Raw genomic sequence first — 131,632 nt, forward strand, 5'->3', positions numbered from 1 at the left:
AGAAGAATGCTTGTGGGGGAGAGAATGATTTTTGGGAGAGAATGTCTGTAAAAGAGTGGTAAGAGAGTGGCGAGGGAGAGTCGTGTGTTGGCCTTCGTGGCCTTATCTTGAAGAGTCGTGTGTTGGCCTTCGTGGCATTGAGTTGTACTTTTTACGTGTTGTCCGTATTCTTTCCTTATTTCATTAAATACATATATTTATTCCTAATTCTCGATTACTGAAGATCCACCTTTTCAATATCTATAATAATAGTAGCCCCACTATAAACTTGGGGGCTCGTCCGGGATCACTATAATAGGAATTAATGTAAAGCTAAATAGAGGAAGAAAAATGCAAAATTTTCAATCAAATTTTAACATTAAAACTACCAGATGAGTCAAAATGACCCATTCCTGATTTCTTCCTTTTGCAATTATTAAAAGGATAACAGATGTTTCTCTGAAAAATTGTTAAAGAAATTAATTTAGCAATGCGCAAACTGAATTTTAAATCAATTAAAACCAATTGTAATCAATTAAAACCAATTTTTTGACCGATTATGGTACATTTAGTGTTCAATTATATTTGAAATCTTCGCCACGTGTACGACACTTAAAGGCAAGGGGTTAGCACAACCCCCGTGCCTGTGGGAGACTGATTTTAATGTACGCCGCAACCGAAATGTCGCGCGCGAACGACACAGGACGCGCCTCCGTATAATCGTGAGTGCCGTAAAGCAATAACAAGGTATACGATATCCGGCTTCAATATCAGCGGAAATTAAAAATAAAACGCGAAAGGGGGTTACTACTGTAATTTCGCCGACGAGGCGGCTCGAGGTATATGAAAAGCGAGACGTTGCAAACAATCGGCCGCCGGCTTTAATTGCGACATAAAGGTATGTGTGTATTGGAATAAATTAAAAAGGTTTAACATTCCCGCGTAACCGCGACGCGCGGATCCATTCAACGCGAAAGAAACGCCGCAGATGGGTTAAGGACAAGAGTCTCTTTTTGTTTGTCCTTTATTTTTTCTGGTTTTGCGATTTTTCGTGACGCGCGCGAAGCTGCCCGGGAACAAGCGAGCATCCCCGATCCCGACTTCCGGTGACACGGTGACGAGCATATCTCTCGACGCATTAAATGCGAGGACAATTAAATGGCCCCTTCGCTGCTTCCCGCTGCCAAGTTATACCCGAAGTTTCCGAACTTGGTCGCACAAACAACTTTAATTAAATATCCACCGAGGACCCGACTGTGCACGTCGATCGACCAAGGGCGAGGATACCGGTGCCGGGGGACGGATCCAGAAAAGAAGAAATTTCATGGGCGAATGAATGAATCAGAATAATCGAATGAAAACGAACGAATGGTGAGAAGAGCAAACAATGTGGCCAGTTTTTTTCTGGAATGTGTTGCTATTAACACATTCAGACAATCCTAATCTTTGATTATTAAAAAGAAAATAATGAAAACCATTTTTACATCATACGCACTTCAACTTTAGATGTCTCCCGTGACATTGTGCCCAAGTGTGAATTCATAGAGCATAGAGTGCCGGAAATGAATTTTATCTTCATTTATAATAAATATTTATTTCTTAAGATTGAAAAAGCAAAAAGTGATTCCGATTTAAAAATTTGCGTTGAATAATATTGACTTTCGATTGTTGCTAAAATCATTCGTATCATACCACGAACAACGAAAGAATAAGCATGTCAAGTGAACTAACCGGAGAAGTTTATTGCCAACTTAATAATTGTTCAAAATCTTTAATAAATAACGTAAGACTACGTTACCAGACATCTTCTAAAAAACTAAAAATGATGTAATATTGCGTTATCAACGTTCATCTAAAATATATAAAATGACGTAGGACCATGATACTAGTCTCGAATTTGTTAATAAGCGATTCACTTATTTTACAGTGATACTACAATGAGTGGTAACAGGTAATGTAATACTATAATTTTATGGAGAATGTACAACGAGTGAATTTGTACTCGCACTACTTTATTTCAGTATACACTTCCAAAGAAAAAAGTAACACACGTGTGTTATCTTTAATTTCTCGCGTTATAATTATGGTATAGGGAAGGTACAAACGATACATAAAACCTACCGTCTACTAATATGTAAACATAACTTTTATTAACTTTTCTTCAACGAATTCTTTTAGTAAAAATATAAATACCCAAATAAATACAGATAAAATGATAGCACATCTGAAAAATATTTCATATTATATAAATTTAAAATAGACAAATATGAAAATGATATAACTGTACCTGTATTGAATAATGTGTGGGACCTTCGTGGTTCTTAATTACTTCTATCGTTTTTTTTTGGTAAGGGTTTATACAATACTTTAATTGAAGATTGTGATACATTTTTTCATTCCTCTTTGATACAGATTTTTAAATCATTTAAATTTTCAAATTGTCTACCTTCTATATGGACATCTTTTGGTAATAATTCTCAACAGGTTTCAATTATATTCAAGTCCCGGAAGCACGCCGGCCATTCCAAAACAGAAATGTTCTCCTTTGAAAAATATTCATGAATAATTTTTGCCGTTTGTATAGCAGGATAAGTGTATACTTATCAATTTGGTTTTTAATTAATTTCTGATAACTTGTACTATCCATTTTTCCTTGTATAAAATTAATATCCGTTTTCCCTTTGTAACATATGCCGGCCCAAATCATTATTCCACCTCCTTTCATTTGTTGTCTAATTTTTGTTAATTGTCCTCTTCGAATGTCATGATAATAGTATGCACTACTATCTGGACCATCCAGACAAAACCGTTTTTCATTTGTAAAGATTACATTCCTCCAGGTTTTCCTTTAGTGTATGTGTTATTTCGCAAATTCAAGGCGTGCATTCTTATGCTTCTTTGTTAATCATGGCTTGGCTTTTATTTTTGATCGGTTTATAATATTACTCATTTGTAGCACACGTTGAACATTTTGAATATTAGTATGTACACCAGTTTTGCAAGCAAATTCTCTTGTAGTAGCACAAAAATTGGATGCAGCACGAAGTATTGCTGTTGTGACACGGGGTGATAGGGCTGCTGACCTTCCAGTGCTTTTCCTTTCACCAAAGTTATCCATATCTTTTAATACGTTATATGCAGCTATGCTGCTTCGATTAATTTCTTTCGCAATTTCTATAATCGTTACTTTCTGTTTTCTTAAAAGAAGAATTGCGTTTATTTCACGGTCAGACAATCTTTTACCACGACCCATCACGAAATGCGACAGATACCAATATCAAGAACCACTGAATACTGACTGACCACTTTAACTTCCTTAAACCTTGCAACATTTTGAAGAAAATCAAAATAAACCTTGAGTGTGCTATAATTTTATCTTTGTCTATTTGTGGGTTTACATTCCTCCGAAGAGATTATCTTGCAAAAATTCCAATATAGGTAGTATTTACATATTAATAGAAGGTAGTCTTTATGTATCATTTGCACCTTTCCTGTACCATAACTATAATGCGAAAAATTAAGGACAGCACGCGTGTGCTATCTTTTTCTTTGGGAGTGTATAATTAAAGAACACTTGACTTGACAAAAGTTATTATGTATTAAGTATTGAGATTTCCTTTTCAAAAATGCTGACGGTTGTTGACTTCTTTAATTATTTTTAATATTTCCAGAATCTGCATTACTGTTGCTTCATTTCATTATAGGTTAATATTGCATTTTATCCATTCAACCCAAAATATTTGGGAGGCACTAAAATTGCAGTTATATATAATAAGATTATAATACTACGACTAAATGTAGTAAAAATGACTAAACTACATAAGTATTGGAATGTAATTAAACATCAATTATCATCAAGATATTTCTATAATTAACAAATATCAATTAAAAAAGTAAATTATTATAACAGTAAAAACAATTATTTCTTTCATGAAAACGTTGATGACCAACAATTAATGAAAAAGGAAGTTAAGCACAAGGAGATGCGATCATCGATAAATTGTGTCTTTGTAAGCTTGAAATTATACTCGATCAAACAACTATGTTCGCGTTAATGAAAATGAAGACGGAACAGAGCAAATAGATAATCATGTTACGGTAGAAATGCGGGGCGGCCACCGATCGTGACACTTTCTAATTACGTCGATCACCGTATTGACATCCTGTGGTTTCCGTTAATTATAATGAATTGTGAAACACGCGCGCGTGCGTCAAGGTAAATACGATTGCGGTCAGTTTTGTTACGTATGATCGGCTTACACAGGCGTTATCGCGACTCAAATTGTCGAGATCGTATCAGTGTATCCAACAAATACACTCTGACGGTTTTACACTGTTCAGATCAATACGAGCAACCTTCTTTTCATCTTATCAACCAGAAGTACTTACATAGACCCTTCAATTCCCTTTTATCAATACAAGACTGTTCCCAGAACCCGCACAATCCTATGTCAATTACCCAAATCGCATTCAAATCAATCAAATTCGAATAATAGCCTCCTCTACCACAATTTTACATTCAAAATTTCTTTATTCAGAATATAAAACATAATATTTATAAAAATTATCCATCCCCGAAGGGATACAATGTTGTACACCCTTATTCAACTTAACAGGTTCAAGATACCACCCAATTACGAAGCTACAGAGTACCACAGACAAGACAAAATCAAAAACACCAATTAACCATTTCAGGACCATGTCGTGATGCATACGGGCTCGAAGAGTTTCCGAAGGATTGTATTAACGTCTATTAATTTATTTAAAAATTCAGTATTATAATTTATTTCTCGTATAAAAACAAAAATCTTTTATTGTTTTTTATTGACAATCAAATGAAAGTAAGAGTAACGATTGACTTAGTTCATGTACAACGTTGCGCACTGGAAAATGGTCCATTAACCAGTTAATTGCGTTTGACGAGTATACACGTCATCTTAAAACTCTAAATCGTGCTAACTTTTTCAACAACAGGCTATTTATTTTTTTACACAAGCATATAATTCTTCTTTGTTTCACTTTAATTTTTCGTTAGAATATATTATAAGTGCATTTGGCCTGCAATTAACGAGTATAGACTCCATTATTTAATTTTATTGCGCGAACAATAAGAAATTTTTGAAACTAAATTCCACACTTAAATGGTTAAAGGGTTAACATTGGACCAGCTAGCCTACTTCAAACCAGTCTCAATCACAAATTTCATTTCCTTCGCCGTGGAAAAGAAACAGGAGAGAGACAGCGAGAGAAAAGAGGAAACCCGCTGTCATAGAGGAATTATCGTCAGTTCAAGGAGCAAGATCGAATCGGACAGACCATTCATACGGAAACGAGTATCGGCTTTGACCGTCCACCAGCTCTCACCTTTACCGGAGCCATTTCTTTTAATCTATCGGCACGGCGCACGCGGCGCAGCGTTCCAGTGCGCCCCCTGGGGGGTTTTCGGCGCAGAGCGGCGCAAGGAGGAGGGGGAGAGAGAAAAAGATCCGCGCGGAATCGCGGGTGTCGAGTACGCGGAACGCATTACACGATCATCGCGTACGGAAAGCCCAGATCAATTACATAATGGCGCGACTGAAACGGATGCTCTTCAACCACCGCCCGGAGCCCCCTTAGCCCACCCTTACCCCTCTCCCCTCCCGCCCCTCCCCCTGCCAGCCAACCACCGAAGCATCCCCGCGCTCCTGGCGCAGCCCCTTTCGCAAAGTGACTATAGAACAAAGGGTTGAGCCTCTTCTCTGCGGGCGCAGTAATTATTATGCTCTTTGACGATCCCTCTGTCTGTCAACGGTAACGCCAACTCGGAATCGATACTTCTAAAACTTTAATCGTTTCACGTATGAGTGACATGCTTTTCCGTTAAGCCGCATGTAAAAATATTCCAGCTGTGGAAACCGACGATGATTTTCGAGAATGTTTCGACGGAAATGTAGAATTGTTGTCTGACGACGGTCTTTGGCGATGGTGACATCAGAAGAGTTAGGGTGTTTATTGGGAAGTGGGCGATTACGAAGGAATAAGAAGGTAAGATGCAAGCTTACAGTGAATATTAAACAGTTAATTACATTTGACGCGTGTACACGTCATTTTAAAGTTTGAAGCGATACTAATTCTTTCAAAGATGAATTATTTATTTTTTCATATAAACATGTAATTCTTTTTTGTTTTGCTTTGGTTTTTCGTTAAAATATACGCTAGCTGCATTTGTCCTGCGTTTGACGAGTACACTTCATTTTTTAATTTTATTGCGCGCAGAACGAGAGATTTTTGAAATTAAATTCCACAGTTAACAGGTTAGCACTAAAATTATCAGACGGGTTAAAATGACCCATTCCTGGTTTCTCCTTTTTGCCAATTATCAAAAATATTAACAGATGTTTCTCTGAGGAATTATTGAAGAAATTGATTTAATAATACACAAACTGAATTGTAAATCAATTAAAGTATCAATAGTTGCACTCTTAGAGTGTCTATAGAGGATTTTCGTAAAATCAATTTAACTGCTTGGTGGTTTTAGTGTTGATAAATGTTGCGTCGTTGGAATAATTGTTCGGTAAATTGGATTTTTACAGTGTCACGTGAAATAAATAATCGTGTGAAATAGTTGTTTGTCGAATTGTTGTATAAATGACTAAATGAATAATAGAATGAATGAATGTATAAATTGTGCAGGTTAAAATTACACATAACAGTGTTACTAATAATTATTATCATTCATACTACGAAAGAGTAAGAATTTTCTATCAGCCTCTAACGAATTTCATATTCAAAAATGTATTTATGGTTTATAACAGAGTTTTTAAGGTATCCTATAACAATGAAATTTATACCACAAGACAATCCACTGCCCTTAACAGAATACTACGTTACATTGCAAAGTGTCACATTACAATAATAATATCCTATGCCTTCAATCAGCATGACTATTTTCGTCACGGACATTTTTAAAAGCAATATATCTTTATACATAGGAAATATTTCATTTATATAAATTCTAAATATGTCCTAAAGTATTTTGCGAAAATAAATAATTAACAAGTGAAAATCGATTTTCGCTTACCACTTTGAAAATGATAACAGTTAATTCCTCGGTTATCAGGATACGTAATCCATAAAAAATAGACATCGCAGTCGAACGTTATTCGAAAGTCTGCCGGAGCCCCAATCCCGACAATGTTTTTCCCGCTTGGAGGGGGTCGAAGCATCGGTAAACAAACAGACGAGAGATAAGTGGAGAAATTGTTGACTCCGTGCACCGTTACGACCGATAACGGGATGTAGAAAAGTAAACGACGGATCACAACGGCGGCGATTTCCCGGGCGGAAGTTAGATACTTTCCCGGATCAGTAGTGAAAAATGATAGGGCGGCGATCGAGCCCAGAGTCGGCTGGTTCCTCATTATCCCGGAAGGAAAGACGAGATGCTCGACGCGGAACTTCTTTTCTCGGCGGGAAGAAGAAGGCACCCTTGAACGATACAGATAACGCTTTCCTCGTTAGTCTTCATTTTCCCACGGGGCTGACATAAGCCCGACACTTGGTGTGCCCGCGATCCGCAACCGGCGTTAATGACACCCGTGGAATATACACGCGATGAATGGGATCGTAATAACGAGTGGCAAAACCCGTTGTTTGCACGCTGGCCCCCCTTAATTTTCCTGCCTAATGTTCGGATTAATTTTCCGTTCGTCTCTTTTAATTCCTTCCCTCCTCTTCTTCCTTCTTCTTCTCCTTTTTTTGCGGTCCCTCCTCCTTTTTTTTCTTTCTCGCACGGCCACGTATTTACTTTTGTGATGATAAAACAATGAATGTAGGCCGCCGTTGTATCTGTCCCCGACGTCGCGGGGTTCTGGGGAAAAAATGGAAATTCCTTTTTGCCGCGATATGGTTGCGCGTGAGAGGACTACCGTGTACAATGCGCCGCGGTACACGGGCCGGCGAGGCACAATTATATCCAATTCTCTTTCGCGAGGAAATCGTTAATTCCAGAAATTTAATCTGGCCCTTTTAAACGCCGCTTTTCTTGTTCCTTTTCGGTTTTCCAGCGGTGTCTTTCCTTCTATGGTGCGATTCCGGTGGAACATTCCAGTTGCGCGTCTCGACGCGATTTCGGTGGCCGCGTACCGTCGAAGGTAAATATTTCGCTGGTATCCCTGATATCTGCCGAAGACACGATTCGTTCACGGTAGAACCTTTGCGCTCGCGATTTGTTGTGCTTACAGGCGAACCTTGTCTGTTGCGAGGAAGCGATGGTAAGAGTAAATAAAGTAACGCTCGTGGAAGTGGAAACATGGATTTCAACGTTCACGCGTTTTCTAGGATGCATCTTGGAATGGTTCTCGATAGATTATTTCGGTTCAATTTTTAAGCAGTCGATCAGCGGCAAACGATTAGAAAAATTGTTTGAAAATATTTTTAGCGCCGAAATAATTGTACCTAAGCGAAGAATGTCGAGCCAATTTCATGTGATTTAATAAGGTTTGAGAAAAAAATCATAAAGAGAAATAAGAATGATATTTGGAAAATTCAGAAAGGAACTTATTATGAAATAAAGGGAAAATGAATTAATGTCAATTATATTTCAATATTTGTTGAAAATCATGCTAATAATATTTATTCAAAATCATTAGGAGTAATGGAAAAACCAGTTTTCTTTTACAAACAATATTTTCGAATAAGAAGAATCATCGTCTGATCATAGTTTGATGGAGAACATGTAGTATAAAGCATAAGTACTGCAGTTTCAATAAATTGTAATAAAAGTACTTGTAACAATAACTGCAAAATTATTTGGAGCAAATTCCCCATGACAAATTTCTATCTTATCGTTCTAGCGTATACACAGTTTCGGTATCAATCATCGTGGAATATAACACAAGGTTAAACCTATAAACAATTTTTTCAATTCATGGAATATCTCACATAGGAAGAGGAATTCAACCACTTATAACATTTTATGAATTATTAATTATTATAAGTTATTAACAGTAAATAACGAATAGTGAGGCACCACTGCATACGCAACGATACATCGTTGTTCGGCACTAAAAGGGTTAAGAACGTTGCCTTGGAATCAATATGCAAAAGTCATGTAATTCGCTGTAGCGAGATTACAATGTGGGATACGTTCCTTGTCGAAATGAATATGTTAATGCAATCATCGGGTCGTAACTCTGCCATAACAAGAAGGAGTTGGGATTTCGTGTGTACTTAATTGGTTATCTCAAGAGTTGTAGTGTATGCGAGGAAAGAGGTTCTGCTGTAATCAATTAATAAAATGAATCTACTTTTACAGGCCTTAAAGAAAAGGAACTAGAAAAGAGCGCTACGTTTCAGATTTTAAACTATTTACAAATCATTACATTAAAAACAAAATATTTATACTTTGTCTGTTATTCATGATACCCAACAATCTAATATATTATCTTCGTATGATGGAAGCACTCTATTGGATTATTAAGAAAGGATTTACTGAAAAACAACAATAATCATGACAACGTATCTTTATTACGATAGAAGCACAAGAATGAGTAACTAAATAAACATATCAAGCAGTATACTTCTTATCATAGTTTACAGTGTTCACATCATTGTAAACTCCACAGCTTGGATACTTACGCGTAACTGTAAATGGACGAGTCAACTGGAGTATTAAGGGTAATAGATGGAAATGAAAAATGTATCTCGAATACAACAAACATATTCGAAGAAAGGATTGAAAGAAATGTCTGACTCTCGAAACGCGTTCCTGAAGGGAAATATCGCGTATCACTGGCTATATACATAGTATGTACACAGACATATAGCAGAGATGCTGCTCTTGGCCCGAGCAAAATCTCAGCCCGCAGGAATGACAATAGACTGTCAGATAATGAATCCCCGCTGTCACCCCCTTTACCATCCCACGCCCTAAAACCCACCCTCTGTCGAGCTCTCTCTTTTTCCCAGTATCCCATCCTCGCCCTCGACGCCTCTCCCTCTCTCACTCCCTTTCTCTCTCTCTCTCTTTTCCTCTCGGCAGCGACAGCTTCGAAACTGGCAACTTTCACTCACTAAAGTACAAATTCTTTGGTAGCCCCGATGCCACGGAAAATTAGACTAATCGAATTGAATGAAACCAAATAATATTCGCGTCAATTACCTCTCTGATAAAAATAAAATGATCTTGCGAATAATCCGATGTAAGCATAAATTAAGGCGTTTAAGACATGAATGGGGAAATGAAAAATATCATGTAAAAATTAGCATCGGTCATTGCTTTGTCGCGTGATCGCTGTTCTGAAATTTATGAGTCTTGATTTTCGAATAACAAACATTACATTAATGCCAATTGCAATTGAATTTAATATTGTAGATGTGTCATTAATGATTCTGTTCTTTTTAATTTATAAATGTCTACGTTCGCTAAATGTTATTAACGGGTTTGCACGAGTTGGTAAATGGAAAAAATAAACTGTAACGTGACTTTTACTTGCAGCACAGTTGTATCTATCGCTAACTGCACCCCTTGTACTTTCCACCCTCTGCTCTTGTAGCAAACAGGACTATGACCGAGTAGGCGAGGCGTCCACTTAGCGCTAATGCCCCTTTTATTGGTCAAGATTCCAGTCAAAAGCTGAATAGATGCCCGACTAGCTCGTTCTTCCACATCGGTTTCCACGAAAAATTAAACGGAACCGTCGATACCGACTCCGCTTGCAAATATTGCGATTATCGCAATTTCCTATAAAGTTTGGTTTAACCGATCAATTGTGGATCCCTAAAGACGAATCTATACTGCCTTTAGACTTCTCTTTATTTTCATTATAACAAGCGATTTCAAAATCAATTTTTAACACTTTAGTATTTATATCGCTGCATCGTTTTTACGTATAATCTTTGTATACACGATTTTATTTATTTATATAATTTAAATGCTTTTAAAACGTGTATTTTTAAACATCTATTGAACTTCTAAAAATGTTATTAGAATTTGAATATTATGAATTAAATAATGAAATACAACAAACATTTGGCATGAAATAAAAAAAATTAATTAATTAATTAATTAATTGCAAAACGTAATCGATCATCGGATTACAATTAAGTGTTTAATATACTTTCAAATTTGTTATATAATGATGATTGATATTCTATTTTCTCGGAGTCCTTCATCACATTTGAACTAACGAACCAAATGATGGATCATTACTTCCAGATAATTTTCAATGGAGATCTAGTAATTATATCTTCTTCGGATTAAACAAATTAGACAACAAACAGGGCGTAAGATTCTTTTGTCATAAATTTTCATTATCGTTACGAAAGTCATTTATAATCAACACGCACATCTACAAAAATAATTCGCTTGTTTGAGTACAATTAATATATCCGGAGATTTTAATGAACAAGTATAATCTATAGCTAATTTCATCATAGTATGCATAAATTCCCGATTCCAAGATTTTTTTTGCTTTTTCTCTCTTTTTGAAACGAATGGAGCAAAGCCTGCAAAAAGAATTGGAACGTGAGATGTAAAATATCGAACCGAATGTTGAAGCCGAGTGAGAGACCGAGCCGAAAAAAAATTTCCCCTGGAATAACTCGAGGCAGAAAAAGTGAACAAAAAATTTCCATAAAAATGCACCCGCACGTATAATCCGGATGAAGCTTAGCATTTTGTGAAATAGTATGTTACCAATGGAAAATGGCTGAAAAAGCATGGAATTACACATAGTGTGTAGAGAAAATGACAATCGAAGATTGTAAAAACTTACGTCTGTAGTATCATTTGGCTAATTTCATTTACAGTAAACGCGATCAAACCAAACACAAAACAAGTTTCAACATACAATTTATTATCAATTTTTTTCGTAAATTATAAGAGCGTAAGTTTTTATGCAAATACAACACATTAAATCTAACAAGTAATTTAAACATAAAAGACGTATGAACAAATTATTAGGTCTACCGAAAAGTTCTGTCCGTTTTTTAATTAAAAGAAAATACATTTTCAATACATTCATTAATATTTATTGAAAAATATAATTTCCATCGTTACTAATGACCTCTTTTCAGTATGATGGTAAACTGTAGATTCTATTTCTGTAGAATGACTCATCTTTGAAAACAACTTTCCGGTAGACACAATATTTTATAGAAACTTATAACATGGGGTGTGAATTCCACAGAATTTGGGAAAGGTATTAAAATAGTAAAATAGTGTATTTTATTTTGTCGAGTAAGGATGAAACATTCTGTGAAAATATACTTATTTTATTACTTACTTTGATACATTTATAGTAATTCGTATATAAATATGACTTACATTTAGGACCTGAAATTTTTGTTCTTGTAGTTTACAGTTCTATTTCAGTCTCATAGAAAGAGTAGCTTGATCATCTCTTAATTTTAACTTCTACAAAGGTATTATACTCGATTAAACATTATTATTTCTAAAGTAAATAACTCATTGTTTAAAATATTTTGATACCTTTGATTTAATGAAATATTAAGGAAATCATTAATTTCAACAAGTATACTGTAAAATATATTTATTACAAAACGATTAAAATAACGTGTATCTTACTCACTGACCTATTTTAACATAAAGTTTTCACAAAACCTGGAAGATAATGCTCACTACCACGTTTTTATATTGGAAGTAGTACTGCAGCAGCTTTATCTCTAAACTTTACTGCAATATTATTTCTTATTTGTGAAATAATTATTGCCCAAGAAATTCATAAAAAAAACAATATTTTTGGAAATTATGTGCCCAAGTAAAAGACTTAAATCATAAATGAAAATGCACTGTATAGAAAAAGTATGAGCATAACTATGTTTCCCCTGTATGCTCTAAAAAAGTCACTTAAGAAATTGATTTATATGTTTAGAAATTGAATGTGATATATAATATCATGAGATCTTAAGCTTTAACAATTATACATCAGTCTTGAGACTGTTAACTAATCAGTTATGTAAAATAATTAATAGCGGTAAATTAAGTTTTGTAGATCACAATGTTTCAGTTTTTACGTTCAACAAAATTATTCTGTAGTTTAGGCATTTTCACTAGCCGGCCTCTTCTTATTCTAAAAAAAAAAGAATATTTATTTTTTGTTATTAAATAGAACATCAAAGATTATGCTATATTGATTTTCATCTTAAAATAAACCTTACAGTTTGCTTGGATGGTTTGACATCTGCACTAGAAGTACGTGTTTTGGACCTTTCTTGTTCTAATTGCGCATGTAAAGATGCTACTTCTGATGTTAATTCGTCTCTTATTTCTTGTAATTTAGCTACTTCTGCTAACACTGACGCCTTATCTTTCACTAAGAAATAAAAGTAACACTATGAATTACATTCACAAATGTTTATGGCTAATTAAACAGTATCAACTTACTTTCTCCATGAGATAATATTTGATATAGCTTTTTGTTCCTTTCTTTAACTTGAGTCAACTCCTTCTTCAAATTTTCAACTTCAGTTCTTAATTCATTTATAATTTCATCACGTTTTTCCACTTCTACCCTCAACTGAGCAGAAGTGATTTCATCGTCAATTCGTTTTAATCTTGTTCTCAATATATCCTTCTCCTTTTCTTTTGTTATTTCCTTTTTTGTTTCCTTTTCTACCGCATCAAAAAATTCTTTATCCAAATCTGTAAGATTCTCATGTATTACTTATTTGCTTTCATAAGAATTTTGTTTATAGAAAGTCCAAATAATAATAAAATATTACCTTTAGGTTTTGAATCCCCACAGTCTGAAGGTATGACCGTAATTTGTACATTATTTGATCCCATGCTATTGAATTCTTCCAACGACATAGTAGCCTTTTTAGACTTTTTTCCTGATTTCTTATTTGGTTCTTGTTCTTTTTCTGACTTACCCACGCTTACTAGCTGCTCTTCATAAGCAAGCTTTGACAGCAAAATGGCTTGATGCAACTCTTGCTCAAACGTTTCCTCGATAGCCTTAAGGAAATCACAATTGGATATGATAACACACAACACTTATAAATATGTCACTACTGAAACAAAATCTTAGCTTTAACAATTTATATCTGGAACTAAACTATGATTTTCACAAATATTAGTCAAGCCTATGCTGTCCTTAGTATTGTCATTCCATTAATATGCAAAATTAATTTACAAAGCCAGTGACAAATAAACTTGACAAAATTACATATACTGTATACATACCATTGTATCTTTTTCTTTCCACTGTTCCCATTGTTGGTTTTCATTATTATTCTTGTTAGGTTTTTTCTTTTTCCCCTGTAAATTAATTATAAATATTGTAGCTCAACATAAATACAAGTAAATAAACTTATTTTGAATTACTTTAAAAATTTGTTATTCACTGTCAAAACATACGTTGAATTTACATGATATTATAACATTTGTATTTTTTCCATATCTTAAATACAGTGAAAATTCATAAAGATCGTCTAAAATGAAAAGTGAAAATTTGAAATGCACAAATATTCCCGCCAACAGCATCAGTAAGTACTTTGACCTTTACCGGCTAATCAAAAACAAAAAAAAACAACAAATACTACACGCGTCATACCTTGTTTTGTTTTTTCTTGTCATCCTTCTTCGGCTGTTGCTGTTGCTTCGATTTGATATTTTTTGCTTTTTGAGTTGTCTTGCTAGCGCTAACACTCTTCTGGGTTTTCTTTGGCTCACAATCGTCATCATCGAGACTCAATATCGCGAATCTTGAGGGTACAGCGGTCGCCATTTCTGTTAACTGTGAATATACGTACTGATAACGAAACTACAGAACTTCCGGTATCGTTACAATTCTGAAACTAGGGACATACGTTGTAATCCACGTTACTATATTGTTTACTACACGAAAAATCTTCTAACGCGATATATACAACGTACGTAAATCTACACTTATCGCAAAAGGAGGACGTATAATGAAAAATGAAGAACGTCGTTAAGCTACGACATAAACCGGAAACGAATAGTAAACATTGACGCAAAACGACAGCGCTCCTACCGGAAAATATTGTCAAAATTACACTTACCCGCCCGACGACACAGTATAACCAACTGTTGAGGAAAAAATATGAATCTTTCTGAATTCTCGTATTTTGCAGTCAAAAGCTTTCAAAACGTAAATTATGAATAATTTTATTTAGATATCAATATTTCTACAAATTTATTTAAATTTCCGGAGATCTAATTGCTTTAAATTAAAGGCATTATATTAAAATGAAAGCATATTTACTGCTTTCTCTAAAATATTGTAGCAATTTATAAATTATCATATAAATAATCAAATATTTATTGTACTTTGTGGAATGAAATATTTAAAATTCAATTTAATAGAATTATTAATATAATTTAATAAATTAGATTCGTATTGATATTATAATTTGAATTCAATTAATTTATCGCAATGTATGGTATGGGTTTCTTTTAATCGTTATAAGAAACAAATGTTAACACTTTTACTACCTACAAAAGTATACATTTTATAGATATTGTTATATAAGAAAATTGAAATATAATAGATAATTCAATTATACAGTTAGCAATGGTTATACGTAACAAACATTTTATAGCACAATATTAATAAAAATTTATATAATTCTATAACGGAATATTTTATCACATTTAACTGTTATATAGCTTAAAAAATTAAACAGTTAGCTTAAAATTAAACTCTAGCTTATAACAACGTTAAGGTATATATTAACGTTGATTACGTTTAACAATTCATGTTTCATTATATTATCACATTTTCTACCAGGGTATACAAATATATGCATTTTATTTTATATAATTATAAACATATATTAGCCAATTGTAATTGTTAAAATTCGGAGCATAGAATATTACATATGCATGCATTTACTAATATACTGTTTTTAAAGGATAAACCGCGAAACGTACGCAAAGCCGTATACGTAGAATTTCGATCCTTACAACCTTTGATCCTTCGAAGCTCGAGTTTTTTCCGTAATTTCCCAATAAACAACTACGATTTGCGATGAACATTATTTATTCAATATCAACGTATCTACAGAAATTGATTAACAATATAGATAATTGATTATAAATAGAAGAATAATCAAAATAAAATAAGCGCGTAGAAGGTTATTGAAGCGCAATAGTTGGCAATACTGCCGGATCGAGAATCTCGATCAACGAGAGAGAAGGAAGTATCCATCTACACATCCATCCATCCACCGTACGGAGCCCCGTTGCACGTCGGGAAACTGAACATGTACGTACGTCGTACGAACGACGTAGAGCGTTGAATGTGTCGATTACGTTCGGGGTTGGCTTGCACTTTTCGCGGTTGTATGTGCGCGCAGCAACGTCGCGTGGTCGGCAATCGAGGTGCTTATAAAACCTTCTAGTGTATAGTGACTAGGTGATAAGAGGTGAGCTGAAAAGAGAAACTCGTTCTTTTCCTGGGACGCTCGCCAATTCTGGAGGTGTCTGACTCTATCGCGGCGTCGTTCTAACAAACAGCCGGGATAGCCGCGCATTCACAATTGTGCATCTGTGTGTGGAACATCCAATCACGGAATTCGCGGGCTAAGATGCCCGACGTGGCTCCCGCGGACAACGTCGGCATCGAGACCAGGGTCAACGAAGCGGTGCACGACGAATGGAGTGACGCTCGCTCCTGGTTTCCCGCGAATACGCGTTTGATCCAATTTTCACCTCCACTTGTGCATATGGGGAAAGAATTCATTGTATTTTGAAACATCAAACAGTGTTCACCCAAATTAACTGGCTGTTTGAAGTGAATATTTTTGCCTGACGTGGTAACATGAATTGTTGTTACTGTGCCCTAAGATAACAACATAAAAACAACGACGATTTTATTAGTATACCATTTCATACATCTATTTGGAGCAGAGTATGATGAACATTAAATATTGATGCAAATGTTTATGGTGCAATTTATAGATCTGTAAAGGACGTATAATTATTTAAAGCTCATAGAAACAATTATTTAAATGTGTTCTTTGGAGGATTTGATAGTGACCGAGCTATCTTTCGTGTTTACAGTTGAAAAATATATATATGGAGCGGCTAAAAGTGTTTTATGTTCAATCGATACATGTATTTTAAGTACAATAAGCTACAAAATGAAGGAAACATAATTACGAGGTGTCCAGAAACTTAGATGAGTCATTAGTTTCTTTGGGTATTGCATTTGTTTTATATGGTTTCTTATATAGATCATGTTTATTATTCAATAAATTGAACTAACCGTTGTTGATGCATATTAAGACTATATTTTGAACGGTAGATTATTTCTTTTCTATGGTTAAACGTTGGAACAGTTAATAGTAATGGTGCTTTTCAAAAAACCAATGTAAAAAATAATTTTGAACTTCAATGCTAACATTGTGAAGGTATAAAACTGAAAAACTCTTTAAGATGTGTGAGCAAACAGAAATCAATTACTTAGATGGTGATATAGTATGGGTAAAACTTGGAGCTTGTTGGTGGCCAGGACAAGTCACTGGGTTTAATAATTTACCCGAAGACATACAAGACGAATTTCAAAAGAAGCCTTTGATAGCTGCTGTAAAGTTCTTTCAAGAAGACACCTAGTAAGTAATTTAATGTTTACACAATTTTATTCATGTATATTTAATTGTTTATTTATTTTGTAATTTTAGTTTAGGTATTTAAAGATTTAATTATATCTATTTTATGTGATTAATATAAAACTTTCATTGTTTTCAGTGAATTTGTCAAAAACTATCAACAAATTTATAAATACAATTGTACACAGAAAGATGAATTCATCAGAAAAGGACTTGGTATGCTCTTTACTGTATATTGTATATTTTAATTGTACATACTTTTTAAAATAAATATTTTGTTTTTGCTAGACTTACCAAATTCATTACTATATCGTACACCGTGTTTATTTGCAGATAAATATAGAAGCAAAAGTAAAGATGGCTCTAGGTATATGGATAAATTCCCTGGAGATGTTGAAATGGCTGAGAAATTAACTGGAGGTGATCCGGATATTTTAAGTCATGATAAATTTTGTCCAGAAGAAAAGCCAAACATATCAGCTTTATTCGGAGATAAGAAAGTAACAAAGAAAAAAAAGGAACGAGAAGATACTCCCAAAAGAAGTGATTCTATTGAAGTTGTAAGGAAAATCACACATCCACGATTTTTAAAAGAAAGTGACCATGAAGTCAGAATTCGTCAACAGCCCAGCAGTTTACCATCAACGCCAAATAATACCGGTTCTCCACAATATCCTTGTCATTTGTGCAATTTTACTTCTTCTCGCGTTAATGTTATTATTTGTCATATAAAAAGTCATAGATCTGGGAATTCACCAATGTCAAAAACAAAAGTAAAAACTTATTCTCAATATAGGGGCAAGCATTCAGATGTAGACACTCCTAAACGAAAATATGTGCGGAAAGACAAAAGTCAGTCGGGCAGAAGTAAAAGTAGTAGCGAGTCCGGGAAGAGAAAACAAATTAAACAAAATGAAAAAGTTGCTAAAAAGAAGAAAACAGATCCCAAAATTCGTGATACTATATTGGCAGACTGGGAGGATGAGTCCGATGAAGATATTAGCCTAAATCAAAGTAAACAATCTGATTCAATGCCTGTAAATAATGTTCCAACAAAAAGTCAATTTGATCTTGATAAATCGGAAGAATCTGATCAGAAGAATAGTGCACTTCCAGATCCTAATGAAATTATTGCAGAGACTGAAAAATTACTTAAAGAAACGGAGAAATTAACATCAATAAATATAATGGAAGATTCTGAAATCGATGATAGTACTAATGTTATAAAAAATTTTAAATCAAATCTTTCTGATAAGAAATTGGAACAAGAAAAAGACATTAGAACATCTGATGTTGAGATCAATGAATCTTTTAACAAATCACAAAAAGAAAAAGAACCTCTTAATTCTGATAATGAAAGTAAACTTAATGTGTCTAACAAAGATGATAAAAAATCATTATTGTCTTGTTTTGATTTTCATGAAGAGGAACTGTCCATACCTCCAGTAAGAAAAAAAGCACGTGCATTTCACCAGAAGAAGGAAATTATAAAGGAATTTGAAATGAGTCAAGCTTTAAAAACAGAGCAAGAAAAGGAAGCGGAAAATAATAAAACTGCGGATGAAGACAATAATATTAAACCAACTGAGAATGAAAAGTTAGATGGAATGTCATCTGTGGGTGCAAAAGATTTAGAGAAATCAGAAAAAAGTAAAAAAATTATAGATGACACGCCAGTAAACAATAAAGTTGAAAAAGTAAAAGAGAAAATTGAGTCAGAAAAACCATCAACAGATTCGCAGAAATCTGATACTGGTACTTCTCAGAAGGAACTGGAGATCGTCGAAATATTTGAGGTTGAAAAGACGGAAAGTGAAAGTGAAAATGTTATAACTTCTCCAAAAACTGAAACGCATGGAGTTCCTAAACTAAATATCGAGGTAGAACTAACAGAAAATAAAGAATTAAATGTGCTGAGTGAAACCAGCGTCGATAAACCAGTGGAATCTAAAAGCATAGATACTGATAGTATAAATGCAGGAAATAAGGAGGAACCTTCAAAAGAAATGGACGAAGTTTTGTCCGAACGATTTACGACGGAAACAGAGGACGAAACAGTTTCTGAATCTGCCGATACGCTTCCTGAACAAAGTGAGAATTCCGATATAGATATGCTAGATCAAGATCAAACACCCAATTCCAATATTACTAATATTTTATTAAATAACGATCAAATAAATGTTACTCCACAAACAAAAAAGCGTAGAGGTAGACCAAGAAAATCGGAATCCTTAAATAGTACCACCAGTGGAAATACCAGCGGAAATGAAAGTCCAAGGATAAAGGATAAGAACAACCAAAAACTTTTAGAAAAATTTGAACTTGAGAGGAGAACTTCAGAATCTGACAGTGAGCGTTCGTACAGTGGAAGAAAACGAAAACCGAATAAAAAATATTTAGAATCTGATATATATGTGCAGGATTTAGATCAAAGAATATATAAGACTGATGAAAGTCAATCTGAAAGTGAAGAAAAAAGTTCTGAAAGAGTTAAAGGTAGAACAAAAAGGAGTAAAAAATTGGTGGAAGTTGACAAGAAATCAAGCGAAAAAATTGTGGTGGAAGAACAAAAAGAATTAGAATTTTCTTGTAATACTTCAAATACAACGGAAAATAACATTAATTCTTCCAGTTCCGAATTGCAAGACAATTTGACTGAAAGCAGTACATTTAAAGATGAAAACATTATGGAAGTAGATACAAGAGGTAGTGATAATCAAGCACCCATTGAAATTTATGAAAAATTGAAAATGTCTTTGGAAGAAAAATTTTTACCAAAAGAAACGGATGACACGTTTGTGTTTCCTGAACATACAAAACCTCAAATAGTGGAAACCGTTGATGAAAGTAAAGATACAATACATGAATCAGAAGGAGCGAAAGACGTAGTAATGGAAACTGAACATTTATTAGGCTCAAATGCTGTTCACGCAGAAAATTTAAAAAGTCCCAGTGTAGAATCATCTAGTACACTTCAACTGGAAGTTTCAACGGAAAAAGAAATTTCTCCACAATCGGCAAGTATTACAAAGACCGTTGATATGTTACCACCTAAGAAGTCGCAGATCAAAAAGTTTGAATTATCACAAATTGATTTTTTTGACACGGACGCCCCTATTGATAAAACTACCATAGACCCTGAAGTAGATAACGGACAAGAACAAGTAAAACATACAGAAATAGTTAAATCTAATAAAGATACAGATGAAACTCGTTCTTTGAAAAAGAAGGAAATTCTTTTTTCCGAGAAACTTGAATTGGGCACAAAGAATGAAGATACTGAGAAAGAAATATTGACAGAAGAGTATAAGAAGAGTAATGAAGAAGTTGCATCAATAAATGAGGAAGTTCACCAAACAGAAATAGAAACATCTGATATCCAAAAGCAAGAATTAAAATTAGAAAGCTCAGAACAAGTATCTAAAGATACAGCAAGTGAGCAACAACTTCAAAAGAAATCGTCAATGCAAACAAGGTACAAAGGAAAGTTTACACCGGAGACAGGTGCTAAATCAAAGAAAGATAAAGATTTATTTGCAGAAGAAAAGTCTTCAAATACATTCCAAGAAGCTTTTTTGAAGACTTTACACATGGACAAGAAAAAAGGTGCAATGGATGATTCTGATACAATTGGAAAGGGAAAGAAAGGTAAAAAATCAGCCAAGAAAAAACACGAAGAAGGCGTGGATATAAATATTTCCGGTGAAACAGTCCAAGACATAAACACTAACGAGGAGTCACATAAGAAAATAGAAACTTCATCTAATGTTCAAAGTGAAGGAAATAATTCACAAGTCACGGTTATAAGCAATTTCGAGGGTATAGAGGTAGTAGTTGATCAGAATCTTGAGATTGATGCGAAAGTAGACGATGCCGTGTTTCAAAATGTTAATCAACTTGCGTCGTCATCAAGCGAATTTGGCATTACTTCCAAATCACTAGCACAATCACATTCTACCGAGGACAGCTCAAAATCTATTAACATAGATATACAAAAAGTGGACGAATCTTCAAGGATGTCTACATCTACACCTTCGCCGTCGTCGGATGTTACTGTACCTGTGAAGAAACGTGAAATGCCACGAATAATTGAGAACGTAACGTTAACTGAACCTATGCAGATTTTAAAATCAAAATTGTTAGATAAATTCCCACAAAAAGGTGTAAAGCATAAATTAGAAACAGATAGTACAAAAAAGTCTGATTCAAAAGGAAGTCCAAAGGCAAAAATAATGAAAATTGAATCTTTGTCATCTGGAACTAAAATAAAAACTGGTTCTAAAACATCTCAAATGTCATTAACTAAAAAATTACAAGTACTGAAAGCTGAAGAAGCAGAAACAGCTGCAATGATGGAAGCACAAAATGAACAGTTAAATTTAAAAACTTCGAAGGCTCCTCCTACCATGACAGCTACAACTGAGAAATTTATTCAACAAAGCTCCCAAAGTTTGGCAGATATGGAATTAGATATAAATTCAATGCCATTTGTCCTCAGTGAAGATGTTTTAACTCCAGAGAGTATTGAACAAATGCCTGTTGTCATATCTTCTATTATACCGGCATCTAGTACAATACCAGCAACTCTGTCTTTTACACCTACCACTCAAATAGTGTCACCTACTCAAACTCAATATAAATTAAATGAAAATACAACTGAAGTATCGCCTACAAAGAAAAAGAGTGGTACTCCTGCAATTTTAAAGAATAAAAGTAAAGCCAAACCTACAATTACTAGTATAAAAACGTTAGTACCTCCACTGACTGGTGGAGTAAAAGGTATTAAATTTCAAAATGCTCCAGCAACAAGTAAAGTTCCTCCTCTTTTAACACAGAAGGGTACACCAAGTAAATATGTAGTGGTACAAACTTCGGGGGGACAGCAATTACGTTATAATGTTCAGGGCAAAGCTGGTACTCATCAAAAAATCGCTATACCAACTGGTAAAAGTGCTGGAAATGCACAAGTAGTTGCACAAGGAAGCAAAGTAGTTATTTTAACATCAGCACAATCTGGTCAAACTAAGATGTTACCTCTAAATATATCTAAAACTTTAGGTGGTAAAGTACAGGGGATTATGACTAGTAAAGGACAAATACTCTGTCCCATTAGTCCACAGGGTATTATAAATTCAAAAACGGTAATTGCTCCGAAAGGGGATGGTGTATCTCCAACAACATCCAAACTTTCTACAAGCCATAAAATTATAAATACACAAGGAATAATAACGTCAAAAGGTGTATTGACTCCTATTTCAGGAACAATTGGTAAGACTGCACTATTAGGAACATTACCTCAAGGAATTCTTACAAAAGGCGGGATTTATACGCCGATAAGTGCTTCCACTTTGGGTGGTAAAGCTATTATTGGATCAAAAGCCTTGGTCACAAAAGGTGCAACCATTTTGTCTCCACAAAGTTTAGGTCCTTCTAAAGCTATTTTAACCCCAATATCTCAAGCTATTGCTGGAAAAACAATTTTAAGCCCTCAAGGTATCAGTACTAAAGCTACTGTGTTGACACCAATAACAGGACAACAAGTGAAAGCCATTGCAGCGAAAAGTCCATCTAAAGGCAGTAAAGTGCAGTATCAGTCTGTCCAGCAGAAAGTGCAATTACCTATGTTACAGAAATCTCAAAAAATTCCAATGTCTTCTCAAGGAAGATCAGGACATTTGAAAGGTGCAGGTAACACGGTAGTTTTGCAAAATACTGTCCCTACTCAAAAGACTACACAAGGGAAGAGAATAATTAAACAAACAGTTGTACAGCAAGGATCTCCATTACAAAATATTACATCCCAAAGCAGTACTCAACAAACAATGGGCATGAGTTCGCAAGTTCAAAAAGGAAAGGCAGTACCTACGTCGGCTGTACAAAAAGTTATTGTTTCTCGTGGTGGCCGGCAATCAAAAATACAACAGAAAATTGTTGTTCAGAAAGTTCAAGAACCTGCAATTACGACTGTACAAAATATTCAAGCGAAACAAACCGTTTCGGGGTCACTGACAGGTATATCAAGTATGCCCAAGGTAACTCAACAAAAACATTCTGTTAGTAGTGCAACGTCCACGAAAGCTGGTGTAAAAAGTCATGCAATAAGTAAAACAGCTCAGCATCAGAAGAATTTGTTGAATATAGCAATGAATTCATCAACAACTAATGTAAACACAAATCTGTCTACTTCATTGTCTCTTCCACCATTAGAACCAATTGAATCTGAAAAGAAATCGAAAGTAGAAAATGTTCTTTCAGAAGTTATTCATAAGGAACAAGCTAAAGGAGACAAGTTCAGCATTGAGAAAGGCAATGAAGCAGAAAAAGTAGAAGAACCGAAGATCACTACACAGCCGCAAATAATGGCTTTACCAACAGAAAGTAGCGATGGAACACAAACTTATGTTTTAGTAACTATTGATGAACAGGGACAGATACAGCCGCTTGACAATAATGCTCTTATGTCATTAGAGGGCACAACACAAAATCCAGATGGCACAAGAACTTTGTACATAGATCCTAGTTCATTGGGGGAAGCAGGTACATTAGACAATATTGTTTTGCAGTTTGACAATGGTGTTCTACCAAACATACAGACTAGTACTACGGAACCCACACAGACGATTATATCAGAAAGCTTCCCTACTTCAGAAGTGATACAAACATCGAATCAAGATATTCTAGCAGCTGCTCTGGCTAATACAGATTTTCAACAAGAAATCAGTTTATCGGAGAATCCAACCGGAAATGTGATGACTGCTGGCTTGACACAGACAAGTTTGATAAATCAAACTATTTTACAATCAACCATTATTCCCCCTACGGAACCAATATCTTCTCCTTCTGTACTTGAAACATCTTTGACTTTAAATCAACCTATAATGACTCCACTAGAAGTGCCTAGTAATTTACCTATACAATCAGAAACAACGCCGACTTCTACTGTGACGGATATTCCATCTTCTCTTGAATTGCCAATAACGATAACGAATCCTAGTATTTCTTATATTTCAACAGGTGAAGCACAAATACAGATTCCTGGCAATTCTATGCCAGATATTGGAGAAATCATGGAAAGTTCAAATACAGCGGAAATCTCAAGAACAGAAGTTCCTGTAACTACTCAATACTTAGTGTTGCCGAATTTAGAAAGCAATATTCCCACAGAAGCTCAGAAAGTGGAAACCGACGCTATTTCAATGCCCAATGCTTCGTATTCAGTTTCGATACCGAATAGCATAGTTTTACAAACTTCACAAGTTCAAACTACTCCCTCGATGCCTATAATAGACGACACCTACACAGAAAATGTCCAATTTAATTCTACCATGGAATCAACGATAACGACAGAGCAAACTTTTGTAGATGTATCGGTTTCTGAAATGCTTGTTTCAAAACCTCCAACTTCTACAGAAAGTGTGCAATCACAAGATATTACTGTAACATCAGAGATCGCATCGCAAGATGTCCCTGTATCTTCTCAGGAACCTATTGTGTCAACGAATGAACCTTCTATTTTAAATGAAGAACAAAACACAAAAGTACCTTTGCAAGAAGCGCATTCTTCTAAAGAAATTTCCACTAAATCGGAAGAGATGACTTTGCAATCTACAATTGATAAAGAAGATGATGCTTCAAATATAGCAGCGGATAAGCAAAACGAGGACGTTAGTAATAATGACAGTATAGTACAGGTACAAATTGCAGAACAACCAGATGAATCTGCACAGACGAGTAGTATGCCCATAATGGATGAAACTGCTTTAATCACAACTGAATCCAATGTAAAATTGCCGTCTGTAGAACATGCGAACTTTGAAGTGTCGGATTCGAATGAGATAGATACGGATACATTGCAAGAATCGAAAAATGTAAAACAACTTAAAGAACTGAACTTCAACGAACAATCTAACAATAAAATTCATTCTCCCATAACAGAAGAACAAGCGGCAACATCTAATGAAGTAGAAGCTGCCCAAGAAACAGCTCAAATTTTACCTGCAGAATCATTGAACCGTCTAGACGAGCAAAGTATAGATATGGATGAAGGTATTGAGTCTAAAATTTACGCTGCGAGTACAGTAATGGAATCAGAGGATTGCCGAAGAGATGAGCCATCATCTCAGGGAGAATCGGATATAGTCCAAAGAAATTTGGACCTACAGTTCGAAGAGACGACTTCAGAAACTAGTCATGAAACGCCATCGCAGTCGTACGAACAGTTTGGTATCGCAGTGACTACTGATTCTACTGACTTACCTAGTCAATCTGCTACAAAGTCCGAAAATTCGAGAGAACCTTCGCAATCAATAGCATACGAACCTATGGAAACAGACGAAGAAACAATCGTCACAGAACCACCAAGCCAATCGTTTGAGCATTCGAAGATAAACGAGGCTTCTCAATCATATGAAACTTCTGTGGAAGAAAGTACGAATGCGCCTACGCAATCCTTTAATGAACTTATGCAAAGTCAAGAAGAGAGAACAACTATGGATGAAGGAATTGATGATCAAACATTCCCCACACAGAGCTATGATGTCGGTAAGGCTGAAAATATTTCAGAAAATTTAGAAACTGACACTGAAATTAGTCAGGAAGGAAATATGCCATCTCAGTCTAATGATATTGGTGCTGATGGTATCGGTACATCTTCAGTTTCTACAAATAATTCCGGGTTGAACGAGGATGAAACTGCGAGTTCATCTTACGTTCCAGAAACTCCTGAGAATCAAGAAAGAGATCCAGATCAAGAAAGTGCAATAAGTACATCATCTTGCGAAATTCCACCTTGTGCAGAATTAAATATCGCGTCATCTAGTGCAGAACACACAATTATCCATGACAATGGAGTACCTGAAATACCTACATCATCATACAATTTGAATCCGGACATTACATCAACTCATGTAGATTCTGTACCTACCTCTAGTTATGAAGAACAGAATGTGTCAACTTCTTATGAAGTACCGATCTCAATGCCCGGCCTAGAAGAAACACCTTCTCAAAACTTTGTCACTGAAAGTACAGATCATAGAAATGAACCTTCTAGTTATTATGCACACCACCAAGAAGTAACAGCGAGTTATTATGAATCAGTTGGCCAAGAAACGAACTCTAGGTTGGATGAAGATCCACAAGAGGAAGTTACTCCTAGTTATTATGAGGGTAACCCTCAAGAAGCCAGTCAGAGCTATTTTACTCCAGAAGAAGCTACGCCAAGTTATTCCAGCCATAATGTTTCTCCTAGTTACTATGATCATAGACCAGAAAGCGAAGCCAGTCAAAGTTACTACTCTACACATGACATAGAGAAAAGCGAACAATCTTCCTCACAGAACATTGAGGCATCTCAAAGTTTTTATCAGGAACAGTCAGATGAATTAAAATTAAGACAACAAGGTGAAGCTACTCCAACTTATACTGAAAGATATCCAGTTGATTACACATTGGAGAATTCCCCAATAGAAAGGCATGATCTTGTAGAAAGTTCTGTACCAGCCACTAGGCCTACAGAGAGGTAATACATTATGGTGGGTAATAGCATTATGCTATGAGAAGAGTCCCTGTTTTTATAGACTATTGGACATTGCAGCCATTGATAAATAAACCCGAGTCTATTTTCAAGTGTAAATATAATATTAAGATAATAAGAAATGAAATGTAAGGTTAAAATTAGATTCTTATTATAATTTATATCTATTAAATAAATAAAAATATATATACATCTACATGTTAACACAATATATGTATATATATATACCGACACGGATTCAATTCGTATATAAAATTCAATATGTAAGCATTGTAATTAACAAGAGGAAATATGGTTTCATTGCAAAGACATTATGATATTATTATTATTTGATATATTGAAGTATTGTTGATACTTCAATGTGATGTATTCATAAATTCTTTTTTCATTGTCCCCCAGATATGTTAATATTTTGGCATATAATAAATTTCTTATTATTATACATTTTTAAATATCATATGCATACAATGTGTATATTGTAAAATTTCGCTGTGAAACGGTAAAGTAATAGTAAAATCTATTAATCATTCATTTCACATCATGCAATTGTTGCAACGAAAATATCATTCGCTCTACTAATAATTCGTTTTGCAATTACGTCGAAAGAGTAAATATGATTGTAGAATATTTATATATTGTCACGGTTTTTTATTAAAAAGTAATCAAAGTTACTGAATTACGTTACTACTACTCCATAGCGTTAATTTTAGTGAGCGATATTTTTCGTCTAATGCCCAAAGAATGGGCGCGTCGAATGATTGTATAAAAATGAATGCACAATATATCTTCAGTAAAATATTAACAATGTATGCCCTTAAATATTTGTAAAATATATAAGTAAAGACTTCTTGGGCTAACATTCGAAGACTTAATTTTTCAAATAAGTTCTTCACTATCCTTCTTTTTCGCTCAATAAACTACCCGTTGATAAAAATTTTTAATGTTGTAAGTAATCACAGGTATGAATAATTGAGCGGATTCAAGGATTGATTATTAGACGTACAGTGTTTACTTTGTAGGTAGTAGTTTACATTTATGAGAAATAAACAAGCCTATTATTTCAACTATAATAACGTGTAATCTGTGTGTTGATGCAATGTAAAGGATAAAAGGGTCTTGACAGAAAATCTATCATGTTTGAGACGAATTCACACTTATAGGTGAATAGTTTTAAATTAAAGTGTTCGGATGATTGTTGTTAGAAACAACGATTTTAAAGAAATCAATTTTACTTCTGTAGCATATTTAAATTAATCCGAATATTGCATAATTTATTCATGAATAAATTAGTACGATATACAAGTAAAATTTATATTTTAATAAATATCCCCTAATATGAATTAAGGGAATATTCATCCTAGATAGTATGTGAATCTCAAACAAGATAGATTTATTATTGTCTCCTAATAGAAATTATTATATTCTATTCTTTATAAACTCATGTTATCAAAAATAAATTTGTTTTTATTTGTCGTGGCGTTTTCAATTATGGTCACGTATGTACATATTATATTATTGTCAAGGGAAAGAAATATATTAAGTAAAGTTATTAATGTCTTACGCGCGCGAAAATGGAAAGCAAACTTAATAAAATGTTTTCGGGGTAAACTTAGAGAAAAATCAATTTTGCAAAATGGACTGAATTGTTAATATTAATCACTATTTGAATTCTTTTAATATGTATACATTTATGCATGTATATATGTATGTATACATATATGTATCCGCATAAATATATATACATATGTATCTTCCATACAAAGAAGTTACATAAGAAAAATTTTCTGTACCTATAAATAGTATATCATACTTTGAGATGGGGAAGTTATAGTTACATTTTCTATTACAAAGTTTCTCATACAATCGTAAGGAAATACATACATATACATATATATGTGTGTGTGTGTACATATATGTATGTGTATATATATATATATCTATTGAAATAATAAAACGTAAGTGGCATAAAGTGATACTAAATAAAATAGCATTGCTGCGTTCTTATATCAGTAACAATTTGATATTTTCATCACTAACAATAATTAGCTTTTTATTTCTACAGTGTGCACGACATACACGATTGTAACTAAGAGATAAAATAAATATATGAATATTTACGTAACAGATTATATGTATAATGAGTACGTTTTTGGTCTATTATTTGTCAATATCCTATTATTATAATCTTTATTTAAGGAATAACCTTTATTTAATTTCCTTTTAAACTATTATAACTCATAAAGTGGTAATTAATGTTTATAAATAATTATATTCAAATTCTCTTACAAAGTATAATTTAAGAAAGTTAAGAAAATATAATTTCCAAATGTTATGTCTTAAAATTTTTTTTATTAATATTTAGATTACATGACATTAATTTTTAAAAAATATTTTATACGCAATTTACAAACGTGTAAGAACTATGATCCGATTATTTGTTATTATCAAAGATTTATTACCTAAAATAATTCCAAAATACAATAAATTATATTAGATTTTATAGACATATGGTCATTTATATACAATATATTATATTTGTAATAGAAAGGAACACAGTCTTTGTGATCATAATTTCAATTGATTTAAATTTATTTCCGCCAGTACTGTGCAAACTTGTGTAATTGTTCTACTAACGCTGCCATTACAGCTGTTACCGATAAGTCCAAAAGATTGTGTACATAATGCACTGCTTCTTCGTCGCTCAAATCCAAACGCAATTTATCTTGAACTTTTTTCACAGCTTTATCTGGCTCTAACGCTATATCTGGCACGCTAGCGTCAACCATTAATGAAAATAGATTCAATATCAAATTCGCGTGTCTGCGCAAGTGCAAGAATGCGGTATAACACTGTTTTCGAAATTCATGATAATGTTCTGATCCTACACCTCCCATAGCTTCAACCATTTCTTTACTTAATTTCATTGGTGGTGGTAAAGGTTTTGGATCTCTACCCAAAATGTAACCAAAATCTATATGGAAGAGTTTTCCTGTAATATAAATAGTGATAAAGTTAGTTATACTTATCAGCAATTATAGTTTATAATTTAAAAATTTACCTGAAGTTGTCAAAAGTAAATTATCTAAGTGTCGATCTCCAACACCAAGTACATAAGTAATAATACAATAACCAGCTGAAACACAAATTTTCATATAATTTATGCAAGTCATATTCACTGAAGTTATTTTTTGAAAGGGATTATGTACTTACCACAACTTCTCACGTAAGTATCCATGACTTCAGGTACAACACCATAAGGACCAGTTTCAGAAGGATGATGTTTTCGAAAAAAGCTTAATATAGAACCTTCACTAGCTAACACCTCTGCAACTGTTGTAGACTCAATAAATTGTAAAAACCCATGTCTAGTACTTGTTGCAAGTACTCTAGAAATAAATTAATTTTCACTTTAAAGTACATAATATGTCATAGATAATTTAAAAAATATTTACCTGTATGGAGTAAGTTTTAAATCTAAGTTTTCTCTTCTTAATAACTTATCCATAAGTGCTATTGTTTGTAAAATTAATTGATCTTGCCTTAGATCATCACCATGTTTAAAAATCGCTATGTATTCGCTATTGTCTGTTGTCAAAAAAGTTAATTTTGATGGCATAAGTGCTGACTTAAATAGACTTGCTCTAAAAGTAATAAGATTAATTATTACGAAACAAATACCCCGTAATATTCAAAAGTGAAAAAAATGTCATACTTTTCGGGAATAATGCCTTTAATACAAATTTCTGGATCTAAGGGAAAAGGTATTGGTTCAAAATTTGAAAAATTGATTTTGAATGCTGGATCTGGATCAGCCAGTAATGTTCTGAGCCTATCAGTCTTCTTTTTACGATTTCCACTTTCCCTTGCAACTGCTTTCACAAGTGCCACTAATTGGTCGATGAATATTTTTTGACGTAAAAGAAACGCTCTTCTCTTTTGCCAAATAGCATTTCCTTGAGCTAACATTGTCGAAAACATGGCCATTACAGTAATATACATTTCTTTAACACGTGTGTCTTGTTTCGCACTTATAGCTGGGTCATTTTGATCTTCACACTCGATTGAAAGATACCAATAAAAGTAATTTGCCAATGTAGTGTTCTGACATGCACGAGTAATGAGGAAAGATGCTAAGTCCATAAGAGAATCTTGATTTGTTGAAAATTTTCCACTCTCTGATTCACTGGACTGAAAAAATCATATATACTATTTGTAATAAGTCAGAAATTCAATTTCCATTTAGTAATAATAGAATGATTAATTTTAAGTACTTACATTTATTATAGGCGTAGAAGAAGAATCGTTAATTTGTACATCCCTATCCACTTTTTCAACTTTTTCAGATTCTTTTTCTTTCATTAAAAGTTGATGAGCTCTTTTAATACTTTCGAAATCTTCATATTTCAAAGCTTGTACTAACTGTAATAAATATAACATTAAGTCATCGTCAGGTGCTTGATTCAATCGAGCTATAGCGTATCTTCTGACAGCTGGATGTGTAAATGCTGGCCCAAGTAGTTCGAGCGCATCTTCTGGATCTGGTGGAGCCCACAATGCTAACATTTCTAAAGCTTGTCGTTCTTCACCAGCGACTTTCCAATTGACACATTTAACAAACTTCGTTAAAGCTTTGTTTTGGCTGGATAAGTAAAACCTATATTTCCAAATTAAATCTTGTTCTTCTGTAGACAGAGCTGTTGTTGGAGGATAACTTAATATTATGTTCAAAGCATCGCGTACACTTGAAGTTGGTTTTAGTTCTCTAGTATGACCTCCGCTACGTAAACTTCGTGCTAATTTATGATGTTTGGCCTCCACAAGATTTTCCTAGTAACGATAATTATTAATAAAAAGTTGATACATCTATTGCATTTTAAGATTGGTAGTACATCTTTATATGAAAAAAAGATTAAATAGTCGGACTTACCTGTAAAATCTCATAATCAGGAAGAGTTACAACGTCTGGTTGTGATCTATGTTGTACAACTTCGTCTCCATCCTTTTCATAGTATACTATAGAGTACTGAAGTAAAAAGATGTGTATTATGATAAAAGTAAAAAGGAAAATATAAGAAACTCAACAAAAATTCAGCAGTGCAATTAAGCAAATCAATGTACAGATAATGTATGATACTTAAACTTTTAATTTTGAAAGCAGTAAATTTATAAAATGTGAAATATGTCTTACAGGTATACCATCCATAATAGCTTCTGGAAACTCAATCATTAAATACAAATACTCAGATGCTCTCTTCTCTCTTTCATTGATTAATTCAATTTCTCTGAATGTTAATCTGTCCAACCAATCAACTTTATTCATTTGCCCATTTCTATGTTTTTTTACAAGCTTTGCTAATCGTTGCATTTGTTCTTTTCCATGATCCCTGGTCTTTCCTGGGGTACTAGTGGGTACACTACCATCTGCTTCCACTCCAGGCCACACTCTGAGATCTAACATTCCCTGACGAAATACTCCATGCTTTCCAAATAAAGATATTGTAGTACCACCCACTGGTAGTTGCCTGCCAGGTCCAGCACAATCATACAGGCTTATACATAACTGAGCGTCTCGTGGTAAGTCAGAGTAAGAAATATGAAGTGTCACCCATTGGTTCCAACTATAAAATAATTAATAATTACATCAAATTTTCCAATATGTATATAACAGAATAACAAAGTTATACATACTTCCAACGTGAAGTAAAATGTTTATAAGCTGTGTGAACAGGTAAAGCAAGAGGTCTTCCACCAGCCCACACCTGCAAAGAAGCAGCTAAGTCCCCTCGTTCACCATTAATACCATATAGACCAGAATATTTTAACATAGGGTCTATAAGTAATTTGTCATATTCTGGCTGTTGTCTTTTACCCTCTAAAGTTCCTCTGTAAGAAGTACATAGCATATTAAAATAATTTACATTAAAAGGCCTCTTTAGATTCTTTGTAAAGTAATGTGATAAAAATTTAAATATTCATTTGTCATCCGGATTACACACTATAATCGGATTATCCTGTATTTAATGGTAACGTTAGAGGTCCACTTGCTTTCGTCGAAAAAGTACCTCATAACATATTTATTCTAGTAACCCTGATGCCAGCTGATACTGACATTTATTGTACTCAACACACTTACAGTTGAATCTTACATTTTAATTTGTATCTTCGTGTCTAAAGATGAACTGTACACGTAGAAAAACTTATCATTGATATCTTCCATGATAATATAATTTATGAAATCCTACGTTTAACGCATCTCTCTACTTTACATTTACCATTATTCTACCGCGTCTACCGTGCTTAGATACATAACTGCACATCTACGCCAAAACATTTTAATGTACACAGATGGGAATCATAGAAAAATTATCACATCATGACATCTGTGACATTTTCGATGACATGTTCTCATTTACCAAAGATTTAAAATCAGTATAGACAGCCCATGCAATATAATTTTCTGTCTATTAGTCTGAAATACCGACACCGTTACAAATATTCCGATATACTAGCGACATAACTTAAAATGCGTATCTTAAGTCTGTGATTACAGACAAGGTATAGGATAGATATGACATGCAATGTAAAATTTTGTTACATGCTCTCGAAGGTACTAGTACCATTTCATGTCATGTCCTGTCATATCAACTAAGGCTGGTTTTGCATGGCAGCGCTATATGTGATAGGAATGAGAATCAAAAATATTGAAATTTTAAATGATAATTAGTACAGTATTGCCGATATCAAAAATTCTTTATAAAATTCACTTATAGAGTGATAGTACAATGGTGAAACTCTTATTTGTAAAATTTTGTATCTTAACTTTATAATTTCCAAAAATCTTCCTAGTCAATATTTTCTCTGTGTAAAATGAAACTATTGATAGAATATAATCCCAATCAGGACATGAAAGTTTCAAAAATTACAGGGAGTAACAATGAAATGGTAAAATATATTTTTGCAAAATTTTGTATATTAACCTTCGCATCGCAAAAAAACTCGCAAACAAACCCGTTTGTTAGACTTTTGGAAGTTTCGCAAAAAAACCTATACGTACTATAGTGTGTAACACTAGCGGAACAAAGTTTAAAATGAGTAAAGAGCGTGAAAAAATGTATATACCCAGTAGTATATACCAAGTAGTACCTGCTAATAAAATTAAATGGACAATTGGACACAACATTAAGCATCCTTAGATTAACAGAAATAAATAGCACTAGTAGTTAATAAAAATTATTATTCTTTGTAAAAAACATATATTGTATATGATATTTATGTAGTTACATTAGTAGAAAAAGATTTGTTATTTTTATGAATTACAAATTATACTGATAAATATACATAGCCACCTATAAAAAAAAGATATTTTAATCTTATATGATATACAGATAATATAATTATCCAAGTAATGAGTTTCTTTCATATTAGAATAACAGATAAGTGTAAATAAAATGTTTGCAGTTTTTTATATTTTTTCATATGAAATTGTTTTAACAAACTATTTCATTATTTTTCATAACAATAGAATAGCCTTAAAGTACCTACATATAAAATATGATAAATATTTACATTCTGTTATTTGAATATTTATGGACGGATAGGTATGCTTTTTTGTAAAATTCCTTTTTAACCTCTCAGGCACTGTAGAGAATTTTTGTTTTTCCCCTATGTAGCTGATTTATCAATAATCTAATTGTATGCAGTGATGTTCAAAATATTTTCTATACCTCAAATTATATAATTAGTTTTCACCTCATAATGTAGCTATGATCACAAAAGAATCAAAACAAAATAATAAAAATATAGTGATAAGTATAGTGAATCTGAGGGGTTAAAAGGTAAGATAAATTATTCTAAATTAATTCATGTTAAATATAAATTTTAACTAATTTTTTTTGTGCAAACTATACTGAAACTATGACTTTTTATATTATAAACCTATTTCTTATGTTCAATAATTGCGTTATATAAAATAAATCTATTTTGATCTGTGATAAAATGAATGAAATATAAATCTTTTTCATCTCGTCAATTGTAATCTGTAGTTTCCTACTTATTAAAATATCATGTATCTACTTTATAACCATATAAAAAATATAGCAACAAAATTGTTATTATGAAATACAATTATTGTCCACATAAAGCTTATTCTTCTTTCTTAAAAATTTGTTGCTATACATTCGTTGAGTATATATTATATAAAAAGTGTCAAATGTTATACATATTCATAAATGCGTAATAATACTAATAATGATATGCCAAGAGCAGCATCCAAAATTTTATTACTTGCACTACTTCTAAAGGCAGTTGCATCTCCCATTTGGAATGTATAAGTTGGACTTGACATTCGCCCATCTCCACCATTACTATACGCAAGTACACGTAAATGGTATGCCTTACCAGGACTGAGATTAGTAATATCAGATTCTAACTTTGAACCACCTCGAATGATAGTATCATTTGCAGTACTCATATCTTGATCCAATTCCCAAACACGTATTTTGTATCCTATTAACGGTTCCTCTTCTAAACTTGGTTGTACATAACGCCATACTACTCTAACCGTTGAAGGATTTACACCAAACACGTGAACAGAAGATGGTGGTTTTTGAGGTGCCTTTCGATATGTTCTCTCTAAATATCGTTCGCTTTCGGGACCTTCTCCAGCAGAATTATATGCCATTACTTTGACATAATAGTATGTGTCAGCTTGCAAACCAACTACTAGAGCCCAAGGTCTTGTACTTCGAGACAAGTAGTATACTGCATCTTCTTCTCGATTACTTTCTCTCCAGTACTTTATTCTATGACCTATTAACTTGCCCCGTATTTTTTCCCGCGTTTGTTCAATTGCTGACCAGCTAACATTCAAACTAGTACTGTTATAACTATGCGCAACAACTTGTTGTGGAGCTACTTGTGGCATGTCTTCTGCACTAAATATAGTAACTGCATCAGAAATTGGTCCAAAACCTAATGCATTAGCTGCTTGAACTTTAACTTCATATTCTGTGTAATAATATTGTGGTGATATTTGAACAACACTTCTGCCAACATTGCCATATTCTTTCAAGGACAATGACTGAAATTCAGTTTCATGATGTTTCTGGCGCCAAAAAATTTTGTAATAAATTCCTGGACCATTTTGATCTGAGGATGGTAAAGGATCCCATCTGATGGTAAGATCTCCAATTTTTCCTCCTCCTCCACCTATATTAGATGGTATTTTATTTGGTTTATCAGATGGTGTACTGTACTGTGGAGAAGGTGATGAAGGTGAACTATATCCTAGTTCATTGTAGGCAGATACAGCAAATGAGTACGTGGTGTAAGGATTTAAAATGTTTTCTAAATATGCTTCCTTTCTGCCATTATATCTGTCTACTTCAATGGCAGTAATGTCTAAAATAATATGTACATGTTAATATGGTATAACATAGTGATACAGAATTTTTAATAACTATATTATGAACTTTTACATACTTTCTATAATATTAAACCATGTATGATTCCAATTTGTCCTTGCGCTAACTGTATACATTGTAATGGGTTTACCATTTAAAGCACCATCTGTCCAACGTAAAGTTGTGGAAGTTTTTACAATATTTACAACTTGTACACCTCCAGGTGGCCCTGGTGGTCCTTCTATTGTCACTACTGTCTTGCTAGAAATTTTACCTACAGCACTTGTAATTATACATTCATACTCTCCCCCTTCTGCAAATGTAGCATTTATTATATTAAGTTCTTCGCCATCAATATGTAATCTTGGATTAGCTATTAAGTCTTCATCCCTGATACGTAAACCATTATGCTTCCAGATGTAAGCAACATCTAACATCTCATCTATATCTCCCATGCAACGTAAGGTCTGATTTTGCATTACTGCTGTGATTATGCGTTGTGGTAATTTTTCCACAAATTGTGGACCATCTATACATAAAATTAAAATATTTAATGTAATGTAATAAAATAAGTGTCAGAAATATATTATTATAAGTAAAATTAACTTACGTAATACTATTAATCGTCCACGAGTTTCATCAGTTCCATATTGGTTTGTTGCAGTACAAACATAAGTACCTTCGTCATCTCTAGAAACTGGACTAATTATAAGGCTACCAGTTTCTAAAATTTTCCGTCTACCGCCAGAACCGATTACATTTCCATCTTTTTTCCAAACAAATTTTGGTCTTGGTGCGGCTTCAGGATTACAGAAAATTGTAACATTACCTTTCTCTGCTGCATATGTTTCAGGCTCCATAGGTCGTTTTTTAAATGATGGTTTTAATGCTATAATTTGAAAAATATATACTAGGAGTATTATATGTTTTTCATACGTTTGATAATTTTAAATTCAAGCATTAAGTCACTCCATAAATTCTTTCAAATTTTAATGAATTTTGAAATACTTCAAATATATAAAACACAGTTTACTATTTTAATTAATGATGTATTCATTAAAAACTGAGTGACTGAGTGTACAATTAAAGCAAGGTATGATTTAATTTTAACTATAACAATGAACCATGGAAAGTCAAAATAAATTGTTCAGAGTTTTGTGTACACTGTCTTACATTTTTTTTTCCTGGCACCCTGTTCATATGATTAAATACTAAATAACAATCAAGTGCTAATTTTTAGTAAAACACTTTATATAACGTGAACCAAAAGTTATTAAATTAGATCCGTTATGACATATAAATAATATTAAAATTTTATTAGATTTGAGCGAAATTTTGTAATAACTTACATAAAACTCTGAGTTGAGCCGATGAATATTTTGTTTTCAATTGATTCTTTGCACGACATTGATACATAGCTGGATCTGTTTCTGGATTTAGTAGCTTTATACTTAAGACATTATCTTGTATAAAATAACGATCTTTATCGTCAGAATGCAAAGTTTCCATATCCAATAATTCGCCATTTTTAAACCAACTATAAGTTACATCTGGTATTCCAAATGCTTCACATGTCCAAGTTAATTCCCCTCTGTTATCCATGTGCTTATCCACTAATGGAATGGTGAAATTTGGAGCTGCTTGTATAGTTAGTCTAACAGAATTTTCAATTGATAATCTGTCATTCTGAGCTCTACAGATATATTCCCCTTGATCATCAACATGAACTCTTGGTATTATTAATACTCGATTATAACTAGTTGTATGTGTTCCACGTGGTAATGGCGCACCTCTTCTCGTCCAATTATATGATGGAACAGGGCTGTATAAAATTAAATCACATTTTACTTTTAATTACTTAGTAATATAGTATTTTCCTTATATAATTGTGCTTCTTTAGTCCTATACAATGCCATAATGAAAAACAAATAAATCTTTGTTATTGTTTTAAATATTAATGACCTATGTATTTTCAACTGAAAACTAATAAATACATAAACAGATACAGAAAACTCATAATATGGCAGAAATATGATGCCATAATATTGACAAAGGCTAATATATAATTCAGATGAATATTTGTTGACTAAAGCTAGGATCAATATGTAAGTAAATTGTAATAGAAATAAAAAAACGTTTAAGTATTAAAATCACAATAACATTCAGTATTAAGTACTAACTATTTACAAAAAACTTATTTGAAATTATTAGAACATCTTTCTTTAGAAAGTATGTTTCAAATAATAATTGTATATCCATAATTGAATTAACTCAAATAAGAACAGTATAATGAAATTAAATACACTTACTATCCAAATGCAATACATTCAAGTCTAACTTCTTCTCCAGCAATTGGTGCTTCTGGAAATGCTTTTGGAAAATTATTGGGAAATTTTAATTGTTGGAATGAAGCTGCAAAAGAAAGACTAATAAAAATATTGAATATTTTTTAGTATGTTCTTACAGCAAACAACTATAAGAAAAAATTAATTACAATGTGCATCAACCCTCACTGGGAAGAATGGTCCATTGCGACCAGTGTCAGACGCAACACTTTGAACATTACAAGAATAATTTCCACGATCAATCATTTCCAATGCAGAAAAGTATAGTGCTCCATCATGAGAAACGAAGACGCGTTTATCTTCTTCCACAAAATTAGGAAAATAATCACGTGCCCAATAATATTTTACGCCAGGAAAATGTTGAGGAGGATCACAATACACAGCTTTACCCCAATTTTGATCTCCACGTTCTTCTGAACGTTTTAAATTGAATTCCAATATATAACCGAATGATAATTCAACACTTTCAGATATAATTGTACCAAACTTATTTGTAGCTTTACAGTGGTATGAACCTCTATCTGTTGTCTAAAAATAATTAATTACTATTCTTAGTATTATTTACCTTTATCGTATAAACATACATTACATACATTATTATATCATTATTTTATAATATATAAAATATAGTTACCTGATCAGGTTCATAAATAATTAATGTACCACCGCTAACAGTATATCGGACATTTTTTAATGGATCTATTTTCGTTGCAATTAATCTGTCATTTTCATAATCTTCTTTAAACCATTCGTATGTTGGTGCAGGGTAACCACCTGCGAGACAACTCAATGAAACATCATTACTAATTTTCCTTTTTGACACATCAAATACTTTATCTATAGGTTGTTTTATAAAATATGGTCCTCTAGGTATTTGATTAGGATTATCAATTTCAATACCATACTGATAAGTACGATCATCTTCTACTAAGTTATGCAAAGTAGAAATTGGAGCTTCACAAATATATAACAGCTTCTCTCTGCCTGTTACCTTTTCTAATCCCCAACGTTGCAAATTATTATGATAAGAATATACCAAATAATCTCTACTGACTGTGTTATCATTTGGTTCAGGTAAGAATGCATTATCCATATTTACCAACTGAGTATTATCACCTTCATTTATCCAGTTTCCATTTTGATTTTTAATACCTGTGTACCATTTACGGTGTTGAGGATCTTGCCATTGTAATTGATTAAAAATGAATCCATGTTCATCCACGGAATTAATTGTTAAAAGTTCAGTCTGATAAGCTTGACAATTTTTTCTAGCTTCTTCTCTTTCTCTAATAGGGCTTTTTATAAAACGATAACAGGATTCTCCAAATTTTATCCAATGTTGTGGACATTGATAATCTATTTCTCCATATAATATATTTTCAGAGAATACACTAGTGAAGAAAACTAGGATGTATGCTAAAATAACTTGTGTATGATACATTGTTACATGTATTTTAATAAGTATTGTTATTACATTCCCTGTAATCATATAATAATATCTTAGTATCCCATATTATTTACTGAATTCAATAATTTATAGTACAAATTAACGAGTGCAAAAATAAATGCAATAATTAATTAAAAATTTATTGAACAAGATTAAAGAAAAATAGAACAAAACATTAAATAACATTTTATGTTAATATGTACCATAATTATTTTATTTTTAATTCTTTAATAATTAAAGTTCATAATTATATTCAATAGAATATTAAATTTTTATAGAATATATTCTACAAAGCTAAAAAGCCACCCTTACGAAACAATTTTGAGAAATAAATTTTCTCATATTATCGCCAAAACATTTATAACATCCACGCGAAGTTAGGGAGTGGCAATATCAAATACATAGAAATAGGAAAACATAACATTCTAAATCTTTCTGCAATAACTATAAGATTATAAAACTGAAATATTTGTTACCTTTAATGAAATTTAATTCAAATGTGAATGCAACACATTAATATTTGATAAATGTAAAATTCAGCGTCCTTCCGCTGTCACACAAAATGTAAACGTACATGTGATGTATGTATGATTCACACAGTTTCACATCATTCTAAAAGATGCGAGATTTATCACAAGTCAAATATAAAAATTAATCGATTCTAAATTCAAAAAATGAAAATCAGCTGAATAAATTAATAATCAAATTCGTAATCATCTACTTCACTTCAATCACTCGAAAGTTATTGGCTAAAATAAGGATTCTTTTCAATATCATAATACTCTATGATCCGTTCATAATGTCAAGAACTTAATAAGTATGTGAGATACATTATTGAGATATTTACAAATTGCATTATAATTAATAGCATTTATTTATTATTTTATTCACCGTATGAAACATATTTATTACTTAAATTAACGATAACATATCACTTTCAAATGAAATAAAATGTCATATAAATTCAACTTAAAAGTAGAACATAATGGCGACGTATTTGAACATGTAACAGATCCCTCATTAGTTTATTTATTCCTGATACATTTGCATTCCTATGTTTATATGATATAAAGTAACTTTAAATTTTAAACATATACATGATTTTATCTTGATTTCAAAGCAGTTATCTGAAGTCGGGTCTATAAGTAGATACGATCTAAGTAAATTATTTCGTCTATGGTACAGTCATAGATGAGGTATAGGATAGACATAACGTGCAATGTAAAATTTTGTCATATGCTTTCGGGGATCACAGGACCCCCTTACCATTTCCGTGTCACGCCCTGTCGTATCGACTTAGTCCGGCTTAAGTGATAGGAATTGGAATAAAAAATATTTTAATATAGATTTAAGCATGTACAGACGTTGCAGCTTATAGAAAGTTTTGTGTACATATATAGATTTTCCGGGGCTGAAGACCCACGTACCATTTTGGTGTCGCATTCGACGTTACCGATAATACAAAATTTTAGATTTGTTAACGGAAATCAGATAACTTAAGTCTGTGACGTTTAAATGCTGGTTTGTAGTTTTCCTATTCATCATTCTCTAGACGGAGAGGGCAGAGCGAAACCTCTGATTTTTTACACAGCCGGTAATCTAGAACATATGACACAAAGTCCCGTAAGTTTGTAATGTTTATCCTTATACCTCGTCTGTGGTGCAGTTATAAAAACCATTGAATATCACGATATAGATGGGTATATTGTTTCTTAAAATGTATACCGAAAAAAAAGAGGGAGGAAAAGGGCTTCATTAAATACTTATTTAAATCCTTGTTCTAAGCAATAAGACCTATCCACATTTCTTAAACTTATATAAATATCAATATAAGCAATACAATGTAAATATCTTAATGCCAAACATAGTTATTTAAAATTTACAACTACGCTTCTATATTTTTTCTCCTTTTATTGTTTTTGAGGTATATTTTTTAATAAAAGTCCTTGATTTGAACCCAATAGTTTATAAATATAGTCATTCTTGTTTATTACAGCATATAACTTTAATGATATTGTGTTTTAAATATTTTAAGGTTATGTTATATTTGTGGTGAACATATGATAATGATAGAAGAAATAAATAATAACACGACCTTTGAACGTTGTAATAATATTTATAGTGCAGTAATGTATTTTGTTGAAAGTAGTGTCTGCTGATATATAAATATACAAGTCGGCAATAACATGGCTTCAGCAAAAGATGAGGTAATAAAAATTGTTTGTTTATCTATTGTATTCGTTTATATATACACTTTATTATTTATACACAGGTACTTTTTCCTGTTAAAATACAGTGTCTGGTATTGTACATATAGGTTTCATAATGTTATCATTAAATTTTAAAAATCTGTATAAAATATTATAAAAATATGTAGATAACTTATATTTATGAAGACTAAATAAATAGCATTCATAATAATTAGGAATTTATAATAAGTTATGTTAATGTCAGAACATTATATAATTTCAATTCTATAATCTTCATAATTTTGTAAGTATTTATATGTGATGTTGAGCATTTTACATTAAGAAAAGCAATACATAAATTTAAAAAGTTAAATCGATGAATGTATTATTCCAGTTATACGCGTAACATGTGGATACATATATAGGATTAAGAACTTCATTGTCAGTGCAGTGTTTAGTCATTTATGGAATCAATGCATACTTCTTTATTGTGGATCAAAAGCTTTTTTGTATAGATTATATTTCTTTTAATAACTATATGACAGTGAATGTTATATGAAAAGCAATTTAAATTTTAAAAAATTATGTTGTGTCATAAATCACAAAACATTAATGTTTCATAGATCATACATAAGAATAATTCATTGAGTTAGTAAATAGTAACCGTTTCATTGTAAACTATGTTAATTAGTTATAAATATAATATGATCACACAGTATCATTTTTGGTTCAATTTAGTATATAGTATTAAAATTAGTAGAGTTTGAAAAGGGAAAGATCGAAGTTGTAAGGAAGATTTATTATCGTTATGCATAATTTTTGCTGCAATTGATCTACCATTAATAAGGATGAGATTTATAAATTATATGCATTTATTTAATACATTTGAAATAGACAGTCATTGATACATACATTTTAAATTCACAGTCATTTTGGAAACTACCTGTACTAATACTACTTTGATAAGTACTATATCATCTGACTACAATATTGCCTTAGCTACTATAATATTACTTTAGGAACTGAAATTGGGAGCTTCAATAAAAAATTGAGATTCGCTCACTTTGAGAACTAGTTTCCATCCATTCTAAATAAAATATTAAATACTATAAAAATTCAAAGAATGTTTGAGTAGAAAAATGATAAAATGAAGACTACCTCAAAATTGTTTCCTTGTATATTCTAGTGTAAAGTATTCTCAAAATATTTTTATAACGATTTGAAATGAGGAAATTACTATAGAGCTCGCGGGCTCCCAGTTCGACACCCCTGCGATGTATTAAAATTTATTTTTCGAAGTATTATGGTGTACCATATTAGATGCTGTTACCCTATATGTATTTATTTTTTCTTACAATTTTAATTTATGTTTCTTATCATTATTAAGTTTAACATGTCTCAACAAATACACTTTTCGTTAGTATTTTGTATACTTATATAACTGATTTGCTCGAACTTAAAAATTTTTATTTGATCGTCACAAAATACTTCAAGGTTACTGCAAGGTCAAATGTATAATATTACCATATGCGACTCCTTTATACTATGTAACTTTCTTCTAAAATATTTTCTCGTATCAATTCATATATTTTAAGATACTTTGATCTTCACAAATAAACCGGACACACTGTACAGGGTGTCCCAAAATAAGATGTCGCGATCACAGTAGCTTGAGTCTACACCTTCGATTTGATGGAAAAGTATCTAAGAAAGTGTAATCACAAATTTTATTCTGATCCTAAAAATAAGAGTTAAAACTTTTTATTGTTGCATTGTGTTCTATTGTGGTTCTCATTGCGGAAGTGAATAATTTGAAAGGAATTACGGTTCGGAAATGAATACAGTATTCTTGCGATTAGTATGTACCAGCTACGAACTGCAGCATTAGTGCACGATAGTCCACCCCACTGCTGAGGCGCGAGTTCCCCCAGTAAACCACGAAGCTCGACGATGAAACTTTTTTATGAGTTATGAGTGTCTTTTCTTTAAATTAAACTTTTACTAACGCATTTGTGAGAGTATTATGATTAAAACAAGATCAAACATGACATACTTTAAATAACAGTTTACTAAGAGAAAATTAATTATTGTAATTTATTAAATAAGTAAATATGTTCTAAAGTATATCATGTTTGGACTCATTTAGTGAGAAAACCCCTACAATTCAATTGGTAAAAGTATCAGTAAATAAAAGTGAAAAATAAAGAAGTTTAACATTCCATTAATATCCCTTCACTCATCTGTTGATTCGATCGTCCCGAAGTTCGGATCTCTTGCTCTATTATTCGCGTTGTCGTTTTCTACAAAGGACAAACGGAAGAGCTCGACTCGAATCTTATTTCGACTTGAAATCAACACTACTGCACGATTAGTGTTCGGTTGCAGTCCCGATTTTTCGGTACTAATCGCGAGAATATTGTACAGTGGAGCTCTCACGTCTTAAGTGAAAATCACCAAGTTAAAAAATGCACAGGGGCAAGGAGTCGCACCCTCCACCTTGGTTCTTTCAGGAAATATAGTAGCTGAGCTTCCGCATCCCTGAGATTCGGTAAACATAAAAAGACGCCGTCGAACAGAAAAGAAATCCATCGCTGATGTTCGAACATCTCAATACATCGCATTTAAATTGAAGCATCACCAGTGTGGCCAAATCAAGACTTGTCTCCCACTCTGTCCTGTCCTTCTACAATTCCATTCTCGTCAGTGGGCATCCCCTAACAACCCCCACAACCAGCGTAGAACAGCGGATAACTCCAATGAGAGACTAACTCTATTCCCCTCAATTTCCCCTGTTTCGCCACAGTGGGCGTCACTGTTGCCATAACTACTGGGCCAAGCATCGCGAGTGGACGTTTTCCCTTGCCCCTCTGCTCTCTTAGCTTGTGATGATCGGCCAAGTGTGAAAGCTGTAAAAAATGTGTGACGCAATAGATGTGTCCCCTTCAACTTTAATTATTCATTAAACTCCTCCCATCGTTTTCTCCTGAGTTGTGGACCGTACTTGCAATCAAAGTATTGAATGAACTTGATAAAAAGCTACTGTTTTACTGATTTCCTTAATTTTTAAATATGTTGTAGAAATCACCCTTTAAATAAGCTTTTCAGTTTTCGGAATATTTAGGAAAAACAATAATCAACACGACATTAAATTTTGCTTTTAACTATGCATTCGTGGCTTCTTTTAGTAATGCCATGGTGACAAACAAACTGACCTTCCTTCATGAATTTGAAAGGTAGCATAAGTTGTTTACATAGCCTTACGTATAAAATTTAGTGCGATACACTTTCGAATTAAACACCAGTTTGAACATGTTTTGTCTTTCTTTGACTTTTTTTGTTAGAAGAAAAAGTTGTGCATAATGTTGATTTTTAATTTAAATAAAAAAAAGAAATAGAGAGAAATCATTTAGTTGTAACAAAACCAAGCTCAGACTACGTATTTAAAAATTATTAAAATCCATGAGAGAGTAGTCTTTTGACAAGTTCATTAAATATTGTTAAATTAATTGTAAGAACTTGTGTTTTTCTATTTATTACTTTAGATTGTTTTTACCTACATTTATAGCATAACTGATTTCATATAACTTTTTTCATTTATAGGAAAAAACCGTTTTAGAAGCAACTACTGTTTTTTTGCTAATGAAAAAAGGTTTTCCTATATCCCGAAATGTGAGGGCTCAGTGGATGTTAGAACATTTAGATACGGTGATAAGTATTCAATGTCAAACTTCCAAACAGAGGGAAGCAGAGGAATTGGAAATTGTATCTGTGTTGCCAAAAAATAAACCCGAATCTTGGTCAGCTAAAACAAGTCATCAGTTTCTGTATAAAGTGACATCAACGACATCAATAACATTTTTGGCGCACAAATACAGAATGGTGCTTAATTTAGACCTGAGTCCTTCTCTTGCAACTGTTGTAAGTATCATGTACATCTAAATACTACATATTTCATTGATTAATATGATATTCAGTCTTATGTATGTTTATATTTATATTAAGATTACTGAATAACAACAGTTCGTTCTGGTAATAAATCGAATTTAGTTTCAAATGATAGATATTATTATGACGTATTAATCCTATTAAAGGTACATAAGGAAAAGTAGTAATTACCAAGTAGAAAAAGAGTTCAAACAGATATGTGTCGAAAAATTAATATTTCCAAATTATAAGTAATTATTTGTTTAATTTAAAAAGTATAAAAATAATGGGTTTACTTTTCTTTTACTTCTTTATTTATATACGAAGCAAATTTCGAAAATTGGGGCATGTATATGTATCTAATACTCTAGAAATAATATACATAATGCAACAAAATTATTTACTTAATTGGAAAATAAGAAATCAGTTATGAAAAGAGTTAAGCGTCTTATTAAAAGAACGACATTGGGATACATTACTAAAAACAATATTTTTCATTTATTTTTCTATTAGTAATTAATAAAACCAGCGGGAAGAAACTGTCTCTGTCCGGTACTGTATGTTACTGTAAATGTCCGAATTACATATAAATTCTTTAAAAATAATATATATGACATTAAAGTCTACAAGAAAATTTACTTTAATTTCCCTAGATAAATAAGATAAATAAGGTCTTGATATTTTTAAGCATATTCGATTAAGTAATGTAAAATGTAGTAAGGGAGAGTAGGATAAAACGGAACACCAATATTTTTTATAAATAAGAAGCTCATATCAAGTTTGTATTGCATAATATAAATTTAATAAATCCTCAATATAATTTGTGATCGACTGCAGATCAAAGCACAACTTATTTTTCAATTCAGAGGGTTAGAAATATATTCAGTGAAAAAGTTTCGATGTTATATAGCTGTTTCAAATATTTTTTTAAACTTTCGATTAAAAAATTAAAAACGATACGTATAATATGAGATTCTACGTTTCTTAAGCTGCATTTTTCACATTCAAGTCGTTTTTTTACCTCACGTTGAAGTGTAGATTTAACAGTCTTTCCAAATTATGGCACGTGGGGCAAAACAGAACACTTTAGTCTGGAGCAAAACGGAACGCCTTATGTGTAGAGAAGAATGGAAATGTCTCTAATTATTGTAGGAAGGGTACGAATGTATTTTTACGTGTGTGTGGTGCATCTAACAATAAGTTGCGAAGAGTGAGGGTATGTAAATAAATGTTTGTGTGAGTTTTCTTTTGGTTTTTGGATCGCTCGAAATTCGATGGGACACGAGTTAGTTAATATAGCTGTGTTTCGACCGTAGATCGCTGATGTACAATTTATTTTATTTATTTATCTTATTTATTTTAACGTCACTTGCTTATGTAGCAGAACTCGAAACGAGCAATGAAAAAAGCGGTCCTAAAACAACAAAACGAAGAAAAGTAAAACAAAAAAGGCATTCCCAGAAAGAAAATAAAAAGAAGATAACATAAATTCATCTACTGATAGATGTATGTTTTGTAATGAACTTTATTCATTTAAAAATAAAAGAAGAATGAATTCAGTACGTACAATGTCAAGGGTCGACCCATGAAGATTACACCAGTACAAAAAAGCAAAATGATATACTCATTTGTGATTTTTGTTTATGAAATAACATACACATATGGCTTATTTATGTTGGTTAATAATTTTCATTTGGTAGAAATAAAGATTTTGTATTTTTATATGACTTTAAATGGGTGTTCCGTTGTACCCTACCATTTTCACGAAGCGGTTATTTCAATACTTTTGGAAAATCGTATTTCCCTTCGTAATTACATACTTTTCTTTAAAAAATCTTTTATTTCCTTATAGCCAAAGGTCTGCTTAAGACTTCCAAAAAAGGTTTCATGCGTCTATTGCTCAAGATGTTTTGTTATTACGATTCAAAGAAAAGCGTTGCGTTTTACCTTACTCTCCCCTACATATCTGAAAGACCTACTTTATTTTAAAATGATTTTCGATAATGGGAGGTTTGGAAGTTACAGAGTCTAACATATTGGTGATCATGACTTCAGTGAGTATTTATAGCTTTGAAAATTGTTGTTAAATTCTGTTCAGCATTCATGTATTTTACCTGACAAGAAGACAAAAAGTTCAAAAGAAGTTATACACCATAAACAAATAGTTTTCAAGATATAAAACGATTTTGGTCTATAGAGTCATTTCCTGAAGCGATGATTATTAATTTTTTTATTTTCTCCTTATTTACACGAACGAAGATAAAAATGTAATTATTTAATTTTCGATTTAATTTGTTAGTTTAATTCAAATTTTGCAAAAATTTTATTAAGATTGCTAAAACAATATATTGCCAATTTACTACGTAGGTATAAATATATTTGTCCAAAAGTTTTAATTGATGTGTACGGTATGCGTTATTTCAGGATATACAACATGGTGAAATTGTTATAGACGAGGTGTGTGTAGCAACAAAACATTTCTTGGAGGGTATTATCAAACCTGTAAGTAATAATTTAAGTAAGTAAGTAGTTTAAGTAGGTGGTTTATTGTACATATTGAGACATACACTATTCTCCTAAATTTTTACTCATTCCTTGAAATTGAATTAAAGTCTTTGTCGGTCTCAATGAGTGTGAGAAACTTTTAGCCATATATCTGTAGATAGGCTTCCAGCAGTTATTATTCGCAGTACATTTCGCACATAAATTCATGGTTATGTGAATAATTCGGTGTACCTTACTATTGCATGGAAAGTACTTTACGACGACAGGGGTAAGAGATATTTCTGGGCAAGACTACTTATCCCCACCTCTGACATTTATGGTATGCCAGTTGACAATTTGTGAGAGGAAAACCGTACCCTCTCCAGTTTGGCTACTCAGACCCGCATTCCTGCTAGGAGACTTCTTTCCATCTTTACATATATAGTACTGTCCGTTGCAGCGGACCTGGCACTCTCGTCTGAGTAGTCAGATTGCAAGCGTACGCCTTGCTCACACGGATTTTCGGTTCTGGTATATCATTCGCTGAGGCACTTACGCACACTGATCGGGTCGTACGACAAATAGAGCGAAGAACCGTTTGCGGACGAAGTGAGACGAAGAGAACGGTCGCTAAATCATGAAGCATTAGTGTACCCTCAGTGTCTTTATCTCTTACGCTTTAGAAAATCACTGAAAATGTTCTATGTAATGTCATAATATGTTACGTATAACAATTACCATGCTATATACAGGATGTTAATTTTAACTGGAGCACTTAAATTATTTCCGCTATTATTGAAAGTAAGAAAAATTTCTTTCCTGTCACAGACAATACTAACTCCAATATATTGTTGGGCTAGTTTCTGGTATATCAACACTTCTCGATTTCAATGATTTTTTAATATGTTATCAAGGGCATGATTTTAGACAACTTTTCCTTAGACATAATTCACAGAAATCTCTAGTTTTCGAGATAATCCCGAAATACACAAGATTAGACTGGTAGTGGGTATTGGGCCTTAAAAGTTTGCGTTTGATCCAATTCGATGCATCGTTCTCTCTTTCTACTCGTCAGTATTCGTGGGACACAACGGGTATAAATTTTTCGATAATTTGGACCTTAAATAAGACGAGTTACTTATTTTGTGGAAATATTGATCACCGTTGTAATATGACTCGTAATAAAACAGAATGTCATTTCTTGAAATATAGTTCTCTACTGCGAAAAAATACTATTCATTTACTCTAATGATACTTGTGGGCATTTCGAAGTGATGCTACAGTTATAATTGTAATTATTTTTTTATTTCAAGTGAATAATAATTTGAAATTACACAGTAAATTTATTTATAAAATCAGATGAAAATCATTTTACTTAATAATCATTAGCTTATGTATCTTTTTATTATTTTTGCAGTTTATCATTCCAGGAAGTAACAGAAAGATGCAACCAGAAATTTATGTGACTGTAATAGCTCACACACCTTTTTTCATAAGTCCTGCACAACCAGTTTTGGTACAAGGTTGGTTAGTGACTACAAGCAATGTTAATCAATTGACAAATCTCATAGAAAAACAGCTTAATATACTAGAAGAAAAGGTTGCATCTGTTACTGCTATTGCTAGTCAACAGTTAGAAAATCAACGGGCGGAAAGTGAACGTTTAGTGGGAGGACTCTTTGAAGAAAGCAGCACCTGTTTAAATAAAAATAGTGGTAGTTCTGCTGCAAATACTTCTATAATTTCTCCCGAATCAACATTTGTAAATATGTTGCGGTATGGTATGCTAGCGCTGACGCTTCTACCGGAACACAGTTGCGCACGTAAGTTTTTTCCACATTTTGTACTTGTTTATGTATACTTACTGTTAACAGACAGACGTTTTATACAAATTCCTCGTATTAGTTTATAAAGTCGGTTAGTCGTTTAGAGTTTGCGTTTTTAAAATACGTAATTTAAAGCTCTGAATGTGTAGACATATTAAGTCAGTACCTTCATACAACATATTTTTCAAATTTCACTGTTCTATCTTTTTAACATTATAACACATTTTCGTATTATACTGGGGGGTGTGCGATATTAACATATTAACATAAGTATCTTAATAATAGTATAATTTAAGAACTGTGATACCAAACCATTAATAACTAATTCTAATACCATTTACCTTTGTTCTGAAACGATAAGTAATGTTTAGATTGCGGATTTTTATGCAGATTCAAATTTTCAAGAATGTAATTAGAAAAGCAGAATTACAAATAGAAGATGGTTTTCTTTAACAAATGTTATGAAAAACACTACACTTTAGATATTTTATATATTTTTTTGTGCTGTATGCATTCTGTGCAATTTTATACTTCCCAATTTCCCAAAAATGCATGATAATCCGCAGTCTAGTAATGTTATACAAAATGTTCCAAATCCTCGTGATGATCAATGTGTTAATGCATTTTAAGTTTTACACGATGATGACCCTTACAGTCGAACCGCTCCATTCAAGAACTCGCGCACCCGTAAGACATCGTAAATTTTCAAATTCGATTTTTTCGAAAATTAAGCATCGGACAAAGAAATTTCATTTTATATTCTTTTCTTATTTTGTCATAAGGAATCATCTCATCCGCTTGACATGTTATCCGGACGAACTCTCTATATCAAAAAAATATTTTCATCCGCTGAAGCTTTTTCCTGTGCCATATAATTTACTAGTAGGTATGTACCACCTTTAAAACCGCTTGCATTCTTAGACTTTCCTATCACTACTTACAAACATTTTTATGAATGATTTGAAAACATTTTTCAAATGCTTCCGCTTGCGAAACATTATCCGATAAAGCTTTTCCTTGAACTTCAAGCTCTCTTATACCAACGTAAAATTTTAACTTTTGTATTGTATCGTTTTGAATTATATCGCTTTTTCACATACGTGAGATCCTGAAGTAAATTGTCTTTGGCTTCTTTTTTGCGAAAATCATAAGTCGGCAGCATCTTTTAATTTTTCATCATTAAGTTTTGCCATAGTTTTCGTTGTATGGGAGACATTAATATTTTCCAACTGTGGAACGATACTGAAAATTTCACTTTTGTTCTTCACTTCCATTATTGTTTGCTTTGGCTACGTCGAAAGTCTTAACTAGCGATGCATCGTCTCGTGTTTTTCAGGATTATTAAAAATTATGATTTCGTTGTCAATAGATAATACAGTGCACTTTTTGGAGTAATCTTTGTTAAATATGTAGGAGGAATTTGTATGTTTCGTCGCATCTCGAAATTATAATGTTACCTGTAAAGTTAATTGTAATTTTATTCTTTTTTAGATATGATAATTGTGTCCGATGGTATTATAGGAACTAGTGATGTTCATGTGTTAGATTCTGTTATTCAGCAATTACGTGCAACAACAGTTGCATGTAGTTTCCTACATGTTGGAAGTACGTACCATCCACACTCTGCTGATGGTTTAGTTCCATATCAAGATCTATTATTTTTCATTGCCAGAGCTACTTTAGGCACTTACATGTCCTTCATACCACGTGTTGTACGTAATATTTTTATATATTAGTTATATAATTATTCTAATCTCAAAAATTCGCAAATTATCGTAGGAAAATACAACAGGATTTTTAGGAATGTTCAAACCTTATTTTAAAAATAAATTATGGCATATCTTTGGTGGTATCATAACTATTTTTCTGTAGACAGAGAAAAAACATATAGATCTTGTATTATTCTTTATCACGGCTGTACTGTCCTTTATCAACTCACAGTTGTACTGGTTTCGGTCCTTTCAGTAGACATATTTCACAAATTTATAAAATTACTATTCACTATGAAACACTTGTATCCCAAACTGTGTTTTAACGTGAAGTAAAATGCTATGATTGCGATACCTGCTGAATTTATGTCGTGTTGATCTATAACTTCTAAAAATTATGTAAGCCCCATAAGCGGTATGTTTATACTTGTGGTTTATTGTCAGATTTTCTTCTAACTTTATTCATATATTCTTGAAACTTGAATGAATGAAGGGTTTTTTTCGGGCAATGCGGTCATTGATGTTTGTTTCTTACTGTCAGACGTTAAGGTAAATCATTTTTTTAAGATACGTCATGCCAATGACCTTGATTTCTATGTATGTATTCTTAAAAGCACAATTTTGAATAACTTTTCCTAATAGTTTCATCAGTGGTCTCTTACAGTTTTTGAGATATCTGTGAAGATTTGCAAAAGTATTATTAACGTTATGTTTAATGTTATGTTGTCCAAGAAAGACACGGTATGTGTTTAAGTAAAACATATGTATTTGTAAAGTACCTACATACAGGTAGGAGTCAAAAGAAAACTATGAGCTAATCCTGTTGTTTTATTGCCATTTTAATCTTGCACAATTATCTCCAAAATGTTTACAATTTTCAGACCATTTTATGAAAGTATATGTTTTTTATAAAATGTTTTGTTACTCAAATATGGATAACTTATGAAATAACCTTTTATTTTTACAGGCACATTTAGATGAAACAGAAGTAAATACTTACCATAAAAATTTTTTATGGTGGCAGTTATACCGTGAAGTACTTTGTGATGATTTGCCATATTACCCGAATTGGCAATCTAAAAACACATTATTTTACGAACAAAAGTCTACTCAACTTCTACAGAAAAAGCAAATAGAAGATAAAGTCACATGTACGTTAAGCAGTTTACTATGTTGTCGGCTTCGAGAAGGATATTTAATAAAACGAGCTAATGTAAGAGACGATATGCTTGAAATCTGTTTTGTGTTGCTGTGGAAGTCTAGTGTTTCATTGGAGTATGTAGTGATGTGCCCTTGGTTCACAAAATCATTATCTGTATCTAATACAATACAATATACAATTACTATTGAAGGTAAGTTGGAATGCCATTATATTATTAGATATCTTCTTTAAGTATTCTTTAAAAATAAGAGTAATGTCAAATTTTAATATTCTTCGTTACATGGTAACACTGTACTCCATCCTGAAAGAATTACATAGGTCTATTAATACCAATCTCTATTATATATATGTAATCCTTGTGTACACATTGTAAAAAACAACATCAATAAATGAAGGTGTAGGTAAAAAATTCGAACGTAATGCGAAATTTTAATGCTTTGTAACTTTTAAACCAATAATCAGTGGCAAAAAATGTGAAATGTTAGGCACAATGAAGGCCATACAAGAACATGTCCCTTTTTAAAATAATTACAATAACTCCCCTTTCCCAGAGATATTTTTGTAAATATCTCGAAAACTAATAGAGACCGCCTATTATATGTATAGTAAAAAGTTGTTTAGAATTGCGGCCTTGATAACGTATTTCATGCTCATTAAAATTGATGAGGGGGACACACATTTAAACATTTACCAGAACATGTTAGAATAATATATAAGAAAAATAGTATTTTGTTTCAGCTCCATATGATTTTCTTCACGATATTACATGTTCATCGAAAAAGCCATTAAAATCACAATATCGGCAGAGTGTCGTAAATCATTTTTGGGCCGCACTAACGTCATTAACAGAAAGCGATGCTATGCTTGCTCATTTCAGTTGGTTTCCTGAATTTGGCTGGACTTGGTACAGTGTACCAGATACAATTAGAAGCGGCATGCCAGTATTTTATTCGTCAGCTTACCCTTCACCTAGCAAGGTGCAACTTAGGTATGTTTACATCGAATATTAATTTTGAATTGTAATCAAAAACTTTTCTATAGATTATAGAAAAATTAATCGTTTATAGTGATGCAGCATGTCCACAGTTCGGACAAATATGGCAGCCTGTGGTATCTTTGAATCCATTACAATGGGCACGTTGGATGCATACGCAAAGAGTGACATTAATCTTGTCTCACGACAGGCCACTGCCGAAACACTTACATCAAGCAAATCAAAGTGGCCGGTTTCAGAGCGTCCAATGTCGTCAGGCAGCCGCAGTACTTTATGCCATGTTAAAAAGCTGGGCAACGTTTGTGCTCGTTGAAAACCATACATATGTGCAATTTATTTACAAGGAAATGGAGAAACCTCCGGTTTCATTTTCATTGATTCGTATTAATTGTAAAGGTCTTTGCGTGATCCTAAACATTGCGTTTGCTGCGGGTACAGAAGGTGCTGTTCGACATAATGTCGTTATCGATCTCCTAGATCGGCTCTCGAAATTAACTTTACCAAATAGACCAACAGGACAAAGAGAAACACCTTCTTGTACAATTATACACAAATCTTTAGAAAGAATTTTAATTAGATACGAGCGAATGCCAACTGACTTGAATTCAATTGTATTTCCCGATGGAACTCAAACGAATTTAACAAAGTCTGTGATAAGTCCTGGAGGAATGCTGACGACTAGTTTATCTCGATACTTACATTACAATCGATGGCTTTGGCATATAAAGCGTCCACTTGTGCAAACCATACCAGGAATTACACTACCAAGATTGAACATAACTGCCATTGCAAGAATTCTTTCCACAATTTCAAGGTAAATATTTCATACTGTGTATATTGTTACTTTATCATTTATATTACATTATTTTGATATACAATTCGTATTATATCAATAAAGTAGTAATTTCGGACGATATAGTGTTACTATTGTTGTTAAATTCATTTTAAAACATAAATATTACTTTGTGATGTACACTCATAACTTGTAGGATTTATCAGCGTTTTACAATAGCAAGAATACCATGACTTTAAACAAGTGGTACCAGTTTCTTATAGAAAATCTCACTTTCATAGTTCTTTTTTGACGATTATTGTAATCGTATATTCAAAAGTGGTTTTCGGGTGAGAGCCGTGTCCAGTAGGATATTGTTTCCAACGTTTCGCCATCATTGCAGCTGGCTTCATCAGGGGTTAAAGACACATTGATACTGGCATGTGTCTTTATATACATACCTCGTTGATTGATCAGCTGAACAATTAAAAAATGGGCGGAGGTAGTGCCAAATGAGATTTAATTGATGTTCTATGTCCTTGTTGATGTTGTTCGGGCGTTTCAGGATTTTAATTGATTCCCTGTATTTGCGGAAAGTATTTTTTACATCTGGATAATATTACCGTCTCTTCGAACTTCTTGTGCCGAAAGCCATTTTTGAATATAACATTCCAGGCCGTGAAAGCATTAAAGCTACGATTATTTTAATTGTGTTATAGGGGGTCCTACACAGCAAGAACTTCATAGAATTCCATATTAATTAGTTCCGATGAACTAATACATATAAAACAGTACGATAATATATATGTTTTTATTCTAGAATGCGTTTGGCCGAAGGATTCAACTTTACTTATTCAGCAGCAGGTATTTTAAATATGGTGCTTGAAGTACAAATGCAAGGTGTTGATAAGAGTGATGGATCTTACCCATGTATTATTCAATATATTTTATTTCCACCGCATGTTATATCAAGTTCGGTATTGGAACGTGATAGTGTTTCTGAAGAAGATACTGACGAAGGTAATAATATTATTCATTATTCTATTTATGCTATTAACAAAAACATTAGTATAAAACTAATTTACTTTGACATGTTCACTGCCAAAAAAATATATTTTTAATTTTTTAATATCTCAAGTTTTCCTCAGGTGTTAAATTTTCTTTTTTATCTCTGTTTATTTTTTAAATTTATTCTTTCCTTAATATTGAACAAAAATTTAGCAGAAAGTTTTGTCTAAAATGACAAATATACTTATAAATTAATAGTTTGATTATAAAATATTCAGGTGTGGTGAACTTTACCGTATTTACTATATTTCAGGTACGGTGGATGGCGAAGTAAGCATCGATGAATCTGAAAACTTTGGTGATTTTCAAATTATTTCTGAAATTTGGATTGAACCACAATGTGGATTGGTACAATTACCTATACAGTCTGCAGCAAGTTACATGCACCTCTTACCGTACCACGAACTTCCAGAAGCGGTGAGTACATATAATTACATATATTACTCTGATATAGAAGTTGGTTAAAGGGTATGTTAACACGTTTACTATTACCGTTATATGTTTATCATAAAGAGAAATAAATTATTTTTACGCGTGCTTTTATCTTAAGTCATCACGCATAACGTAATATGTAGGAAATTGTCGAGACTTTATTCTGAAATTTTATTTATGTTTCGAAAAAGTGATATAGATTAAACATTATACAGTTTATATACTGTAGGCATGATGATAATAATGTATAATGTATAAAATAAATTATACATTATTATAAAATTTATAATAATTTTCCACCACTTTTTCGATTTTCTGTAAAACTAATATATTACATTTAATAAAACAAAATATTGTAAGTATGGAAACTACTATCAAAACAGGTGCTGGTAGTGAACGTGTTAAGCAGATATTTTTTATTATTATTTAATATTACATATATTTAATTTTAAGAATGTTATTTAACGGATTGTTCTGCTGATTGCCAACATGAAATGTTCGGTTTTACACGATCCAGTGTTCTATCCCATAAGGGATTTCAGAATACAATTAATAACTCCTACACTAATTCATTTTCAACCTAAGATCTCGAGTACTTTTTTAAAAAGTATATAAAAATCTACCAACCCATGAAAAATATCAGTTTTATTAAAAAAACTTCAAATAATCTTAAATTTTTATGAAGTAAAAAGTATATAAAAATATAAAAAGTATATAAAAATCTACCAACTCATGAAAAATGTCAGTTTTATTAAAAAAAACTTCAAATAATCTTAAATTTTTATGAAGTAAAAAGTATTTTCCCAATTTGTTTGATTACAATTTATTACCATTTGATCATTGACTAACTTTTGTTGCAACAATTTTTTATCAACTTATCGGGAATGCATGAGGAAAAGGAAAAATAATAATGAACATAAATTGTTTTTTAAATATAGTTCCTTACTTATGTATATTAAAAGATCTCTTTTATACAATATATATAATACAATAACCTGTAATGCTATTTCAATGTTCTGGAAATTATCTATGCCATAAATCGAGATGGTTTAGGACGACATTAATGGGCACTTATAGCGATGCAAGGCCTGCACATGGGCTTAAGTCGTCGGGAATTTCCCGTCGTTGTCAAATTTTTCACCTTATCCACCCCCAGCGAAGCCCACCCAATTCTCCCATCGCGAACTCGGCTTTGAGGATGAGGGAAAATTCACTAGAAATTCGGAATACTCATTAGTCTCTTGCACCCACTCCATTTTGTGCTTCCTCTAAGAACATTTTGGGAAGAAGGTAAACATAGGTTTTTGAAGGGGTGTAAGAGCGCCAAGGAGGTCTCCTTGTTTTATATTCATGGTCGTATTTGAAACCAAACAACACAAGACTCTCACGTCTGTGGAGACATTTCATGTATTACGGATTTTTTGGAATTACACAATTTATTCATAATTCCACAAAGCAACGGCTTTCAAATCCTTCAGTATTTTTCGGTCGGTGCACGTCAATGCAATACACAAGTTTTCGTAACCTCGGGAACGGTCAGGAAGTATTACGCAACATTTCGCGTATCTTGAGAAACTCGGCTGCTTGTGATACTTTTTATATCCAGGCGACAGTTAAAACATTAAATCAAATTGTATTATTTTCGTATTGTATTTATTGTGTTGTGCAAAAACAGCCTAAGAGCATACACTCTGGTCGTTAACAAAATAAAGACTTCTATTGTCCAACTCAGGAGTGTTAGCACACTATCGATAAGCTGAAAAGTCACAGGGACAAGGGGACTCTTCTACTCACGATTAAGTAAGTACTTGCATCTCTCACGTCCTGAGTCAATCCTTAGAACTAAAAGTGCACAAGGGCAAGGAGAATCGGCCGCACGCTCCACCTACGTCCTTCCAGGAAACATAGTACTCGAGCCACCGCGTATCAATTCCTATATTGTCAAATTAATCGGTTTTTCCATTTTTATCTTTCCTTCTGTTTTTGTTTCCAATAAGAAAAATTGATCGTCTAATTTGTTTACCTTTATTTTATAACCAATTGTTTAATTGGTTACGGTGGGAATGGGTATATTCAAAGTGTCGGTACCTTTACGTACGTTTCAGTATTTTCTTTTTTGGGCAACTCGACCAATAACAAGGACGTTCCAAAATTGAGGCGTCATTGTTGCCATAACTACGTACCAAGCGCTGCGAGTGGACGTCTCCCCTTGCACCTGTGCACTTTTAGCTTGGTGGTCGCGGTTCAAGACGTGAGAGTTGCATTGTATTTAAATATGTTATCTATATTGGGTATATAATATGTACAAATAAATGACAGATAAAGACGGTAGAAGACAAGAAACAATTTTATTTTCGGAAAAAAGGAATGCAATATTTGTTTTGGAATATAGTTGTCTTAAACGTGGAGTACCTAAAATCTGGAAGCGGTGATACCATAGATGGGGATGCAATTTGTCCAGCATTTCAAGTACTAGATATATTGGCAGAAATAAAGGAAATTAATGTCAATTTACTTGAAAATTTGGAAACAATATTACTGAAGATATGGTGTCGATGTGTAATAAATTTGAAAAAATTTAAAATATATTTCTTCGAAACTGTTCTTTTAGATAAAGAAAATTGGCGTGACACAACGTTACATTCAAAATTTTCTATTTAAATAAAAAATTGTTGCAGATAGGGATTTTTTACTTATTCTTACGGTAACATATGGATGAACATCGATAGGAATTTTTGCAGGCGTAATAAAAAAAATTATGATACTAAGGATTAAGGAAAGTACTAAAAATTGAATATGTATGATTATACCAGTATACAAGTATGAAATAAACGCGTCAGATCATTATTTTTTGGTGAGAAATAGTTCACTGATATCCGTAAGTGCAGTTCGTGATAAGAGAATGACGATAATTTTCTATCACTTGTTGTTAGTGAAACATTATATATTTTTTTATGCTTTTTACATGAAATAGATATGATTGTATTTACTTCGCGAATTACTCGTAAGATGATAAAATATCGATGTTCAGTACTTCTTTTACTTATCAGCGTACCTTACAATCAGTACTTATTTTTGTTAAATCTGTTTAATAACTGTCACGCATTCATGAAATTTCAAATTTGTGATACAAGGAAATTGATAAAATTACTTTATACCTACTAGTGTTTTTTTCCTGTTTATATACAGCATTTCTAATGTCTCGATAAAATATTTATTTCTTAGATAGAAGGTCTGTTAGTGTTACATTATCTGAATTTAAATTTTACTATGATCTTCGGTGTATTTAATAACGATGTTTATAAATTTATTTAAATTAAAGAAAACGAAGCAAACGCAATAAAAGATACTAAAAGGAACGAAAACATGTTTCGGTTGAAAAAAAAATTTATTCGATTGATTTGAATGAAATTAACTAATTAAATATTCTATTCATGGTTTGCGTATTTAAGTAGTTCTATGTGGTTTACAGTATTTTGAGATTTATAGCTTTATAGGTGACTGTTTGCAAATATATTTTACAGCGTTAAGACAAAAATATATAAAAAATACTATATCAAAACATTTGATATATTTACATATGTATATATATTAAAATATGCGTAAGAGGAAATTCTCCGAGCGGTATAAAAATTATATGCAAGTAAACGTGTTTTTATAATACGAATCGTTGCTAACCTGTTAACTGTGGAATTTAACTTCAGAAATTTCTGATTATGCGCGCAATGAAATCAAAAAATGAAGTGTATACTCGTCGAACGCAGTTAACTGGTTAAATGTCGCACGCAGTTATAATACAATATATCACGTAGGTAATGTAGACCTACCAGCACTTTACATATCACGTATTCGTATGTATTATATATCATACATTATTATATTGTACATTCGTTATATATATATATATATATGCAATAGAGACCCTTATAATATCTAAAAAGATGTTCTTGTTCTTTCACTACGGAAAACGAAGGTTTGGAGAAAATCAGGGATCAGGAGTAAGTTGGAGGAGTTGAATCTCACTTTCATACAAAGCGTAGAGACCACTTCTCCACTTGGACCATGATCCCCTCACGTAAATAAATTTTATTTAACTTTCGAGTGAAAGATCCGTTTCCTATAGAAAGATGATAGTCAGCAGAACCTTGAGCTGGAAGAGTTAGATCTGGCAAGTTGTTAAGAGCGTCTCTGCTCACTGCCTAGATCCTCACTTCCAACTGTAAGTCGTGCAGATAATACAATGCCCATGCAGTCTGATCGAGGATTAACTTCTTGTCGCTGGTAACCAAGGAACTTCTTTCACAAGAGTACCCACGGCGATACGTAATCATGCGTGAAACTTCATCAATTTACTAGCCCAAGATCGATACGCTACTGTAATTGAAATTTTCATCATAAATTGTGGGAAATGTTCTCCTTATTGTACAAGGAACGAATTACTCTACGAAAGATGGCAATAGTTAAAATAAATACATGAAGGTGTAACAACTATGAGTCATTCACAGACTACGATATGAAACGGATATTCTATTATTTGCTTGAAACACTTGAACGTTTCCCTCTGTAAATGGAAACGTAACATAACTGATAATGTACTAATTACAAAATGCGAAATACTTAAATTCTTCTTTCATTGATAAGAAACATTACGTTACTTTAACTAAATATTGTAGTTGAAAAATTACTGAATATCGAATAAAATTGTTGTAATATGTATATTATTAATGTGATTATTAACAGTTCTTGGTATACCTCTATACGTGTTACACTAATAACAACTACAGTTGAATTCTAAATATTTCACTGGGTAATTTCACCGACACTCAAACATTTACCGTAAAGCAAATCAACGATTACTTTCCAAGAATAGTTTTGAAACTTTAGTCACTTGGCTGCGTTTTAGCCGGTTTTGTTGGTAGATCACGAAAATTTTGTACAACTGCGTGGACATTGGAATATAAGCTAGGTGTAAAAAGTAATGGGAACACTAACAAACATTTAGGTGCGCACTGGGTCTTATATATACCTGAAGCAACTGATAGAAAAACCTGGTTCTCGGTGCCTTCATCGATATCGAAGCCCCACCTCGGTTATGATAACGAAACGTAGTGATAGATATATTTACACGCACACATATGTGATCTCCTCACTTTTATCGAAAATATTGTTACATTATTTCTCTACCCACTTCACGTACCTATTTCCTTGAAATTAGTTGCATGTGAGTGACTTAAAAATGTAAATCATCCTAAATTTAGTACTATCATTTCAATGTATGAACAAACAAATATAATTAAGAAGCATTATTTTTCCATTTGACACACATGGTGTGTATAAAAACGATCTGCTTCTGTTCACAACTGCATATCTCATAGTTCTCATACTATGATCAATTTATAATGAGAAATAAATATATCTTGCATTCTCATTATGAAGTAAATGACTAATATAAATTAGTTAAATTTGTAACTAGTAGAAAAGAATAATATTATAGCACTTTTAGTGAGAAGAGGCAAAAAAGAATCTTTCCAAGTGTTATAATATAAACATTTCTGAAGTTTCTTTAATATTTTAAACATAGACACATGTATTTATAATCTCTTTAATCATTACTCAAACTTTCATTCCTATGATTATCTGGCTCACGTAAACATTTTATCGGTTACTTCGTTCGTGATATGTATCCTCGCGATTATCATTTCAATCTATAGAGGCATTGTACAACTACAAATATGTAACTGGTTTTGCTACAGTAGCATAAAATCAGGGCAATTAAAAAGAATGCAACAATGAAAATGATACCTTTCATACAATGAATTCCTAACAGTAAATCAGCTGATGCATCTTGAAATTTGGACTTTCGATGATTAGTAATCACTTTTTAGGTAATAAAACGTTAGATAACTTTTATCTTATGAAAGTACGTTTATCGTGCGCTTTGAGTGTATTTCTGAGGTACAAGAAAAACGTTACTTTTCCAATTTGTTATAGATAGTATACGCAACTAAAACAGAATATTACAGTATGAGGAAGAAAAATTATGTATGGACTCAAATTTTACGTTTACTTTATTATTTATTATTTCATATGTTAGACTAACTTAATAAGTAAATTTGGCCTGAATTTGTTATCATGATTAGTACTACTTATAATTATTAGTATATATACTAATTAAGAAATTAATTATTGTGCACTCAGTTAAGAGAACCACGGATTTAAATATTAAATACCGTTAATTTAAATCATAAATTCAATTTCTTTGTAAACAATACTTTTTTTGTATAAAAATCAATCGAAAATTGTAAAGGTGATACAGTAACCAATTCCGCTAAATTGCATATCTATTTCTGAAAATTTTAAGTGAAACATAAAAATGATTTTTACAACAGTTCATGTGTACCCCAAAATTCATTTTCTTACAAATAAATTATTTAATAAAAAAATTAATGTTTTATAACAATTTTGTTCGTAATTTAGTTGAAAAGTTAAAAATTAGTTTTAAATATATTGAGTTTTTAACAATAATAATAACGATAATAGTTTGAACATAACTATGTTTCGTTTATACTATCTCACGTTGATCAACAAACCTGATGTAAAACTTAATACAATGTAAAATCTAGGTATAATAGTTTTCATACATTTCTAAATGTAAAGTTTAAAATGAAATAATAGAATTTTCGTTAAGATCAATCAAATAATATATAAATGTTTAGTGTCTATCTTCAATTCCATATCTTAGAACAGCTTAGAATTACTCATCACGATAAAAAATAATGCGGCTATTAAAAATGTGAAGAAAATAAAACGAACAAAATTGCGTTATATTCACTGGCAGAAACTCATAATCGAATCTTATCCTATATATTTTTAAAGAACATTATACAGCCTTGTGAGCATCAATATCAGAACCAATGAAGAGATAAGATTGAAGATAAAACGGTATCTACTTTCGACGATGAAGTCCACATAAGTAAAACCTTCTAAAGATATAACTGAACAATGTCAAATGAACAAGAATTTCCTAAATAGTACATGTTTTCCACTTGACACAGCTTTATTAATTCTACACTTCAGTCATTTCTTAAAATTTCAGCAAAGACAAGTACTTTTTATTATATATCCTTTACTACATACCTTTCTCTTTTACAAATTCTGTCACTTTCCTTTGAATCAACTCAAGATCTATGGAGAAAATAATTGAACAACTTATTTATTTAACGTTTTAATAGAATAAAATACTTCAGTTTTCAATTCACGTAATTGTAGAAAATTTTGTTAACCCTCTATCCAAACCGGAAGAGTATATATTAATGTTGAAGGGTGGAATATTGAAAACTATAGGTGACCCTAATGTTTTGTTCAGGGAATATATATTGTAAGAAAATTGTAGATTTAGATTTTTCCCTGCTTTCTCTGTTTAATTGCATATTCTCAAATGACTCGTTGATTTTTTGAAAGGACGCACAATTCTCCATTTAACTCTGCTACGTTCATCAGGTCTATTTGAACCAATCACATTCTCATCTTTTCAGCACTATTTCGTTTGTTTAGTCTGTTCCGAATTAATCGCATTCCCATTTTGTCCAAGTTAATTCAAAACATAACAGTAAAAGCATATAAAAATCTAATTTTCCTTTGTATAATAGGCCAATGACCTGTTAGGTTTAACGACTCACTGATAACATTATGAAATAGAAAGATTATTTGACATTCCCGAGGTATCGTTAAGCAAATAATGCTACAAAGTGTTCAACAATGCGAACAAAATTTTATACAGGATGACCCTTTTATTAAACTAAGACAAGTAAAATTTATTCTTAGAATATTAGACAGTAAACCCGAAGAATAGTTGTCCATTTATTTTTTATTTAGATAATATGAACAATGTAAATACAAAAAATCTTTACCACCGAAATACAAGTTCTAAATAATTTATTATGCATATTAAATGATGCAGAAAAACAAAATATTATTATGTAGTTTATATTTTTGTCGTTTTATATATAATCGCATTATTTTATTGTGTAACAATACTATTTAACAAAGTAATTTTTATATGAAATATATAAAATGGAGAGCATTGTATGATTTTATTAATAAATTACTAGATGGACCGTTTATCAGTTTACTAAGAAACTGGTAAATCGATTTGATTATTCCGGAAAGTATTGAAAAGTCGGTCTGTAACAGAAACGCAAAGCTCTGAAATCTTGGCGTAACTTACAAACCTGAAAGAATTTAAGAATAATTTAAACTTCCAAAAGAATACAATTTTGTATCTATATGTTTAATTATTTATGCAGAAAACAGTAATGTAAGGAGAAAGTATTATGTAAAAAAGGATAATGCTGCATAGTATACCACAGTGTGCGCTATAATGAAGTAGCATAAAGTGTTAATATTTTATCAATAACGAAAACAAAATGATGTTTCAGTTCATACGAATAAATTTCTTTTTTTCCCTTCTAAACAATGCTTCGGATTGCTACTTTATTAATTTTTCGCTTTGGAGATCCAATGGTAGAACAGAAGAAGCATATCTAACCGAAAAGGTTGTTTTCATAACGATAAGTTGTGGAAAAATTCTAGGTCAACACATTTCCCCACATAGAATTAAAAATATTCAATGTACTAATGATATGAAATGCATGTTTCATGACCAAAGTGAAAATGTTATATAATCCCACATGCGAAACGAAATAAGTTTGAATATATTTACGTTTATAAACATATGAATATCCACAAATAATCGTAATTGACATAACAGTTTTATCAATTATGGAATGATGTATCTATATATTTTTGCACATTTACTGGAAATTCATTTCGAAGTATTCGAATTTTTGAAACCGTATTTACTACGATGTGTTTTCTTTATTAGATTGCTCGAGTAGACGAAGGGTGCATCAACGCATTATTAACTTTAGAGTATTTAAGTTTGTTGAGTCAAGTAGTACCGAACGAAAAAAGTAGTGACATTATATATGGACAAGTACATCAAGATATAAAGTTATCAAAAAAAAATGTCAGGAATATCAAGAATAATGACTGCAGTGCTGAAGAATTGTATCAAAGTGTACCAATCATTGATGAAAAGATACATCCGATGCATTTCTTTTTCGATACATTAAATATTTTACCAAAATGCCAACAGGCTGAGCTTTTATTCTCTATGTTCACTAATGGTAAGATTTTTAACGGCACATCTCTTTTCTGTAAAACTTATAATTAGGAGATGTTTAATTATCCCTGTTTTGTCAAATTGATACCAGTATTTAATATTTTGCAAATATTCTTTCGTTATTCGTTATTAATTATTCTAAGTAATTCTTCCTTAAATTAAACTATAAAGTATTATTATAGTGCTACTTATATTAAGTGTGAAATATCATTATTAATATCATTACAATACATGATACAATATATGAATTAAGTCAAAATGGATAATTATTTTAAGGTTCGAATACCAAACATGAAGGTCAAAACGGTGCGAATAGGATCCTGATGGATAATTTTTTGGAGCATATAAAACAGTTGCATAATAAAGAACTTCTATTAACGTCCGCAGAATCTCAAAAATTTGCATTAATGCTCTTGAATAGACCTCGGGACGGTGGACCAAATTTAAGATTTTTTTCTTTGAAAGGTATTAATATCTTTTTAGTTAAGTATGTGTGCGTTTCCATACGTCTATGTTGTGTTAATATAATTCGATTCTAGACTTATAAAAGAAACGCTTTCAGAAAAACATGGCTACTACAGGGAGCAGTACTCCTATCCACGTTGGAAATGTTTCATTAAAGGAATTAGTACAACACATGTGGTCATTACAGTTTTACCCGCATCGGAAAAAGATGTACGTTTATTCAATTCACCTACGTACGCAGAGGATTCCCCCATGAGCAACAATTCTGAGAAGAATCATAAATCCTCTGGTAAATTTGACAAATTTCAATCGGGGCCAATTAATGTTTATTATAATAAACCTATTTATAAAGCACTGGAAATATTTATCATATTGAATTTTTGGAGATTCTGTCGCATAATCTTGTAAATAAACAGTTGAAACAAACATAGCTTTCTCCTGTACCGAAATTTTAACACATGGGGTGAATAGTTATTTATACACAATCAATCATACTATAAGTAAGAATATTGTCACATAATTATAATATAAATTCAGGAATAACAATTAAAAAAATGTAATTTTTCAACACTTCGTGACATAATTCTTTCTTGCATTATACCCGTCAATTGTTTTAAGACAATTCAAGAGGTCATTATGAAAAAGGAGTCCAAGAATATCTTTATACTATTTATATGTGGTAATATAACATTATTTTGAATAATCCAATATACTCTGTCATGTCTTTGCCTGATAATAAAATTCTAAATCTTGCCAAGAATGAATGAAACAGATTTGTATTGTAAAATATATAGCTCATTAATAATAAATTAAAAATTAACATATATCTTGGCCAAAATAATCAGAAGTATCAATCATATTAACAAGAAAATGCATCTTATATTTGAATATTTTGTAATAAATATTTCCAGTACTGGACACGATTATTATTTGTAAGTAAATAATATTATGCCAAAAACAGGCAAGGACGAAGACTTTCAAAGTTTCGAAGAAAATCTTGTTATTCCTGTTTACATTTACGACTGTTCATTGGCCTCGTTAATCGACACGTTAACCGACAAATTAAAAATATCACATAACAAGGATATCTATCAAGACCACACATTTCGGATTGGTCAGCAAGAGGAAAAAGATTTCGTTGAATTAAAATCTGGTTGTAATTCGAAACCTTCATCTCCAGAATCAAAAAGTGAAGACTCTGATAATACTACAAGTGGTAAGCAACAATTTTTTATTATGCTTTACGTGTTTTATAGTTGTTTCTACAATACTTTACATTCATAGAATTAGAGTAAAATGTAGCCTACGAGAATTTGTAGAGAAGGATTTAATCAGAACAGATTTAACCTGTGACATCATTTATATTTTTAGAGACACGATATTTTTCATAATTATTATTCTCAAATATTTTCCGAATTTAGGTAAGGTGTTCATAAGTTCAACGTATTTTCATTTTGATCATCTTCATTCCATTTCGAAGTTACTTTTAAAGGGTTATATACCCTCAAACGGTTAAAAAGGACAAAAATATAACCATTTAATTGTATGTAAAATAATGTTATCCGAATAATATTCTTTGAAAATTTGAGCTAAATATCTTAAGATATAAGAACCCGATAGCCTCTTTTCTAAATCTATTTTATCGAAAGATTGTCTGCGGTATCAAATGTATCTTCATGGTGGTTTATCTAAACCGATTTACTTTGAATTTACGTTAAACTGTATAAGAAAAGGCTTATCAAAGTCGATGTAAAAAAGAATCAATTTTTTATAAATGGCAGCTATTTGAATTCTTCACTTAAATTTACAAATTATTTAGTTAATAAAATAAACAGATGCACAAGAAATATTCTTTTTGTATTGTACAGAAAATTTATGTAAATTATTTAATGCTGTCTATTCGTAGAACATAAACACAACATTTTTCACACTATCTACATCATTTTCCTTGTTTTTTCATAGTCAACAGTGATTATTCTTTTTTGTTCATCTTGTACAATATTGAGTATTCAAATGATTTAAATAACTAAAGTTACTGTTGTTTTCACTATTCTTCTATTTTTTCCTATTACAGATCAACGAAGTCTAACGAAGCATTGCAAACGGGTGAGTTTGGCACACTGTCATTGTTACGTTGTTGCTGTCTATAAATCGTTAGTACTGCAACAACCCCTTAGTTATGAAGATATGGAGGCTGCTGTAGAACAATGCGAGGAGACATTAATTGAGATTGACGTAACAAATTATTTACGATGCGTATGCAGACATTTGAATAAATTATCAGAAAATGATACGCTAGATCAGTTACAATATTCTGCATGCGACGATGTTAAACCGTTACATGACTTAATCAGGGAAAAATTTAAGAGGATAATGACGGTTGCATTCAGACCAGTCCCCGCACACCCCGAATTCTATTACTGCTCACCAAATTGGATAGGGAATAAAATGGTAAGTTCGTGATATAATATTATAGAATACGTAAAATATTCTAGCAATTGGTTAATAGATTAACGTGAACAAAGTTTGGAAAATGGGAAATTATTAGAAACGAAATTTCTAGGACGTTTCTGAGTTTCAAAGATCGGATAGTGATGATGAATTTGAAAATTTCTTCTTCCATTCGACAAGTGTTGATTCCATGTCAGACAATCATCATAAGAAAGGTAAGTAACAGAATATGATTAAACAAGTTTCAAGAAATTCTTTTATGATGTTATGAACATCGGTGAGAAGTAGATAATCTATATAATTAATAATAATAATAACAATAGTATGAATGGACATTTTAAACATGAGTTTTAATGCGTCGTTTTAAATGTTTTGTTGACAGTTCAGTCAGAAAAGCTAGTATGGCCTACCAGGATTACTCCTAGAATGTCAAAAGTGTCGAGTCATGACTCTGTGGAATATCTGTCGAGTACTATTCAAGAAGAAAATATTTGCGAGAAAGAACAACCTCTCTTCTTGCAATTAAGTTGTTCTATTCGATTTCAATTTAGATCTGGTCTGAATAGTGTTCCAGTTGAAACTCTACCAACATGTTTCGTAGAAATCTCACAAAAAATGGAGGATTACACGGACAAGAGTGTAACAGATGTAAAGCCATCTGATTTGAAAATTACTTTGGACATCATCTGCTTAAATCTTCCAAGGGAGGTATTGGAAATAAGTTTGGAACACTATCCTGGTTTGAGGACAACATCATTTTGTAGCGGTTCTCCTATTGGCAGTTTGCGAACAGAAAGCGGAAGTAGTTCAGAAAATAACACTAGAAGTGAATTCTTTCAGGAGAAAATGGCTCACCTTCCTTTGAATCAACATAGCGCAATAAATAACTTAAAAGATGAAATTGAATGGCTTTTGCAAGATGAAACTACAACCGCACTATTGGATCGGTCCTCTGTCAACGTGGAGATTTTAAATTTTGTAGCGGATCACGTTTCAGAATCAGCGGATAGGTTTAGTTGCAAATTGGAAAAAGTTCCTTTGCATTTTGTATTTCCCTCGGAAGAAAGCAAACCAAAGTTTCTAAACGAATTAAAGAAATTAGAAATTGACAAATATCGTATTCAACAAGAAGAGAAGTTCTTCTATTTCGTAAAAAATGTGGAACGAGTGTCGCCTATAATAATCCAAAAGGATTCGAATAACGAAAAAGAAGAATCAAAAGTTAAATATGGTATGTTCTATGATTAAAGATTTGATGATACAGTAAGTTCAGTATTTGTAATAAATGTATTATTATAATATAAGACTAATAATGTTTAATTTATATATCACAATACAGTATTCTCGCAGTAAGTACCCGAAAACCTGGACCGCAACTAGATACTAATCGTGAGGTGGTGTTGATTTAAAATTCAGATAAGATCCGAGCCAAGCTCTTCTTTTCTTTATTGATCCGAGAGAAGGACACTGCGAGTAATATATCAAGAGATCTGAATTTCGGAACGATCAAAAGAAATAAGTCAATAAGGCGATATTAATGAAACGTTAAACTTTGTTATTTTTTACTTTTACTGAATGAAACTTATATCAATTTTGTTGTGAAGTTTTTCTGATTAAAATGAAACCACACAAGATATATTTTGAAACATACTTCGCTTATTTAATAAAGGATAGTTTAATTTTTTGAAGTACGTGCGATTTAAAGTATGTTATGTTTGGTCTTGTTGTAATAAAAAAAAATTCACAGATACGTTAGTAAAAGTTTCGTTTACAAAACAATCCTTATAAAAAAGTACGTTATTATTGCATTAGAATTGTCTCACCGATATTTATCACCACTAAACACTGTATCGTATCATATTACCACTACTCGATCGTCGAGCTCCGTGGTTTGTCGAGGGAACTTATCCCTTAATGGTGAGGATGACCACCGAGCATTAACCCTTAGGTTCGCAACGGGAACTAATTGCGAGAATATGCATATCGTTATGAAAATGTAAAGTGAACTGTGTTATATTTCGCCAATAATGATTTGTATATGATTTATTTAAAGATAATGTTATAGAGACATCGGAGAAAAAAGATTTACAAACTAGTGACGTAAATAGTAGTGTTGCTGAAAATACCAGTGGAAATCACGATTTTGAAGATTCTAATATAACAGAAAGAAAATCTGATTTGACCGATGAACACAAAGGACAATATAATTCAGAGCGCGGTTTTAAGTGGCTAAAAGATCTGGATAATCGTGATAGCTTTTTACCAAATTTTTGGTTAATCTTGAAAGTAGAAAGTGATTATGTCAACGTTTACTTCCATTGCAGGTAAGCAATTTCGTTCCACCATCCCGTTGTCGAAATCTTCCGGGCTTACCTCAATATTTAAAGAATAAAATGTTTATATTTGTAATGATTAATAGGTTCTTAGAAATCACATCGGCAGAAGTAAGCAGTTATTGGCATACGCAGAAAACGTTAATTGATCAAATAAAAAGTACCTGTCGTCAAGTAAATCAATATTTACTTTTGCAAAATCTTCATAAGACAAGTAAATGTTCGGAATTACTAGAAACTGAAACAAGTGAAGACTACAATTGGAAATCAGAAACTGCAAATGAATTTAGTAACACTGTACAGAACAGAGATTTAGCCCAAAGTTTCACCCCTGGCATGTTTCGATGTCGAGTAGTCTGGGAATTCACCTTCCGGTTACATCCCCGATTGAAAACTGGACCTGGAAGGTCCGGATTGTCACGGGGTATAAAAGCGTTGCACGGAGTTTTAAACAGATTCGCCGTGACTAATCGCAGTAACATGTTCGTGTATCAAGAAAATAATAAAAATGTTTTTTATCTAAGACTTCACGAGCAAATAAGCGATGGAAAAATGTTACAAAATAAATTATCGGAAAGTGATGAAAAGCTGGTTGTCTCTCGAAGCAACAGCGTAGTTTCACTGTCACAGACAAAATTACACGATAACAGCACAACGAATGATACACGGCCCAGAGTTCGATCTTTCAGTGAAAAAGAATCGAACCTCTTAAATAAAACTGAAGATTCAATCGTCTTAATGGTACACGGAATTTCAGATGCTGGACCGGAAGTAAAACGCGACTTGGTACAAGTTTTACAAAATCGTTTAGATGATGCGGTGTTAGAAGTTTTAACCGTTATGTTGGCAAGGAATCCAATGTGTAAACTAACTCCCGCCGATGTGCATTTCATTCAACCGCCAAAACCACCGGAATACATTAAACAGTTGTGTGTAGAAAAGCATTGTATACCATATATTGGTGCATTAGAATTTTATTTACGACAAAATATACTTCAATTTTTACATATACCAAAGTATACGGATAATAGGGCAGAATATCATTTTCAAGATTACTCACAACTGGAAGGATCTACGAAATGGGTTGCAGAATCAGATATTTTTTTGTACAATCAAAGTCCTTCTAGTGGTAGCAAAGGAATCGCTTGTATAGCTCTAGCAATTACTGGTGATGGAGGTGGAATGAAATCATTGCATAGTAAATTATCGGAAGATAGTTTTCCAGAGAATATAAAACAGGATGATTTTGAAAATATCATCGCGACAGCAGTTTTTGATAAAAGATCAACACCTTTGTCCTCGACAGTACTACCTTTAATTGAATTTAAAATTTGGAAACAAGGCAAAGATAATGTGGAAGTTTTGTTGCAAAAACTGTGTTTGACAGTTAAACATGCTATTTGGGATTTAGTGACGGAATATAAATTTTTACCAGTTCCTTTGACAGAGCCGATTCTGACAGTGAGTGATAGTTCAGAAGTATATGCAGAAAACAAAAACACAGAGACATCGGCTAAAGTAGAAGGGTTGCAAAGAATGGGATCAGAATTATTAATTAATCGATTTGATACAGGAGAAGAAGGAAAATTACGTTCCACTTATTGCGTCACATTATCTCAATGGTTTCGCTTTGCTTTAGACATCGGAGTTCCGTCAGTAAAAAAGCACGAAGTAAACATTTATCACAGACATGCTGTACCTACTATTGTCAGAGAATTAGAAATTCTTATCCAATGTCAAGCGCCGGATACTTCTAGCAGAGCTTTTGTTTTGCAAGATAAGCAACCTTTTATCGAGAAATTTCTTCTTAATGAAGAGGCAGCGAACAAGACACATGATAATCTTTCCTCACAAAAAGAAGATAATTTGAATTTTCCACTTTATATACCTTGTGACTTTAATAAAGACGAACAAGGAACCTATACAGAATGTATTTTAATTGCCAGAAACTTTGCTCAGTGGAAAGCTTCCGTGAACGGGAAAATACAATCGGAATTGTTCGTCTCAAAAGGTAAAGTATTAACTATAAATATTGTACAATACATTAGTCTTACTTCAATGTTAATTACCAAATATGTAATCTTGGCAAGAGTTTTCAACATTATGACAAGGTCAAACGAATATCATCATAACATGTCCGCATTTATGTCTACAATTTTTATGTAAAACATTTTTTCGTACTATTCATATTTTTCAAGATATTTCAACTTGATTTCAAACAAACCGGGCATATTGTTTATCTATAGTCAGTTATATAAGTGTTTGTTTACCTATTGCGTTCAGAAGTAACTTCTGAAATCAAATTAAATGATATGTCTGTGATTTTTCCATAAATCTTTTGTTGTCAATATGCACATTTAGACATTGCTTTTAGTGTATTTTTTATTTCAACACAATTCTTTCGGGGTTTTAAATAATATGTATTTTAAATCGCTTAATGTATGTCTTTTTTATCGTAGATCAAAAAGTACTGCAGAAGTTTAATCCACTGATATTGGAATCAAGTTTTGTGTCAAGACAACGAATATTACTTGCTGAAATTCGAAATGATAAAGTAAGTAGCTACCTAATATGATTTAAAGAATACACTGAACACAATGTACTTTTAAACCTTTGGAATTCAGTTAAACAGGCATACAGGAAGGAACGAAGAAAGAGAGTCAGAGGTAGAAATAGAATTTTTAAATCAGTTTCCGCGGTGCTTAACATAGATAATTATGTTGTTTGGTATTACTACCATTATCGATAAAATTATCCATATCCTTATAGCTCAGTCTTCTAAAGTTCTGTCACATCTTGGCCAAGCTCCACCAAGCTAAAAGTATACAGAGGTAAGGGGAGATGTCCGGTCTTCATGGCGCTCGGTCCGGTAGTTAGACACAGTTGTTATTGGCTGAGTCGCCCCTGTGCACTTTGAGTTTGCTGGTGCTCGGCCAAAACGTGAGAACTGCATTAATTTTTTCATGGAGTGGGGATGTAGTGGAGCGCTGCCCCTTATCCACACTTTTACTTGTTATAATTCTTGAACCAGAACTTCTAAGAAAGAGAAAGTACTTACGTGAAATCCGAGAAGGTCGAAGATCAAAGCGACGACCGCGCGGCTATATCAGAGGTTGTCTCACAGCACGCTCATGTATATAGAATTCAATATAGTAATAGCAAAAGTTTTTTGCGATTATTTCGGAAACTATAAGGTTGCAAAAATTTTATCACAGGAAAAGGTTGATCAAAGTATCAGTTTCTACAATATTTGTAAATTTCACGAAAATCAGGAGTAAACGGGCTCAACTACAGTATTACCCAGTTGTGATGTATGCTATAACGAACAAGCTTCTAGAAGCAATTACGTTCGTTGTGCCATACCTTACAGTAGTTGTTGAATTACAAAATACTGTAATTAAATTATTGTTGCAGATAACACTTTATATGTATAACTGGTCTAAAGAGAAATCTGAGAAATTGATGAAACAGACTAATAGTTTGGGAACATGGCTTTCTTCAAGATCGAATTTTCTCAGAAACGTATTAATGCATAAATTAGGAATATTTCATCACCGACCAAATTTGATGAGAGAAACAAATTCCCACTACTTTCAAATTACAGACATGGAAAATTTAACAAAATTTTCTTCCGGAACATACAGTGATGAGAAAGAGTGGGTAAGATCAAATAACAGAGCACAGAACATAAAACACAGTCAGTTTTCATGGAACGATGTACTCGGCCAAACAATGCGTGATGTCAAATCAAACACTAGTTGCCATAATAATGTCGATCCAGTTACGAAAGCGGTTTGCGATTTGCAAGATTTACGACTGCGCGAAAGAAAAATGAAAGGTGAGGATAGGAAGAAATAAAAAGTAATTTGATTTATATACTATTGTGAACAATAATACGAAGATTATATTTTCCACGATTTGATTGAAATAAGCTCACATGAATTATAAAACGGATTATCTCGCAAAAATAATTTAGTCAAGTTAGGAAATGTAAATAATGCAAAATCATTTTTAAGTCTTATTAAGAATAGAGTAACAATTTTTATCAAACGTTTTTTTGAATTATATATTAATGTAACTTACTTTTCACATTTTCAGAGGATTTAAATAAGTTATACACGATGTGGCAAAATCGTAGTGCTGCGCCAAATATTCCGATTTCTATTAGTGCTTTGAATACTTCCAAACAACATTCACGACTAATACACTTTTGTCATACACCACTGTTATTTTTACCTTCGTGGCGTTTACAATCAGCAGCAACAAGAGATCATTCACTAGCCACACAATCGTCACTGAATGTAAACGTCAATATGCACCAACAGCAATCGCAACAAGTGCAGACAATTCAAAGTAATCAATCAGATGTCATAAAGTGGCATCAAGAATTGTGTACATTGATGTTGTCAGAATACAAACAGTACCTTCAAATAATGGGATTTGATCAAATTCAGATGGAATCTCCTGATAAAAGGTAAGTTTTTGTTAAATATTATACTTTTAATCAATGAAAATATAGAAAAGTTATTGTTATTATGTCAGGTGTACGATCTCAGAACAATTTTATTTGCTAATGCGGGCTGAAATAACAAAGTAGTGTCTTCAGAACATTTGAATGTTAACTGTAAAAATATGTAGTAGAAAATATAGGGTTCTATTTAAAAATATAAACCTGTGCTTCACGGGATGCTTGAAGGTTCCTTTATACCGTATAGGTTCCATCTAAAACATTTCTTCCTATCATTCATACTTCCCGAGATATTTTTTAATAAAGTCACAAACCAATACTGTACAAAATTGAATAAAAACAATTTTGATTTGTTTTCAGTTGTGAAGAACAGACGCAGCAACAATCACATTACCTCAAAAAGTCAACGTTAGGAGGAGTATTGCTGTTTGAAATTTATTTATCGCAACCGTTTTTTATTGTTAAGTTACATATTATTGAATGTAATCGACTTCAAACCAAAACTAGTAGCGCATTAGTTAATCAGGTACGTTTATCTGTAATTAATAGTGTAATTTCACGTGTTTTTCAAAATGCATTTTATCAGTTTAATAAAAATGGTGATCAGCAGTGGCTTTCTTAAGTTTTCTACTGATCTCTTGTTAAATTTCTCGACTTTCGTGTACTAGATATACAGAGATCTGTATGAAGTATAAAACAATGAATTAAATGTGATCTAATCATTATATAAATAACTATGGTTTTTGATTAACATATTGTTAGAAATAATAAAATTTTTTTTAATTTTATTATATTACAGTTTCTATTAAGCTTTGTTGATGCCTGCGACAAAATCAAGACTAATATGCATCTACACTCGTTTACATACGACTTCCACTTACGTTGTATTCACTCGTACATCGCTGGGAACGGATCATGGTCATTGCAACAAGGATATCATCTTATTCATTTTCTCGACGATTTTAACAAATATTATAGCAAAGCGCCGAACTATGCTAGGAATCTTATATACAGTGGTAAGTTTTATATTTATTCATTTTTATAATGAATTTTTTCTACAAAAATTATATTTTGTACATCATTTTGATTAACTGTTAATACTTTCACTGTAACAATTGTATGTGCAGAGTGTTTAGTTGCAAATACATTTTAGTGAGATGTTCGAATTTACAAATTTGCAATTTCGATATTGTTTTCAAATTATGAATAATTAATTTGCAAATATTGTTGTCATATGATGTATCTGTTTTAGATGTAGTGGCAATCCGGAATTTAACAATACCAGGTCGTACTTTGTATTCTTATTTATTGCTTCATGAGAAAAGTTACAACATGCGTGTATTTGAAATGAAATGCGATCATCAAGATTCTCAAGAAAGCGAATATGTTTTAGTTAATTTGAAGAATACGCCTTCAATCAGTTATTGTGATGCACAAGATACGAGATATACCGATGACTTCGACGTTGCATTAATCGTATCATATTTAGAACAATCTATGCAAATGGAAAAAACAGGAATTACTTTGAAGTATTATTTAATGTTAACGAGTAAGAGAGAATTATATCCAAAGGGGGAAGTAGAAAATAATAAACTCGGAAAATTTCGGACTGTGTATAGCATCGAAAAACCTGTCACAAATATTCCTGCAGAAGCAAAGTCTGAAACAGATATTTTCCAAAAAGAGATTTTAAAGGAATTTCCATCAGACATTTATGAACGTGATCAAGATGTCAGTGACAGGAAAAATGACTCTAAAATATCTAACATTAGTTTCAGTACTAATAATAATAGCACTAGCGCACCTACACCACCACCTGTACCAAATTCTCCATTGACTCAAAATGCAAATCCTCCAAGTGTCTCATTAAACTCATCGTCGTCACATTTGATTCAAATACGGCAAGAATCAATTAATTACTTAGGGTATTATTCTTCGCACGAACAATTAATGCAACAGACAATAATGTCCCAGGCAAATGAAGCTCGTATTCATATATTAAATATGATAGATAGAGGAGGTTTGCAATGCAAAACACATCTACTTTGGAATAAATTATTGGAAAGTAAATCCGCAATGATTTATAAGGAATTTGCTGAACTATGTTCTTTGGCTCACGTGGAGCCATTATCAAATTTAGATTCAAGACTCCAGCCACTTATAAATCAACCAGTTTCATGGTATCAAACATTATCTAAAGTTTTACAAAACAAGTATCAAGATCATTACAAACAATTTAATACTTTAGATGGAAATGTTTCGCATCTTCTCATATTACATCCAAGCTTCTTTCAAGCCTTCATGATGCTGACTATAGATCTACATGCTTCAAAAGGGGTTTGTAATTTATTTTATAATAATGAACTAATTACATAAAAACAAGTACGAATATTATTATACAATAATTATATTATATAGAAAAATGTTGAATGTTATTATTTAAAGACATTTCAAGATTAATGCAATTTTTTTTAATAGAAGTACATATTTTCATTAATGTTAGTTTATTGTATTTTCCAAGACGAATTTAACAATGTGTGTAACGTTTACCTTTAATTAACAATATATCGACTATTTTTATAAATATTCGTAAGAATTTCCGGTAGATATATTATGTACCGTGATTGTCCAAACAATTGAATATCGTCTCAATATCGCTAATTCTACTAGTTCAAAGTATTCAATAAATAAGTTGAACTAATGCTTTTATTGTTTTCCAAAATATTTTCCTTCAACATTAATACATTACCCATTGTGTTGTGCCAGCATTTTCTAAATTTAAAAATCTGAAGCTTTATGAAAATAATAAACAATTGAATTACAGTGGATTCTCGAAACTTTCGCAACAATCTGCGTATGAAAATTCTAAGTGGACTAATTAATAGGGTAGTTGAAAATTAACTTGAAGACTATTTTCTAGCCTTCAAATAGGAAAAAGTGAACTTTGATAGTTATGTTTCACAATTAATTGTAAGGGAACATATTGTATAATATTAAATAGGTCAAAACGTCTCGTCGCATTTTTAAATGAAGTTATGATGCATTTTTTAATGAATTTTCATTCACGTACTTTTTAAAAGCGCGTTAACTTACTATAACTTAGTAAACTTTCAAGTCGCTTTACCGTAAAGAAAATAAACCGCACGTATTATGTTTTATCACCTAATAACAAAAATAATTTTTTTTTCTTTTCAGGCATTGTATGCAGTTTACTGTAAATCGAAAGAAGCAATTAATACTCCATGTTGCATCGAAGACATTTATAATTTAATTGAAGGTTTTGTAAACGCATGCTGTTTTCATTTATGGATGAGCTTGTACAATTAGAAATAATGCAGATTCTACACGAACGAAATTCAAAACATGTCCCACCGTTTATATTCATCTAGTAGAAGGAGAAAGAGAGGGATAGCTTCAAAGTCTAAATTTGTCCAAGTATAAAATTTTATTCTTTGGAATTAGAATTATTTATCGCTATTGAAAACTGTCAATTTCAACATTCAAAATTTTTGTTAAATATAATTTATATAAAAGAATATATTTTCTTGTTATAAAAATATAAGGCTTTCCATCTTATTGATTCCTTACACCCTTTTCACATTAAATACAATAAAACGTAATAAGGAAATACTAAATTTAAAACTTTATGGTTTGGTTTTACTGGAAAATAAAGCACTTGGAATGTGACTCAACGTAACCCTATCAGGATTTAATACAAGCATCCCCACCCCTTTTTCCCTTTAACCCCTTGCCCTATGGTTTATTTCTAAACTATGATGAGTACAACTAATTTATTAGGAAAAGAAAAAATGTTTATGCTTATTCTATATCTACGTTTACTACAAAGGTTAACAATTGATCACAGAAAAGTCATATCACATGTATATCTAAAGAAAATAAATAATATTTAGATTCGTCAAATTCAGTTTAAAATTTTCGTCACGAGTCAGACACGATATTGTAGGTCAAGTGGTTAAAATTAGTAACTTTGTACTTTCTGTTTGAAAAGAATATATTGAATCCTAGAAAAATGATCGTTCTTGAGTTTTTTTTGAATATCTGAAAAAACCCCACGAAAAATGGTTTGGAGAAAATGTTACAAAAGTGGGGAGGTTTGGGACCCTAAGAGAAAGTTCTGTCAACGTTCGAGTGTTTCCACGTTACCGTAAAAATTCTTGACTGACAAGGGAAGGTATCGAACCTAGAAATTCAAAAAATTATAAAACTCTATGTATAAATAAAGTAAGTCAAGCCTAATACATTACAATTTTTTTCGGGCCGCATTTTACTTTGAAGGGGTAAAACCACCCCTTGAAAAAATGAAACTTTTTCTTTTCTATGGATTACCTTGAAAACGGTAAGAGATAGCAAAAAGTTTTTAAACAAAAAATACATTGCTCTTTTACGTCTATAAAATTGCAAATATTATGCTTGACTTACTCTACTTACACACAAAATTGCATAAATTTTTTATCTTTCGGGTTCGATACCTTCTCTTGTAAGTTACAGACGGGCCAAATCATCTGTCCTTAGTTTTCTATAAAGTATCGTTAAATGTTCGGGTTCTTAATGCGAAAATATTACAATAAAAACACATTCTAGAATTTATTTCTACATATAGTTATATTCGTCAACCATATATGTATATCAACACTTTATTAATTACACACGCATCATATACATATACATAGAATTTACATAATATGTATATCTTCCGCAATGCAATGTTCATGTATATTAATACAATTTCTTATTTTTTGATATTACATATATAATTATTTTCTCTACGGTTTCGTTTAATTTTCTTCCTTTTTTCTTCATCTTCATTGTAAGATTTTTGGATCCTCCTCCTCTTCACTGCTTGTCAAAAATTGTCAACGTATGATAAACATCTTAAATCGAACTCGTCACGCGCTTCAGCTTTTCTGCCGTTTCTATACGCGGAGACCGTCGCTAACATAATTATACAACAATCTGTATATGTATTATTTTGTTTTATATAAATATATATATATATATATGTATATACATATCTGTGCCCCTTGTGCATATATATGTGTATATGTATATATATATATGTATCCGTTCGATATACATACAATATATAATCTTTATTTACTTTGTTTCCGCTTTATTTTTGTTGTTCAGCGACATTAACATTACGCGCAGAAGTAAATGAGAAATGAAGGCAATTCGTCCGTGATACAACAATTTGAAGCTACGTAAATTATTGCAGCTGAATTTTGGTCAACATTAGAACCGACGTTGACAATTAACATAAAAAAATCATATGATAATGGTAATTTATTCAGTTATTTTAAATAACCAATAATTTGTTCATTTTTAAATCATTTTACTTTTCTGATGTTGTCATTTTGAAGGTTATCAAATTACCTTAAAATTTGTTAGAATTACAAAATAATATTTAATACTATAACCTCAGTGTTTACTAAAATGATTTTTAATCTAAGACAAACGAATTGCCTTTATTTCCCGATTCATTCACACGTATTATTAGTCTTTGTTACTGTATTTTGATTGTAAATCGGTTCTTCGTTTTAATAAAACGTACATTTTTTCAATAGAAATGTTCATAAAGAAATATAACAGATTTTTTCACTTCGTAAATGAAATTCTTAACGCTTTCGTAGACCAATGTTTCTAAACTTGCTGACTATAAAAGTTGTTGATCAGGAGCAAGATGAACTGTTAAAAAACTGCATAGCAGATCCTTTTACTACATTACAAACAAATGAAAAGGACACATTGTTACATGCCCGAAGTTAGAATCATGTGCATTTTTTCTTTCTAATGAATTGTTCATTTTCAGATGATATCTCTCACAACTTGACATTACTCTTCGACGGTTCGACAACCTTTTACGAAATTCTTGTCCACCGACGTACAAAAATCTGTCTTAACGAGAAAGAGTAACTAATTTCATCGCATTTCACGAAAACTTAATGAATACCTCCTATTGCTATCTTCGCTCTCGAACACTTTCCTTTTCCATGATTAGCTCTAGGACACGTTTTTTTGTACTGTTCGCTCTACTGGTTGCTCTTAGTGACGTAAAGTCCGTAACATTACCCGGTAACCATGTGTTTATCTGTCCAGTAAATCGAGATCCACGAACGAGCGAATTGCAGTAAACGTCTCTATGCTGAACGATCTACGCCATTTTCTGTTTCAAACTATGCCTGAACATAAGAAATATACTTCTACAGCACTCTTAAATTCCTATGAACAATTAAATATAATTTTAAGGGATAACTCGTTAACCAGGATTATTTTCGTCTTTATCAGGTGCACGCAATCAGTGACGCATCATATTCTTTAAATAAAAAATTCGATACAATTCAAATTCAATGTATATACTATCTCAGATCTTCTTCGAAACGAATTTTAGTATATCTGACATTTATTTTTCCTTATTATAACAGCGAAATAGATTCGAAGTAAACGAATTTTGAAACAAGTATGGATCACATATAACACAGACGTTGAATTCTGTTCCTTATTATTGGGCTGTAAGAATTGAACTCTTTAAGGTCAATTGCCTGGCTACATTATTTTTGCCTTATACATTTTATAAATAACGATAAGACAGATGTTAGATACTTTAAGAACACCCTGTTTACAATTTTTCATAATGAATGACCGAAAAATGGGGTATCGGAGCAGCTGAACAATGGCGACATTGCCTGACAGTGAGTGATCCTGACCAGTCAGCATCCTTTAACCCTATAATAAGTATTATAGTTTATTTAAGTAACATCTTCTTTCTTAAATTCGTCATTACTAGTAACATTCTGCAGGAATAAAAATGAAATAATTATTATTCGTTCTAATCAATACGAGGGCTGGTGAGAATGAATTTATTCAACAAACGGTACTTCTCTTTAAATTGTAACACGACTAATTTGAACAAATTCTCTGCAGTCAATAATTCATATTGATAATACATAATTCTGTCCCTGTTATCGTATTGTGGTAAATTAGTGGCAACGTTACCGTGTTGTTACTGATAATTCTACGTCACTGAATCTTAATACTACCTAGGACAGTCGACCACGTGGTCTGAGCCGGTTCAGACCGACTGCTAACGATATTATTACTATTCTGTACTTGTAACATAATCATTATAATTAGTAAGTATTATTATTGTTGTTCTTGTTTGTCAATGAGGCGCTAAGTGTCTCTATTTCAATTTTAAATTCTTTCAAATTTGTATTTGCTTAACCCTAGGAAGATCAAGGCTTCTCGAACTCATTGCATCAAAAATTTGAGAAAAACCGTTGTTTGTTTCATTTAAAAAAATTTCATAAAATTTTTTATTTTTACTTATACTTTCGAGATTGCTATTGAATAAACAATTTTGATTCAGCAAAGACATTATTAAAAATATGTCAGATGCAAAAGTATCGCTTGAATTTATCATATGTAACAAGCATTTGATTAATATAATAATATTTAACACTTTGACTTCTAAGTAAACACTTATTAAAACTCCAATGCAGTCAAAACAGTTTTCTTAACATGTTCGTGAATAATACAAATTTTAATGGGCAGAAAAAACAGACAGGCGGCTTTTTTACTACTTCAAGGGTTAAAGTGCATAATAATTTCAAAAAGTTAAGGCTATACAGAATTAAACATATGATAATGTCGCTTACAAATTTGAAAGTTAAAGCATTCATGTCATTTTGCATCACAATGAAAATGAATGCGTGTCAATAAAAGAGAAACTAAAAAGTCCAGATTTTTCATAACAATTGGTTTACTATCTTTCTTGAATCTCGTACATCCAATAAAATTCAGTTCGTTCGATATGTCACCAAGAAAATTAATGTTGAAGTTTATGTAAAAAATGGTGTCACCTGAATTTGGGTGACGTGGCAGTCAAAGTGTTAATGGATGTACGGTGTCATCAGCGAACTTCGATTAGTATAAAAAAACATAATAAATAAAACCACAGTAAAAAGTTATTATACATGAATTTTTCCTTTATATTATTTCTCTCCCCATGTGTGAAACTGCACTTTTAAAATATTTATATTCGAGAGGTATATTTCCGTCAACCCTATAATAAACTCGAGCCTTAGTTTTCCTAGAGTTAAAAACATTAACGTTTGTTGAATGTTTATCTATCAGTCACCCTCCCCTCGCGAATCCCAAGGTTCCGATCAATAATCGAACGATTCAAACAGGTGCTATTTCTGACGAAGAAACTTTCTCGATGATTATGTCTCCGGATATGGCTAGTTAGGAATTCGTCTCCTTCTAGAATGATCATTACACGTTTCCATAGAAGTACGCGTCGATGAACATAAAGTTTAATTGAACAACATTATTTTCGATAATGGTATTGTTTCGTTCGTATTGTTATTGGTAGTGGAATGTTTTAAGTATTCCAGAAAGTTCGTGCGGATTCTCCATAGCGATCACTTTCATACTTGATATTCAGTTGTTTTTGTTATTTTTCATATATTTTATCGCATCGACCATTGGGATAGAAAATTTCTGTACGGTCGGTACAAAAAGCATATAATTTTTTGGTACAAAATTTTGGTATGAAATGCTCGTTGCTAATGTTATTTGTGTGTGTGCTGTATTACCGATGATAATTTGCGAAATTCCATTGATAAAGTAACAAAAAACGATACATAAGATTAAATACGATAACACAATTTTGTATTCACTGAGGTTTCAATGACTGTGGACAGAATTGCCAAAAAAATGACCAAGATTAAATTCAGTGCCGCAGATACTGCACCGTAAAGAAAAATATTTTCCTATCAGCAACTAATTATTGTTGACTTCCAACTGTTTAAAATTATTTTAAGAAAGTAACGTTTACAAACGAAGAGAATGTAAAATCAACACTGTAAAATGTGAATATCTTGATTAAGAAAGAGAAAGTTTTCTACGAACGGGATACACGAGCTTGTATTATTTCGAAGAAGACAATAATTACTATGTAAACGATTAAATGGACTTGCTTGGAAGCTATGAAAACTACACGAACCTTTTAGAAGACTTATAGGCAAGCGAATTGTGTTTCCGAGCAATGATCGATTCAAAGAAGCTTTAATCGTCCTCGACACGCTGGACTGGATACGAGTTCCAATCTTGGGATTCGAATGTCGTCCTATTGTATGGTTTTACTTATTCTTTGAAGCTCCAAGTACTAACAACGACTAGATTCTAAGACATTAATTAGGTCGCCGAGGATTCGTCATGCATACGAATGGTAGGAATCCTCCTCCACTAATTCGTCCCTTTGAGCAAAGGGCGACGTGCGGCGCGTTTATGCAAATCAGGAATTAATTCACTCTTGAATGTCGCCAACGTTAATTATCTAAAGAACATGTAAAACTTAAAATGCTGCAAGTATCACGAGCAAAAACTTTTCAAGGTATACAAAATTTCAGCTTGCATGAATCACGATGGAACGAGTGTTTGATATTTAAAGTATACGTTTCATACTTTCGCATTATTCTTAATTAAATAGTTAAATAATTACATAAAGGATGAAACTGTGAAGGAACGAATATCCAAGAGAAATTTTGCGGCAAATTGCGTAACCAATTCAACATGGCGGCGCGGTTCATTAAGAGGACGAAGAGTGGAGTTAGGCCTTTCGTTACTCTAGAAAATATGCATACGTATAATCTTATCACACTTTCTGCTCACACACACGCAGTTTTCTTTCACACGTTCACGGATATGAGTTACATATTTTATTCATCTGTGTTTTTTATTCGAACGCAGCGATTCTTTGTTTCGCAACTGTTAATAGTTTATTTCTTTACCTTCCTTTTTTTCCATTATTTTATTTTATCTTTCGGATGTTAACTGCTTATTAGTAAACGGTGATCGTGTATCATTTTATACTTCCCTTTCATTTATATATGTATATCTATACGTAATAAACTATGGGGACGCGTACACCAGTGTACAAGCGTCTATAAATATATTTATATGTAACGTGTGTATATACTTTGCAGTATGGTAATTCGTTATACATACGATACAGCTAACAACACTTTACAAACGGGATCACATAAAAAATAAAGAATCACGATATCTCAAGTTTATTGACTGCACGTACGTGTTAATTGTCCGGTACCACGACGCCGCGGACTCGTAATATTTTATTTATATAGTTCCTATGTATGCGGTCAGAAACGATCCGAAACGATTTCCCCGCGACAACCCTACTTGCCCTTCTTTGTTCTAACGCTATCATCCCGACGTTCCGACACTAACGCAAAAATATTCCATTACCCGTTGCAGTCTTCACGCTACCGGCGTCTGTCCCCTGTGGTACGCAAAATAGCTAGCCTATTTCCCTGATAGTCTTCGACAGTCCGAAAATTAATAGGAATCGGAGGCGTCCCTCCGCGGGAACACTCGACGGCTACCCTAACCGGTGCGAAAATATGGTTTTTGTGAAAGCTCGGACAGCTCAAGTGTTCGCCGTTCCCGTCTGATTGCGCATCCCGTTCAACTGCGGGCTTAGATGAACGAAATAGAGATTCTGGAAATTACCATTCGGGATTCCATGTGAAAATATTATTTTTAATACTTAATCGGACGAGTAGAAATACTCGTTCATACTTTGTTGTACATTGAAGCTACCTTTATGCTACTAATAATAACAATTATGAATTTCTTTATAAATTTATATATTTTTTTCTAGGAAGGATCATATGCTAGCAAAATTCATAGTTCACGTCCTCTTTCTGCTAATTTACAGAATATTGTCGACTGTCGACGAAAATTCTCTCGCTTAACCACCGGCCGCTAAGTGTTAATATTGTTTTTAACGACCAACAGTTATTGGTTGTGCAATTTGTAAAAATTGTTCATTCAATTAAAAAGTTTAGTTTCGTTATAAATATATGAAATTGATAGATGGTCAAATCATTCAATTTTTTTATAGTTTGTGAATTTGTTTTATAGTATCTTCTTTGTAAGCAATCTAATTAATTGATTTTTTATTAATTAATATTTTCTATATCCAGATTGAGAAGGATCTTTGTGTTTGTTTTTTGAATTGTTTTCGTTTTGTTTGTAATTTTTACAGAATTCTCTTTCATTCATTTAAGCTCAGTTGAATTAACACGTTGACTGCTAGATCAGTATCCATAAAAAAATAACAAGTGAAGATCTGTTTTTAAAAAATTTGAGTAGATATTTCTAGATAAACACTTGTATCAATCAATTTTTAATCAATAATCGTTTGGTTTCAAATTTTAAATTAATATACACAGTCCTCTGATAAAGAAACATTGCAACTCCTCACTATGCATTTAATATAAGATCAAATTCCTATGCTTATTTTTGTAGGTATTGTCAAACATATTAACCTATCCTCAGAATTATTGTTTCGTCCGCTTTTAAATTATGTAGCAGTCAATATGTTATGATCTTCGTTTAACCTCAATATTAACGGAATTTGTCGGTTAAGTACGTAACAATAACTAGTCTATCTCAGGAAACTACAGTTCTGTAGCACCCAACAGTTTAACCCTTCAAGCAGCAGATTTGAAACTTAATCGAGTCGCGTAAATTAAATAAACACGAAACATTTGTGAAAGAAACAAGACCAGTGTAAAACACTAATAAAGTCATGAAACTGTAACGAAGTGATTCGATTAATTGTTTTAAATATTACAAAAATATGCTAGCATTCTTCTCGTTTCGTTAGTTCTCATTTTTCGCGAGTTCTTCTGCTTAAAGGGTTAAAGTATCAGTAAAAAATATAGCAACAATCGCGACGAACAGCTTAAAAAAAATAATTCTCTATTCACGTCGTCTGTACGATTGTTGCGATTTCTTTGTTGGAGGACGTGGATAAGTTCAACACAGGAATAAGAACGACACACTAGACTATCTACAAATTACATCCTTGTACTTCCCGTTTCACCGCATTGTTTGAGCGTGTTTTCTTCCCGTACGAAATTCCTCCGTTGAAATTAACCTGCTCGAATGCATCATGCTGAATTTTCTAAAATTCTTTCATCTTAACGAACTTCCCTTAGAACGCATTTCTCCTATGCGGAACATTTCACGAGTCATCCCCGAAGGAAACATTCAAGCATCGCGGGTGCTTGCTAGAAATTTACAAAACGTTCGGCTCGTTTAGCGTCTGAACAGTCCGAAGGATCCGGCAATAATGAACCTTCGCAATCACGTTTTATTCGGGTTACGGAGAGTCCTGTTGGTTTCATCTCCGCGCACAACACGATTCCTCACGATCGTTTCTCAACTGGGCTAAATCGGAAATAGGCTATTCGCTTGGGACGACTAAACCGCTCGCTATGCAAGTATACAGATACTTTATCGTAGTTTGAATCTTACGCGAATCGCGATTAATCGATCGGTTATCCATGTTTCGTTCTAATCGGCGCCCTCCGACGCGCGCAGCGTTAAACACGTAACTTTCTTCGCTAGAGTACGATTAATTTGTTAATCCCTTACGACTGTATGTACAATCGAAAGCAGTGGAGTAGCGTAATTCTAAATGTCTTGCGTTCGCCGCATGTCACGGAGCACTTTCGTTTTACTCGATCCGGTTCCCCGCCATTGTTGCGTCTCTGAACGAACACTGTTGCAATTCCCGCTCGCGAGTACCGATAACTAAATAGTTTCTCCTCCTTTCTCTCTAGCTATTACTTTCTTCGGTGGTAAAGTTACAACATTTAAGGGCTAAGGGGATAACAAGTTCTACGTTGTAATCGCGGAAGAAACAGAAATTCGAACATCTTTCGTTTACTTCTAATGGAACTGAAACGGGATTCCCCGTGAATGAAAACGAAGTACTTACCGACGAGTTTAGATGAGTTATCTGGTTACCAACAAGTTGAATAGTTAGAGGATCAGGGGGACTCTTCCACTCACGATATTCAGGCCTCCTCGTGTTAGTGAAGCCAGAAAGTAACAGTTGCGTTATCCTCACTACGCCAAAACTCTTCCACTACCCTATTCCTCACTCAGTAGGCATCTTCCAACAACCTCCACAACCACCACAGACCCACCCTACGGCAACGTCAGGGAGAGGGTAAACTATGTTCCTTCAATTTCTTCAATTTGGCCACGTACCTCAAGTTTCAACGAGCAGTTGTCGTTGATCGCATGACAGTAATAAAGAACGGAAACGAGACTGAATGTGAGGGAATGAGATACAGTAGACTCCTAGTGTTTCCATAACGCGAATTCCTATGACGTACCGAATATTTTGCGATCACTGTTTTCATATAGGGTAGACTGTGGAGAATCGGATCACACGATGAATCGGATTAACAGAAGACTTCAATCTACATTTGTTGCATCGCAAATTATATTTCTCATTTTTTGTTTTTTATTTGCCAAAGGAAGATTAAAGAATTCTTTTGCGTTTTTCATCATTAACGTTCAAGTACTTCAAGTTCTACGATGTCAAACAGAAAATTATCCGATTGGCGTCGGTCTATCCTACAGTGAACATTGTTTTAACACATCATAGCGCTCGATGACTGGTCGCGGTTGAAGGGTGTAACGTGATCCGACTATTGTCGGACTGGACGATTTCAACATTTCTTTCTTTTCTGTTATCAGACCTTTTTTATGTCCGAACATTCAATAGCTTATTATACAAGCAATTACGATTGTAATTCTATTGTGTTTGGTGTCATTTCAATCAGAAAAACATAACAAATATAATGGTGAGAGTTGCATTCGTAAAAAATTAAAAATACAAAAGTTTGAGTTTTTAGTTAAAGGTCTGAAGCTCATCATTAGCCTTCAATGTTGCCAAACGCTTCGACTTTCAGTCTTTCTTTCTCTTTCACTCGCGTTGTCCTTTTCCACGTTGGCCACACCAAAATCTGCGTTTCTTGGAATGGATTCGATATGTAAAAATAAAGATAAGTTCAACATTACATCTTTTTTTCCGTTCTTACCAATTTCTCCTGTCCCTAATTCTTTTATATTATTATGTATTTTTCATAAAACAGAAAATAAGAGTTGGCATGGTAATAATCATTTGAAACATGTTACTTCTTATTATTCGTACGAGAAAAATCTCGTATAACACGATCTTCCAAAATGATAATTCGTACTATACGTAACGTTTTAACCACATTAAATAGGAGTTTACTGTATAACGATAGATGACGGTGTTGGCAGCAATATAAAGAGTGGCTTATAAGTATCTTTTTACATTTCATTGGCAATACTGTTGCGCTTATATATGTTCGGAAGACAATTATGGGCCACTCTTTATACTGTGACAAACTTCGTTCTTTATCGTTACATCTTATTACGCCATATTCAGTCTCGATTCTGTCCTTTGTTACTGCTGTGCAGCGTATAACAACTACTAGTTCCAAACATCGTAAGTGGAAGAGTCCCCCTGTCTTCCTGACTTTTCAGTTTGCTACTAGTCGATTAACTCATCTGAGCTCGCTTGTATATACCTTTTAATTACTTTGTAATAGCGATTTCGAGTCTTCTAGCGTTTCGTGGAGCGTACGTAGAAAATAATATCTCTGTGTGTCTCGCCTACGAAAATGTTCAAATCGTTACTCGGTCAATTTCCCATTGATCGATCGTCACCAGCCTGTACACAATGCGCAACTATCTGTTATTGGCGTGTCACGTTTTTGGCGGTCGATTTTTCGGCAGACTCATCTTCCGAGGTGAAATGAACATCGTGTCAGACTTGTTGAGATGTGATCAGGTCGGTTTTACTGGAATTCTTCAGGATCGACGGACCGGGAAGCTTCTGAGTAGTACCGGACGTGCTCGACGGCTGCAGCATCATCGGTTGACCGTTCACCAAGACTATAGTATCCCGCACGGAATCATAGCCTCCTGGTGGTCCTGTAACACAATTACATTATTCTATTGTAATATTGTATTTATAAAACATTCTAAAATAAAATAAAGTATTATAAAAATACAAAATATACGGAGTGTATATAGTAATTACGATAGGCTATAACTCCGTTCGTGTCGAAATTAGAAAGAAATAATAAAGAAAAACATTCCTTTATTTGAGAGGTTTTATTATTATAATACCAATTCTTTTCCGAAACGCATTGTTTCATAAGTGTTTCTTTTAGATACAAATATAATAAATAAAAGTTATAAATAATTATAGTTCAATGAAGTTCAATATTTCATAGTTAGACATAGTCAAATATATTTTATAATAACAGAACTACAATTATTATGCATTTATAAGATATACGATAATATAAACTACGGAAGAAATGAAATTAACCCAGACCAATACAATTTTTAATTTGGTCGAATGACATTCTTTGTTGATTCTGGTTTTCATAAAATTCACTATAAAAACAATAATTTCATAGGCATCTAAATAGACGTGTAAACAAATATTTACGTAAATATTTACGTAAAAAACTCTTTGAAATACTTCAGTTCATATTACAATCCGAACACTGCAAATTCTAACATTAATCAGCAATCAGTTTCTTTGATGTAATGTAATTTCATTTTCAGGTATTTGTTTCATCATTTCAGAATAATTTCTGCGTGTTAAAATCCTTGTCACCAGTCGCCCGGACGACGTTAATTAAACTCTTGGAGCTTATTAAAACGACAACCAGCGGCTTGTAATAGCGATCAATCTATCGAAAATTATGGGCCATGGCGTTTTCTCGTGAATAATATTCATCCGGTGGTCGTGTAAGTACCCGACCCGGTTGTATCTGAGTTATTGATCACGGTGGCTTGCGTAGGCGGAAACTAGCACGTACTCGGTGTTAACGTTCGGCAGTAATATGAATTTATCGCACAATCAAGAATTTCTAATCTAAAAGAATATTTGGTAATATACGTCTTTGATATTTGGGCCATTCATTTGCCAAAGTGATTGACTCCGCAAACCAAAGATTAGGAAGATTTAATGAAATTACGTAGGTTTGAAACCAATTGAGGGGTTTCGTACTAAAATTTGATGATACATTATGTGGGAATGAATGTATTTGAGTGTGAATAGATACATTTATGAGTGATGAATGTGTGTGCAATAGATGAATGATGCGACTGTGTGTGTGAGCGCGTTTTGAATGAATGTTCAAAGCATTGGAGTATTCTAAACTAAATTGATTTTTTCTATATTGATTTTTATGTTAATAATGACTGTCTTAATACAAAAAGAATAATTCTTGTCCTTTGATACTATAGGGATGAAAATATTCCATAAATATATTCCCGTGATAATACGATTTAATAATGAATACTTAACGATTTCGATTATTGTAAAATTAAGGATCTAATATTTTTAAAATTTCGTTTAGACTAGTGGTTCCGTCATCGAATTCACTAAACAACACCTTGGTAAAGATCCTCACAGACAAAAAATAAATCATGTTCTTGTTGCCGTTGACGTTTCCATGATGTTTCAAATATCCGTCGTATTATATCCGAATTAATTATCTACGGATATACAATACGAATCCGATTATACGCAATGACAGCTGATGAGCCGGATGTCTCGACGGCTGCAGCGTGTTCGATATGTATCGGTAATTCAAAAGCCACCAGCTGATGACGTTCAACTGTAACCAGCTTAGATTCAACACGTGTAATTTGGTACATGGTGCAATGTACCATAAATTGGTTTAAAATCCAACTATTATGTTATTATAAACAGACAATATAATTCTTTATGATATCGTAATATAAAAATGTATCATTTATTCTATTATAAGTAAAAGTTTGTTATTTATACGTTAAATATGATTAATGCCTTGCGTGCAGGCTATTTTGTTCAATGCACTTGACACGTCACAAGCGATATTTAACAATTTCACTAATTTCGAGGCATTACTATCCACCGTTTTAATTGTTAATATCACGTACCTTTCATTTACTGTTTTTTAATGGTTCACTGTAAACCGTCGTTTAAATTATATTTTATCATGAAGAGAATTTTATTTCGCTTAAATGAAACAAATCATTTTTATTTATAACCTACTGGAAGAAAGCTTACAATAATTTGTTTAATGATTCAAATTTTTATTTAAATCCAAATAAATCATTTATATACCTACTGCTTTACATAATTGAAAGTGCCTCACAATTAATTAACACAAAATAATCACAAAAATCTCACAAAATAATAGTGTTCTAACTCCTATTTCTAAGTTCTCGAGAAAAAAAAAATTACTGTGAAATGATCTTGAATCAATTCAATACTAATATTTCTATGTTAGTAATAATAATTGTGATTAATAATTGTTAATATAAGCGTCTATAATATCAATACAATGTTATTAATAATATGAATTATTATTTATTATTAATGCAAGGAGCGATATATCGCTTGCCAGAAGTTTCTTTTTGATTTTATTAGTAATAAAGGAAGTCTAACATGTTTTTAGTATCGTGTAAAAATTTTATGAACTTTAAATCAAAATTGACCGAAATGTAAATTTTTGTTCACAATCATGTATCTTTGTTTTAAATTCTCTGGCATTTCATAGGTATACAAATTTCTCGTGGCACTCAAAGGGTTAATATTAGTATTTAATTAATCCAAGGACATCTCACAAACCTTCTTTTTACCGAAAATTCAAGAATAAGAGTTAAACCACTATTGTTTTGCGCCATTCATATAAACAGCAGTATACGGAAAACGTAATTTTACGTCATCCGCATGCAAGATGTTAAATCTAGTAGTGTTTACCTGGCGATGGTGTGTGAGTGAGCGTTCTGGAAGGCGTGGAAGGATTCCTGGCCGCTGGCCCCCAATCCGTGGTAGGTTGCAGAAGCAATTTCGTCCGGCACCATACGTTTTTTCCTTTGTTCCTCTTCGTCCTTCCTTTATCGTGTCTTTGGTAAGATGGTCGGTTGTCCAAGTCGTCATCGTCGTCGTCGTCATCGTAGGCGGATCGTCGGCGTCGGTCTCTCAGTTGATTCTGCAATACGTTCCCTTGTTGTGATAAGTGTTCAAAACTTTCGGATGTAAGCTGTGTCTATTAGGAAAGGTTTCCCGATGTTTCGATAGTTTGCAGCTGGCGCCATCAAGAGTCTGTGGATTCACCGACACGGTTTACACACGAAAGCTTTAAACACTTTTCATACTATAGTATTCCTGGCTCGAATTATAAATCGAAAATATCGTGTTCAGAGTCGTTATAGTTTTTTTTCTAAATCTACTTTTCTTGTATATACGTTATATACTATCACACAAAGTAAAAGAACCACTACATTATTATCGAAAAATTGTCAACCTTTATAATAAATATGATATTGTAATAAAGACTCGTGCAATATTCTGCTTGAACTCATTATAAAGTGTGAAGTCTCTACTTTTGTGTTTTATAAAATATTTTTTTACGATGTCTTTGTTTTATGTAACAAGTGGGAAAATGAACATATTTTCCCCTCGCTAAAATTAACACCTGGCACTCAAAGTGTTGAAGACACACGAAATATTATATATTGGGAAAAAACTATTTGTATGTAAGTTAAGATTGTTACTGCGTCGTTGAATTTAGTGACAAAGAAGGTCCTTGTTTATTGAAGTGCTTATGGAGTTTTTATTAAATCTTCGTGTTGAAAAGTAGTCACAGAAGTGTATTTACACAAATATTTACGGATTGCCAATGGAACATGAAGTGAATGTGTGTGATCCACATTAGCTTCGTGTTATAAGATTTATGCAGTTGATTGAATATTCCATAGACCACTGCAGAAGAAAGAAGAAATGGTACACAATTTATTGGTAGTTAGCTAAATTGGAAACACAAATCTTGGACAAGGTTACTTTCAGGGTACGTGCGGACTATTAATAACAACCAGATCAACCAAATCAATATTGAAGCAATCGATATCTGAACAGAAGTTCTATTGTACGGACTATGAAATTTTTATTAAGTTTATCCAACTTGAAGGGAACATATTATTTAGACGTCTATAATTCTTTAAACACTCTGTCATTTAATGTCATCTATAGTATTAAGTTCGTCCAAAAGTCATGTTATTTTTTTGTTGATATACCACTTACACTATAACAAACGACTAATGCTGCAAATAAATTAATTGAAAATGATTGAAAGTTGTCGAACAACATGGACAACATATAGCGTAACACTAAAACTACCGAGCAGTTAAATTGAATTTTTCAAAACCTTCTATAAAAACTCCAGGAGTGCATTTATTGAAACTTTAATTGATTTATAATTCAGTTTGCGTATTGCTAAATCAATTTCTTTAACTATTTCTCAGAGAAACCTCTGTCATCTTTTTAATAATTGCAAAAAAAAGAAATCAGGAATGGGTCATTTTGAGCCGTCTGGTAATTTTAGTGTTAACAAAATTGCACTCGATGGAGTGAAATTTGTCTTAAAAATTCCTAAAAAGAATACGACATGACTTTTTGACCAGTCTATTCCATCTTGCGAAATTGATTACGAACCACAGTCACGGCAATGATGACCAGAACGGGTATCAATCCAATGACCCAACCAACGTTATTCGCCCACGTCGGATAGATGTAATCTCCGTAATTTAACGGTTGGTACTCGATCCAGTTGAAGAATAGAATAAAGAAAAGGGTTGCTGGGGTGACGACTCTCCACATCCAAGTCCAGAAGAACCTCCAAAGTCGACTGTGTGGTCCAATCATCAGCTGAATATCGTCAAGAAACCTATCTGCACCGTAGATCCAACCGACCAGCAGACATTCGCTAATAGCGATTAGCAGCACCGACCAATTTGCAGCATATTTGTCCATTAATTGCAACCAAAAAACTCCAGCCTAAAAATGCATTAATAAATTTTATCATAATCGTCAAACAATTTAAACTTACAACAATCACTGACTCTTAAATAATTTTTAAAAATGTTTTAAGGAAAAAGTAAGTTTCATTCACATTTTGATTTGTTTGAAGAATAGGCACTGCATTTCATTATGTTTTTGAAGTTCGACTAGGAAATCATGCAAACACTTGGAAAAATTTGATGTCAATTGTTAAGTTCGGTTTCGTTCTAGTTAAAGATGTATTTGAATTGTGATATAATTTGATTTGCTACTATTTAACAGTAGCACTGCTTTTTATTATATGTTGTGGTAAATGATGCACCCACATGATAACAATGTAAGTAATAATTATTATTATTTATTATTTATTTAAATGATCTCATTTATTCGTATATCATTAAGACGATATCATTTATTTAAATGATTTAAGGGACGTTTAAAGTATGAATATTTTCTATTTGTATTTGTCGAAGTTTCTAGAACTTGAAAGTTCGTCTTTGTAATGCCACATATGAAATAAGTTAAAAATAATAAGACATAGTAATAATAATAAGACATGTTCTCTGTAAACTCACATTAGTGGTGAAAACAATTCCTCCTGCGTAACCTAGAACTGCTGTTGCTAGCACTACCCAAACTTTATAGCTTCTTAATGATGGGAAAGCATCCAATATAGCGGTAGTGACTGTCTCCATCAATGCGAATTGAGAGTCGAGGCCCAGAGTGAGAAGCATCACAAAGAAAAGCAGCGACCAAACCGATGCAATCGGCAAACGCGCTACTACCTACATTTTTTTAACATTACAAATGCTATAATATAAGACCTTCAATGAAAATTTAATTTAAAAGGGAGAATATTCGTTCAGTTCTTAAGAAAAAAATAGTTTATCGATGATATCATTATGACTATTGTTACAAGTGTACAATATGTCAAAATTAATTATAGACATTTTTAATATAAAAATTTTAATTAAATTTCAATGCAAAATATATCCATTGGCATACGTGTATGTAATTATAACACTACAAATATGAATAATGATTTAATAAAATTTGATAAAATTGTAGCAGTAACGTGCGATTTAATCATTATAGAACGTATTTAACTTCATTATTACAGGTGCAGCGTTAATCTAAAGAATATGTAAAATGTATAAAATAGTATAACTTCGAGATAATTTTTCTTATTATTAAAAGTTTTGCGTAGGCAATAGAATTTTTGTTACTTCGTGATATCACACCCAGTAATAAGGAAATTTATTTTTAATACGAAAAGTCAAGCGCCGATGAAGCGTTTTACGATAGAGAAGTAAAAAATTCAAAAAGTGGAGTTAATCGTTTTGGCAAGTGAGCCATTGTTATAGTACTCACATCAGGATACACGATGAACGCCAATCCAGCACCCTGCTCGACGACAGAAGCGATTGGAACGTCAAGTTCGTGAGCTAAGAAACCAATCACCGAAAAGATCACGAAACCGGCGAAGAACGACGTGCCGATGTTACTCACGGCAACGATCAACGAGTCTTTGTAACAATTGTTGGTGAATTTGTTGTAGGAGCTGAGCGTGATGAGACCGCCCCAAGCTGGGCTAAGGGCGAAGAATATTTGCACCGCAGCGTCGCTCCACACTTTCGCAGACATTAACCTTTTCCAATCGGGCGTCAGATAAAACAGTATGCCTTCCCTGGCACCGGGAAGCATAATACCTCGAATGAAAAGAGCGATCTGCAGATAAACAGAAGCATTATGACATTTTCATTATGATGTCTATTTTCCCGCAGTTACGAGCTTAATAAATCAGTCGAAATCGAAAAGAATTAGCTGGGACTATCATTTGCGTGATAAATAGATTGCTGATCTTTATACAAATTCTATTTTTCAAGGATATAGTTAGAAAGATACAAGTATTGTAGTATCTTGTAGATGTTGGTTGTTTCTTTTCAATTTCAATTTTAAATACTATTTCTCTGTTATCAAGTATAATATTTTATGTCGCTAATATTTAAACAAAACAAAATTGCATTGCTGTTTAATTTTCACTCGCAAAAGAAGATACTAGTATAGTATAATAAGTCAACTGTTTATTGTAAAAGTATATGAAAATATGGAAGAGTAACATTTACCAAGACGACATACGGGAAGAGAGCAGTGAAGTACACAACTTTCCCCGAGCTTTGAACACCTTTGCTCAGACAGAAAAAGACGATGACCCAAGCTAATAAAAGGCTTACTGCCATCGAGGGACGAATAGCACCTGTCTCTTCGATTCCACTGCTTATCCCCAAAACGTGATTGCTGAATCAAACGAAATTTCAATCACTGCAGATAATGATATTCCAAGATCAACGTTAACAATGATAGTACTGTTCGATAAATATTCTTACTTGAAATATTCCTCAGCTGGTGGTTTCCTAATCGCGCTAGTGATATTCTGGATGGTTAGGCCCATGGAAGCCATTTGAGTAGAATTTAAGCATCTCCTTTTAAAATAACTCATGTTTTGAGATAAGCATGCTTCGGCAATTTCTGGCATGAAACAATCATCCGTGCTCCATGGTTGTTCGCACCTACTCCACGGCAGTTTACCACCTCCCACGAACGTCGCTAAACATATTTTGTTCGTCAGAAGAGTAGCACATTTACATAGTCTATGAGCACTACCTTGTCATAAGCAGTATTTTCTTAATTATATTGGTTTACTTTGAGACCCTGTCTAGCGTGATGACCTTGCAATATAGGATACAGGAACATAACAGTAGGAAAACTATTCGTTTTTGTTAACAAATTGCGAATATTTGTACGTATAAAGAAAATATTTTTATACAATTTAAAAAGTCACTACAATATATATAATATAACGGTAGATTTTCATTTCAGGGGAGGCAGTTCCGACGATCTTGAGCTAGCGATAGGTTGCGAGGGACATTATTTTAAGTCATTTTTTTCTTACATATGTTACTGCCACTTCATCCTTCATTCATTCTCAAAAACATTTATACAGAATTAAAATACTCATTATAATTATAAACCGAAATAAACATTTTATTTAATGTTGAAATAATGATGTCTTTATTAGTTTCCAAACTATACGTTTCTACGGACACTGTATAAAGGAATTTTAAAAGAACGTCAGCGGTAAAAGATTAGTTTTATAATGAAAAATACATTGTCTAATACTGTGAGGCTGTTAATATTATCGAATACCCATCAAAGTATTATCTAATATTGTGAAGCTTATAGAAACAACTCTTTGGTTTAATGAGTTGATAATTATGAGCTATTGTATCTTATTGTACTTTTGTATCTTAACACGTTAACCGGTGACTGACAATAAATAATATTAATGTACAGATTGCGATAAGATACATACAAAGAACATGTATAACGACATATATGTAATCTTATTGAAACCTTACATATAAATACTGTAAAAGGTACTTATCGCAACTTAAACGAAAAGGAAAACAAAATAGGCTTGGCGCTTGACGTGTTAACTATAGTAACTATTGTGTCTTAATAGACATGTACGTATAACATAAATTAATAATAAACATACTGTACATACAGGTATCCAACAGCGCTATACATAAGTATAGGTACATATTTATGTAATTTATTGTATATTAGACTTTATGTTAGCGGACCTCTGGTGTTGATGATCATTCCAATTCTCGGTTATCAGTGTTGGGTAGTAAAACAATCTTCATTGATTGTATTACATAACTATAAATCAGAAAAATAAGGATAATCGGATAAATAATTGTAAGAAAATCAAACTCGAATATTTGTAAAATACACATCCCATGTAATCATGATAAACTCAACTTTTAGTCACATTAGTTTCTATAAGCGTCAACCAGTGACTGCTAAGTGCACGTGTACCCGTTAGCCTCCAGATCTCAATGTCTCTCGCGAACAATAACTTGACCCAAAACGGGTTTTACGATTAATGACGATGAAAAATATTCTACAAGGATTTCACAGAACTGATATAATAAACTTTAACGTAAATGATTTATAAGTCCACTGATTTCATATCTTTTACTAAATTATTACAAATTATGTTCTTTTTTCACTCGTAACATCTGGATGTAGTAGAAATTTATTAATTCTAATTTTTATTTTGTATACAAACCAAATAATACATTTTATTAAATTGAAATAAACAATTACTATATTTATATATATAAAAATAAATATACATTGATTTATTATAGTTTTTAAGAAATGGTTCTATGAGGTGACAGTTTTTTTTCTTCTTAAACATGGCTTGATTGAAAATCTATGGAATAAAGCAGCCAAGCTGTCTTGTAACAGTCGTAAAATGAAACAGGTTTGGTAGTCATTTATTTACTTCTCCCCTCCTACTCTTTGTTCCCTACTTTTGTATAAAAACTACACCCGTCCCTTTATCTAATTTTTATTTGTATGCGATCTGAATTTAGTGACCCCAAATAAACTTTACTTTTGTTTTTTGAAATGATTATTTTTTTCATTAATAATATAATTATCATTTTTTTGTTAAGCTATGTAAAATAAATATGTATTTCTAAAACTTATACCAGCTTTTCTTTCTACTATTTTGTTTTCTTCCGTACGGATACTCTATTTATGCGATTTTCACTCGCGTAAAAGGAATCCACGCGGAACGTATACTCCGCGTAAACGAAGGAACAGATATAGTCTTGTCTTTTTCTTATCGAACGTGATATTACAGATTTTGTTAAAGTTTCTCTGCTTCTATCCTTCATGTATGAACCATTCCTGCCACAAATTCATGGCAACTAATGTAATTTAAATTTTCCTTCAGGGTGCAAGGGGAAATTTCCAACTCTAGATAACTCTGGCCTAAATCATCAGGACTACCTCCTCAGGCCTCTGCCTGATCAAAACAAAATCTTATCAGATTTGGTAGAGTGGACTGAGGCGGATCGTCTTCTCTTTGACAGTAAAGGAATAAGAACACTAAAACACTGCTAATGAAAAGCGAAAAAGAATATTTAAATCTTCCTTTCGCAAACAGGGGACAATAAATGAAAAATATAATTTGCGATGTAACAAACGTGGCCTGGAATCCTATTTCGATTCAATCCACTCTTAATTGGAATTAACGATGAGAAAGAGATTTACGATGTGAAAATGTAGGGAGAGAGTTTAATAACATTGCTAGAATTTTCACATATATAAAAGTGTATCACTCGTTAGTCTTCGTTCAAATTAAAATTCTAGTTCATGATAGAAATCATAAGTATTTAGTAAATCAATGGAATATACTATTATATAAAAAGGGTACTTTTTAATTCTTTGGAATAAATATTTTAGACTGTGATGACATCAATTACACGTTTTAAAATATATATCCACGAGCAATTTACGATATGTGTGATCCGAATCGCCTCGGCACACCTTAAAGCCAAGGAAACTCACCATCGATGGAAACGAAGATGTAATAAAGCGTCCAGGCGATGATTAGGTTGTAATAGAGCATCACAACGGAACTAACAAGAACCATCCCGTATCCCAGGCCGCATAACAGGGGGCAGAAGCGTTTGTAAGCCGCCACTGGACCGAAGCTCGCGTACTGTCCTGTGGGGATGATATTGAAATAGAGAAAAATAAAAATAAACGATCGATCAGTCATCGCAGCTGGGATGGTGTTTGAAACTGCAATTCGCTGGGGGTATCATATCATCGGGGTCGATATTACGACTCGACGCAGTACGCGCGGACGGCAGCCTAAAAATAACGTTACATAACCCGGTATAACTATGATCATTCATTGATCGTTCTATTTCGGCTGTATTAACGAACAAGAACAGGCTTCACCTTACGAGCAAGTAGGACGATAGGAAAGGGTTTATATTCCTCACTATTGTGCCAGAGCGTAAAAAGTAAGGTAGAAGCACCAACAATTGACTAGTTAAGAAAAATTTTCTGTGCGAATAATAGTGAACGCTTGCTCCTTTATTAAATAGAGAGACCCTATGCATGAAAAAGTTTTTTGAACTAATTATATTGGCCAAATTTTATAGATATTTTTGAAAATTCAATACTTGCGCCAGAAGTAGACTATCCTTTAAAACGAAAAAACTAGTAATTGACCATATGTTGCTTACTAGTTGACCACTTATAGTAAACCCAAAAGCATTAAAAGTGATTACTTTAATATCGTTTATTTGTAACGATTATGACAAATTACAAGTAAAAGGACAAATACAAATGAAAAGAAGTTAATTTCATGTTGAGAATTGGAGACATACAATCAACGTCAATGAAATAAATTGTTAGTTTTTACGATAAACAATTCAATTCAAGTAAAAGTGTTTCGGAGCTGGATCGGTAGATACTGCAACACATCTATCGCTTCTTTATAGAAAGGTTATTGTTTTTAAAGACCTTATTTTTTACGTTTGCCTGAAAAATGGTAAACTATTGATATCAGGTCAATTACTGGTGACTTTACTTTTTGTAGGCATTTTGGGAAAAAAGAGAAAAGGGAAACAGAGGAGTGCGCTTGACATTCCAGTGCAAGGACAGGTCATAAACTAGGGCCTACGTAGAGGGCAAAACCGTTGCAGTCCTAACGGAAAATGTAGGAAAAAGGGTCTGCTGTTTTAGCGCGAGAACCGAGACGTTTTTCCTCGACTCGGGAAGATGCCGATTTGTCGCCTTCACGAACGGACGTTTAACCCCTAGAGTGCCAACGTTGCAGTGAGCGATGCTGAAAATTTTTTCAAAAAGTGCCAACATCACTCCCAGTGACTCTTTATTTTTAATAGCAATAAATATAATCATCCATGGAATTTTTCATACTTTTTGTTGTATCTATCGCTATCCAAAAAAATAAAGAGTCGCTGAGAGTAATGTTGACTTTTTTTTTTTAAATTTTCAGCGTCGTTCACAGCGACCTTGGCACCCTAAGGGTTAAAACAGCGCTCCCGCATCTCCGAATGTCAATAAATTGAATATATATCATAAATGTACACGTTCGATTTATACCGAAATAATCGATAACGTGGCGAAGATTCGTTAAGCACTTCAAAGTGAATTGTATCAATATGATTATCTGGGAGATTGACGGCCTCCTTGGAGTCAGAGTAAGTTCTTGTATGAGGTGATGGGTTTCGTGGTAACTTTTAATTTGGATTAATTATTTGAAATGAAGATGTTAATTATTTGGATGGATGAAAAGAAGAGAATAAATACTTCCATAAACTTGTACGTTTTTTTACGAAAGTGTTGTATTTTCTCGATAGTGTTATTAATGTCCTGTAATAGAGTATTATATATCTGTAATATAGAATGTACTGTTATTGTCAAAATTTACTTACATTTGCTGGAAGTAGTTTCATCGTACGTAATCTAATTTAGGTGTGAATCAATTTATGACTCATGGCGCTATGAAACTTGTGTGCATTACACAATTGTCGGACTGTTGCGACAAATATTTTTAGTACTGTTAATTATCAAATCATTGAAAATAAATACTGGATAACGTATTGGTAACATTATGCTATAATAATAATAAGTACTAATAATACTAATAATTATAGTATATTTGGTAACATTATTAGTTAATGTAACTATTAGTATTACTGGCATTATTGGTATTATTGGTATTATTAGTATTATTAGTAGTATTAGTATTATTAGTATCGTTAGTATTTTTTAGTATTGTTAGTATTATTAGTATTGTTGGTATTATTAGTTTTAGTAGTATTATTAGTATTATTAGTGTTATTAGTGATATTAGTGTTATTAGTGTTATTAGTGTTATTAGTTTTATTCGTGCTATTAATATTATTAATATTATTAGTATTATCAGTATTATTATTAGTTACGGTTTAGTAATGGATTATTAGTTAAAGTTCAGAGCTCCGATTGTATACCTACATAAGCTTAGACCTAACTAACTTAAGAAATAATCGATACCTAAAGAAAGCTCCATAAACATTAGAGGCAGTCCGGCGATGATGAGCATAATCGTGAATGGAATTAGAAAAGCGCCTCCTCCATTCGAGTAGCACAGGTAAGGGAACCGCCAGACATTGCCAAGTCCGACGCTGTACCCCAGAAGGGACAACAGGAAATCGAATTTCCCCGTCCATGTTCCTCGCTCGGGGTGTTCGTCCTCGTCGGCTTGCAACGGCGCTTGGCTGTTTGCCACCGAGTACTTGTCTTCATTCTGCTAAAGAATACAATACGAGTTTTTTTCATTCTGTTCCCTGTTTATGTATAGTTCGATAAAAATGCATTACGTACACGGAATGATTCAATAATTGTTAACCACTAACGATGTACGCACTCCCTCCATTTATGCTGTACTTTTTTTACTCAAATTTCCTTTTTAGGCGGTAAATTATAACACTATTTACGTGGTACTGTCTATACGCGATACCAATTTACGCGATCTGAATTTAGCGACATCGAATAAAATTTACTTTTGCTTTCTGAAATTTTATTATTATTATTTCCTTGTTAAGCTATGTGAAATAAATATGTATTTCCAAAACTTACACCAGCTTCTCCTTGCAATATTTTGTTTCCTTTTTTACTGACAGACTCTATTTACGCGATTTTCATTCACGCAAAACGAATCCATGTGGAACGGATAGTCTGTGTAAATGGAGGGGCAGGTACCTAATGTCATTAATGGCGTTCTACGAATAATTTATTAAAAGTTGCATGGATTAAAATACTGTTTATATCAATGAGAATTCTCTTTTTCCTACAATATCAATGTTGGTTGCGGTTATAAACTAAGTGAAGTCGAAATATCAAGAATCTATTAATTCAACTAAAAAGTCGTTAATAGAAAAATGGTTAAAATTGTTAATAGAAGAAGGAAAATTATTTTTAATTTTCTATAACGTTGTTTTCCATAATTTGGATGATTTTCTAAGAGTTCTTGAAGCTGGTTTTCAAGCATATTTACGATAGTATTCTTTAACGAGACAACACGAGAACTGATATAAAATGAAACGAACAAACGAAAATGCAGGATTTGAAATCAAATTTTAACACCGGTCATTTATCCTCTGGTTATTACACTTAGTGTTTGTGAATCAATGAAATCGGATAATACAGACCATGTAAAAGAATAAAACGTATAGTAAAATGTGGTTTTCATTAACACTGGGTTTGCAGAACGCGTCAATTTGACGCACATTGAATTTTATAAACAGTATTTGTAAAATGTTTATGTCGATTTTTATTAATTCAATGGCACGAATACGTATCTTCATGTAAACTTTTCAACCCCTAACTTCCGAGGTCTAAACGAACGAAATTGTTCTAGGAAAGATAGAATAAACTGTACAATAAATATCCATAAACCTAGTGTTAAATATAGAAGTTGTCTAAGCATAGTTAATTAGTTAAGTCATTCATTCATTCGTTGAATACTTACGTCCCAGCAGTCTAGGTAGTGACGAATCCTAGGCGAGGACTCCTCCATCCTTCGATCTAGCACCGAATGTATTTGCGAAGTCACTCGTGTTTTCTCCTCTTCATGCTCTGCGAACGTGTAATAGGTCGTACTGGCACGTTTATCAGTGATCCATTAGTGTTTACTCTTGATTCGAAACTCTAGACGAATTGTGAGCTCCGCTGTCTTCCATTTCTTCTGTATTTATGCGCGACTGTCTTTGTTCAGTGTTCATTCTTCGGAGTGTCTCATCCGTCCGTCCCTCTTCTAGAAAAATACACGGTAGGCTAAAAAACTCTCTTTCTTTCCAAACGTTTCAACTTAATAACAAAGTGTGATCGTTTTAAATATACTGCCCGATATCAAAACTTTTTCTTTTCTTTACCCGAAGAAAAAAAGAAACTATTATCAACTTTTTGAAATCGCGGATTGAATGCAAGGTCTTTCCCGGAACGAATTACTAGGACTCGTGTCGGGCAGATTGCCGGGATAAACGTTCCAACCTGACCACGGCCTATCGGTATTGGTCACTTACGTAACGGTTGTACCGCTAAACAATAACTATTCACGTCCTAATTGCTGTTATCAAGTTCACACCAGATACATAGCCACGCAATAAGGTAGTTACTCCTTCCAATGTTCGCCGCTTTGTAGCTGACAGTCTGGGTCACGCCGTATTTCAACCCCGCTCACTATTTCCATCATTCCCTTTTCTACGCGCTAATTGCGAAACACGAACAGCAATAGCTTTCGATTTCATGGAAATATCCCTTATTCCAGAATAATTAAGTATCCCCTCTACAGAGGCAAGATTGATTTAACGTGTCTGCGCCCGTCATGAAGGCTCAACAGATAGAGTTTTAATGGGCGTGGGATTAGGATGAGGCCCAAACAGTCGATCTCATGCAGAAGCCGTAGGTTATCATAAAGTTAGACTTCCAGTGGCGCCGCAGTAGCTTAATTCTTTGAAATCCTGGCCAAAAGTCAAACCATTTTTTCCGTAATTTCAACCCGTTCGCTATAATGGACGAGATATTTAAAGATTAGAGTATTGCCTTTCAGTTATGAATCATCAGGCCATGTTTATTAGCCAATAACAGTCTTTCATGTGCAATCCTCTCAAAGATATACGATCTCAAAGTTTTTAGTTTCCCAACAAGAGAGTTTTTAGACGACATTGAATACATCTTTTTGGTTTCGTATTGAGTATAATTTCTTTTTTTCAACATTGATAACTATTTGTATACTCTAAACTAATAGTACACACTCGTTTCATTATTTTATTACGACTGTCGCCGGATACTGGTCTCTGTAGTATCAGTCATAAAGGTCTACCAGTAGGACTTGTCGCCAGGGCTTTCGCCACTGTCTTCCAGATTTAGAACCCCTGTCCAGGCTAGGGTTAAATACCTCTATGGGACCTGTCACTCTTCGGAGTACATTGGCAACAATTATGGGCTGGTTGCCTGGGCCTCATACCAATCCTACGCCCATGGAGGCTATGTTTGTTGGGTCTTCATGGCGGGTGCAAGTACGTTAAATCATAGAATTATAAATTATTACATTACTCAGCGAGAATTTATCGACGATTCCATCAGTGCGACAGGGAAACTGCAATGAGTTATAAATAAATTCGATTAAATTTCCAAAAAGGCGAAAGCATTAAAGTTTCATGTGGATTTTAAGGTAAGACTCCCACTGGTCTGATTTATGCGACTTTATTCCACTTGGAAATTTGTCGACTATTGTCTTTTAACACTTACTCAACATGTCTCTGAAATAAATATATCAATGACTATGCAATTACTTTGTTCATTAGACGAACAAGTTATATCAATATTTGTGAAATTCATATTATATGTAAAATTTAATATAAAATTATAAGAAGTTACTTTATTAGAATATTAATGATTTCAATACACTCAGTTTTCTTATTGTATACATATGTTATGTATTATAATTTTACAATATAACACTGGGTAATTATATAAAGTATCATGATTCCGGAAGTGCGTATCTGGGTTACTTTGGCAGCCACGATTCCTTTTCAGGGGTGTGTGAGCTCTGTAACTGACAAGATTCTCGAGCCTGGGGTCGTGTCGAAGTCGAGATCGGTCGAGCTCTCGTGATTGTTTTACTCATCGTAAACCCACACACTCTTAGAAAGAAATCCGTGACTGTCCGAAATTCTACTACGATACTACACCTAACCCTCGATTTACATGGTAGATTGGTTCCCAGAAAGTACCGTGTAAATTGAAATCGTGCAATTCGAGTCCATAATTCACATTGAAAAGAAATATACACGTAATAAATTTAACAAACCCATATGGAACAGTATTATTTATTGTTTTGTAACGTTTTAAATAAAAATTCATTAATCCAACAAGATTGCATATGTAATTCACAAAATAAAACAAAAATTAATGTCATTTTTGCATTTGTTTAATCAGACCGTGTTAAAGCGAAATGCAAGTGGCGTGTAAATCGAAATTGAATGGACTTGAAACGTTCATCTTGCGAATTGCAAAAATCTCTCTGCTAAGAAAACGTTGATGCACAAATAAATTCCAATTTGCTTAACAAATATAAATGTTTTATTGAATAAATAATGCGATACCTTCAATTAACAATGTGTTCGTCATTATTACATTTGATATGTTTAAAGAATTCTACGGCACGAGTTGAGCCCTAGACTCTTGAAAACAATGAATGGTTTCTTACTTACAGTGGAACTTTGCTATCAACTTTTCAACCTGATATTTCGTAGAAGATTGAAGAACACAAAGGGAGGAGGATGATAATCGTCGAACGATGCGATCACGAAAAAAGAACGACGCAATTAGGATTAATCGAAGGCCCGGATAAAGATCGCGGTACGTACACTCGAGCCGAGGATGGGCACTCCAGAGTCTAGAGAGGATCCCGAGAAATTGAATGGGCGCGGGCGCGCGGCGGTCGGAGTTGAGAAATTCGGTCACATTTTGTTCAAAATCACTGTTTTTGTGTCGATGACTGGTGAATGTATTTTACTTCTCAAATGTTCATGGATCCTGGTAATGAAGAAATTAATAAAATTTAAGAAAAATCATAATTGTAATAAACATTGAAAGTTGAACATTTTAAGGACAGCATTTTTCAGTTACTCTCTTATCCAAACGTTTCTTTTATAACTACGCTTGCTAGAATTACTTTGTAATTAATAATGCACTAGAAACAAAGAACAATTCTATGTTCATCTATAACAATGTGGCAAGAGGAGGACGTCCACTCGTGATGAACGTTGACGCCTCGGTTTCGACTCATTTTTGGTATTAACTAATTCACGTAAACGAATATCGTAAATGAAATAGAATACGACAAAGTGAGGTATTGGGTGATCTCATAAATAATGCGGTTTTTTATATTTCTTTTATTCTTAAAAATAAAGATAAATAAAACTGTTTTTAATGTAAAACATATTTCCTATAAACATATTATCTATAAATTGTCCATCTGTACATTATAATTACTATACAAAAATTTTTTTTATCTTTATTCTTAAACATAAAGGAAATATAAAAAGCCGCATTACTCATGGGATGATCCAAGTCAAATAAGAAGTTGACGCCCATATTCATTCCCCATCGTTATATCTCACTTTGTCGCATTCTGTTTTACATTTGCGATATTCGTTTACGCGAATCAGTCAATAACAAAAGCGTTTATTTCTATATCTATCTCGCTATATTCTTCTCATTATACATATTCTCCGACTTCGTCAAGCTTTGCTCGAATCAATTCCTGAAAAAAGAACGCCATTCTACTCAAAGAGAAGTAACGAAGATCGCAAATGAAACAGAATACAACAAAGTGAGATATAACGATAGGGAATGAATATGGGCGTCAATGTCTTATTTGTATCTCACTTTGTGGTATTCTGTATCATTTTCAATGTTAGTTTACTCGAATCAGCCAATAACAAAAATGAGTAGAAACTGAGGCGTCAATGTTCGTCACGAGTGGACGTCTTCCTCACTGCTATTTCAGTTCGTAGGGGTCGAAACAAACATTGTATGTAGACAGTATGTACATCCACGTTTACTTTGACCCGTTAACTGTGGAATTTAGTTTAAACAATCTCTTGTTTTGCGCGCAATAAAACCAAAAAATAAAGTGTGTACTCGTCAAATGCAGGACAAACGCACCTAGAGTATATTTTAATGAAAACTCAAAGCAAAATAAAGAAAAATTAGATGTTTATCTGAAAAAATAAACAATTCATCGTTAAAAGAGTCAGTATCATTACAAGCTTTAAGATAACGCGTATACTCGTCAAATGCAATTAACTGATTAAACCATAGTAATAGGTAACAGAAAAATAATATTTAACTTGAACCCGAATCGGTTGAATGACATTTATTTTTGTCATCTTCCGTGTGAAATCTTCCTCGCGAGTCTGACACGATTTTGTATGTCAAGAGGTTAACATTAATACGCACATTAGTCAGACCATACTAATATTTTATATGGTTGAAAAATTATTAAAAAAAAATGTCACTAAATTCCTCAATTTCGACCGTTGAGGGGCGGCGCGGTGCGGCGACGAGAGAAAGTAACGAGCGCATCGATCGCGATTAGAATCTGACGGTGAGGACACCGAAGATGGTTAATGTTAACCGTCAGCTGTTGACCTTATCCGAAGCAAGCTTTCGTCTTTAAGCTAGCTTTCTGATGGGAGCGCGCCCCAGCTCCCCGCCAAGTTTCATACTTGTATCTCATTATTTTTAATCGACCCTGTGGAAAACGATTCGTGGCCAGCCTTTGTCCGGGAACATTATTCACGCTCGAACGTCGGGTTGTATTTTCAGAAATTCATCAGCCCCGTTCCATTTGTTTATAAACAAATTTATTAATAAATTGAACGGTAAATTTATATTTACAAACTATCGCCTGGTTTCTAATCGTAGCAGTATAGTTTGATGCGTGTCAAGGAATATTATAAATTTTGGTGGAAGTGTATGGTTGCGTTGGGTAGCTCGCAAATATAGGCAGGAATTTATGATGATTATTATAGAATTTAAAAATACTCGTTTTAGGGGTTATTTGAGGGGTCTCGTAAGCAAAAATTGAACGTTAGTAGAAGCAGTGAAGTGCATGTTCATATGATCTGGTATGTCACTATTCTTTTGAAAAGCGCTTACAGCAACTAATTACGTTAAGAATTGAAGTCCGACAATGGGACTAGATCATAGATGTTTCATAGAAATTTTGATATGGGGAAACATCAAATGTTAATCATATAAGGATATTTGGTATGAAAATGTACATTTTAGATAAAAAAAACAAAAAAATAAACTATCTGACAGAACAACTGAAGGAAGATTATTAGGCTATTTAGAAGAAGCAAAAGCATATTGGATTTGGATTCCTACGTTAAGATGAGTTTTAATAACAAGGAACATAATCTTTATAGATGAAAATCTATATGGCAAAATAAATCCAGAAAACATGTCAAATGATAGTACAGGTATTTTTCAAGAAATTAAAATTAAGATAAGAAATCCTACTATAAGTAAAGATAATCAAAAATTATTATAATAATAGAATGACAATCAAATATAATTGAAGAAATGGGGAGGACTGGAAGCGGGGAGGAGGGTATATAGGGTATTATTGAAAAACTAGAAGAAGGAAGTATCATTGACTCAAAGTTAATATAAATATATTAAACAAAATCGAGGAGGGTAACAGAGTTTGTAAATTAAAAAAGGCTTTATACAGGTTAAAAGAAGCAGTTACAGTCTGGAATTTAAAAATTGACTATACTCTTCAGAAATGAAATCTGAAGGTTTCAATAATGGAACCACGTTTGTACAAAACTATAAACAGAACTTATATAATTATTGTCATTTTGCATGAAGATGATATGTTAATCGTTTATAATAACAGACTTACACTTACTCAGATCAAAAATAGGTTAAAATTCGAATTTTAAATAAAAGATCTAGTATCCTATAGGGATAAAGATAATTCGATCGAATAACAATGTTTATCATCTCCAAAGGAATTAAATTAATAAAATCATAGGCAATTTTAATTTATTAGACACAAAAGTATTCGAAACAGCTTGATCGATGTGTCTTGAACAGCCTATAAAAGGTCGAAACAAAAATCGAACTGCCACACAGAATTAATTGACTCACGTATTGGTAGAAATCAAGCTCGACATAATATACACAGTGATATTTCTTTCTTAATTTGGTTCATGTTTTGCAAAAGATTATTGGCACGCAGAAGAAGTTAAAAGTACAATAAACCTTGCATTAGTTTCTATAAGAAATGCGATGTTAGGTATAGAATACGTGAACGTCGATTGGGGTTACAGTGCCCTTGGCAGAAAATCCTTCACCGGATGTCTTTAAATTAGATAGTTCAACGATTACATGGAAAAATCAAAAACAAAAAACTGATAAATGGCTGAATTAACAACATTATATTTTTAAGGAATTTATTGTTAGAATTACACATAGAGTTAAAATGTATACCGTATAACGATAAGCAACGTATGAAATTGCTCGCAAATAATAGTGTATTTTACGCGCGATGTAAACATATTGACTCACGATACCACTTCTGTGGAGAAACCGTCAACAAATAACAAATTTTTTGACATAAAATATTTGCCAATCGAAGATATGATCTTGGATATAATATTGAAGCCACTTGATGGATTTAAGCATAATTTCTGTATTCAAGATATGGATATTCATCAATATGAATGAATCGTATATATATTTTATTTTACTATGTAAGCAATATACAACTGTGCAAGTGAGTGTATTATGTCAGTAGGGGATGAACTCCGGGAGGTCGGAAACTCTGGTGATCATCTATTGTTCTTTTAGTACGTTATACGTTGACGAAATGTGTAAAAATTGTACGGAATAAAACATCCAAAGCAGTCCTAGAGTGAGAACGTTATTATCTTTTATTATTGTGCAGATCCGTGTGTCGGTACTCGAACATTTTATTGTCTGAACATTTTTTTCTTATTCTCACTCCTGCGAACATCCATTGACAAACAACGAGTTTGTACAATAAATGCGATAAGCATTTGAAAATTCTTATCCAAGCATGTAAAGGGAATATTCCGAAGCGTACAATCGACTCGCCCTGCATATTTCGATGAAAAACTAACTCAATATTAATCAAATCCCTACCAGTTAATCCACATAGGTAACACTTCTGTATGAAGGAATATCCACTTACTGTGTTGTGGACTTTTCCAGTAATCATTGCGAATAACAATTTATAACGCACTGCTATACTACTGTTTTCAATCTTAATGATCGTTGGATTTAAAGATTCTATTTCTGTTTCGATATCACTGACTTGTTCTTTAACAGTATCTGTCGTTTCATGTATAAACTGAAAACGAATCGGTTTAGGAAATCTTGGTGAAGACGGCTGACGATTATGTCACAATACAATTTTCCCATACAAACTAAGATCACTGGAGACTGACTGTACGGGGACAAGAGAAAAAGTAAATATACTCGAGTTAGAAGTTGCCATCGCAGCCCTATCGTAGTATTATACGAAGACCGTTCAATTGATAGGGGGTTAAAGTATTTATGACGTCGCGGTGTTCAGCTCCCGGACGGAGCACACTCGATCACACACCTGATTATGATTTGTAACGCAATCAGGCAGCACGTCGTCGACGAGAATTCGGCTTGGCCGGTGGTCGATTAGCTGTGGCTGGTACCACTGCTCGCGTTGCCATTGGAGAACTAGGTGAACGGCGTACCAAGATCAGAGGCACACACTGTCACTGGTTTTCAGGGTCACAGGTCACGGACTAAAACGAACCACGTTCCGGCTTGACACAGGAGAGCCCGGGACGAGCAGGATTACCGTATTCCGTCGCACACAACCCGAGACTCGGCTGAGCTGTGATGGAAGGGCATCGCGAACAAAGCTGACCGGGGAGAGACAGAGAAATAGAAAGGAAGAGAGAGAGGGAAGCGTAACAGCGTGGACTTGCAGTGAAACGAGACGAGACGAGACGAGACGAGACGAAATGGGATGGACGGACGGATAGGCGGTGGAAACGATCCGTGCCCGGGCAGCTAGCCAGCCAGCCTGCTTACCTATGAAAGAGCTCTGTTTGCAGCACCCCCAGTCGACTCCGTCGAGCCTCGAACTCAACGGATCGATCGATATTGCTGCTCCTGCGAGCTGCATTTTAGCCCTAAATTTTACCCCTAAACTTCGTGTCTCTGTAGGGTCACTTTCTCGGTGCACACGTACTTACACCATACTGTTTCCGGGTTTCGCACTGTGACCATGGTTTACTCGTATCGTTAGCGCGAATGCAAATAATAATTAGGACGAGTGTGGGGACATTAGCTTTCTTGATTTTCGGAGAATGGAGAATCGGATGTAGGTGTTTATTAACAGTAGATTTATGGGCATTTATACCCTGTATTCTACTGATTCTAGAAAAATAGATGTTCGTTAAATATAGATTTTAAAAAATGGAACTTTGGAGACAGAGAAGCAGGATACGTTTTCGTGTGATTACAGCAACCAAAATTCGATGTAAACTTTTATCAAATAATGGTTATAAAACTCAGTATCTGTTAAATTGACGGGTTCCGTGAAGCTAGTATTAAAATATAAATTTGTATGGTGTGATTTGTAGAAATTGGAACCGAATAGAAATTTGTGAATTTTAAGTGGCAGCGGTTTTATCAAAAATAAAATTCCATTTTTGGTAGTGACGTTTTGATTAGATTCTAAATTATATTTGATAATTGATAAACTTTAAATTAGGATCTATAATGAAGTATAAACCATCACGTAGGTTATAAATTCGTAATATTCAGTGGGACGATGTTTGTTCAACACGATTTTTGATCTGCGATATCTAAAGGGTGATCCTTACAAAGTTTCTCTCCCTAAAAACGAATCTAAACACAGAATTGCTCGATCATCCTCAATTTTTAAAAACATGAGCTTTTGTAAAAATGTTCGATGTTGGGAAAAATGGTTAATGCGTGCAAACTAAAAACAATAGAAAATTAAAGTTTGTCGTAAAAAATACAAGAGAGTTTTCTGAATATACAATTATAAACAGTTACAATATTTCGTGCCGTTTAAGACTTGTAAGTGACGATCAAAGTTTAAAAACGGACAGATGCGCGTATCTACTTTGTACGCTCTACTGCTGCATTTTTACGAAAAGTTCGTTGGCTACCACGAATTTGCTACACGGCATCGGATTCCACAGACATTTCTGAAGAAAAAACCACCCGCGGAAAGTGTGAGTACGGTTTTCCATTCGAACAGATTAACACGTTCACTGCCATGCGCATTTTCAGCGTTCTATACAATATTCCTTATTCATTCACAAAAATAACGAACCTCATTTAAATGCATTAGTTGCAAGTGTAAAATAAGCAATTTCATTTCAATTTTCAATTCATTTTTCTTTATAATGAGATATATTTAACCCTCTCGTCCCGAATGGTACATATAAGTACCACGAACATTTTAAATTACTGGAAAACTAAAAAACGCCTAGATAAAGGAAAATACCATACGATAATCTCTGCTTATGGCTGACAGCTTAAATACGAATCAACTGCCAGTACATGTTTGATTAGTGCGCAGCTGTACATTTTTTTTCACAAAATTCACATTAAAAAAATACATATCCAGAGACGAAAGAGTTAAAACACAACAAGGTTACTCGTGTTGGCGATCTCCAACACTTTCCTAACTACGAGTATCGTGATTGGCAGCGAATGTGTTAAGAAAATATCCGTCAACAACGCGTGCAAATACAACGCTTCGCTTTCATTTTCTGAATGGTCGAAATGGAACAAGTCCCGCCCATTGTCGCACGCATTTTCGGTTCTAGCGTGCGATTTGCCGAAACAGTCACACACACTAACCGATCAAGTGAACGAAGCACACAGTATACAATCCCTCTTGCCCCTGTATCGTCCCCGGGTTCTTCTCCTGAGCCGCACGGAATACGCGTAATTAACGTTTGCACCGTGATCACTTTTTCTACGTGCACGCTGTACAGTATTCTCGAGATTATGGTCCGTTTTACTCTGAAAGAAGGACATTCAGAGGCGGACCCGACGTTCTGCGGTGTCGCCGCGAACTTGCGCGTCGTCGACTAATCAATGGCGATCTGCGTGCGTGATCCTGATCCCACTGCCCGTGTTCTTAGCCAATATCTTTCGACTCCCTATCTTTGAGTCCTTATGAACGTTCTTTCTTCGTTGCACATGTATTGGTATACTTTTTTGCCCTTTTGGTCCTAATTCGACTGTTTCTGTGGCAACGAGGTAATATGTCGGTGTATACTGGGCAACCCGGAAGTCACGCGACGCACCTAATGAATGGCGGTTGGCGAGCCGTAAAATTCGGGCACTCTTACACTATGAATGAAAGGAAACGCGTGTCTCTGAATGCAGAACAATATTTATATTTATTGTGTATTAGGGTAGACCAGGGTGAATCGGATCAAAATCAGAGTCCACATTTGTTGCGCCGCAAATTGTATGTTCCATTTGTTGTTTCTTATTTGCAAAAGGAAGATTTAAGCATTCATTTTTTATTTCTATTAGTAATGTTTTAACGTTCTTATTTTGTTATATTTTCTTTAGACTCTCCTCGGTTTACTCTGTGCGTGTCAAATAAGAATAGTGAAAGGAACGCAGGTGAAATTGGTCATTTTTCATCTGTTCCCATTTCATTTTCCATACTGATGTGCTGTTCGTCAATACGGTTACAGGTATTGTCTACCACGTGAAAACTAGCGGGACGGTACAGGGGTAAGAAGAATTTCTCGCGATGTGTTTTGTTTGTAGTTTCCATTCGTTACGTGTAACCGTCTCGACGAATAGCAAATTAGTAGTGGAAAAAGATGAGAAAGGATGAAAACTGACCAATTAGATCTACTACCGCTGTCACTACTGTAGTAGTGGTAGCAAAAGTTTTTTACGAGTATCTCAGAAACTGAAAGTGTAATTTCTATAACATTTGTCAGTTTTACGAAAATCTGTGTTGCAATTGGAATTCTACAGTATTACCTTAACCCCCTACCTTATGATTTATTTCTTAATTATGATCGATATAATAATGATTTATTAGAAAAAGAACAAATTTTGATACTTATTCTATGTCTACTTTCATTTAAAAGGTTAACGACTGATAATAGGAAGGTAATATTTAATATATATTAAAACAAAAATAAATAACATGCAGATTTGTCAAATACAGTTTAAAATTTTCATCACGAGCCTGACACGATATTGTAGGTGAAGGGACTAAAGTTTGTTATAAAACATAATATTAATAAACCAAAAATGTTAATGAACATTTGGAAGATAAGGAAGCATATTTCTTTACTACTTTATTCTGTGGTTAAAAACAAATGCTAATAGCTTTGAAATGAAAACGTAGTGAACTTACGTGTCAAATTATTAGTTTCATGTGACTGGGACAGACGTTCCAAGGGATTCTCTTTTGACCATGTTACGTTGAAATTTCATGGCGATGTTCTTTTACGATTTCGTTCTACATGGCCGCTCACCTATGAAAACCGTTGTCGCTGCCTACGCGTTTCGCTCGAAATAGACAAATCGGAAAATAGAAAAATTGATTGTATGCTGAGGTTACACCGTATGTAGATCAATATACATAATCAGAAAGCGGCAATGGGGTTTCGGGGATCGTATAATAACCGGGACGGTCCATAGTCACTAACAATGATATTAATGATATTGTATAATTTGCAATTTAACCCATTAACAGTCAAGCCCGTGACATGTACAAGTACGACGAATTCACGAAAAGCAATATTGAACTTTATTAAGTTTCTTAAATTCAGGACTACGATTTAATTTTTCTATACAACTGAAAGAGCAAACAACAGAAGACAACAACGTCATGTTCATAAGCAATTAGGAACAAGATTAATACTTGATTTAAAGTTAACGAATAATTCTGTTTACCGAGAAAATTTCACTCTTAAGGGGTTATTACACTGATTCGAGAACGCTGGCGTGTATAAAATAAGTATAGGATTTCATTTCCAATGGAAATAATCTCAGTTTTTTTTCAAGTAATCAAAATATCTTTGAAAACACCGTAGAAAATAATCTGAACTCGAAGTAGGCACGTGGTAGAAAAAATTTAATACCCAAAGCTGAGCTTGATAAAGAGGATTTTAGATTCATTATTCTGATGAAGACCGTTCTTAACGGGTACATTTTACAATAATGTATAGCTACGCTTAATGAAATGTACACGTAATCTGTAAAATGTACGAAACTCATTGCATTTATTTACAGAAAATTCGAAGTTTTTAGTTTACATGAGAGAAGATTTCGAGTTAAAAATGCTTGATAGAAAAAATCCTTTGCTCGTCGTGGGAACATTATTCTTATGCAAATGGTAAGAAAATACCTTCACACATGTAAAGAACCTGACCTTCGAATAACCTTCAAATGATATTGATGTCCAAATATTTTAATTTCAACTTAAAAATTTGTTATACGACAAATAGTTTTTGCATCATCACAATTCAAAAAGATACTTAGGTGACCTCGATTAAACCCTGTATACACTCTGATATACCCGTCTCGCACAATTTTAAAAATTTTCTTCGAGTACATTTGGTATACTCTAAATTATTCGTTTTAGAAAATATTAATTTCATTTGTACACCAAATGTTTTTAGAATGTTCCAATCGTTTCCATTCATATAAACTGTCATTCACATTGCATATCTATGCATGGATTCGATTCCCTTCATTCTAACATTATACAAAATTTATTGAAATTAAGACGACCATACTGTTTCAGAAAATAGCAAATCGATATTCTTTATATAGTCCTTTACAATGTACGTAGATACCATTGTTCATACTCTGCATTGTTTCACGGTACAAATTCACAATGAAGAGAAGAATATGTTCCATTGGAGTTCAATAATTTCCGTTTCACTACCGGTCCATATAATAAAACACGTACGAAATTTGTCAGCTAATCGCCGATCAATACAAGAACATCTTGACTGTGACTATCGAAATTTGTTAAATAAAACTTCAATGTTAATTTGTTAAATGGTAGTGTTCACAAATATATACTCTCCACGAGTTTCTCGATGTTCGCTGAAACGATCGCAGATTCTCAATTTAAAATCCATCAGCCTTGCGTGTGAAACATGGTTTCACCGTTTCGGGTCGGGTGTTAAATATTTAATCGATACGTCAAGGTCGTAAGTTCATTTGGAAACTCCATTATTTCGTGATCGGAAACCAATAGTCGTCGGAAATTTTCAGATTACGATTAGAGGCAACCAATATTTCCAAGTCTTTACATGTGAAAGGCTACGTGCTGTTCGTTTTCCGTGGGCGAAATCAACTGTAACCCGGCACGGGGTAGGATGATGTGCCCGGAACTATACATCACACAGGATTTTCCAAGATACTACTGTTATCGTGCGTGGCATGCCAGGAATTTTACCCATCCACCCAGATTTCGTGACGGAAACGCTGACGTCATAATCTCGACGATATAGGAATACGTCGCTCCTGTTTGATCTCCGTACCATTTATCCAATCGTCGCTCAATGTGGAACATTATACTGTTTTGTAAGCCTCTATTACCAAGAGAATTTCAAACAGAGATTGGAAAAATTTCGCAAATAAATGTTTGAAACTGTTGTATTGAAACAGTTCTATGTCACCTTAAAACTTGAAACGGTACTAGTTTTTTCAACGACGGATTAGTTATTTTTTCAGATATACATGAATTCTTGTTCGTTTTGCTCTAGTTTTTCCTCAATGTATATTATAAGTACATTTGTGCTGCGTTTAACGAGTATATATGTCATTATTTGATTTTATTGAGCGCACAGTAAGATATTTTCGAAACTAAATTCCACACTTAACGGGTTAACAATAAACAGAAAAATTCTGTTTGATTTCATAAATTATTAATAGTAATGTAAATCTAACAAGCACAGATGCAAAGTGAATCGTGCAGCAAAGGATTAACGAGGTATAATTGCCAGACATATGAATTAAATTCAGTTTTTTACGATTTCGACCGACTGTAAAACGTTTTATTTGGGTGATAATCTTATTATTGCTCGATTTTGTTGCGTGCACAATGAGAGATTTCTGAAACAAAATACCATAGATAAGTGGTTAACTCTTCAGAATCGATATTATATCAGTGCTACAATTGTCATTTTTCGATTCCTAGTAATTTATTAAGTATATCGATTCTGAGCTATATCGGTTTCGGTTCCGGTTCTTGCGAACCAATATTATATCAGTGTTATAATTATTATTACTAATAACAGTTATAGCACTATTTCGATTCTCTATAACTGTTTCAGGAATTAGAATCGATATCATAATAGTTTTCAACTCCTAACTTCAAACCTTGCAATTATTTAAGAGAACTATTTTATAACGTACAGGGTGGTTCTAAATTAGATGTGACCACCAAAGTGTGATTCTACACTTTCAATTTCATGGGAAAGAATGTAAGGAAGTGTCCATAAACTTCACTCTAGTCTCGAAAAATAGAGTTAAAGTTTTTTATCACTGCATCGTATTCTATTTATCCCACAAGAGTAGTCTAAAAGGAAAAAATTGCTGCCGAAGTTCCCATGTGACAGTAAAGGATCACGGTATCCAATGTCCTTTTCTGGTACACGAATAACGATCATATAGGTAAGGTAGCGAGTGCAATGACTGTGTTCTGTTACGGTACAAAATGATGAAGTATGTCGCAATTTGAACAGGGCGAAATCCTATGGTGTCGAGTCCGGTAACACATTGTGTGATTATATACATTGTATATAATTAATTACATATAGTATACAATTGTAAATTATTAAACTTTAAACCAGAGTGAAATTATGTAAAACAGTGAACTAATACTGCATTATGAATAAATTGTACAATAAATTCGGCAAGCTAGGAAATAATGCTGCGTTTACTGGACTCAATTGTATTCTCTATGTGCAAACGGTTTATGCACGAAACAATGTGCAATTCAAGCGTTAAGATTTTTAATGTAAATATGTTACTAAAAAAACGTCGAAGTTGCTAATGAGCATCAGCGTGCACTGTAATTAGGTTGCTTTTACTTGATACTGCTTGTGAGTAGGTCATACAAATAAAGTTTTTATTTAATTCTTGTCATTCACATACATATATATTAGAAAACGTTTTGCGTTAACCCCTTACCCTTCGATTTATTTCTCAACTATGATCGATACAATCTGTTTACCATGGATAATTTATTAAAAAAAAAGAAAAATTGTAGGCATATACTATGTTTATGTTTGACCTAAAGCATAATTATTGATAATAGAAGAATATTGTTTAATTTGAATTCAAAAGAGTTGAGCAATATTTGAAATTTTCTTCTTTCTTTTAAAATTGTCACTACGAGTTTGATACGTTGTTATAAGGCAAAGGGTTAAAGAACATTTAAAGATTATAAGATTGTTGGGATCCTATATTCTTTTGTCTCTCAGCGATATCGCGTTCATTTTTTATGATTTATATGAACGGATAAGATATGATATGATACGCTCGACCAGTCATCGGTGCCAGTTACTATTTTCGAAGGTGATAAAACTTCCCCCTTTGTATAGTCCGGATATTAAATGTGTCAAAGGAACGTCCCAAGAATATTGGAAAAAACGTATAAACAAAATGTTAAATATTTCTGAAAGAAATAATATACATTTATAGAAATTCGGAAATATTCTCGAAGTAATGCAAAATATCAGTTTAATTAACACTAGAACTACCGAGCATTTAATATGATTAATACGTAATTCCTATAAAAATTGTAGCAATAAATTATTTTCAGTTGCTTCAGGCATTCGTTATAGTATTCAAGTGAAACTAGTTATTTTCAAAATCATTTCGAATATTCAATGCTTTTAAGATACCAATAATTAATCACTTGAGGTTGCACAGAACGAAGACTCTAGATCAGCGCTTCTTAAACTTTTTTCATTCATGACCCCTTTTTATCATCGAGATTATGTCGCGACCCCAGATTTAAATATAAAATAAAGATATAAAAATAAATATTTCCTCATAAATAATTTATTTTCTTGGTAAACAATATACGTATGAAAATAAGTAGGTTTAGGATTTGTTTCAAATATACAAAAATTAATAAAAGAAAATCACGTTTTAATGAGAAGGGATGTGAGGCATCTTGAACATTTTTCAGCGTTGAAGGATATTTGGATTTATGGAGCGTTAAAGCTTATTCTTTGAAATGTAAATATAATTTACAACTCAACCTGGTCAGTATTACGATTTTATAATTGCGTTGTACAGAAAATGTAATATATTAAATTAAATTTTCTTTAAATTGCTTTAAATCCATGTATTTAAATTAAATTTTCGCGACCCCAATATTTCGCTTTGCGACCCCATTTCAGGTTACGCTCCATAGTTTAAGAAACACTGTTCTAGATAATTGTAACCATTTAACAATAGATCAAAAATACGTAATAGAATTACTTTCCAATGTCTCACGACGAAATGTAACCAACAAAGAAGACGATAAAAACAGCGAAGATCAAATAGTCAGTGTACGTAATTTGCGAAACCTAATGTATTTTATTGAATCACATTTCTTTGGCCGCTCAGACTCGCTTTATTCTCCAACAATCTCGGATTATTTACAGCTTCTCGGTGTGAGAAACCTTCACGGGCGTAGAGAAATCTACAATAGACGTACACACGAGAGTTCTACAAAATAGCTTCAGAGCACACTTCCTCCTTCGCTGTTGCCCTTAATCCCACCTCGACCTTCAAGCGTTCCCGCGAACAGTTTCTCCTTAAAGTTGCCCGCTCGGAAGAACTCACCTGCGACGAGGATTCGGTAACAAAACTCGGCCCAGCGAATCTATCGATCGCCGAACGAATTTGCGGGTGTAAAAAAGGAACAGATTCGAGAAGGTCAAATCGGTCCTTTCAAGCTGACGAGAGGGCTGTTCTTTATTCCCCCGGGACGTTAGTGTGTGAAGAGGGTGCCGTGACACGAACCAATACATGGATACGAATCATTAGACTTCGCGCAATCTTCTCACATTCTCTGAGATTCCAATGCCGATTGAAACGCGTTCATTGCTCTTGTTCGACCTACAATGGCTACAAAAACTATTCGTACACCCTAAGAAAAATTGTACCTTAACCCCTTCGTCTCGAATGGTACACATGTATACCACGAACAATTTAAATTATCGGAAAGCTAGGAAACACCTAGATAAAGGAAAGTTGTATCACACGGAGATATTTGCTTATAGCTGACAGCTTAACACTTTGATTACTACATTACCCAAATTCTCTTGGTGACATATCGATCGAACTAAATTTGATTGTATGTATAGGATGTAAAAGAGATAGTAGACCAATCGTTCCGAAGAACTGATTTTTTAGTTTTTGTTTTATCAAGAGAACTGTTTCAACTACATATGAGTTTTGATAAGTGTTTACTTGGCAGTCAAAGTGTTAAGTGCTAATAAGCTGTTAATACGTGTATTTTGGTTGATTAGTGCGCAACCGTAAGTTTTTTTCACACAATTAATATTTAAAAAAATACATATTCAGAGACGATAAGGTTAAACTGTTGTAACTTTGTAAAAAGGAATCGTACGATAATTCGTTTCAGATCATTTCGAAGTGAGAAGCTTCTACTTTCATAGCTTTGAATTCGACTTTTCTAAAGATGTTTTTACGTCACGTAACACATAAAAAAGCAAAGATGCTTTCATAATATGAAGATTCAACGATTAAAGGTTAAAATACTCTTTTTATGATGGCATTTAAAACTTGTGAGATTCTTCCGTTAAATTATTCAACTACGAATGTTAGGATCGAACGGTGAAAATTCAATAGGGTTTTGTCTAATTTCTGTAATTTCTGTCATATTCAAAGTTCAATCATTTGACGAAAAAAGAATCGCGCAAGTTTTTGGGCGCTATTGTAAAGAAGAGAATTCAATCGTTAAAATCACATTGGATTTGGTTGCAAACAAATTTTCACACAAAACATTACCTTATTTGTGCACATTTGTACATGCTTTTTGCATATTTTAAGAGGATTATAGCAATCAGAGTACACTTTGCCCAATTTTATTCTGCAATCTGTAGAATACAACCATTAACTCACTAATGAATTTTGCGTTGTATTCATCGTAGCTCGTTCGATTGTTTTCGCGTCAAGGATAAATGTATGGTGACCTTCGTCGTCGAGATCTACATAAACATATTCACCTTTCACGGCTGAATAGCCCGATTAACCAGCCGCTTCCCTGGGAAGCTCGCGAGGAATTACTAGCCTCGCTTAATTAATGAATCCGACGCGTTAATTATCCCGGCAACTCGTCGAGGACACCGGGAGAGTCGCGATGAAAACGACACTTTCTTCAGGAGGCGCCACAGCGTGATATTTCAGCAATTTAGCGGGACAGAAGTCAATTTGGATAATGATCCAGATTTACAAAATCGCGTTATAAATCCGTAATAGAATATCCTTACCGTCGTAAAATATAAGTGTTATTGTTAGGAATAGTTTGTAATGATTAATTGACTCTTTGCACTCGAGATACGACTCTCAATTGCCATTTGATTCACGACAGTAAAATTATAAAATTTTATCTACGCACAAATTTCAGTGTTCAAATGAAATAGTTCTGTCTCTTCATTTACACAAAATTTTTCTTTACGTTATTTATGAAAAATATCATCGATATTTCATCAGATATTAAAACTATCAGACGGGTCAAAATTACCAATTCCTGATTTCTTCTTTTTGCAATTATTAAAGGGGTAACGGATGTTTCTCCAAGGAAGTATTACAGAAACTGATTTAGAAATACAAGAAATAAATTCTAAATTAATTAAAGTGACAATAGATGCACTCTTGAAGTTTCTATAAAGGAATTTCAAAAAGTCAGTTTAACTATTCGGTAGTTTTAGTGTTAAATGATACTTACAATGAAAAATATTGTTGAATGCAAAAGATTAACAGCGTCCAGAAATGTAGTTTATTTTGTTTCTTATGGATGCGCATTATCTATCCGAGATTTTCAAATAATTCAGCTGCAAATTTTTTTCAAACAATACTTTATTAATCCTTCAAATCTTACATTGAAGTCTCGTACTATACTACTTTATATACCATTAATTCTTCTTCCTATTCGAAGCTGGAATCATAAATAATGCAAACAGTAAGGAACTATGTCTGACAAACCATGACATCTATTACTTTCTCTATTATTCTCACGTTCATAACGATGTAATATCTGCTCTAATGGAAAATGTAAATTCAGAAAGCAAAAAATAAAGAAAATAAGTAGTACAAAGAAATATTTAACCAGAAAAGAAAAAGTTCGATACAAATAGGGCCAACCAATCAGCGTTCTTTCTCGGATACTGTTCGGAAAAATGTTATTCCACAGAAATAATAAGGTTTCACATTTATATGAAGATCCATCATGTAAATTGGAATCACCTGAAAACGATAACAATACTGATTTTAAAAGAACATACTTTAACACGATAATTTTTAAGATTTTTTTCTTTCCTATATCTACATACAAATGTTAACTAATGTTGTAAATGTACATTAATTTTGAATATTGAAATAAATATTATATTTTCCTTCAGTAAAAAAACAAATAAAACCAACGAAGATTAATATTTCTTCGATGCAATAATTTTGTCTAGTTAGATTGCGAAAATATCATACTTTGGAGCGGCTCGAAAATGTAATAGTCTCAAGCTGGGAGAAAATTAAAGCGAAGCTTTCGATTAGTCGCCCATCGCAGTCTTTTTATGCCGCGGCCAGTATATTTCATTTCATCTTGAATCTTCGCCTCGGATCTTCGTTAATTTCCAGCCCTGAACAGCATAATTCTTTTATGAAGTTCCAGTTCTGCTGATAAATTCGAAGAAAAAGTGTGATAAGAGGGGCCGTTGCTTCCGTAATAATTACCTTGTGGCTTGGTACGCGTTTCTATGTTGGGAACAGCTTTTCTTATAAACTAACTTCTTTTACTACATAGAATTAACTACTTAACTGGACTTCGGGAAGTTAGTATACAAATACACAAATGTATTGGTTTATCTCATAAATAATGCGTTTTTTATATATTTCCTTTATTCTTAAAAATTAAGATAAATAAAAGTTGTTTAAGTCTAAAATATATTCCTTTTCATTATCTATAGATCATTTATGTCTACATTACGATTAAATTAAAAAGAATTTTTTTTATTTGGATTTTCAGAAATAACAGAAGCATACAAAACAATATGGCTTAAGGGATGACTCAATTAACACTAGTACTACCGTAACAGTCAAAATGACTGGTTACGAATTTTCTGTTTTGCAATTAGTGATATCCTCAAAGCATTAAATATTCGAAATGATTTTGAAAATAAGTAGTTTCACTTGAATACTATAACGAATGCCTGAAGCAACTGAAAATAATCTATTGTTACAATTTTTATAGCGATTACATATCAATCGTATTAAATGTTCGTTAGTTCTAGTGTTAATATATATATATATATATCAAGAAAAATAAATTTTTTAAAGTGGAGTCTTCACACTTTTCTAAGAAGATAGCTGTTTTCCACTCACAATCAACTACGAGAACAAACACATTTCCAAGGCGATCGCTCCGTATTTTATTTCACGCTTCCCTGGGCACCGGTGCCGTACAAACAGAAGGAATTAATGCAACAGCTCGATTTGTTTTTATCTTGTTTGTTCGTGCTCCTTCGACTGTGTTCTTCAAGAGGATTTTCCGTTTCGCATCGAATCTACATTAAGTAAAAAGTGCAAATAAAGCGACACACACACTTTTGCTGAATATTCATCAGGATACATGAATTTCTAAATAATCTAGATAACAATTCTCTGTAAATAAACGATCCATGAGTATTATCTGCAAAACCTCTCTAATAATGGAATAATTTGTCGATTCGTTTGTAAGCATAACGCAAACTCACATTATTTAAAAAATTTATTCATTTATTACTCAAAAATAAATTTATTTATTACTCACGTTATTTTTAAAAAATATGTACCATTGATTAATTTTCCAAACTTTTCGTTTTGCTGGCGGTTCCATTTACAATATCAGATTTTACGACCACCGAGAAAATTTTGATTCAGTGAGAGTGCTGGTGTAATTGTGGAATGTTTATAGTCATCGTGTGAGGTAAACTAAATCGCTACAAAAAGGAAGAATGCGTGATAGTAATAATAGTAATATCAATTTTTTCGAGGTATTAAAATAATTAAAAAATTTAATACGTTCTTCCTTAAAGCAATAAATATTAATGCATGGATTTAACATCTTTTGATCTCAATATTTTTGTGAAGTCGATGAATAATATCTCGCCTACTTTCTTAATTGGCGTTTCCAAAGAACGAAAAAATATGAACAAACAGTATCATCCATCATGATAGCAATCAGGAAGGTTCCACATAAAAGGAGTTGGTTTTCAGTGAATCTGGTCGGAAAGGGGTAGATGTAAAAGGAAAGAGGAATTTCTTTGAGAGAAAAATACCAGATAACATGAAGAGACGTAAACCCAGAAAGAGGGAAAGAGACAAAGAGAAAAAGAGACGAAGAAGGAAAGAGAGAAAGAAATTAAAAGAGAAAGAGATTAAAAGAGAAAGAGATTAAGAGATCGGGTGGTGCGATGGTAAGATCAATACGGACGAAATCTAATAGTGGAGCTAACGGGCACGCCAGAAACGCGCGTTTCTGCCTTTGCATCTAATTGTCTTTCGAAACAAAAATGCGACTCTGCCCTGAAAACCATCCTTTCTCCATTGTATTTCCCCGACATTGATTGCCAAAGTAGAGTGGTAAAGCCACTTACGAAATACTCAGACGATTAGCTTATACCTTCAGCGAAAGAAAAAAGTAGAACGAAACTACTACGAAAAGTGGACGAATCAAGCAAACTGCATCGTTGCTTCTTAATCAGTTCATTCAGCCAATGCCCTTGTAAACTCGTCTGACTTTCTTGCATACAATGAATTTTTCTTGAAGAAATTTCTTGTTGTACAGTTAACCTCTTGCCCCATAATACCGTGATAGACTGACGATGACAATTTTCAACTGAATTTAACAAACCTACGTATTATCTATTTCCTTTGAATAGGAATATTAGTTCTCTATTATCAATTGTTAACCTTTGAGGTAAACGCAGATATAAAAGTATCAAATTCTCTTCTTCTTCGCTTCTTCTTGTGCATCTAATAAATTATTAACGACAAAGTAATTTGATCAAGCATAGTTGTGAAAGAAATTATAGGACAAAAAGTAAGTGAATTATCTTAACCTGTCAACGGTCTTCGTCAAGTATTTCGACTAGAACGAAGACCAGTAGAATATCTCGAATTAATTTGAGTGTTACATTGGCCTCGACGTTTGCAATTTCTCGCGGTAGTGGTAGTTGAAGTTTAATATAAAGGAAAGCCGATACAAGCAACGGTGCGTAACGCGAAGCACCGATACGACTGGTCGAGCATTGGCTATGAGATCATTACCGTCGAAATTAGAGATTTTTAGAAACAATAGCCTGCAACATGGACTGCGAAGAAAGGAGCACTAAAGGAGGAAACGGGGCATTTTTCGAAATTTTAATTATTATGGAAACGGCAAGTATTTGAAGTGCAAAAATCTGTTTTGACCCCAAAAAATTAAGTTCAAATGTTTGTAAAAAATTAAATAATTAGATATTGAAAAGTCCGGACGCTACATTTTTGATAATATATTTCTGTTTATAAATCCATGAAAAGTTTTGTCTTCGAACGTTTTAGTTTGCAATCGAATCGGCCAACAATGGATGTTACACAAAAAGCAGTTCCAAAGCTAGCGAATACCTACGCCACTTTGCAACATCTTGGCTTAGAAAAAATATAAATATAAAGCAGAAGATCACAGTTACACGTTCAGAAAAAATCAGAAGTTTTGACTGAATAATTATTAACAAAAAAATTCCTAAGGTTTACTTATTTTTGGGACGTCTCTAGGTAGTGTCCCCCCTTAACCCCTTCAAACCCGGTGCGCATTATAATGTACACTACTTTACTACTTTATTATCTGACAAATATTAAAACTGTGATACACAACCATATTTATACCTTTGCTTTGTGCCTATTTCTATCAGAAAAATAATATACTACCACTATTTTATTCGAAATAATGACGTTAATAATTGCATTGAATGGCGATCCATTGTTGTTAGATATGTGAACATGATATTGTATAAAAATCAGGTCTGAAGGAGTTAACAGGGAAAGATGAATAATATCGTCCTTTGCCTATAGACGCTAGTCTTGTTCCATTTCGTTTTTATATTTGCGTCAAATAATGTATTATACATGGAATGGATTAAATAACTTTCCACGTTTTCGTTTTGGCGATGATTCGATTTACAATACAAAATTGTACAACTACCGAGGAAATTGTCCGATCAATTTTAATTTAGCGAGAGTGCTGGTGAAATTATAGAATAAATATGGTTATCATGTCAGGTATCATAAACTAAATCGCTATGAAAAGGAAGAACGTGTGATGCTAGTAACGATAATACCGATTTTTTCCAGTGATACCGATGTCACGCCCCGATAGTAGATATTCTATTGTATACTTTCACACATAAACGATGTCAAAACACATAAATAGCATGACTTTACCCATTTCATGCCAAAAATTTTGTTACCTAGACAACAAACTTGTATATGTAAGTTCTGTTTAAAATACACTGATGGACATAATTATAAATCCATTTGATTTTTTGATATTTCCGCAATTTGTACTTGAAATCCGTCATTCTTTTTTCTTATACTGAAATACATAATGGTAATGCAAAAAATAATTTTAGGGCATCATTTATCAGATATTTTAGTGTATCCATACTAAAAAAAGAATTACCAATCTCAAGTACAAATTACAGAAATAACAAAAAATTCAGTGAGCTCATAATCATGTCCATCAGTGTATTTTTTGAACAACGAATAATTAGAAAGATAATTGTGTGAATCGGTTCAAATGGAAACAGCTTCAAAGTTTTTTAATAGAAGAAACATCGGAAACGGCCATCTCGAGCGTGAAAAATATTTTTGAAGAACTCGATGCAATCGCACGAAGTAACCGCACCGCTGCATTCGGAGAAGCAGTAGTGCGGTTGCAAAAACTTCGACCGCTCTAAATCATTCAACCTACGATCTTAAATCGCACTATCTATACGAGACCAAGAAAGAAATGTGTCTCGCCCCAGTTTCTGAAAGTACCCTGAGAACTAATTCTTCTCTTTATTTCGTTACTCCGCCTCCGTCTTCCCATCAAGATAATGAATTTCTTCTGAACTCGTTGACCGCCAAGTAAACACTCATCAAAATTCCTATGCTATCGAAACATTTTTCTTAATAAAGCAGGCACTGAAAACTCCAAATTCTTCACGGCGATTACTCTGCCATTCCTCTTACATCTGATACATCCAACAGAATTCAGTTAGCTGCGTTCGATGAGTATACACGTCATCTGAAAGCACAAAATGATACTAATTTTTTCAACGTTAAATTATTTATTTTTTCAGATAAATGTGTAATTCTTCTTCGTTTTGCTTTAGTTTTTCGTTAGAATATATTATAAATGCATTTGCTCTACGTTTGACGGATATACTTTATTATTTCATTTTATTACGCGCACAATGAGAGATTTTTCAAACTAAATTCCACAGTTAACTGGTTAATGTTTAACCCTGTGCACTCGATTTATTTTCATTGTTGTTGGGTGTAAACTTGTATCTATTTTCAGGGAAATGAATTAAAGTAATTCACAGCGGTAGAATTCAACTTTGTATTTATTTTATTTATTATTATTATAATAAGATTTAATTTTTATAATCTTTTAAAGTGTGGTATTTTTTAAAACAATTTCCAACGTTCTATAACTATAAATAGAATAGAATAGCAAAGAATTAAGTTTACATAAAAATAATGATGTCACTTGGGTTCGGGCGATGTGGCAGTTAAATGTTAATCAAGATATATTCGACCGAATAAAAAATGATTATTCTCCCTTGTAAACCTGGACGGTACAGAGAATACAAAAAAGGATGAAAATGAAACGAACAAAAGAGCAGGAAGCATGTATACCGTGTCGAAGTAGAAACACGAGAGGGAACAAAAGTAAGGACAGTGTTAGACGCGAGAGTGATGAGAAAGGGAAGCGTGAAACGTCGAAAAGAAAAGGTAGCGAATAAAAGATAGAAATACAAGTAGGGTGATAGAGAGGCGTGCTAAGAGAGTGATATGGAAGGATCAAAGAGGAACGAAGAGAGAAGCAGGGCCGAGTGAAAAGGTTGGTGGGTGGTAAACGAATGGCAAAGTTGGCCTTGATCGAAACTCGGCCGCATCCAAGCGGAAGCTTCATCCCCTATCAAGCGACCTCTGGTCCTGTAAATCCGTGTACCTTTCTACTTCCCGATCTCTATCACTTCCACACCACCCCTCTCCGCCGTTTCACCTCTTTTTTTTGACCGGAAAGGGGAGAAAAGGTCACTATTTACCTCGGTTTGTCCGAGTTGCTTTGTCAACGATAACGGTAAGAATAGGTCTCACTATGCTGGTAGATTAGATTCAACCCGAGACGGATAGATCGTTTTTTCCCTTCTGCCCCTATTGCATCATTAATTGAATGAGACCTTGCGAGGGTTTAACGATTTCCTTTCGCGATCTCGAGTGCATCCGTTCCGTTGGGTATTATCGTATTCATCTTTCGAATGGCCACCGCTGGCGTCGGTGACGAACTGGGTAAGTATTTTTGTTTTAATTAATCGAAGTCGGGAATTGAACGAAGAAACCGAAAATTAAATACGGATTTACTTGGAGAACTCTTAAGAAAATTGTTTCTAGTGATGACTTCGTTGTTATTTTCAAGTGTTTTTGAGGTTTATTAAATTCTGCTTCGATATCATTCCACTATTTATTAGTTTCTAATCACTGTCCCTGCAAATGCGTTTTTAGAGAAAGAAAATGGTTATAAGGAATGATGAAATTATGAAAATATGTTTTTGTAAAAGTTATTTGATACTGAAAGAGGTATTACACGATGTAAATGGTTTTTACACAATTGAAATTAATAACTAAGATTTTGATTCAAGTTAATTCTATTAAATAAAACGTTACATTACTTTGTTCATAACGCTTTACAGATTGTTATAAAATTGTGAAGCTAAACTCTACTTGAACGTGCGATCAATGTAATCTATGTCACTGAATTTGTTAAAAGATACTTTCCCACAAATGATTCTTTGAATACCTTCAATCCTTAATGAGCAAATTATAATCTTCCAACGAGCACTTTACATAAATAATGAAACAGAGTGTATGTAGCACGTATTATATATAAATATTATTGTAATTGAAAAATTAACGGTATAGAAATGATCAATAAATTATTTCCCGGTACTGTTGCCAATCGTCAGACTATGTAGAGGATTGTTGTTATTTAAAATCGGTGTAACGTTAACGATGTAACACGCCAGCTCCTTTTAAAAGTAATTATAAATTTACACTGTTAG

The 131,632-nt window shown here is 33.0% G+C and overlaps 6 protein-coding genes and 2 long non-coding RNA genes across 33 annotated transcripts; 3 read left to right on the forward strand and 5 right to left on the reverse strand.

Moving 5' to 3' along the window:
* Nucleotides 1-12,497: 12,497 nt before the first annotated feature.
* LOC116428699 (uncharacterized) lies at nucleotides 12,498-15,997 on the reverse strand. Of its 3 annotated transcripts, none has more exons than XM_031980695.2 (7): nucleotides 15,914-15,997; nucleotides 14,538-14,720; nucleotides 14,168-14,242; nucleotides 13,705-13,939; nucleotides 13,367-13,624; nucleotides 13,141-13,295; nucleotides 12,498-13,052 (listed from the first exon to the last, which is right to left on the reverse strand). In XM_031980695.2, exons 1-7 carry the CDS (start codon nucleotides 15,980-15,982, stop codon nucleotides 13,020-13,022), a joined length of 1,008 nt encoding a protein of 335 aa, XP_031836555.1. In that variant the 5' UTR covers nucleotides 15,983-15,997; the 3' UTR covers nucleotides 12,498-13,019. The 3 variants fall into 3 exon arrangements, with proteins under 3 accessions (XP_031836555.1, XP_031836556.1, XP_076227884.1); XM_031980696.2 differs by lacking the exon at nucleotides 15,914-15,997 and adding an exon at nucleotides 14,794-14,938; XM_076371769.1 differs by lacking the exons at nucleotides 14,538-14,720; nucleotides 15,914-15,997 and adding an exon at nucleotides 14,342-14,484.
* A 119-nt stretch (nucleotides 15,998-16,116) lies between these two features.
* LOC116428698 (uncharacterized) lies at nucleotides 16,117-29,229 on the forward strand. Of its 2 annotated transcripts, none has more exons than XM_031980694.2 (4): nucleotides 16,117-17,147; nucleotides 17,415-17,559; nucleotides 17,696-17,772; nucleotides 17,890-29,229. In XM_031980694.2, the coding sequence occupies exon 4, from the start codon at nucleotides 17,928-17,930 to the stop codon at nucleotides 27,075-27,077; it is 9,150 nt and encodes a 3,049-aa protein (XP_031836554.1). In that variant the 5' UTR covers nucleotides 16,117-17,147; nucleotides 17,415-17,559; nucleotides 17,696-17,772; nucleotides 17,890-17,927; the 3' UTR covers nucleotides 27,078-29,229. The 2 variants fall into 2 exon arrangements, with proteins under 2 accessions (XP_031836554.1, XP_031836552.1); XM_031980692.2 differs by having other exon boundaries at nucleotides 16,117-16,371; nucleotides 17,009-17,559.
* Nucleotides 29,230-29,417: 188 nt separating this feature from the next.
* Nucleotides 29,418-33,614, reverse strand: Pi3K59F (phosphatidylinositol 3-kinase 59F). Of its 3 annotated transcripts, none has more exons than XM_031980703.2 (10): nucleotides 33,222-33,614; nucleotides 32,777-32,971; nucleotides 32,277-32,706; nucleotides 32,016-32,111; nucleotides 31,364-31,915; nucleotides 30,801-31,276; nucleotides 30,541-30,729; nucleotides 30,299-30,474; nucleotides 30,147-30,221; nucleotides 29,418-30,077 (listed from the first exon to the last, which is right to left on the reverse strand). In XM_031980703.2, the coding sequence occupies exons 2-10, from the start codon at nucleotides 32,911-32,913 to the stop codon at nucleotides 29,677-29,679; spliced, it is 2,532 nt and encodes an 843-aa protein (XP_031836563.1). In that variant the 5' UTR covers nucleotides 32,914-32,971; nucleotides 33,222-33,614; the 3' UTR covers nucleotides 29,418-29,676. The 3 variants fall into 3 exon arrangements, with proteins under 3 accessions (XP_031836563.1, XP_031836562.1, XP_031836564.1); XM_031980702.2 differs by having other exon boundaries at nucleotides 33,235-33,612; XM_031980704.2 differs by having other exon boundaries at nucleotides 33,085-33,233.
* Nucleotides 33,615-34,801: 1,187 nt separating this feature from the next.
* On the forward strand, nucleotides 34,802-36,449 carry LOC143175032 (uncharacterized). The gene is made up of 3 exons (XR_012999623.1): nucleotides 34,802-34,923; nucleotides 36,160-36,264; nucleotides 36,329-36,449. It is a non-coding gene; the product is annotated as an uncharacterized LOC143175032 (long non-coding RNA).
* On the reverse strand, nucleotides 34,922-41,438 carry LOC116428774 (contactin). The gene is made up of 8 exons (XM_031980856.2): nucleotides 40,758-41,438; nucleotides 39,469-40,313; nucleotides 38,984-39,362; nucleotides 38,799-38,901; nucleotides 37,839-38,311; nucleotides 37,100-37,378; nucleotides 36,569-37,018; nucleotides 34,922-36,487 (listed from the first exon to the last, which is right to left on the reverse strand). Exons 2-8 carry the CDS (start codon nucleotides 40,273-40,275, stop codon nucleotides 35,301-35,303), a joined length of 3,678 nt encoding a protein of 1,225 aa, XP_031836716.2. The 5' UTR covers nucleotides 40,276-40,313; nucleotides 40,758-41,438; the 3' UTR covers nucleotides 34,922-35,300.
* Nucleotides 41,439-41,743: 305 nt separating this feature from the next.
* Nucleotides 41,744-80,321, forward strand: LOC116428754 (KICSTOR complex protein SZT2). Of its 14 annotated transcripts, none has more exons than XM_031980811.2 (27): nucleotides 41,744-41,904; nucleotides 42,317-42,488; nucleotides 46,071-46,388; nucleotides 48,819-48,896; nucleotides 50,296-50,701; nucleotides 52,196-52,416; nucleotides 53,381-53,765; nucleotides 54,314-54,563; nucleotides 54,643-55,383; nucleotides 56,162-56,361; nucleotides 56,663-56,826; nucleotides 65,726-66,029; nucleotides 66,302-66,490; nucleotides 66,576-66,779; nucleotides 67,452-67,706; nucleotides 68,565-68,941; nucleotides 69,054-69,156; nucleotides 69,324-70,172; nucleotides 70,995-71,265; nucleotides 71,361-73,285; nucleotides 73,734-73,828; nucleotides 74,689-75,112; nucleotides 75,373-75,748; nucleotides 76,103-76,268; nucleotides 76,542-76,758; nucleotides 76,995-78,079; nucleotides 78,938-80,138. In XM_031980811.2, exons 2-27 carry the CDS (start codon nucleotides 42,468-42,470, stop codon nucleotides 79,067-79,069), a joined length of 9,756 nt encoding a protein of 3,251 aa, XP_031836671.1. In that variant the 5' UTR covers nucleotides 41,744-41,904; nucleotides 42,317-42,467; the 3' UTR covers nucleotides 79,070-80,138. The 14 variants fall into 14 exon arrangements, with proteins under 14 accessions (XP_031836671.1, XP_031836672.1, XP_031836676.1 ...); XM_031980812.2 differs by lacking the exon at nucleotides 41,744-41,904 and adding an exon at nucleotides 41,908-41,981; XM_031980816.2 differs by lacking the exon at nucleotides 41,744-41,904 and adding an exon at nucleotides 41,913-42,205 and having other exon boundaries at nucleotides 71,007-71,265; nucleotides 78,938-80,140.
* Nucleotides 51,889-52,961, reverse strand: LOC116428760 (uncharacterized). The gene is made up of 3 exons (XR_004235341.2): nucleotides 52,644-52,961; nucleotides 52,318-52,570; nucleotides 51,889-52,161 (listed from the first exon to the last, which is right to left on the reverse strand). It is a non-coding gene; the product is annotated as an uncharacterized LOC116428760 (long non-coding RNA).
* A 708-nt stretch (nucleotides 80,322-81,029) lies between the features above and the next one.
* On the reverse strand, nucleotides 81,030-115,327 carry LOC116428758 (sodium- and chloride-dependent glycine transporter 1). 8 transcript variants are annotated; one of them, XM_076371764.1, is made up of 14 exons: nucleotides 114,903-115,327; nucleotides 114,087-114,241; nucleotides 113,094-113,441; nucleotides 112,624-112,801; nucleotides 104,941-105,225; nucleotides 103,464-103,719; nucleotides 100,959-101,117; nucleotides 97,916-98,135; nucleotides 97,655-97,826; nucleotides 96,900-97,256; nucleotides 96,104-96,313; nucleotides 95,184-95,525; nucleotides 93,450-93,681; nucleotides 81,030-90,613 (listed from the first exon to the last, which is right to left on the reverse strand). In XM_076371764.1, exons 5-14 carry the CDS (start codon nucleotides 104,986-104,988, stop codon nucleotides 90,447-90,449), a joined length of 2,163 nt encoding a protein of 720 aa, XP_076227879.1. In that variant the 5' UTR covers nucleotides 104,989-105,225; nucleotides 112,624-112,801; nucleotides 113,094-113,441; nucleotides 114,087-114,241; nucleotides 114,903-115,327; the 3' UTR covers nucleotides 81,030-90,446. The 8 variants fall into 8 exon arrangements, with proteins under 8 accessions (XP_076227879.1, XP_076227880.1, XP_076227878.1 ...); XM_076371765.1 differs by lacking the exon at nucleotides 114,087-114,241; XM_076371763.1 differs by having other exon boundaries at nucleotides 113,094-114,241.
* Nucleotides 115,328-131,632: the final 16,305 nt, after the last annotated feature.

The sequence above is a fragment of the Nomia melanderi genome, chromosome 10 (assembly GCF_051020985.1).
Source record: "Nomia melanderi isolate GNS246 chromosome 10, iyNomMela1, whole genome shotgun sequence".
In the NCBI taxonomy this organism is placed as follows: Eukaryota; Metazoa; Arthropoda; class Insecta; order Hymenoptera; family Halictidae; genus Nomia; species Nomia melanderi.

Excerpts from the sequence above, each read along its gene's own strand:
- LOC116428699 (XM_031980695.2), bottom strand. The coding sequence starts at position 15,982 with ATGTTCATCGCAAATCGTAGTTGTTTATTGGGAAATTACGGAAAAAAC. Across the intron at positions 14,243-14,537 it reads ACAAGAAAAAACAAAACAAG|GGGAAAAAGAAAAAACCTAA; the intron begins GTATGACGCGTG and ends ATTAATTTACAG. Across the intron at positions 13,296-13,366 it reads AATATTATCTCATGGAGAAA|TGAAAGATAAGGCGTCAGTG; the intron begins GTAAGTTGATAC and ends TTTATTTCTTAG.
- LOC116428698 (XM_031980692.2), top strand. The coding sequence starts at position 17,384 with ATGTGTGAGCAAACAGAAATCAATTACTTAGATGGTGATATAGTATGG. Across the intron at positions 17,560-17,695 it reads TTCTTTCAAGAAGACACCTA|TGAATTTGTCAAAAACTATC; the intron begins GTAAGTAATTTA and ends CATTGTTTTCAG. Across the intron at positions 17,773-17,889 it reads ATTCATCAGAAAAGGACTTG|ATAAATATAGAAGCAAAAGT; the intron begins GTATGCTCTTTA and ends GTTTATTTGCAG.
- Pi3K59F (XM_031980702.2), bottom strand. The coding sequence starts at position 33,305 with ATGGAAGATATCAATGATAAGTTTTTCTACGTGTACAGTTCATCTTTA. Across the intron at positions 32,112-32,276 it reads CTATTATGGATGGTATACCT|TACTCTATAGTATACTATGA; the intron begins GTAAGACATATT and ends TTTTTACTTCAG. Across the intron at positions 31,916-32,015 it reads CTGATTATGAGATTTTACAG|GAAAATCTTGTGGAGGCCAA; the intron begins GTAAGTCCGACT and ends TATCGTTACTAG.
- LOC116428774 (XM_031980856.2), bottom strand. The coding sequence starts at position 40,275 with ATGTATCATACACAAGTTATTTTAGCATACATCCTAGTTTTCTTCACT. Across the intron at positions 37,019-37,099 it reads TGGACGATTAATAGTATTAC|ATGGTCCACAATTTGTGGAA; the intron begins GTAAGTTAATTT and ends TTTTATGTATAG. Across the intron at positions 36,488-36,568 it reads ATGGTTTAATATTATAGAAA|ACATTACTGCCATTGAAGTA; the intron begins GTATGTAAAAGT and ends ATATTATTTTAG.
- LOC116428754 (XM_031980811.2), top strand. The coding sequence starts at position 42,468 with ATGGCTTCAGCAAAAGATGAG. Across the intron at positions 46,389-48,818 it reads GTCCTTCTCTTGCAACTGTT|GATATACAACATGGTGAAAT; the intron begins GTAAGTATCATG and ends GCGTTATTTCAG. Across the intron at positions 68,942-69,053 it reads ATTGGATAGGGAATAAAATG|GACGTTTCTGAGTTTCAAAG; the intron begins GTAAGTTCGTGA and ends CGAAATTTCTAG.
- LOC116428758 (XM_031980831.2), bottom strand. The coding sequence starts at position 104,988 with ATGGAGGAGTCCTCGCCTAGGATTCGTCACTACCTAGACTGCTGGGAC. Across the intron at positions 98,136-100,958 it reads CATCTTCGTTTCCATCGATG|CGACGTTCGTGGGAGGTGGT; the intron begins GTGAGTTTCCTT and ends AAATATGTTTAG. Across the intron at positions 93,682-95,183 it reads TCATCATTGCCGTGACTGTG|AATCAACTGAGAGACCGACG; the intron begins GTTCGTAATCAA and ends AACGTATTGCAG.